The sequence below is a fragment of the Siniperca chuatsi genome, linkage group LG6, assembly GCF_020085105.1.
Source record: "Siniperca chuatsi isolate FFG_IHB_CAS linkage group LG6, ASM2008510v1, whole genome shotgun sequence".
NCBI classification, from domain to species: domain Eukaryota; kingdom Metazoa; phylum Chordata; class Actinopteri; order Centrarchiformes; family Sinipercidae; genus Siniperca; species Siniperca chuatsi.
The window spans coordinates 26,837,321-26,940,765 of NC_058047.1; the positions used below are offsets into that span (position 1 = coordinate 26,837,321).

General features: G+C 39.6%; 1 protein-coding gene across 2 annotated transcripts; it reads right to left on the reverse strand.

Annotated features, from left to right (window-relative positions):
- Window positions 1-19,953: 19,953 nt before the first annotated feature.
- Window positions 19,954-94,987, reverse strand: tgfbr3 (transforming growth factor, beta receptor III). 2 transcript variants are annotated; one of them, XM_044199589.1, is made up of 18 exons: window positions 94,756-94,987; window positions 89,349-89,529; window positions 71,001-71,188; window positions 58,139-58,276; window positions 48,500-48,683; window positions 45,569-45,731; window positions 44,987-45,134; window positions 41,749-41,938; window positions 41,187-41,473; window positions 39,639-39,794; window positions 37,753-37,884; window positions 37,092-37,277; window positions 35,661-35,951; window positions 34,902-35,019; window positions 30,292-30,342; window positions 29,765-29,815; window positions 28,303-28,410; window positions 19,954-24,577 (listed from the first exon to the last, which is right to left on the reverse strand). In XM_044199589.1, the coding sequence occupies exons 2-18, from the start codon at window positions 89,407-89,409 to the stop codon at window positions 24,459-24,461; spliced, it is 2,571 nt and encodes an 856-aa protein (XP_044055524.1). In that variant the 5' UTR covers window positions 89,410-89,529; window positions 94,756-94,987; the 3' UTR covers window positions 19,954-24,458. The 2 variants fall into 2 exon arrangements, with proteins under 2 accessions (XP_044055524.1, XP_044055525.1); XM_044199590.1 differs by lacking the exon at window positions 29,765-29,815.
- Between the last annotated feature and the right edge of the window lie 8,458 nt (window positions 94,988-103,445).

Consider the following 103,445-nt stretch of genomic DNA (forward strand, 5'->3'; position numbering starts at 1 on the left):
CACCACAAGGTGGCACACGGAAGCCTGCTGTGTCCATTCCTAGTACGCCTTTTGAAATGAGTCTTATTAACTACCATTAAATCACAGCTCACAAATTGTATTTTGATATGCAAAACGATTTTTAAACGCATATTATATGCTGTTTTAATCCTTAATATCAGTAAATATGGCATATTAGGGCTTTTAATATTCTTAAGAGATTATCAGGCACTCATTGCCTGTGTGCTTATGCAGGGTTTCAGCATTATCAAATATTAATTCTTCTAAACTTGCTCTTTTAAGAGGACTTCTTTGATGTTGATGTAATTTTTCATCGGCTAAGCAGATCTGTGGTATCTTTTGGAGAGCAGCGGGCCATAATTCATTGATGAGCCATGTGGAGCACAGATATTCACATCCTAATGCTTATGCAAGATCTTAAGCAGTTCTCAGTTGTGGAATGGATATAACAGAGTGGTATGTTGCTGGGCTGTTGGCCTCACTGGTGCGGCAGACTCAAAGGGGGGGCGAGGAAGACTAATCTGTGTGAACTTTGTATTCATTTAAAATGCTTAAAAATCAACCGGCAAAGTCATTTAAAAACTAAGTAGACATTAGGATAGATTGGAACATCGGGGCTTTGCAGGCCTCCTTTCCAAATCTGTTAGCAGCCGAAGGTCAAAGTCATTAAAAAAAAAAACAGTTTTACCACTATGAAAAACACAAACAGCACTACTTTGATTCCAGTCATGTCTGTCTGGCATAGAAAAAAATCAGGAAGAATATTACAGAGGCAATAATGGCAAACCAGAAAGTTTAAGGTTATCATTATTACTTTATTCATTTTTGACAATGTTGGCCCTTGGAGTTTGGGAATTGATCTCTCTGTAAACACGCTAAAGCAAGCGAGATTGACATAAATTGCGAAGACGAAGCCATCTTTTGAGCACTCTGCCTTCTCTTTCATGTTGCCTCGCTGTGGGGGCTGAACATCGCTAATGAAAAATGGGAAGACCTTGGGCGAGTAACACAAGGCTGATTAGTTTTGTACACTGGAGACGGGAAGTGCTTTGGAGTCTGCGATGATATTTGTTTTCTTTTCGCAACATATCTGAGGAAGAGAAATAAAGAGAATGCTTAAAGTTTCACCGATGTGTTTGTTCTCTTCAAAGCGGAGAGATATCTTGTGAGTCTGTGTCAGATGTTGTATGTGCATGCTCATTATTTCAATAAGCCCATTTTGCCTCCCGTGATTTCTCTATAAAGAGAATAGTGGATGACCCTGGCTCTGTTGTTAAGTTAATGCTTTTGCACAAAAAGAAATAACAGATGCTGGTTTGGGTAACAGTGAGGTTACAGTAGAGCCCCCCCCCTCCCCGTTCGCCTTGTTATCGTGGACCACTGCCTCAAATGGAATAGATGAGTCCTCTGCAGAATGTGGCCCTTTGGAGCAACTGCTTGAGTTAGTAATCACAGAAGACAAACAAGGCCTGTTTTGGCCCTTCTGTAAAGTTTTTCACTAATGGGATAATTGATTGACAGTCTTTGAGCTTTCATGCAGCTGTATTATTTACTGTTGCACTTGCAAGAAGCAACACTCTCAATTTAATTGAGAAACAATTGGGTATAAGGGCCACACTGCCATAGGGGAAATCAAGCAATGGGACTGTTTTAATGATTCCCCCACCAGAAAAGTTAGATCCACAGCGAACTGAGTCTCTTTGCACTCTGATCTCACAATGACAGTACGCTGCGAGTTGTTCATAGTCATCATCTTTTCTGTGAAATCCCATCCCAGTTGGATATATATGTTGACATCCAGCTGGCTGCTCCATGTCAATTTCAATATCACAGATTAATTCTTTTGTTTTCCAGACAGTAGTGGCGCAGGAGGTATACTGGTTTTTATTAGGACTGTGGCAGCATATGATGTACTTTTTTGCTCAGCGGCCTCGGCCAGTTATTCCCAACACTTTGGCATGATGAGCGCGCGCAACGAGCCAAGCAGCTTCCTGTACATCAGCTGCTGTAATAAATGTGCTACAGTTCTCCGGACTGTACTGTACTGCTGTGGAATGCAGACTTTGGCTCCGGGTCGCAGTCTGCACTCCTCCATGCACTCATCCCTCTCACTGCAGAAGTGTCATCTGTGCTGCAGGGGTTCACTGAAGTTCAGATGCATCTCAAAGTATACTGTACCGTTTTTTTTTTTTTTTTTTTTTGCATTTCCGTCAGAGAGGGCTTAGTACACTTTGTGCGTGATTTCAAAGAATACAAACGCTTTGAACAAAGAACTGCCTCATTTACCATTTTTCTGTCTCAGTTTTGGAAGATAAAATTTGTTATATTTGACCAGCCATTCAGTTTTAGGTTTAAATTGTTCTGGCTAGTGGGTTTTTTCTTACCAAATTTGTGACACACACACCGCAGCTGTGGTAAAAGAGAGAGAGAGTGTGGGTGTTTGTGTACAGAATCTAAAAAAGTCTAGCCAAATACAATGAAATGATATAATGATTTAATGATATAATGAAAATTTCAGATGAGGCCACCGCTGCCCTTTGGGTAAATTATTTTTCAAGCTGCCGCAACAAACATTTATAACTCACTATAACTATAAACGCTATAATTTCCCCCTGCCCTTCTTATCAGGTATTATCAAAATTATTAGTTTCACCATCCGTGCTATAAATGTATATGCACACATACACACACTCCAACATATACACTAATACAAATATATACACATCCAAACACTTTCTACCTCTCCTTTGTAGATTGTCAGTAGATTGTACTCCTTTGTGTTATGTTAATATGGCCTCTTGTCTTGAATGTCTTTTTAATAAGAAAAGAAAATATGTAAAACAACACTTCGTATTCTGATAATTCTACTTCTTATTGTGTATGATATAACACTGAATTAAGGAGCTGAGGCATTTCCCGTTATCCTGCTGTAAGCTCTGATGGCATTTTATGTCCACTAGAGGGTGCTGCAGATGTGCAAATTCATCTTAATGACTTCTCTCTGCTATGCTTTCATTTAATGGTTATCTTAGCAACTTGATAAATAGAGCTGAGGAGCCTGGAGCAAATTGTGGCACCATGTTATTTTTGCCTTTACTGATAATGCATTAAATATGTATAAAACTTGTAACATGTATTATATCTAGACGGTATGCAATAACTTCTGCATCTCTGAATGATCTCTGTGCACCCTTGCATCATTGCATATTGTTTGCAAGTCTGTTGGTTTAATGTATGCATGCACGCACTGTATGTGCACCTGGTAAGCATGTGTGTGTGCAACTACAAAGAACTGAGTTGGCACCAGTGTGTGTGTGCGCACACCTGAATTTTGTGGTGAGGACACAGTTGTATTGTATAACCGACCTCAGCACATGAACCTCAAAGAGAAATATGATGTTGTGTGTGTGTGTGTGTGTGTGTGTGTGTGTGTGTGTGTGTGTGTGTGTGTGTGTTATCTCATCTCAGTTCATCCTGACGAAGCTGAAAATGAGCTCATCGTTACAGTTTCACCTCCTGACAATCGCCCTTTTTCTCATATACGCATTTACACATGCAAACACACTTGGCCCTGGTTTCACTTTATCCTGACAAAGTCTCTACGACAAAATCTGACTTATACTCCACTCATCGCCTTTTATTAGAAGAGGATTTGGACCAGTCGTCCTCTGGGACAGCTTGGCCCCTCTTCCCTTCCATTCCTCTCCGAGCTGATGGTTTGTCTGCTGCCTCTGTCCCTCCCCATCCCAGATATTACGCAGGGTGAGCTCAGCCTAATGTTGCGCAACCCTCTCTGCTGGTTCTTATCCAACACAAACCTTTTCAGCCTCTACAGTGTGTTACCACGGCCCTGTGCGGTGCCAATGAACACATCTCAGGCAGCAGCAGAAACTTCACTTGGTGCCATCTGTAATCCCGGCGGGGTTTCTCCAAGTAAGCAAGAACAAGTGATGGCTTCAGTGCCCCTTATAATGAACAGATTTAAATGATCAATAAACAGGACTTATGTTTGTTTGTGTTGGAACCTGAGCCATGTTCCTCCCTGACCTGTTGAATAGTGATCACCAGCTGTAGTCTTATTAAGAATTATTAGATCATTTGAGGTATTGAATGATCCCACTCCTCTTTTTGGACGTATACCAAGCACAACTGATCGAAACCCTGGTTCCGAGCCAGGACTCAGTGGAAAGACTACATCTCCCAGCTGGCCTCAGGAATATCTGGAGGGAGCTACAGGAGAAATAGTGTAGATGTGTGTTCGTTTTTGCTGGGTGATGGGTGTCAAATTAAATGAAAAAACAAAAAAAGTGTCTTAGTAAGGTACAGCACAACACTCCAGAACAGCTTCACTGCTCCTTGGCATAGTGTGCATTTACATGCAATACATGTAAACATCATATCCTGGTTTCAGAAACCTGGATAAGGCCTTGACCCGGTTTTGAGAAACCTGGATACTCCAGTACTCCGATAGAAACCTGAAACTCTTCAGGTTTCACAGATTATCAGAAACCTGGATACTGTTAGACTCATGTATACAGGGATATGAATAACCAGGCGTCTCAGGTTCCATTGTAAACATCATATCCAGAATAACGTCAAAACCAGGAAAAGACCCAAACCCAGGATACTAGTGCACATTTAAACACACTCATAGATTCTCCAAGTCTCTGGAATTCTACTGGAGTAACATTTGGTGTTTTGATCATGGTGGTGGCAAGAGCTGTCAAAAACATTGCGCCAGAATCTCCCCATACTTGTCAAGCTTTCCATTCGAACACGACACATATGCAGTTTACTGTGATAACGGTGACAAATGTGCCACTCAAAATTCTTAGTCATTTTTGAAACAATGAGTCCTTGATTTCAGACAGAGGTAGACAAAAGCAGACTTCTTATTTGTAGCCAGCAGCCGCTGATTTTGCCGGGTGAAATGACTGTCGCTGGCAGATTTTATCAGCTGTAGCTAGCGAGCTTATTAAGCTAACATTAGCTGAATGAGTTAACTGACAACTCTATCTCCGACTGACTTTTTAATGTTTCCAGGTGACTTGCTTTCCCTGTAAAATGAGTCTTAAATTTGCACATAATGGCTACATACATGATATGACGCTAAAAGACGGAAGCTAAAGCTGCATGTCCCAGGCAAAAAGTTAGTCATTCTCACCAGCTGATGATCCAAGTAGAAGACCTGGGAAATAAAGAAACAGCATTGTTCTTGTAATGCAGTGTAGAGATGTTATTTAGACTGTTAGCCTATTTCATTCCAACATAGCCCTGTTTGGTTGCTTAGCTTACATAACGCTACTTGTTCGTATCAAATCGTATTTCATTTTAACATTACAAAACAAAAGGCTTTTAGGATGAGGACATGAGGGCTAATCGATGTGTTTAGCAAATGTCATTTTGGCTTGGGTTCCTATTTTCTATCTATCTATTTTCTATCTTTTATCATTCAGTTTTATGTCATTCCATGTCTATTTCCATGTGAAGCACTCGGTGCATGTAATTTCTTGTACGAAAGTTGCTATACAAATAAAGTTTATTTTATTATTACCGCTAATGTTAGCCTAAACTGTGATAGCATTCAAGACTGCTATGCTTCCACACAGTGGAGAAACACTAGGCTAAACAGTGAATGTGCTAGTAGTAAACCGGAAACCGGCCCTTTTTTTTAAATGTAACCTGTTCCCCCACAAACTAAAGTAGATAGCTAATGATGTACTCTTTGGCCTTGAAAGTAACACATATTTGCTACTGTAGGTATTAGTAAGCTAGTTAGCAAGACATGCTAGCAATTGCAGCTTACATTAGAGCAGATAAACACACTGTTTAATCTATTCCTTACGCTTTTGCGCTTGTGGTTTTGGAGAGGCAAGTTGGAAGTTGGAAAGGCAAGTATTTCCTTTAATTTGTCCCCATCTTTTTGGTGACAGTGGATGGATGGAGGTGACAGCTAGGTTTATCTGAGGCTGATTCACATCAACCCTTTGGCCCATCACAATGCAAGCAGAGACTGCAGCATTTATGTGAGGATGAATTATTCCTCTCCGTCCTGTCTAGAGGAGACAGGAGTTTCCCCCTGGGAGTCGCTTCCTCCACACATCTGGATCACTGAGCATTTTTTTTCCCTATCCTTGCACTACGATTATTAGCATTAATCTGCAATGCAACATCTGTGAATCCCTCTTTATTTCTCCATATATTTTTTTCTCCCTCCCCCTCTATGATTTGGTGTCTGCTCACTGGGCTTACACCAGGCAGCCAAGTCTCTCCAGGTCCCAGATGTTTTGCTGCTCTGTGGGGAAGAGCAGGTAGCTGCCGGACAGCAGGTGGACTACAGCTTCCAGAAGAGGAGCAGTCTGGGAAAATGCTATACTGTTTCAAAGCCAGTAACAGACGCCACATTCACAAAAAAGAAAACGTATACCCAGAAATGCTTTTCTTTGGACAATTCATCTCTCCCAGTTAATTGTGCAGTATTAAAAGAATACACCTTTGTTTGGTTTTCTGCAACTCATGCAGCTCATTTAAATGATTTGTTATTCTCTTAAGCCATTTCCTGTTTACTGGGCTGAATGTAAGGATACATGTGACTGTAGTCTGAAGACTCTGAAGACAGCTGATGTAATTTCCTTTACTTAACACCCTTTAAGTCACATGAACTAAAATCTGGAAACCTGTAAACATCTGGCTCAGATAAGATGGTCTGCACATGCACACTCAAATCACAGCACACAAAGAAACTCAATAATAACTGCACAATTTACTGTGTGACAGGATTAATTCCCTACATAGATCTACACAGAATAAACATTTTTAACAGCTATAAAAACTTAAAGAGTTTGATAAGGCAGCCCCTTGCTCGCTCCGTGCGAAGATTGCGTTTAAAATTTGAACCAAGCTCAGGAAAATGTGTGTGGGAGAGCCAGCCAACTGCCTAATTGTCGGTTGTGGCTTATCTAATGGTTTAAATATGCTTTATAAGAGCAGGGGGAGCTTTTTGGGGTGTATGCCGCAGTTGTGATCACAACAGAGCCTGAAGCTTAATGATTGCCTACGTGATTACGTTTACCCCTGGGAATGGTTTGGTTTTGGTGCGACCCAGCTACCACACGAGCTACGCTGGCGTCATTAACCATGCAGTTTATAGCAAAGAAGGTCCCTATCCGCTTTGAGCCCGCCATAAGCACACAGTCTGCATTTTTACACAACACACTACATTTCCTTGGCACCGCAGTGTATCAGATGCTGTAATCAGGCTGCCATCTGTGATGCAGACCTGGGCTAAACTGGCATAATGTGAGGGTCCCACTTAAATATATTAACTACAAGCCTATTTATTTCAGAATCCGACCACCCTATACAGATAGTATCTTTCCACTATTTTCTTTTCTTAGCTCAGTACCCTGCAGGCGTGCAAATAACACAGTGAGCTGGCACAAGTAGGATTGTTGTCCAAAACAAATGCAAAAAAATCACTTTTCATCTCAGCAGATTTTTTTTAACTCCTTGGGGTAAATTATTAGTAGTTGGCACTCTGAAGTTTCTGCCGAGATTTCTGTAATTATGTACAGTATGCACATCAAAACCTTTCTTTCTGTACAGGAATTGTGTAAAGAAAGTTAAAGGGGACACTTGCTTTTAAGGACTAACAACAAAGTGTCAGACCATTCAAAAAAAGTTCAAAGTTCATATGGATTAGAAGGAATACGGGGGATAGCTGCTGCATGTTTGATACTGTCCATGAAAGAGACTTTGCATCTGTGAGTAACTGACCACTGAAGACTCTGGATCAACGGCAGAGCAAGAGATGAAGAGCAGGAGTGATGTATTTAGCTCCTGCAGGGCACTGATGGAGCTCTTGAAGGACTACAAACACCCCAAAGGGATAGTAGTGAACCTGACAAATCACGGTGGACTGTCTCTGTCCCCCATGACATGGACAACAGAGCCTCCCGCGCTACAGTTCCCCATTTGCAGCTCTGTGTGTTGCCTCAAAGGGCTGCTTTGAATTCTCAAGTACATATCATACATACACCAATCTGGTCACAATGCGGGCCAAACTTAGTTCATGTGCTGGTAAATGCTAAACTTTTTTAGCTTTTTATTTGATCTGTTATATCAGTAGTAGGTAGTTGTTTGATTATCAGATATTGCATTTTAAAGAAATCAAAGAAGATAAAATAATTGATAAAAGGAATATCACTCAATTAAAGAATTCCTTTTATGATTTTAATCCAGTCAGTATTTGTAAACATGCAGTCTTTATCACCAAAGAAAACATTGATTAAAAGGTGTAGACATATTTAGATATATGAATTCAATTAACAATGCCAACTTGATTACTCCTACAAATTAAAATACTGCCATCAGGTATGAGGTGCAAAAATTCCCTGAAAGTCATCTTGGCCATGAAATCACCGCCACCTTTTCTATTTTATGCAGCTTTTCTATAATATTCATGATTCTATATTTATTCTTGTTAACAGAGGAACACTGTGATTATTGAGGTATACCAATGCACTGGAGAGTGTGCAACAATATTTTATAGTACAAAGAAAAAGAAAAGAATGAAACAATGGTGAGACCAAAATACATTTCTTGGCGGGCAAAGTAGGAAATAGTCAAATTAAACACATAGTGGCTTTAATGTCATCAATAGCATCAGTTTTAGTGCTTCACGGCAGCATCTGGAGACAGACATCAGAGCAGGAAGGAGTTTTGTACAAATAGTACTAAAGGTTTTCATGTACAAATTTGCAGGAGAGGTCAAGTGCAAGATCACATTGCATGTCTAAATTAAGAATCCAGGTGGCAGTGGAATTAAAAGGCTGTCTAATCCTCATCCTCGCATTTAACAGAGGACAGTTTGAAAAACTAGATTTGGTGCTGCTGCAGTTTGCTTGAAACTGTAGTGTAAAAGAGAAATTGAAGAAAGAAAATAAAGGGGGAAAAAACATACATAGCTCATTGGCCAACAGGAAGTCAACAGGAGTTAAAATCCTTCATGTCAACGTTCACGTTAACTCTACAAAGGAACAGCTGGAGAAGATGCTGACAGAGTCAAGAGAGCTAACCTTGATGAGTGCAGTGCCTACAATAGCAGCAAGCCAAAAATGGAACTCAAGAGACCCAGTCAGTCAGCCCTCAGTCAGTAGGGACAGTAAGGGATAAAACAAATGAAGGGAGGCTCTTAGCCAGAAATATGGCAGCCTTCATACAGTGAAGCCACTCTGTCAAGGTCGTGTAGTAAATACATTGTTAGGAGGAAGGGCCAAGGCATGGAGTCATGGGTTATGGATGTAACCAGTCATGTACTGCTGTGTCCACAAAAGCTAACAACCAGGTGAACTCCCTGCATTCGATTTTGTCTACCAGGAGAGAAATCATAGCAGGATTCAGTCACTTATATGAGGCATATAAAAGGCTAATGCTATCGTATACTGAACTGGCAGTGGATGTGGAAATGTGGAACATTTTATTTTTTACTTTTTTTTTTGCCAAAGGATTGGGATGTTGAGGGTTTGTAACACAGGCAACTTTACTAGGAGAATTACACATTTCATGGATGAAGGTTTAAGCAAGCAGTAAAGTTGATGTTGGGACAGGGAGTGGCTCTGGCTGAAGAAAAGGTGTCAGCTTGGGCCTGAAATGTGGAAATCTTTCTTATGACCAAAGCAGGGGTTATATAGTAAAGCTTGGGTGGGCCTCATTCAATGAAATTCTTTTGGGCTAATTTTGACAACTCTAATGACATAACTAAACTTAAACACTTAATTTGCAAACATTAGATAATCTGGTTTATGACATGCAACATCATTTCTTCTACAGCAACCATTAGGGTTGATCATTACACCACGTCCTGTGCTCTGGCAGATATTATTCTGGGTATCACTGGAGTTATAGTACTTCATCTTTAAAAAATATTCGCGTGAGTTTCATCTCCTTAATGCACTTGTTTTAAGTATTTGTTTTAAAATGACCCATGTCTTTCATGAGCCTAGCCAAAACTACTACTAGCAGTTTATTCCCGCCGCATGAAATATGGGCAATCGCTGGGCAACACCTAATAAAAACACATTCAAACCATGTCAAAGATTATTCAAAGGGTGCATAATAAACAATAACAAATGGATATGCATTTGCTGAATTTATTATTACAGCCATGATGTGTAGGATTTGAAAAATTCTTACTTGGACGCCAGCACAGAAGGACTGGGCTAAAACCAACACTTAGACTGCACCAATTTCCACTGGAATTGTCTAATTTTTCTAGAGCCAAAAATGTAAGCCATCAGAATAAACTGCAAGATAAAAATTGAAAAGTAAAGATTCTACACATATTAATTTTAATATATTTTAGAAACACTGTGTTCGGTCACAAAGAATATTGATGCTTACTTCACAATAGCAATTTTGATAAGACCAACCTTCCAGGGCCACTTATACAAGACCTCCATAATAAATGAGTGGGGTGGGTCCAGCTGGGTAAGGCATTAGCAGATCAACCCAAACACTGTCTGCGGGTCTAGTAGCTCTCACCACTGTCCAGCAAGGTCACAACGCTCTGCTCTGCATCATATCCACGTCTGATTTATGCCAGCGCTGAGGTGTTAGCACCCCAGTAAATTCCCCTTATTACTGGAAAATGCTGAACAAATGAAACACACATGCACGCTTAATAAACCGAACAGCTGATGTAACCTGATGGTGAGCAACTGCATCTGCTGGCCTGATGAGGTCTCACGGGTGCTGAAGAACACGTGGCGTTTTCATGGATGTCAACTTGTGTATGTGACATATTGATCGTAGGGGATTTATGACATTGAGATGTGCTGTTAAATCTGAATGCACAAATGCACACTTACTAAAGGGGATAATGTTTCACTTTCCAACGATTTAAGAGTGAGATTCTGTACAGCTGGGCTCCAGCAGAGGACAGGAACCTTCACAAAAATGTGAAACCTCAAGATGGTGACACTTCCATAAACAGAGGTCCCTGTGAATAATTTGTTTTGGGTCCTAACCCTGAGTGTTTTTACTATGCTTACCATATAGGGTGTAGACTCTCTGCAGGGCAGCGGAGCATGGCTGGATCTGCAGAGTGGGGACAGCACTGTTTACACCAGAGCAATCAGGCCAGCAGGGATTTTATAAGACTCAGTGATATTCTTTTAATAAATTAGCATGTCTGCTGCCCCTCTACTTCTGACAGCTTCCACAGTAAAAGAAGCAGATATCTCAGTGTGAAAGGTGCTGTGTCTCCAAAGCTTACAGAGGTCTGATGCTGTGTATGGGGCCCTCGTCATGAGAGCCGTTTATGTAATCCAACCATTGCTGTCTGCAGGACATTATTGATCTTCAGGGGAACGCAAGTGCAAGTCAAGCCCGGCTGTCAGACTGTATAAACAAGTAGATTCGTAATGAGGAGCTCTTCGAGTTGCACGACTCGCTGCAAAACACCAGGAGTCTTTGTACCAATCCGGGGAGACTAATTGCAGCAAAAAATGAATTGTGTTTGGTAAGAGAGGGGGAGGGCTTGCAATGGCAGATGGAGGAGGCGAGAAGAAGAGACAAACCATAGCCAGGTCTGACCTAACTATGACTGGGTTGCATGGAAGAGTCTGTTATTAAGATTGAGAGAAGAGATGAAGACTCCTCAGGGAGTCTTTATGGTAACGTGTCTGTGGAATTTAGCTCAGTTCAGTCAACATAGAGGGCCCCTTTAAAGGATATCTTTGACGATTGCACTCAGTAATTTTTCTTTGCCAAGCATGTGACCAATATTAGAAAAAATATTCCACATTTGTCCTTGAGTTACCCTAAAAACAGACATCAGCTTTCCCCTTTGAGGCGGATTGGTACCACAAGCTGCTGGTTTATTAGGCTGCAAGCTGCTACCAACTGCTTTTAATGCCTAATATGAGCAATACAAGAGGGTTTTTTTTTTATGAAATGAAACAGAAAAAACAGAGCCATTGCCCCTCAGCAATAACCTCACTCTTTTATCACCGAAACCACCCTCCAGAAGTGGGACAAAGTCACAGGTAAGTCTCATGTCAAGAGCAACAAGTCCTAAATCAAGTTGTTTTGAGTCTTATACAAGTCATTTTTAGAGTAATAGAGTTTATATTGTAAATTTACAGAAATAATGATAACAATCATTTGTAATTTCTGAGCCAAATGTTTTGCATGTTACTGTCCATTTTTTACAGTCTTGAAAATGGACTGTGAAAACAGTCTTGAGTCGGATTATCACATCTGAATGTGATAATCCGCCATTATCTGTTGTCTGTCTGCTGGTCCCTCCTGCTCATGCATTGGCTGCAGTTGGAGTGATTCAAAGGGAAATGGAGAAGTAATTCACTGCACACTTTTTTACAATTTAACATTTAACATATTTTAAATCATAGTTTTTAATCTTTGGACTTGAGGAGCATGTAAAGTCATTTCACGTCAAAAGTCCAAGCGGTTTCATGAGTCATTGGTGTTAAAGTCAAAGTTGAGTTTTTGTCATTTGGAGTCTGCCAATGTGTCCAAGTCATCTGTCTCAAGTCCAGAACTCAAATTAAATTTAAGAGGTTGGTTCACCAAAATTTGAAATAAACACTTAAGTTTAATGGCATCTAGATGTGCAGATTTTTTTTATTTTATTTGTCCAGGTTTTGAAGTATCCATCTCAGAGATTTCTGCCTCCATACAATGAATACTGGAATTTTGTTTGTGGTGCTCACAACATTAACACATTTTGTAAAGGTTTTTACAGCAGTGTGCCTCTCCAAAATCAATGTCCACTATAATTCACAGACCTTGCTATCTGCATTGTCAGATATTATCACGAGTAAGAACATATGTTTTTCTGGGGTTTAGGGGAAACGTCCCTTTAACCAGAAGCTCTGTTTTTGTAAAACTTAGTCAGTCAGAGTGGTCATCAGTTTAGCTAGTAGCTACCCTACTGCACTCTTCTCAAGGGCACATTATATATCAGACATCACATTTATACATAATATGTCATACTCTATTCCCGCTTTGTATAAAATGATTAAAAGTCATTTGTACTCTGTCTAGTCTGGTATTCTGTCTGCAACGTCAGTGCTCAGTGTTGAAGTGTGTGATTAAGTCTTGTTGGTAATACAACAGCATACCTGAGAACACACACAACGGTCTTTACGTGAGAACATTTCTCTCAGCCTCAGGGTTGCCTCAGGCTGCCTGGGCAGCTTTGTGAAATTTGATTTGGTGGCTCCCACCTGACCCACGCTGAGGTTGTTAATCTGATCTGTCATGTCACCCAACGACCAGACAGTAAACGATTTCATCAGTCAGACTTATCAATTATCAATGAATCTGATGATAGTAGTCCGTCTGGGGAAAGGTTGTTGGAAAGTCTTATTTCTTAAATATCTCCAACAGTAAGTGAAGGACAACATTACCAGTTCTGGTAAATTAAAACAAAAGAGGGAATTCTTGATCCATAAAGCATTTTGTTATTGACCAAGAAGCTTTAATCAATTCAGGATACAATTATAGTTAGAAAACATGGCCCATAAGGCGTGACTTTTCTAACTCTAAACCTGTTTTCTTCACTAAAGATTCTGGTCCTCTTCTTTCAGTGTCAACATCAGCTACAGCACAGAAGCCCACTGCACCTTTCCTTTCCATGCTATATTTTACTATTTTGTTTAACTACACCTCTGCTCCATTCACCTTTCAGTGTTGCCTCGGGTTGTGAACGTAATTTCTACGCACAGTCTGCACATCTGTTTTCTGGATGACAGCTTTCACTGATCAGCTGGGGCTTCCACTGGACCAATCGTAGGAAAGGTCTGTATTTTCTCTGATTATTAGGTGAGGGCAGACATCTGGTTGTATTTAGGAGCGGGTACTTGGGACCAGGCTTATTTGGATTGGTTGCAGCGCAGATTTGAACTCTGGAGGCCTGGCAGGGCGGTTCTCCGTGCATGATTCTGGATGGAAAAACAACTCTTAATGAAGTCTGGCCTTCCCTCCTGCAACTTGTGCTGTGTGTCGCTTGCGGGCCCTGACAGCAAAAAGAGCTGCGGTTTCATCAGGAAGGTCAAAAGAAAATTTACCAGAAATCAGATTGTATGTGGTTAAATGGAAAAGTTACTCAGAGTTGTCCCGTGTGTCAAATGTTACTTTTGTTGTTTTTGCAAGAACAAATCCAATTTATGTTACGATCACTGGACGGGACTTTTCAGATTGTAGATGGTACTACCTTGCGTCCAAGTCCAGATCAATATGGATTTGGCTTCATTCTGAAAATGAAATCTGACAGATTGAATGCCATTCCATTGAATGTTGCACCATTCCTGTGTGACAAAAATAAATGTACTATTACTAAGAACCCAATAATGCTCAACACCCCCACTTTATGGCATGAGGCCCATTCACTCCTTGGACTACAGACTTAGTAACACGGCTCTATAGAACAGCCCAAACATCCCGAAGCCTTTTGTGGAGACAACCTTTAAATACTGGACTGAATACTTTTCAACAGCTATCCCAAAAATACAATCTTCCAAACAATCTTTTCAAATACCCTCACATCAGTCACTGGATTAAATCAAACTCTGTGGAAACATTTCCAGACATTCCTGGGGAATCTTCTCTGGAGAAACAACGGTCTGTGTACTATTAAAAGGGACCAAACATCTTCCATATATTCTGACCTTATCAATAATTGACCTGATCATGAAAAACCTTTCATAAAACGTGAATGAACGAAAGAATCTGTGAAATTTTGCACATGCACGATATTTTCTTGACCCTTGTGCTGACTACATTGGATATGTAATTTCTCCTCCAATAAATAGATTTTTACACAAAGAAATCCTTTTATCTGGTACACTCAATGTCACCGGTTTAAATATAAGGTTGGTTTGGTAGAAATAAACAATACTTTGAATTTTTCACTACTTTTTGAAGATGAAATGCACATTTTAACCCTCTTCAACAATTTATTCTCTGCAAGTTCAAAATGCCAGCTGACAAACCACAACACCAACAAAAGGGGGATTTTAAACCAGCAAACACACAAGCAGGCACCGTCTGCACCATGAATGTCATCTGCTCCACAGATGATATGCTTGCGTTGGCACAAATCCAAATGAGAACTGCAAAAGTTCCTTCTATTAAAAATAAACAGCGGCCGTCCGTCTCTGTATCAGTTTTAGAGTAATAACAGTCACTCAGAATGGTTAAACAATCACTGTTTTCCAAAAAAACATGAACAAATCTATCAGCTCATTTACACAGCCACCTCTTGCATCAATGAACAAGATAAAAAGCCAAGTACAAATGCAACCAAAAGATATAACAGCTCTGGATTCTGATCTGTTTATCTGTTATACATATTACGAACCGCCTCCCGAGGTGGTTTGAGACACTTTGGGGTTGAAGCCACAAGTGGTCAAGTGTAAATGAATGATGTGTCTGCATGAGCCACGTGCGCCACTATGCTGCTCCTAAAAGGTTAAGACTTTAACCACACCAGCGGAAACATAAACTCCCAACCACCTCAGATGAAAAAAAAAAAAGTTCTTTTCACAGGAAACTGTTGGGTTGCTGCAATCAGAGCTGTGTGGAGAGCTGCGGCCAAGTGCAAATATGATGTGGACACAGTGGATCTGGCTGAAATGAGTAGTAAATTATGCTTATGTGATGAGTCTAATGGGGAGTTTTTGAATGAATCATTGGAAGTCGTCAGCCTTAACTGTCATTGTTGGTGCCTGAAGTCCTCCATTTGCTCACATAAGACACTTTGTCCAAACAGTGAATGCTGGCTCATTTTTTCCAGTTTGTTTTTGTTTTCAGTTTGTATTTGTGGTTTGGGAATCAAACCAGTCAGTAAAAATTAAGTGCATGGAGGAAGGAGTCTGTTTGGTGTGTGTGTGTGTGTGTGTACATGGACACACCATGTTGCACATGTGCATGCAAAGGTCCAGCATGGAGATGAAGAAAAAGGGGTACAGAGAAAAAGAGACGTTAAGAGCAATAGAGTGGGAGATGTTTGTGGTATGAAGCTAGTTATGAGCTTTTTCATTATGAGCAGTGCAATTTGAGGCTCCAGTTTCCAACTGGAAACACTCTAGTGTTCTCCAGCAAGAAGCACGAGGGCTTCAAATCTAAAAAAATACACACATGCAGTACCCATGTGCCACAATCAAAACAGAGTTTGCAATTCAGCAAAATGAGACTGTTTTATGGATTCTGGCAGCAACATGAAACGTAGCAAAGTCATATTTTGGTGCAGCATAAGAACCAGCTGTGATGTGAGGCTAAAGTTAGCACACCTCAGTCAGGGGCTACAGTTTCAGCATGGCTGAAAAAGAATTCCCCCAACAGGAAATTAATTCTAACTGGACCTGATAAGCTCTTTATTGTTTAATATGTTCAACTTGTTGAAAGTCAGATCTGAGGAATACCTCACCAGAGACTGAATACTGCATCTATATTACTGTATAACTGTGTGAATGGTGGGAATCCTTTGACAGATGTTACTGAGAAACCTCTGTAAAAGCATTAAAGCTCCGCTTATCAGTGCGTTCAACAGCAATGGTTCAAATGACTCTGAGCGATGTAAAAGTGACAAACACACACAAAATGTATCACCCCACCCCTTCAGTTCCTCTCAACTCTATGGAGCTTTTTAGACGCTTAGCTTATGTTTCAGTGAATAACCAGCTGGTGAGGAAGTAGGGGTGCGGAGGGGGCTGGAGCACAACTGGGCATAATGAATCTCATCAGTTCATCTAAACAGAGGAGTTTTTCCAAGTGTGCCATTGAATCAAAATAGCTGAATTGGACAGGCACTGATTGTCCAGGCTACATTTGTTTTAATATGGTGATTTGGTTAGGGATTGCTCTAAAGTTTGCTTTTGCCTGTGTAGTTGCTGTGGCTGCTTTGACATGCAGTATATTGGTGGTCTTTGTTGTGCTGTTGTGTTTTTTACTTTTTCGTATAACGATGTCCTTCATTTTCTTCACCAAACACATAACTACAATACCCATGAGCAGTGGTGTAAGGTAGTTATGACGGGCCCCAGTGCACGCTATTATGACAGGCCCTAGGGCACGCTAGTTACTAGTTATGAAGCACACACACACACACACACCATTAGGTGTATATATATTTTACCAACGATGTGTTGGATTTTACAGTTGAATGAGTTACTTTGTATTGGGAAAGTAGAGAGGTCAAAGAGAAAGCATTCAGGACCATGGCTAGCGCCTAAACTAGCTTCTGTATATCGTATCGTCTCGTCACATGATCAAATAGAGACATGACACTGGACAACATCAACATACATATTACCCAGCAATCATCATTGCATATCTGTATAGGACAAAAATACCAAAGAAAATTATTAAATTATTCATTTAATTGAAATGTTTTTTATAGTTTATTTGTAGTTTTTATAGTTCATGTAGAATAAGCATATCATTTTGTTACTATTTTACTAAAAAAACAAAACATGACGGAACTGGGTTTGCCTTATCGAGGGGATATATAGCAAATGGCACCAATTTAATTTCAATGTGAGTTCTTCTTTGAACACAGGTGTATTTCTGAGGTAGTAATAACTCTCAAGGGCCCCGTTCTCTGCTTCCACCCAATGTGTAGTTGAGGGCCTACTCTCTCTGTGGGCCCCAGTGCAACCACACTGCCTGCGCGGTCTAAATTTATGTCTCTGCCACTGTTGCTATGGAAAAAAGCCTGTTGGAGACACTATTAGAGCTGTAGCAAACCCAAAACCCTTTGTTTTTTTAGTTGAGAACAAAACACAGTGCCATAATTGCCAAATTCATCCATAACCCGTGAAAACTTGGTTTTAAATCTCAATATTCGGAAGAAAAGGTCCCTAGGTAGTATTTATTAAGGGTATAACAGTCAAACCCTCAGCTAATCTGCTTCATCAGGTCTGTGTGAGCGTGGTTTGATCAGATTTTACTGAGACTGGTGCATGGAAGAACGCATCGTCACTTTTTCCAACTGAGCCGCCCACTTCAAACCAGTGAGAAGATCCCCACCTCTCAAGTGAAATAACCAGAACTGCACTAACTGAGACAGGAAGTGTGTTCTGTTAGGTCCCCATTATTCATTGAGAAAATACGTTTTCGGGGCCTTTAAACTTAGTGATCTGATGTTTATTACCAAAATGGAATTTTGAAAGTAGATATTTCTTATGAAATTAGATGAGCTGTTTCTTACCAAATGTACCATGGGAGTTGTAGTCAACTTCTCACATTTGAACACAGATTTGTGCCTTCAACTTTTTATCTAAGAACCAGATTATTTTCCAATGCAGTGTTTCATATTTTGTACTGATGATTCAACCAGGAGATTTTCATGTCCATCCAAGCCGTGGCAGACTGTGAGTCATCTAACATTGTTCATGGAGAAAATGAATGGGACTTTTACTCCCAGAACCAATGGCGTCCGAAATAGCTTTTCCCACTTCGCAACTCTATAACGTGATAATATGCGAGATGTTGTGCACTGAATTACATTACAATACTGCAAAGACTTTATTTTCCATGTGTTCGAACTGTTGGAGAGATTGTTTTGATCATTTCTATTTCTACATATGAAAGAACAGGATATGGGAGACTAAACCATCTGCAGGCTGAAAGGTTACATCACTATGGCATTACAGGTGTGACTAAGCAGAGCAGGAAGAGCTAAAGCAGTTGAAGGTACATTACATGTTTATTTTCACTACTGACATCAGAACTTTAGGGAAGGTGTCAGTGTCTCTGCAACACGACATGGAGTATTTGATTTCTAATTTTTCTGTGAAAGGTTTGTTTCGTTGGATTTTTTATACATTTGTTCGTGTGTGAATGCGATTCCGCGAAGCAACGTCTTCAGAGTATGTCTCTTTGACCTCGGTTTATCGCAGGATGTGCTGTTATTGTTCCGACCACATTACAGTTATGTGCCATGGGACAGGAAGAGGAGCTGTGACGGTAGGCATACATGGCCTGTTGATCTGGTCTCACGCCCCTCTGATGTTGTAAACCAGCCAAAAATGTCCCAAACATCTCACTTAACTTAATTCAAGTAATCGTGTTTAGTAGCAAAGGTCTGGCCTAAATTAGTCTAGCCTCCCCGGCGTCAGTGTTTGGAGTCCTGTCAGCAAAAATCAAAACAAAAACCCCTTTTTAATTTGAGCCTGTATTTGTCATGCACTATTGTCTGGGGCACATGCAATCAGGGACCAAAAGGATTAGCTGCAGAATGTAAAAGCCAAACAACAAATCTGTGGTCCAGGTACCCAAAGGGGAAAGCTGGAAACGAAAATAATTACATCACACTCTACATTATGTCTTGATGAGGTGGATGAGCGTTTGTTTAAGAATTCAATAAGTGAGTCATCAGTTGGACAAGAGCGTCGCAGCATGAGGATGCCTCAGTGAGGGCAGTGTGGGGGAACGAGATACAGATGTGACATCACAGAGGCCTTAAAGGGGTCAGAGGGATTTGGAACATGTGGACCAGCAAACCCAAACCTGAGCTGGCATAACGAGCGGCTGCTTTAGCGTTCGCCCTTGGCCTCTTTCTCTTGTGCTATAATCAGAGTCTTTCAAATCTACTCCAAGGCACGCTGCTTACAGCCGTCTCCAAGGAGCTCTAATCAAAAGCAAAGATGGAGCGAATGCCGGTGGGGAGGGGAGAGAGGTAAGGACTCATGCATTGCACTCATCTCAGTGGTCTCCCGCCCCTGAAAACCTTCAGCCAGAGGTCCACATGGTATGTATCATGTTATGAGCTCACCAGAGACGGGTCACCGCAACAGAGCCAAGCCCAACACATCATTATTACAGCTCATTGTTCTAAACCAAATCCATACAGGAGGTATCCACACTGTACCCTCACACATATGGCTCAACATCGAGCGCCCTCAGAGAAATCATCAAACAACAATCTTATAAATTATTATGAAGATTTATTGGACATAATGGATATACAAATATCATGCATATTTACAGCATATAAAACGTTTCAAAAACTAAAGGAAACAATAACGGCTAACCAAAGTTTTACACATTTACACCGGCCAAAAAAGGCAATCTTGGCATCGTGGGAAAGCTCAAACTCTTCATTTGTTTGCATTGAGATTGACAAATAAACGTGTAACTGCAATAAAACCACGTAGGGGCCCCAAATCATCCGAATGCAGTATAATCTATCAGCATTTCAACTTTTTCTTGAGTTCAAACATAGGAACAGAAAACACTCACACACATACCGACACACACATAGTACACAAATTACACATTCATAGAAAACATGAGGTAGTCAAATGGTTAAAAAAAAATACAATCAATAACTAGATATATGGATTTGTACTCCAATTACAGCTGTTCTCAGTTCAGCATTAACTATAAGTCATATAGTGAAAGCATCTTTTACTATTTCAGCACACTTACAACAATGCTCCTTTTGTCTGATACAGCATTATTATTTCATGATAGCATATTATCTTTACCTACTCATCCACATTCAGGGTCATGGGGGGGGGGGAGTGGCGGAGCTTTTCCCAGCATGCACTGGGACAACATGCAGGGAGGAACGTCGATACTTGAACAGCAACTCTCATGAATTGTTAGTTTGGGTGAAATAATATGCCCAAATTATCTCAAATGAGAAGATTAGATCCAGAACATCAGTTGAGGCTCAGCATGACACAAGGAGGGGTGGAGGAGATAATTACATATGGGAGACGGATTTGCCACAGTCGATAAGAGAAACCTCAAAACTACAGGAATTTCAGAAAGCCTTAATCGCACAATGACCGCTGATTATAGGCTGCGGCACATTTCCACCCAGCAAGACATGAATCTTTCCCTATGTCAATTCTGTATACACTGAGATACAGTGTTGTTGTTCACAGTAATGCTGCTTGATTACAGCAACAGTGCACTACATATCACTGCTGTATATTTACCGTATAAGTGAGCTTTACTGAATAGAGGTTTAGAGAACAGGGATTTGGCACGGACACATCTGGCAACAGGCCCGATAAAACAAACAAGTTCTAATGTTGCTCTAAAACCAAGTGGTTCTAATACAACTCAATAAAAAATATTTCTCTAGTGTTACTGAAAACAGTTGAGTTTCCAGAAACAAAATAACAGATAGTTGGATTTTCTCCACCCTCCATTCCAAATGAATACATACACGCTTATTATACATTCCACTTTTGGTTTAACTACTGCCATTAGTGGTTTAGACTTGATTTAATTGTTTTCATTATTTTAAGGAGATAAACGCCATCGGTGTGACAGAAGGACCTAAACAAGTCTGTGACCTGGGTTTTGTTGTATGACAAAACAGTAACTGTTGGAATTAACTCCACCATTTACGAATACTGTGTTAAAAATATAGTGTAATATTCATTGCTACAGCTTATCATCAATGATATTTAAGGTATATTCATTTCACAAGGTTATATAACATCTTTCTTTACTTCATATGAAAATATTTTAGTAAACACTATTTATAGAAAATAGTAATCAATCTGCAACAACTTCAATAGAGTAAAAATTCCCTCCAAATTAGATGACAAACTATAATAATGTTTAGACAAAACATAAGGAGTTGTGTTCCATGTACAGAAGAAATTACCTGCAGGTTATGCTTTGTTTGAAAAGCATTTATATATGATATTCATTACAAACTCATAACATGTTTTATGACACATTCTTTAATGAACAATTGAAATATAAAAGTTTCAAAGGTAAATAAACATGATGGCAGTACAAAGTCAAAGTTAATCAACTAGGTTATTTCAAACGAATATTTGATCATTTTGTTAGGAAAAGGCATACTTTTCATTCTCCTAGGTCAGTAAAACAGACGCAGTGTGATTCTTTAAAAAAAAAAAAGTTAAATACTTTTGTATTACAAATATGAATATTTAATCTTCATTAGTCAAAGTGTCATAAAACATGCCATGAGGTTTTTATTAATAAACTGAATAAATCCCCCACAAACGTGTGTTATGTATGAGCACATCCAACAATTCACAGTACTTACACACATAGAAGACAATAAATTTCTCTTGGTAAATATATTCCAAAATATAATTCTATACACAAATATATATATTTATACTCTGTTCCCTCTGCAGAAAGCTTTATACATGTTTACATAAGAAAAGAAATATCAAAAGCTTTGAGATAATATACATTCTGTTTTTCTTGTTATAAATCGTTACAGGGAAACTTCCCTCCTCGAATTCAAAGGGCCCAGTTACTCCCACACACAGCCTGATAAAAACACATACAGGTTAAAGGAAGGCACTAAGGCAAACATTCATATTATACTGAGACGGTGGGGTAGTCGTGGTGTTGCAGTTGCATGTCCATAACAATGAGCTTCAGCTACAGCTTATTCAACACACTGTCAGTGCCAAGATTTGTACAAAAAGAACTGGGATAAAATAAAAATAAATCCATACACTGTACATGTGGCTTTACAATGTAACAAATCTACTCTCCTCTGTCTGATAAGAAGACAATCAGCTGAATGTGTAAAGAAGTGCTGAAACATTTAGTTGGATAATCAATTAGTCAACTGACAGATAAAATAATCATCGTTTAAGACATTTCTCAAGGGAAAATGCCAAATATTCTTTCTTTGCAGTTTCTCAGATGTGAGTATTTGCTGCTTTTCTCTGTTTTAAATCATATCTTTGGGCTTTGGACTGGTGGTCTGATGGGCATTTTTTACTATCTTCTGACATTTTATAGACTAAACAATCGATTAACTGTAAAAGTAAGCAAAAATTAAATCAATAATGAGCAGAGTCTGTAACAGTGTAAAGGAACAGACAGTAGGACCAAAACTACGTCAACTATACCAAACCACGATTTTGAATTCATGTCCTTAAATTACACCCTAAGTTGAACCTGTCAATCATCACTTTCGAATCATTTCATTCAATTCTTATTTGATCACATTTAAAATGAGAAATGGTATTAACTGGCACCGCACACTGGTAAATCTTGTCTAATCCAGAAGTACAAAAACAGATTTGAGTATTTACAATATTCACAAAAATATACAGGTCTTAAAATAATATTTTGATAATTTGGGAAATACACTTATTTGCTTAATTTTTGAGAGTGAGATAAGAAGATTGATAGCTCTCTGAAGCTCTTGATTGGAGCCAGGAGGTGATTAGCCTAGCTTAGCATACAACTGGAAGCAGGGGCAAACAGCTATCCTTACTCTGTCCAAAATTTAAAAAATACACCTACTAACCTACTCTAAGGCTCACTAATAAACTTGCTATATGTTGTTTAATCCGCACACAGGCCAAAATGTAAAACGACAGTTTGTGGTTTTAGGGGGAGTTTCCTGCTGCAATGTTTTCTTAAAAATGCCGAACTATTTCTTTGAGCTAACTTGCTTCCAGTCTTCATGCTAAGCTAGGCTATTCACCTCCTGTATCGAGCTTCGAACTTAACGCACAGACATGAGAGAGGCATCGATCTTCTCATCTAACTTTGGGATAAAAAGCAAATAAACATATATTAAAATCTCAAACTACTCCATTAACAACAACTAGTAAAAGTGAAACCAATATTGCCCCTGTGAAGTTGTGTAACTTCAATGAAATTGAGACTCAAACTCCCACCTACTGAAATGCATTTCTATAACTACTGTATAGAAATCCATTATGAGGGAAGAATGAGTGAAATGAGTACATTATAGAATGTGGCATTTTATCAGCATGTCTTTCACATTTTTCTTTCACATTTTTTGGCATTTACTTTTCTGTATACATTCAATACTTACAACACCGTCTTGCATCTTTTAAAATCCATTATCTCTCTCTGTGTCAAGATGCTGACTTCCATTCATACTGCACTTTTGTCCGCATGTTAATAGTGGTTGCTTTGCTCCTTTGCCACCTTCAGGGTTGCATGTCATAAAGTAACATGTTACAGTCCATCCATCAACATCTCACTTACTAATACTGACATCACCGCAGCCTGATTGCTTTGCTGTTGGAGTACACCTGCTTGTTCCAAACAGCCGAAATCACACCATTTAAGGTCAAAACAAAAGGCTGTGTTGTGGTCAGAAAAAAAGCAGCATTTGGATTAGAAAGAAATGCCTGGTACACACTCGCATTTGTTTCTTGTAGTTTTTTGCACTAGATATGAGGTGAGGCTGCCTAGCTGGGTCTCACTACAATTACAGACCAGTAACACAAGGATAGTATATTTGTCTGCATACACTTGAAGTGGCACAAAAGGACCAAAGGTGTTATTGTGTGTTTTCTTCTTAAAATCATACTTTTTTCCTTCCTATCGCATCCCCAGAAATAATTCCTTTCATGGAAGGAGATCAATAAACCGGTCCTTGGGAACCGTTGGGGCCCTTCCAGTCTTTGCGCATCTCTGGGTTGCGTCCTGGACTACGCTGTGCTGCTGCTGGAGCAGGGTGTGCTTTGTGTGCTGCCGATACTGTGGGCCGCGCTGCTGTTCTCTGAGGCGGGCTGGGAGTTCTGGACCTGCTGTGTGCCAGCTGTCTCTCCTAGACACAGAGCAGGAGAGGGAGGCAGGAGGGGATTGGACCAAAGAGAGAGAGAGAAAATGTATATATATATTACAGAAAGGTAGAGGTTGGCAGAAACATGACTAATCGATTTGTTTAAAGCAACACATTGCACTCCTGTAAGACAGTGGAACCTCCATTGTTCCTCTGTACTCGTACAATTTAAAAGAAAAAATGTACTGTTAAATCTCCTACTGTTTACTATGACTGTCACTACTTGACATAAACCTTTTACTTAAGTTAAAATAAAATTCTACATCCCGATGTTTTGTGCACAGCTTTGTGTAGATTAATACATTTTTACTCAAGCACAAGTAAAAACACTAGACACTACACTACAAGTAAAACTAGTTTTCAGTACAAAGCACTTGGCAAATGTGCAAAGTAATGCAAGAAGAACTTTGGATTTAATTTGCCCTAACTTTTAACATCTTCAAGCATAATCTGCCACAGATTCACAAAGTGTTTTCAACTGCTGGGACCCAACACATGTCACCTCAGAGAGCCCAGAAACAACCGCTCACATCCTATCTGACAGATGATATTTTGAACAAAAAGAGAAGAGGATTGCGGCTCATGGAGATCGTTTCTTTAGTTATCTGGATTCAATTAGCCCGGCTTTAGCAGATAAAGCAGAACAAACACAAGACAGGGCCTTCTGACTGGAGCTCAAACCACTGACTGCTTTACTGTTCTACGCCTAAATAAGCATTTCATTTCGTAGGCTGGGATCCAACGCTTAAAAATGAAGGTGCGAATAAAAGTTCTTAAATTTGTTTACAGAAATCGTCTCTGACAGACAATGAACAGCTTTTGAAATAAAGCCAAGTCTGTGTTTAATTTGAGTATTTGGAACAATTATTACTTCAGTCCGTTCCTTGGTTGCTTCCTAGCTTTATTCCTCCCAGAAAAATAGAGTGCACACAATAAAATCTTCGCCTTTAGACAAAGACTTGTCTATTGACAGTTTGGTTTGTACTAAAAGTTGTGTGTGTGTCTATGAGTGCTTGCGTATATGACAGGCATATGTGTCCACAGGCAATCTTGCATCCCGCTCCCTCTTTGGGGCCCCTAAGTTTGCTAATGTTTACCAGAGCAGAGCTGCCAGCGGTCTTTCCCTCACAGGACCAAGAGCTCTACAAAACAAAGGGACATGGATTCACCTCATCTGTCTGAGGAAATATATATTCCCAAGTCCAATATTATCTTTCTAGATAGGAGAGATAAAGGGTGCTTTTATGTCACAGAAACATACTGTGTATAAAAACTGCAGTTGTTGCAACAGATGTCTGACTCAGGGACAATTTGCCTTAACCTCTGGACGAGGAATCACAAAAGAAAAAGCACAACCTCAGTATCTCTTGGCACAAACAACACTCCAAACTTACAATGTTTTAAACAAAGTATCCAAGGATATGATACAGAAAACTCCTTTGAGGGCCATGACATTTCTCAAAACTCACTAATGTGACAAGTGGAAAAATGTAATGTTAAATCAGTGACTTTATTAACCCCAGATAGACTGGAAACATTGTTGACACTTCATATCTCCTGTGTGCAGTGTGGACAAGCAGCTTCATATTATCACACTTAATTAAAAATCAATCCATTACTACATCGCTTTTGTCAAAGGCTTGAGGAATACAATAGTCTGGACTGTGAAATCAAATATAGAGACATTTTCTATTATCTCTGATTTGCCTCAGTCTCAGCCATCGATTTAGCCAAGTACTAACCTGTCTTACCAGACAAATCATATCTGAATGGAAACACACACAACACAAGAATGGATCATCATCTTAGTTTAGCATGCTAATGTTTGCTAATTGGCACTAAACACATACAGTAGTACAGCATAGGCTGATGGGAATGGCATTTGTTTTGCAGGTATGTGGTCATAAACCAAACAATTGGACAAATTAAATTTTGACCTGATGGTGGCGCTAGATAAAAAGTGAAGGGATCACCAAAGTTATTACAATTCATCCAAAGTGAAACATGAGTGTACGGTATGTACCAAATGTCATGGCAATCCATCCAACAGTTGTCAAGGAATTAAAACCTCATGGTGGCGCTCGAGGAAAAGTCAGAATCACCAAAGTCATTAGGATCCATACTTTGGGTACCATGAATGTCAGGACAATGTCATGTTAATCCATCCAATAGGTGTTTAGATAGAGATAAGTGTAGGACCAACCAACCAACACTGGCATTCCAAGAACTTTGCCGCTAGCATGGCTAAAAAAGGAAGCTGGTGTGTAGTGTGTACTGTCAAGGTAGCTTATACTATTGTGCAGTGTATGATCACCATTATTCTAATTCTAATCTTGTAGGATATGTTTGGATTTCAGAGCAGATAATGTGTGAAATTTCTCTTTAATGTGAGTGATTCAGCCTGTTTTTACACTTGGTTTGAATTTTTCATTTGTATGTTTTTTCACCAATTGAGCAGAGGTGGAGAGCAGCTCTCTTGGCACACGTGCCTGCAGCCCTGGCAGAATGCAGCCCTATTGTATGTGCCAAGATCATGAGCAAAATGTCAAATAATATATTGTGGGGTGCTTTTTAAAGCATTTATACTTCTACATTCTTGGGGTATACATAGAACTGCCAATACTGCCATGTAAGGTCATTTCAGCCAAGACTGCTTCACACGCCCAACTAAGGCCTATTTCACACCAACAGGAACATGTGCCTTTATCCCTACATTCTGAAAGTCCATAACTACTATCGTTACACCTGTTTCTCTTCACATGCTCACTTTGGACCTCTAATGTTTTTGGAAAACCAGTCAATTACAAGGCATGTGTTACTTTGTCACTCTAGTAAACCCATAAAGCTTAAATCAAGTGGCTTTCGAAAGAGGAGCCAATACCAATATTGTGATAAAGATAAGGGCACTAAAATCTGACAGCTGATTTTTTCTGCTACATGAAATCCTGTTCAGTAAACACTTATAGATGTGACTTAGCATGACTGGAACTTTAAACAGTTTGTAACAGTTCTAACAAGTGCCTGTATCTTTCACAACTACATTCACAACTATCAGGGATGATTTTCTTTCTTCCAAACTGTAAACTTAGTGTAAACTTAAACACTCACATTGTTGTATTTTCTGAAAGCCCTGGCTTCTAAACTCAAACATCCTGACCCCATTTATAAAAGATGTCCATGGAGAACACATCAGCCACGGGGCAACAGGTCAATGGCATGGCGGATCACCAGTCAAGCAGTCAGGCCAACGAGAACAGGGCAGCGCTATGCAACGGTGAACTCAGAGGGCTGTTGGGAGCGCACTTCCTCTCAGGGGTCAGCTGGGGTCAGCAGGCTGGGGACGATGGGGAAGGTCTTGGCATCTAATGGACAGATTGTGTGTCTTTTCCTGTGAGGGCCCACTAAACCCAACAAGGGGAATTTCCAACTAGTCTCCAGCCATTGTACTGAGAATATTTGCTGACCACCGTGCAGCCCCCAAAACATTCAAAGGCAGGAAAGAGAAGAGCTCTTGCTGCTGACCAACAGGATATATTTACAGTAGAGGAGTCAATATGTTATTGTGAACTGGCCTCTGTCAGCAGCAGGATGTTTGGCAATCCCAGCGGCACATTTCTGGCACTGAGAGACTCGGACATTCCTTTGAATCTTATCTTTTCATCTAATGTAGAGGTGAACCGGGGCCGTGGAGCAGCAGGTAAAGGACCTACCTGTGTGTGAGTAGATAAACCACAGGGCTCCGGTCAACAGAGCCCCAATCACAAAGGCTGCAAAGGCGATCCCCACCACTGTCGGAGTGTCCAGCACGTACAGTGTGTCTGGGAAACAAAGCAGCACATAGTTCATACATGTTTACATGACAACTTGGAAATATTTAAAAACTTTCACACACACAACACAAAGTCTATGGAGCCCCAAAGTGTTCAATATTAATTAAATAAATAAGACATTACTGAATAAATAATAACATGAATACATTGTGTAAAATATATAAATTATACAATAATTTGTTAAATCATTTAAAAAAAAATTAAAACTCAACAATTATTTTTTGGAGCATTTAATGCCTTAATTAGATAGCTGAAACTAGAGGGATGACAGGAAATGAGGGGAAAGAGAGATGGGGGTGCACGTGCAAAGGTTCATGGTCGGAGTTCATTTTTATTTCATTGTAGATTTTTTCAATTTCAACAAGTCATTCAGAATGCCACTTTCACAATGTCACTTTTTTATTTCATAATGTCTCTTTTCCTTTTGAAATCACATGCCCCCCTAAGAAAGCAAATAGCGTATTTCCCAAAAGGTCAAACAATTTCTTTGAGCAAGCAAGCTCAATAACAGGCAGCTAGCTGGTTAATTCAGTTACCCTAGCACTGTTTGGATTCGAAATATGTTCCTAGACACCTGTGGTCACTCTAGCCAACAGGCGCTAGCTAGCTGGCAGACACAGTAGTTAGCCTGCTGGGTGTCTGGGGGCATGTGACTGGCTGAAAGGTGAGATGGCAGGAACTAGTGACAACTCCACTGTCATGACATTTTGAAATAAAATGTGACATGAAATAAAAGTGGTGCTAGATCGTGGGTTCGTGGGTTCGATTCCTGGACCGGACCAACATCACACAATCTCTCTGGGTGGAGTCTGCATGTCCTCCCGTGTTACATGGTTAATTGATAACTCTAAAATTGCCCGTATTGAATGAATGTGTGAGTGAATGGTTGTCTGTCCTTGTCTGTGTCTGTGTTCGCCCTGCGACAGGTTGGCCACTGTCCAGGGTGTGCCCTGCCTAAGGCCCGAAGTCACTGGGATAGACCCGCGACCCCTAACGGGGACCAAGCGGTAGAAAATGGATGGATGGATGGATGGATGAAATAAAAGTGTCTTTTGGAAAAATGTCATATAAAAACAGACTTTTGAAAAAGGGCATTTTGAAATAAAAAATTCTATTATAAAATATTATTATTGTAATGTTATTATTTCTGAAATTATTTCACAATTTATTGGTTCATTTATGTATTTAACAACATCTATTCATATGATTATTTCAAAATGTCTTATTTATTTATTCGACACTTTGGGGCTCCATAAAATTCATATACATAGACACACATATATAAAAAAGAGGAGTAAATAATGAGAATAATTTTGTATGACACTTTTGTAAAATAACTTACTATCATTAGAAGGACCCTGTGGGCTTTGGGGAGCTTTGGGAGAAGAAATAACTGCAAAATAAAATACAATGTAATTATATTGTATCTTGACCATCATGTATACTGATACACAGTATACATTATTAATTTTAATTATTCAAAAAATAGCACAATGCATGTTCTGAGTCAAAAGAACCATAACTGATTTAATGAGCCATTCGCAGTTTCACTGTACCAGCCGTGTGTACTTAGACTTGCATGGCTTAATCTTTGAGATATATGTAATATGCTACTGGCAGGATCAACCAGGTAATCCTCAGACACCGGTCGGCGTGGGTGCCCACCCACCCGTGCGCTGGGGTGTGCAGTTCATTTATGTATTTAACAACATCTATTCATATAATTATTTATTTCATAATGTCTTATTTATTTATTCAATACTGAACACTTTGGGGCTCCATAAAATTCACATATATAGACACACATATAAAAAAAGAGGAGTAAATAGTGAGAATAATTTAGTATGACACTTTTGTAAAATAACTTACTATCATTAGAAGGATCCTGTGGGTTTTGGGTAACTTTGGGAGAAGGAATAACTGCAAAATAAAACAAAATGTAATTTTAATATATCTTGACCATCATGTATATATGATGCACATTATTAATTTGAAATATTAAAAAATTACACAATGCATGTTCTGAGTCAGCCTGAGGGTCAGCAGATTGCTGATATTGCCCTGTGTTGATAAGCAAGTCTCTGTGGAATGTGATACAGAAACCTGAACCAGGAAACGCTGAAAGAGCAGCTATTCTGTAAGCTGACAGTGTCCTAAAGGATGAACCTACTGACTCCAACCAGTTCTGCTAACCCATTTATTTCAAGCCATCTGGACGGCTTTCAAAAGTGAAGTTAGCTATAATGATGTCTTAACAAACAATACAAAGGCGCTTGTGTACGGGGAGAACTCAAGAGGTGAGCCTGGTGCATGTCCAAGACTCCGGCACAATGGGTGCTATTCTTGGAAAGAACACCTTTGAGTTTTCATCTCGCATAATGGATGATGACAGGTCATCAGAGAGGACTTTAATTTCAGAGGGGGCGATGGCCAGAGGACGTCCTCTCTGCCACCCTTCACCCCCATCCCATCGCTCCAGTGTTATCTGTCCCGTGTGACTTGTTATGCTAAGAATGCAGAGATTGGCCAGTAATGCTTTCAGCCCCACAAGCAAAAGAGAGAGGAAGAGCACACTAAACTGTGGCTAGCAAAAGACAATGGTGTGTAATGTTTTCTTGTAAACTTGACTCAAAGGTTGTTATGTTTTATGTGGAGAGATTACATGACACTCATCTAAGGACACCCATGGTTATCAAGCTGAAAACTCAATGTACCTTTTCAAATAATGCTTTGATGTCTTTGGGGAACAACACTGCTGGACGTCTGTCAGGTCTTGACTTTTGTTCACTATTTTAACAGAACCTAATCTCTATAAACAGATCTGCATATGAATGCAGGGACAAGATTTTGGTATCGGAAGCGTTCTGGTTTCTGTTTAGACTGTGTGTAGTCTGAGTAGTATTGACCAATCACATTTGAGCGGGCTTTGGTTGCATGCGGGTAAACAGTCCGTGGGGATAGCAAAAGAGGCAGAATGCATTGGCCGAAATGTGACCCATCAGCTATAGTCTGGCGACGATTTAGCTTTTAATCAATTTTGGAACCCCAGAGATTAGTTTTGTATTAGCTTTTTAAAAAATTGATCTGCATTCAAATAGTCATCAGACGATAGCCGATGGGTTCCAAGATTGCTAATCGGACTGTAAACAATGACGCACAGAGGAGGAAGTCTTGGCCCGGATATTCCTTATCCAGATATCCACTGGCTACAATGGAAGCCCGAAACATTGGCCATTGCCCCCAGAGGTTAAATCGTTGTTAGATGATACCCGATGGGTTCTGAGATTGAACAGAACCAGACAGCACCCTAGAAGTTAAACTCATGACTTATGTTTGCAGCTTTAGGCCGTTGCCAGAGTTGAATAGTTTTGATATCTCTATGAACGTCATTTGTTTATGTCACTGATGACACCTCTGCAAGACTCTTGACATTGGTTGTTCATGCTTATAAAGTCAACTACAGTTGAACTCCACAGTTCCCGCAAAAAGCTTAGGTCCATAAAGGCCATTAGCACCGTATATAACTGATAATATACAGTGGTTTTATCGATCTCTTCAGTATAAACTTGATGAAAATTAGAAGTGTAGAAGATTAATACTTGTTTAATGGCAACAATCTGCTGAGGCATGAATCCAAACTCATATACAAGTAGAAACATCACTTTCACTTTATTTTGAGTTTAAAATAATAAGTTTTGAGTTTTATGATAATTTTAATGATAAAGTAAGCTGCTTGACATCCAGCCAGTGAATACAGCAGCCCATGTGGAGAACAAAAAACCTCATTCAGCAGGTTTTCAGGTAATGCATCATCACAGATATTTATTACAGATCGCTCCTTAGAAAGATAAGAAATCTGAAGGGTCAACACATTCACTTAGAAAGTATATTTTATACACTGCAGTTTCTACTTTCTGTCCAATATTTTTTTCTTCTGAAGCAGATTACATTTTATTCATTGTAATGTAAATAAACCAAACTCTTTTGGTTCAGGTTTTGTATCTTCTTCCTTTAATCTTTGCAGATGTAAACTAAAGTAATACTATTTGTACTGGTGTAATGATAGAATCTAAACTGCCAACCTCTAAAATAAATACTTTTCAACTGTTCCTGAACATTACCAGATCCATAAAAAAGGGATAAGATTTACTGATGTTGCGAAGCAGTAAATCTACTTTTGATGGCAGGTCTTTGAGGCTGTTATGTTTTGCACCAAGTTGGCCACAAGTGGCCCTCTTTGATTTGTAGATCAAGTTTAGCTCTTTGGGATGCTGTCCAGTGCAGAACTGTGGCCCTTGAAAAGGCTGGTTGTTTTGTTTGCCATCCTAGCATAAGAGATGCCTTTGTGTTATAAAACACGGCCTTTGAAATGGAGTTTTTTTTCACTGTGTTTATTGCATATCTGTGTTTACTTAATCTGTTCCATGGAAAATAAACCCGCTGCGCTGGCACAGTGGCGTGGGCAGGGCACGTTGCTGCCTACTATGGACTAGCGAGTCTCTGTTGACCAATATCTTCAGCAGCTTCTCTAACATCTACACTGGAACTTCTGTGCTAAAAAGTGACTGCATCTATATCTCTGCCCAGCAGTGAAACCCAATGTCCAATTAAAATGATTAAATCCACCCACTTCTGTTGAGCAATTTTCTGTACAACTCTGACTACTCACACTAGAGCCCGACTGTTACCAGATTTCTGAGGCCAACACCTATATCTATATATTTGAGAGCTTTAAAAATGTGAATAAATCTCACGGTTTTTCTAGACAAAAACAGCAGATAAACATTTTTCATAAAAATCCTTTAAATTTGGTTAAAGAGTTGTGACCAACATAATGTACTGAGTATGTAGTAACAATTATTTTCATTATCAATCAGTCTCAGAAAATAGTGAATCATGCTCATCACAATTGCCTAAACTCCAAGTTGACATATTCAAATTGCTTGTTTTGCAGATATTCACATTTGAGAGGCTGGAACCAGTCCAAAAAAAAAAAAAACTTAAACAATTAATCGATTATCAAAATTGCTGCCATTTAAGTTCCTGTCAATTGACTAATTGTTTCAGCTCCAGCTGAGAAGGATATTTTACATATGAAAAATAAACTTGTCAGCATGGGCAGATCTAAGGGGCACAACCTTGGCTTCTGCCCCCTTGCACGACGAGTGTTTAGCCCCCAAGTTGTTCTAGTTACTGTCTTTGTATGGATGTGTTATAGCTGGGAGAAAAATCAAGATACCCTTGGCCACCCCATTTCAAAAGTTCTGCTTGTCAGTGCTTTCTAGTGGATAAACTATGTATGTGACACTGTTTTAAATAACCGCAAGCATTTGTCATTTCTACAATTTCATGTTACTGATCAGCTGACATGTATACTAATACAATATATCTACAATAAGCTTAAATCGGCCAATATCGGCCATGCTGATATATCAGTCGGGCTCTAGCTCACACTGATTAAAATGATGTGATTTATATTAAACTCATGAGTCAATGAAGTTGACTCAAACAGACCAAAGGTCTCTTGTTGATGTCATTGCTCAGAGGGGATGCTGATTTGAAAAGCTCTGGCAGCCCACCAGATATTGGGCAGTCATGATATCACCCCATCTCAGTTTAGTTAATGTGACTATGGTTACCTCAGCCCCCCCATCTGTAGGGCTGCTCCCTCTCTCTCTGATCACACTCACAGCCCGAGACTCCGCAATACAGCAATTGAATGAATAAGTTACTAAACAAGTGAGGATCGAGGGGCCTTTAAGCTCCCAAACTGACTCCCAAAGCCAACGAGAGGACCACCACTCCCCTCACACACACACACACACACAGACCACACACTCCTTCCTCCTCCCCCTCTCTAGTGTGGAAAGGGGAGGCCACAGTGGAGGTCCTAAGTGAAAACAACTGGAGCTTGATGCTGTATGACTCCTCTTTTTCCACCTCTCCCTCAGCATGGACTGGTCCAGAGCAGCCGAACTGGGCCTCAGCTTTAGCACACTCCCCTTTACTGCAGTGAACCACATGCTAGTACATACACACACCCAAAAACGTACTCTTGTGTACAGACTTTATTGTAAACAGACGCATGCACGCACACACCAAATGTGCATACACACGCACCTGCATACACAATCACACAACACACACACACACACACATATACACACCACAGTTAATGATGACCAGATGTGGAGAAGTGATGTGCAGTGTTTTGTGGTTTGGTCTAATCTCCAAGTATCGGACCAAGCTTTCCCTGGCTGTGTCGCCCTCAAAGCGGCTTCTCTCTATACTCCAGTTTCCTTATCACACTTTATACTTAAAACATTGGAAATCAGAGCTTGATTCATAATGTGTTGTTGCGCTGATGAAATAGAAACACGGATGAGAGCTTTTAAGACCCATATGCATCTTATTTAGGTTGAGCTCATGGCATAAGGTCAAAGTATGTGTAAAATGTGATCTTTTTTCTTGTAACTAACCTGGTTGACCAGACCCATCCACCACAACCAGCGGCTTGGTAGACGTCTTGGTGTTCATCATCATTGCCAGGATATTGTCCACAGTAAAAGAATCGCAGGTCTCATTGGGTTGTAAGCACTGTGTGGATAAAATTTGAGAATTAATTACTGAACACTACAAACTTTACAGTGAAGAAATCCTATAAAAAAGAAACATGCCACTCTGTAAAAGGCATTTATGCTTTGCAATGTTCTACAGAAAAAATGTTTTGTAAAAGCAAAAGCAAACACTCCCATTTCTCAACCTCAAGTAAATGAGTCCTGTCATGCCTGACCCAAAGTATAAACTTGGAAATCAAACAATGACAAACTCATGAGTCTCAACTTGACCCTGATTGTAATCAGAATATTACAATATAACAGAATACAACAACTTCACTGCCACAAGCCAGCCTCAGGCCACTAATTTTTTCAGGTGAAAAGAGGTTAAAAAAAAGTCGAGGAATGTGCTTGCAAGAGATTCTAATTTTGTTTTGCAGCTGGATACTTGGCAAACTTTACATTAAATCATGTTTCCTGCTTAGCTTTGGGTACAGACCTGATACTGAATGGCTCAGGTCAGCCAGAGTAAAGATGGCGTACTACTATACCGTCTTCTCAGACAAACACTGCTAATACTACATACCTCTGGAGAGACTAAAAAAAAGGGATGGCTTGTACAGTAAAATCATTAAACATGCAAAAGAATAAAAGTTATTTGGAGAAGATTATACTGCATACCAGCGGTCTTTGGTTGCTCTGAGATCTCTTGGAGCACAGAGACATCTCACAGTGCAAGAAAAGTAGAGACATGTTTAACTTTGAGTTGAAGGTGAAGCTGAAACCTTTCTTCTCCGCCTGTGCGCGAGGGACAGGGAAGTCCCTCTGAGGATAGTCCTTGACAGAGTCGTCTGTGGGGCAGACTGTCTCAATGAGAGTGTAGTTTGAGGCCACGCTGGGTTTGGAGTTGGGAGAAATGAAGCATGATACGATGGTGAACCCCAGCTCCGGATCTGATGCGGTTGATGTGACCTGAAGCACATGAGAGAGAAGAAAAAAAACATTTGACCTTCAAATACATGGATCATTTGTCATTTATCATGACAAGACTCTTCATGTGAGACTGAAGTCATGATTGATGAGTGAACTTTTTTGTTAATGACAAAGTTGAGCAAGAATGCAATGCTACTCTGATAAGACTAGCTTTTTTTTTTACATCACAATCATTTATACTGCTCTTATACTTCAGTTTACACAGAATATTGCCATTTCTCACCTACTTTCCGATGACCTATTCACAAGCCCCTTGTTCTTTTGAACCTTGATGAACCTGCTGTACACTACCTGTCCAGCACCGAACAGCAGACAGACACAGTTAGCAACTAGCTGGTGAACATAGTGGAGCATTTAGCAGCTAAAGAGCCAGATATTTTTCTCAGGAGTTGGTGGAAACCAGACCAGAGCTGAAAGGAGAGTGAACATTGGAGTTTTATTCATCAAGTGGACACAAACATGACTCCAAATGAATTCTAATGTTGCACTGTCTGTTGGATGTGTTACAAATGTTTGCTAATACATTAGCTATGTCAACTGCAACACATTTCTTCAAGTAGTATTTCAGTCACAGTTTTGATAGTGGTAATATCTTTCCATCCATAAAGACAATCCCTTGAGTTATTATGAGCAACTGATGATATCCTCATTGGGAAAGTCTTGCATACACCAGAAAACTCTTTGTAACAAGCTGGCTCTGAGTCCACACTGTCAGCAAAGCATCTCCCACTGATCTCATCATAAATCATCTCTTCAAAGGACCTCAGAGTGTGAGTCTCTGCCATCTCTTACATGACCTCCATAATTAGTTGCAAAACAGACAGACAGGATACGGACACCACGTAGAGAGGGGATATAATGAATATGAGGGGTAAAAGTGAGTGTTAGTTTTTTAGCCCCAACTAGACAAAATACAAATTGACCTTGTGGATGCCACACTAGGAGATCAAAGCGGAAAGAGCTAAAGTCCCAGTCAGATAGTTCACAGAGCAGTTTTCTTAGGACAGATTTAATTTAGGGATAAAAACACAAGTTGCTTGAGACAATACATTAAACTGCAAAACACACACGGCATGTACTCTGAAATAAGAGGTATTGTATTAGAAATTCTAAGCATACCTCCACAAAGACTTGCTGATTTTGTGAAACAGTGTAGAAAGCTTGGCGTGAAGGGCTGTTGAATGGCAATGTGTTGTACAACTCCATGTTAAACGTCATGTTGTTGATCGGTTGCTGTCCTGGTCCTGGTACAATCCTGGAAAGTGTTTCTGAGGTTTCCTCGTTGTTTCGGTACGTGCAATTGAACTAGAAGGAGAATAAGACAAAGCCAACACAAATATCAGCAGGGATCTGACATCAGATTCCACTGCTAAGCACCCTCACCCTACATGACTGTGTGTTAGTGTCTGACCACATTAAGATGGACCAGAAAATAGGGAAGGAACATAAGAGATACTGTATAAACAAGAACAATAAGTGGGAGACGAGGAATGGATGAGACAAAGGAAAATAAGTCAGTAGAGGGAAGAAGATGGAGAAACTTCAAAATGGAAAAGGTCAAGTCAAGTTCATAAAACAGACATCATGGAAAGACAGAGAGACTGCAGGAGCCAGATGAGTCTTTACTAGTACCAAGAGACTCTGGGAAATGGAGTTTCTTCCAACTCTGCATGATTTACATAGAGATGTAGATGATCGGTGGTCTTGATTTTTCAACTTTCACCCTGCAATGAAGTGCAGCTCTCACAATGACAGAACCACAATGATTCCTCTGTCTTACCATAATGACAGACTGGTGCTCTGTGGGCTCTGTAAATGTCCTCTCTAACTCCACTGGGTCCAGCGCGTCCAGATCCTCATAATCCAGCGGCCCACCACTCCCATCCTTAGTCTCGGCATGACTTATCAAAACCTGCAATCCACAGAGGAGTTTGTTACTCAGATAACCTAAGCCACATCAGTTAGTATGCGAAAGGGAAACTTTCACAAAAAATAATTTCAAGACTTTTTTTTTTTTAAACAGATCCAGTGAGTAGTGTTGCTTAATTCAGGGTGTTCAGTAAACCAAAGGCACTGACATTTGAATCTTTGAGAGGGGTCGCCAAAACATTCTACAACCAATGAGTTGGACTTAAAATGTGAAAATGTCCTGTGGCTTCAACAGTGGGACTCGTCCTGGACAAAAAAATAAAACATACTTTTAATTTCTCAGTAGAGAAAAGGAATGTCTGAGGTCTGAGATGAGTACATGCTGCTTTAAGAACATTTGGATTTAATGAGGTGAGAGGAAAATCTCAATGACACTAAAAGTGTTTTTCTTAAGACTGCACCAAATGTTAGTTGACCTGCTATTGGTGCCACATCTGAATTAAATCAGCATGTCACAGGGCAGGAGAAAAAACAGCCAAAACAGATTAAACTTTGATGTGTAGGATCTTAGACAATGAAAAAGTATCTCTTTGACTAGAGGTTAGAGGTTATCCCTGCATCCATGTGCTAACACAAAAGACGACCTTGGACATGTGCCCAGGTTTTCAATTTGCATTGGACAGAAAATGTGTTGTTCCAAATTTCCCCCACAAAAGATTTCGAAAGGTTGGGGAGGAAGTGATTCATCCTTGCTTGTTAGAACAAACACGCTGAATGAATGCATTCCATAATAATGAAGATAACTGGGGATGTCAGATGTGAATGCTGAATCCCATAAAAACACTCAAGTGTTCAGTATTACATGAAAATGTACATAAGTAAGTCGAACGGAAAATAGATTTCTCCTCACTTTTTGTGCAATCAAATATAAACTATAACGATACTGCAGCTATTGTGCATATATATTGTCCATTTTTTCCATTTTCTATTCATCCAAAAAAGGATAAAACAGTTTGTGGAAACAGTGTTAAAGCTTCAGTCCTCTGAGTGGGCGTTTCCCAGCTGTTCACTGACATCTGATAGCTGCCCTTGCTAGGAAACATGCTATCAACTTCCGTGGGGCTCTATTGACTGGAGCACATCATAGCTGTGTATAGCCCACAAACATCGATACAAGAGGTTATTTTTCTTCTTTTTTCAACAAGTCCACATAGCCTTGGTTATGTACCGTTAGCAATTCAAGATGTTTGTATTCCACTCGGAAAATGGAAGCTGGCAAGCTGGGCTAACTAGCTTCCACCCAGAGTGGAAGCTAACTATAGTCCTGTAACCTCAGCTCTCCATACGTTATCCAGTGATTCAATCATGCCATGGAATAACGTACAGTGTCACGGGGTAATATACAAAGTCATGGCGTAATGTATGGAGTGGAAATCACAGGTGGTGCTAAGCAATGGCTAATGTCGGCTGCCCAGCTGGTTAACTGCCTGTGTCAGAATTGAAGTGATATTGGGAACTATTTTTGGTGCCCGTCCACAGAGATACTGCACCGAACCGACATCATCAGTTGGATCCAAAAATCCTCGCCTGCTGGAGAACACTAATGAAAACTAACACAGCAAAGATGCTGGTTTCTTAGCAAAAATCAATTTTAGTTTCAGTCTAACTTTAAAAACACTTTCTTTGCATTTACATTTGTACTTACATTGTAAACTAGGAGGCCACTTTCCATGGCTCAGCAGATTTATTGGCATGACTTGTTTTAAACTAAAATGTAACAACATTTATTGTACTCACAGAGTTGATGTGGAGGGCCATTGTGCTACCCATCATGGGATATACGGTGGTCTGACAGCCAGTCAGAGGAGTTTCCAGTGTGTAGTGCGTGGCATTGACTGTTGCTCTGCAAGCTGGGTCTTGGAGCGTGAGGTTGGCATGAGTAAACCCATTCGCCTGAGGAAACATCAAAAACTAAAAACATTGGATACAGATCAAAAAAAACTTTTACTTTATTAACTCATTTTCAGAATTGTAAAAAAAAATAAATAGACTAAAAAGTCAAAGCGGTTGTGTGAAACTTCTGAGTTCCCAGGAATAAACAAATCCCACAAGGTGGTCTAGCTCTAGCCCCAGCTTCTCCTAATTACAGTCTATGCCAGTTTCCATTCTGTGATGTGGGCTGACTGCGCTGTCCCCGTGTTCAGGCGCCAAATGTTGGGAACCGTCCTGCCTGCTTCAGTGTCAGCCTGTGTATAACAGGGACACTGGCATTTACATAAAAAGTAGAATAATGACAGCATTTCTCATTGTACTTACTTTTTAGTATTTCTTTTTATTTTACTTTTGTAGACTTGAAACTTACATTAATCAGGTTATCTTTATGTATAACTGTTATCATGGCAGCAGGCAAAACGTATCTCTACAGCTGAAGGCCCACATATTAATCTACACTGAGGTATGTGTGCACACTTTGGACACTTTTCTGATATCAACAACCTACAGTAGCAACATGGAGGTTTATGTTGGCATTTTCTAATGGCAGTGCAGAAGACATTCATTAAGTCCCCTAATTGGTCCAGACACTGGTATTCTCTTTGGGTGTCCTCCATGTTTGATGTTTTCTGTTCTTCTTGTCACAGTTTGTCACATCAAGTCTGTGTCGCAAGAGCAGAGATGTACAAACAAAATACCCAAAGGCAAATCTGATTGATCAGACCGTCAAACAATTTTCAGATGTGCAACTTGAACCGCATTTCAAATCATCGATGACACTGGATTAAGTGTGGTTGGGAAACAAAACACTTCATTTGTTTAGTTTTTGGCTGTTCAGACTAAGGAATAAAGTATTCTCAAGCAACAGATATGAGAAAAAAACGGCTTGTCTCATTAGAGGAGAACATTCCTCAACTGTTTGCTTCTGTGCTGTAACAATTTGTTGCTTAATCGATTAGCTGACTGACAGAAAATTGATTCATTTAATTTGATTATTAATTATTTTAAATAAAATACCTATAATTCCTGGTTAGAACTACATATGCTCTCATCTGCTTGCTCTTCTCAGTTTCATATCATTATAAAAATGAATACTAAAATGAATAAATGAATAGTTTTGGTAGTAAATTTTAAGTAATACAAATATTTGATTTTTTTTTAACATGTTACATGCTGTTTATAATTTTTTTGTCTGTGTTTCTGGTTTTGTGTTTCTGTGTTTTTTATGTTGTGTATATTTGCACATGTGCGTTATACTTATTGCTTTATGACAGAATAAAAATAATCATTAGTTGTAGCCCTATATGTTTGTAGGCAGGATCCATGATGGATAAAATCATGCTGTCCACTCACTTGCAGGCTTTCTTTGTCGATGCTGACCACCATCCTCGTGTCCTCACACTGCACACTGAGGCCAACACTCAGAACGCCCTGCTGCTCCTCGGGCTCTCCGTTTTCCCACGGCCGGTCGTCGAGGGAGGCGGGCAGATTCAGGTAGGGCAGGCCGTGCGACACAGGTGGAGGGAAGGGAAAGGGCAGACCGGAGCGTCGTGAAGCAGCTCGGGCTCCTGGATGAGGACTGGAGTCACGCAGGATGGAGAGTTCTGGAAGCATCATGCTCCCCAGAGGATCCACCACATCTGGAAATCACACATGGTTAGAACCTCATGAGGTTGATTTTACAGGCAGGGAAATGACACAGGACTACGACTATAAAATCATCTCATAATTTCACGCTAATTTCTCTATAAGGACTGTGAAATGTGAAATATTAGTCATGAAAAAAAATTGTAGCAGCTGCTAAAATGTATGTCTTGTGTGCAATATTTTAGCTATAATTTAACTGAACACACTATTTCTGCTTCAGTATAATTTAAACCGAGTGGAGAATTCAGAGGGTGTTTCTTCAGTTTACCTGGTTCTCTAAGTCGGATACTGAAGTGGTTAGCCACAGGAGTGCTGGTGTAAGACGTGACTGGACTGTAGCCATGCTCCCCAGCCCACTTGATCAATGCTTGTGACCCCGATGGTAAGTGCTGCTTGGGGGATTTTGACACTTGCATCAGTCTCTCCGTATTTGAACTAAGGCTCACGGTATCAGAGGCCTGTGGAAAAGAAAGCGTTGAAGAATGTTTTCATAAAAAATAACAAATTGTCATTTTTAAAAGACCCTGCATTTAAGTAAGCTCCTTTAAGATCTTCAGAAACAAAAGACGTGATTTACTGATGAAGTATTACCACAGATATTCAACTTCAAGTACAGTCCTGCACTCATTTTGTGTCAAGTATGAATCATGCGTATGAGTGTGAAGTAATGGGCGTGTCACAGCAAAATCAATGCTGAGAAACCAACATTGTTAGTTTGCTCCTAAAATTCGTGTTCTGCCCTGCTGCATACCCTCCCTGTGTGAGGGAGTAATGATTCTTTCTCACAGCCATTTCCCACACATTCAAGTCTCTTGAGCAACGCTGAGGAGGACCTGTTTTCTGACAAAAGTGAGGCCTCTGTTTTATGAGGCTATCATATCACATACATAGTTGACACTCTCCCAAACACGGGTTGCACAAGCACAGCATCCTGTGTGCCACTGTAGTCAAGTAAAAGTCAAAATGTCAACTATTTGGGAACTAAAAAAATGGCCTTGTGTTTAGACTGACCTTCCTTATGTAGTTTAACATTGATGATAATGTGTGGCAGCACTTGCAAGTAGTTGTGTCTGTAGCAGGTTCTGGTTCGGTGTGAACACAAACAAACCTAAAGTGTATTTAGCACTTAAAACAGTGGTAAAACTCAATGGTAACCATTTAAACACACATTCACCATGTATTTTAGTATCTTGTGAAAATGTACATGTCTTAAATGTCTTAAATGTCTGAGCTAAAAATACAGTAGATACTACAGAATAAAATGATCATGTTTTCCACAATAAACACAGTGTCTTCCTTTGTTAAATGTGCTTGCACCAGAACCCTGCTATGGACACTACTCTCAGCATGTTGCTAGGCATTATGGTCTATGTAAAACCACTAATGTCACTGTTATTGAATTAATGTAATTGGTTTTGAAAAGGTTTCCCATTGCATAACATGTAAATATTAAGCATATTACCCAAGTTGGAAGAATTTTCACCAACAACAATGATAAAAAAAACATACTGTTTACTGCAGATGTGTGAACTAGAGCTGAAACAATTAATCAATTTATCAATTAGACGATGTATGTACAGACACTTAATCAACAGCCCTTGTGATAATCGTTTAATTTATCAAGTAATCTACAGTCTACAGCCATACTAGCGGCTCTGTGAGGCAGTACATAGGCACAGTGGTGCTTCGAGCTAAATGCAAATGTCAGCATTCTAACACGCTCACAATTGCAACACTAACATGCTGAGGTTAAGCTGGTATAATGTTTACCATATTCACCATTGTAGTTTAAGGTGGTAGCATGCTAACATTTGCTAATACAGTAAGCACTTAACACAAAGTACAGCTGAGGCTGATGGGAATGCCATTAGTTTTGCAGGTATTTTGTCATAAACTTAAGTATTGGGCAAACTGAAATTTTGACCTGATGGGGGCGCTAGATCAAAATTCATCCTGAGAGGAACATGAATGCCTGTACAAAATTTCATGGCAATCCATCCAATAGTTGTTGAGACATTTCAATCTCGACCAAAGTTGTTGACCGACCGCCCGACATTGCCATCTCTAGAACCCAGCTTCTCAAATGTTAGAAGTTGCTGCTTTCCCCTGTTTAATATCATTGCAAATTAAATATCTTTAGGTTTGTACTGTTGGTCAGACAAAACGTGGAAATTAAAAACCTCCTCTTTGGCTTATGGTGGGCATTTGTCACTATTTTATGACCAATGATTAACTGAAAAACACCATAAAAATATTAATCGACAATGAAAATAATCTTTAGTTGCAGCTCTAATGTGCAAATTAGTAAACATTTTGAATCTGCTGTGCTGTATGTAATCCAATAATTTATCAAAATATACAGGAAAATCTAAATCTAAATTCCGAACCCAAACCGCAATATTGTTGGTCAAAGTGTTAAGTGGGTAAAAGAAAACAGAAATGCATCTCCACCAGAGGCATTACCATCCATTTGCGCTGCTGCAAGTACTACAGGCTATGAACTGGCATTACACTCACAAAACCTGACAGACTTACAGTACAGCAGTGACCAGGCAGCTGTACAAACACACCGCGCCTGGTAAAAGTGCAGTGTCATGGCTGCAGCAGGAGTATCAGCATTCACACTGAGGAAACCCAGAACCCCCTGCGCACCTCCACTGAAATCAGTATGGGGCTAACAGCATCGAGGGTCAACCATACAGTAAATACAAAATGTCTCCAGACTCAGCACAATTAAATATTTGATATGCAAAATATTGGTGTTTCTCTCCGTTTTACTGCACAGAATTTTTTGTTCTAGAAATAGGGTTTAAAATTCCATCCCTGGAGCAACTACAGTGGTTGGACAACTGCCAATTCCCCATCAACATGACCTACAGCTAAACTATTCCTCCAAAGTGTATGCACTGTCGGTGTCATATTATTGTAGTTCCTAAGGATCCTGAGAGAGTTAAGAAACACTAATGAAGATTTAATATCAAAACTGTATACTCATAATCAGCGTTGATATGTATAAAACCATATTTCCAAGTAAAGGACACTCTGATATATAGCAGTAATTAGTCAGTGTTTTTTTTGTGTGGCAAGGAGGTCCTAACAGCTCTTAGCTTAAGAAAGTGCCTGAAGCAAGCATTGCTCATAATTCACATTATGACTGATGGGAAGCAGTGCCTTGGCTCTGAAAATATGTGATGCCCCCAACACTCTCACCCCTGGCTCTCTGAATGTGATGACATTCCCTGGAGCTGCCACGATGAAATTTCACAGTTCCTCTTAAACTGTTATCCCCACCCTCTCCTGCAGCGGTGACCAGGCGCCAATTCATTCTGGTGTGACAAATTCTTTGGTCGGTGGTGCAAAGTGATGACATTTCTGTCTGTGACATGACTTGTGGGCCACTGTGATGTGTGATAAGACTATATAAAGTCCCAGTGGTGAAGACTGTAAAGGAAAAAATTATGTTCCTGGATGAAAAGCTTTTATCTGTTGTCATGCTGCTAGCTTACCACTACATCCAGCTTGCCACCCACACTGTGGGCCTTGATGACCCAGTTGACAGACTTGGCGCACTTGAGCAGCAAGACGATGTCACGATGCAGTGGGGCATCGTCGTCCAGAGGCCGTAGCTCCACTATAACATCCACCTGGAAAGCACTGTAGAAAAGGAGACAGAAAAAGAATTTTGGACGGTAAGGTCGACGTAGTGTTATCGTGCCTTCTGTGTCTGGCCAACTAATTAAAAAGCTGGATGCATTCCCAGAAAAAAAGCAGACATATGCACTACAGACCAGATAGCACTAGAATGAGATAGTGAGATACGGCACAACTACCAACACATTCCCAGATTTGAGGTCTTTTGGGTGTACAGAATAATCGCTCCACTGGGGGAATGAGGAGATTATCTGGCAACCTGGACTTTGAGACCCAGTTTTGAAATATCTTTCTCAAAAGAACACCACTAAGTGAACAGTAATCCCTCCTCCCCCATGTTAGTTTCCATCCAAAACAAACTCCACAGAGATTAGTGAGAGCGTCTTGACCTCAAAAATAAACTATGACAACATGTTTTCTTGGCTTTGGCTGCTCACCTGCTGGAGTTGGGGGCTTGGAGCTCAATGATGTGGACTTCTCGGTCTTTGTCGGGTCCAGACAGGACACAACCCTTTGATGTTTGGGGCTCCACGTAGCCGCCCAGGTAGTTCAGAGACAGGAACTTGGTATCAATCTTGCAGGTGTCAGAAAACACTGGATCTGAAAGTGGAGACGTGTTTATGTTACTCGTCGGGGGTTTCTCTGAGGCTATTTTGATCCCCCAAAGGAGAAATACGGCTTTTTGTTACCCCTCCACCACAGGGAGGTCAGAGCACAAGGTCAGCTACAGAACAGCACCCCCTACTTCTGGGAGGAATTTAATGTCCTGCTCAGGGAGACTTCAGTAGGGTGGATGTTTGCTTTGACCCAGTGGTTCCAGCTGAAGAACAGTTTCCCTGCTCACTTCACTACACAGCCCTGCAGGAGGTTGTTCTGGTTAGCATGACCTGTCTTCTTTTCAACAGGGAAATTTTTCTTTTGGTTTACCATGGGAAAACTAAGCAAGGAATTTTACCAGAATTTCTCCACAATGACAGGACAATAATATTCACAAACACACTTAATCAGACCTTCTAGTGTTTTTTCCTCCACTTTCACGACTGTTCAAAAATTCATTAACTGCTAAGGGAGTACCTTCAGAACATGAAAAGTTAGGCCCCTTCTCGGCACTCGGAGAAAACACGAGACAGATGCTTCCTTATTTGGCAAACAGAGCCTTGGACAAAGTGTAAACTGAAGGTTGGCACCTTCCTCTCCGGAACCCTTGTGGCAATATAAAGAGCTGAAGAGAGTGTGGGCCTGGTTAGGAAGAAGCAAAGTGAGAATCTGTCCATCTTCACGAAACACAACTGATGATGTGAAGAAACTCTACAGCTCTTTGCTTGAAGTAAACATCATGGCACTATGGGCTTTTGCCAAACCACAGCCCCCTAATGACACAAGCCAAATGCTTGAAGGCTGAGCAACCACTCTGCTCACCGCAGCAACTAACAACATAGAGAGAGAACTTATCACCAGCAGTAGTGGAGCCATTATTTCTCTCCAGACATGAGCTTTGTTTTATTTCCATGTAGTGAAAGATGCTCGTTAAAAACAAGATGTCCTGTCTGAGAGCTGATGCAGTGTGAAGTTGGATGTGCTGTCTGTTCACTGTATGGCCCGGCCAGTAGAGAAGGAAGAATCGAAAGTCCACAGCTCAAACATGTGTGAAGATCAATCATAGCCTCCCCTGAGAATAACCCAGTGCTTCTTCACTTCAGACAAAATCCCCCCTTACCTTACTTATTGGAAACATGTGAACGGCATGGTCTATCTCTTGCTTACCTCTGCTTTTTTCCACCTGACATTTGGTCAATCTGTATGCCCTCCACCAGATTTTGTAAATTTTTTTTGTATGTTTTTATTGTAGCCACGTCATATTAATGAAAACTATGGAAGTAACACCACTTGGAAAAAGAGACAAATGACAGACATTTCCAAGGATTTGTATCCAGAGATAAGATATTGTTGGTGACTATCTGCCAATCTGTCTAAAAGCAAATTCACACTTTCCATAGTCTTAAATACCAAGTTGCCTATTTTACACTTTTTGTTCAAATCACTATCATGGCTTCATATTTTAGTTTCTATAACTTCAGCATCATTATTTGTCTCCCACTTGCACATTATCACATACATACAACAAAAACTCATAGCACCCTCAAACAAGGACATTTGGTAATATTTTCAACTCTCTTAAGCTTTCTACTAGCCTACTAGATACAGTACATCAATTACAGACTATAAGGATGATAACATCATTCAATAACGTTAAAGGTGCCCTTTGGAGTTTCTGACCACTAGTAGTGTTATGGAGGAATGTTTGTTATGAGTGGGTCCCCTCCTGTATCGTGCATGTGCACAAAGATGTACATGCACATGAGCAAACACGCAGGCAAGCGACGCAATACACAGTCCTGACGCTTGTTTCATGCTTTCCGGTGATGGACAGTTGGTTGGTGTTACATGCAAATAAGCACAGCAATGCTCCCGCAAAGGTAGTAAAGGAGAAGACAGCCACTTAGCAAACATAGATAGAAATATTGTATGATTTTAAATATTCCAAAAATCGGCTTTGCTATTGTTTTACGAGTAATGCAAATAAATGAATTCAATCTGTTTGTTAGCCCTCAAGGATACACACAATATGTTTTGGGGAAAAACACTAAACGTAAACATCCGTGTGCTTGTTTAAGAGAAAACTCCGCAGGGCACCTTAAAGCGGTAATTTAAAATAACTTCGAATTACACATATGTGGTATTATTTTGAACTCACTTTTTGTTTTGAACCAAAAGATATTCAGCTTACTATCCCTTGTGACAAGAAAAGCAGCAAATCCGAACATCAGAGAAACTGAAACTATGGAATTTTTAGCATTGTGCTTGAAAAATGGCTTTAAAGATGAATCAATAGTTATCAATAGTCGGCGATTCCTTTTATGACAATCGACTAATTGATTAATCAACTAATTGTTTCATATCTAATATAAAGATGGTAAGGAGTGTCAAAGAGAGAAAGTATCTGTTTATACATTAAAATGTATAACCATATAGTGTACTGCATGCAATACTCTTAAATATGTTGAAATTCAGTCAAAATACTCAAATACATGGTACGTGCACTTTCCTTATGTTTCTGGGGTCCAATAATTCTTAAGGCTGTAAGCAGACACAACTTAAATTACCACAGGTAGCCTGTTGAATGGTAAGTAGTAGTTAAAATAATGCCTGTTGAGGGAATGAAATTCTTTTCCCAGAGTAGAGCATGTAAACCTCTAGCAAGGGCTCAAACACAAAAGCTAAGTTAAGTTACTGGAGCTGAAGGGGAATGGGGAGGCGTGCCTTGGAGCCCTGAGCTATGTTGGGAATTTTGGGAATTTAGTACACACCTTCTCCAACTTTGATGTAGATGTCTTGAGTCATCCTGAGCTCAGAGAAAGAGGTGACTGCCCTGTACTTCTTCTGGGCCCAGTTGAGGAGGTGCTCATTGCCATGGGGAAGGGTCTCCTTCTGGATCTGGCAGGAGAGGGAGAAGTTTCCCGGCTGAAAGTGGACCTCTGAGCCCTCAGATACCTTGAGGAGAGGAAAAGGCAGGCGTGTTAGAGGACTGCTGTGATAAGCTGTTCTCTCAGTTCTGCGCAATGCGAGAGTAAATGCTGAAATACAGGAGAAAGAGCTGCATGTTTTCTTTAGTCTATTCAGCTTTAGTGATGTCCAGCATCCATTTTAGTTGAGTTATTCACTAAAGTTGAAAAAAAGTAACAATTTTCTATTTCACTTAACAGTATAACACTTCACGATTTCAGCGGTAGGATATGCACATAAAAGTCAACTCATCCCTATTTTACAAAAGATATGTGAGATTGTAAAACGAAGAACCTGCAGGTAGACTGAAACAAGAGCTCAGCCTATTCAAAATTAAACCTGCTCTGTAAACACTGGTGAAACCCATCCTTCACACTCCATCCCAACCATTATTTCGAAGCTTCTACAAATATGCTCTGCGTATTTTTACACATGTTCCTCTCCACAATAAGGTGTCTGCAGTGTTTAGACAGCGTACTGTGTCGTAGTGCGTCATCACAAATGTGTAGGTATGCTTTAAAATGGCCACAAGGGGTAACAAAGAAGACACAAATATCTGACACAGGCAGACTGACAAACTGACAGACAGGGAGGCCACGAGGTAAAACACTCACACACAAACATTTAAGGCACATGCTAGTACCCTGGCATTAAACTGCTAGCATAAAAAACATATTTTGAATACATACAGACATATGCCAAAGGACAATACCTTTTTGCATGTCATACATCACTGAATACTATAGTGATAAAAGTGGTGGTTGCTGTACTGAATCCAGGTGTGAAATGTAAACATTCACAAAAAAGACAAAAATGAGGGAGTAGTCTTATAAGATATGGAGGGCAAAGAAGTGCTGATCTGCGTTGGACAGGGAAACTGGCCTTGCAGTATTGAGGAGGGACCACCCCCTTGGCACTTAATGGAGCTCAGCTCATATGCTTCATTTCAGAGGGATAAACATTCACATGTGCTGAAAAACCTACCGAACAACCAAATGAGTCCAAGCACAAGGTCTAGACAGCCTACCTCATTTTATTTCCATGCTTGTTTTTCTTTCTCCCTAGGTATCCTATCTGTATGCATGAGCTGAGACAGTGCTGGCAGGCCCAATTAAAACATTAAATCCATTTGAATCCAAGAAGAATACGTAAGACCACTTCTCTGTGACGATGTTATGAAGATGTCCCAAAATTGCAATCATGCTTTAATGATAATAGAATAATATCCCTTTGGGGTGTTTAGGTTTTTCAGACATAACTATTCAAATCCCCTCATGTGCAACATCTGTCTGACCTCTGGATGCTCCTCTCGATGTTCCTGGCATTGTCACCAGAGGCAGTAAATACTGGGGCCTAGGAGAAAGACTCTGTCGAAGAATTCAGGTTAATTTTATTTTTAGTGTGTTTACTACGGCGAAAAGTAACAGAAAGAAAGATGGCGAAGAGGTGGTTCCCTGAGCCAGTAAGGAGGGGCTGGGGTTTCTTCGCTAACCCTGCCAAGCTCAGCAGAGTTTATCAGTTTAATTGCGGGAATACGACTGTAATTAGTCGCAAAGAATTAGAGGGGAAAGCTTGAAAGCCAAATTAGCTCCAGGCCTTCCAGAGCGCTGAAAACCTCAGGAATTTGAAACGGGGAAGTGAGGGACCCATTCTGGGCTTTAACAAACTCTCTCTCTCTGTCTCCCCTGTTGCATGCCCATTTGACAGACCAAAAAAACATAGGACTCTATTTTCCTGCAGGCGCAAAGCCAGCGCTAGGGAAAAACACAGCTTTCATGCAATTTTCCTCTTGCGCAAGTCAATTTTTTGGGGTCTGCGCCTGTTTGGTAATTTCCTGGCACCAAACGAACATGTTTGCACCGAGTGGGGGGAGAGGCGCAGTCGAGGCTATGTTTATGCTGATTAGGTGGCGCAGTGCAAATTTGGTGCTCACTTTGGAACGAAATTTGCATTAAAACCTGCTCAGACCACCTCTTATTGCAAACGCAATTTTGGTGGCTTTAGTTGGCGCATGCATACAGTCGTCGCATTTTTGTTAAGTTTGGCCTCTTTCAGTTTGTTGCACATTGTTTTCATCTTCTGCAGAATGATATGTGCATCAAACATACGTACAAATTCTTAATGTGACTGAGGAAAAATCTTACTAATAATATCATCCACCTGAGTGTAATCTGGTGACCCAGAGTTCCATAGAAACGTCAATACTGATGTTCTGTTTGATGAGTGAGGTGCCCACAACAACCTGTAGAATGTTGGATATTTTCCGTGCAGTTGATTAAACTCCTGTCATCACAGAGCAGCAGGAATGATTCGTGTGTTTCCTCTAGAGTCTCTGATTTGAGAGATGGACTATGCAATTATCTCTAAATCAAGTCTTAATATAAGACCTGACCCGACTTATGATTACATATAGGCTCAGAGTCGCTACTGGGCAGTGAAGGCAAAAGCTCAGGGTGCAGGATACTGTTGGTGTGCACAGTGGCAAGAGGTAATAAATGATCAAAATAAATAAAAACACGCTGATAGTGAAGATTGTGGCGGCAGAAACACTCGCAATGTTTTCAGTGGATCATGTTCACTTGTGTTTCCTTCTGCTCAGAACAAACACCTCTGCAAAATCCTGCTTACTTTACGCACATCTGACACAGCGGGGATACCTTCATTAATTATTTAAATCTTCTGACGAGACACCAGGGATTAAATGTTAACTGACCTTGTTCGTTTTTCTTAACAGTAAGTAGCAAATTTCCAAACCCTATTATGTATTTGTTTGTTTTAACATATGAGGACAGTTTAATTTTTTTCCTGTTGGATAAATTACTGGTATTTTGCAAATAGACTTGTTTATGTTCATTGCACTTTAAAGCAAGAGTTTAAATGTATGAATTAGCCTATTAATTGCTTGCACAACTATAACCAGCCACGATGATATTCTTGATATTCCTGATATATAATATTGCAGCTTGGGCAATATTATATATCAGCTGTCTGTTCATTCTACCAGCGACAGCATATTTTTTGGTGATTTATATTAATATTTGAGGTGATTTGAATTTGTATTTTGGAACTTCAGATGCTTCACGGAGGTGAACTGTTTTTTTTTCTCTCTGAGACCTTATCCTCTCTCCCCCTCTCTTCATCTGTTGCTGCTTTTAAAGGGGATGAGAGGAGCTCATGTGATTGGTCATTGCTGAAGCTCGCCCTGACTCTCACCTGTTCATTCTGTATTTCTCCTATTAATAATGTATTCAGCCTCTCATCCACGTTGCGCCCTGCTGTACATGGTTCCACCAATGCCTGTGGTCACCAAAATTACAAAAAGTTGTTGGTCATGGCCATTTGTGTTTGTGCCTGGAGATTTTGCTGGCGTTTGTGCCCTATTTCAGGAAAATAGAGCTCTTAAAGTGCTGGAAAGCAAATTTCTTTCATGGGCTTAAGAAGAATATATAAATACAAATAAGTAGAATATATAAATAGAAATATACTATAGTGCATACTATATATATCAGCTCTCACTCAATACTGTAAATACTGTTACTTTCGTTGCTAATGTACTCACATGAAGCAAAAAAGCCTTATTACATTTGAAGAAAACTATTACAATAACAAAAATGTGATTTATTTAAAAAATTTAACTGGAGCATAGCACGCCAATGAATCTATTTTGTTTATTCTTGTATCAGAAAATTCTTTGTGTTGGATTCATGTTGGCCTCGTGAACACTGCAACAAAGGTCTCATGCCTATCTAGAGTTCTTCTGAGCTGCAAGCAGCAGCCCATTGCCAAGTAAAGCATAACCTCACTTTGTGAAAATAGAGCTCATCTCTTATTAAGCAATCTATTGCTATTACTGCCAAAAACTGTCTTGAAGGTAGATTTTGTTAGCTGTGAAGGCCTTGTAATGTGTTCTGAAGTTAAAATACATGAAAACTGGATATTACCACAACTTAAGAGGAATTCCTCAGACTTGGCAGCTGAGTGCAAACAAAGAATGTAGGAGAAGTTACATACCATGGGGACTGAAACTCATGCTTTCATGTTCGTACTGTAATGGTAGAAACTCATGTACATATGTTTGTAATGGAATTTGCAAGCAGGCATGTTACTTCACCAACTCAAATGGTAACTGTTGTCATCACTAGTATAAAATAATCAGTGTTAGTTCTGTATTACATCTGTTTAAAGTACTATTCTAACATCTTCAATTGTAAGATAACACTTCTCTTCATTATCTATTGTGGCACATTTGCCAGTACTGTGTACCCAATATGGCCCAAAACATTTAACAGTATATTTCCTGCCCTTTCTGCCTTTAAGCATCAACATATTATGGCCATATGTGCAGTGAAAAGGAGAAGGCATGCCAAATGTTTGAGATTAATTATCACAGAGATATAATCCTCCACTGCGTTCTCACTGCGTTCTCACTGAGCAACACCCTGAGCCTGAGAAATCGCAAAAGGCTGTTTGGAAATTAAGAGGTGTGGCAAACAGAGGATGTTGATGGAAAGTGCAGAAAGGTTTGATAGATAATAAGAGCATGCAATATCTCTCTGGTGATATTAATGTGATAAATGGCTGATTTGATCTGGTCTCTCTTGATGGGATACGGGGAGCTAATCATGCTGCTTGTTGCAAATGTGCGTGCGTTCCTGTGAACTGGCAGGCTCTGTTGTGGAGAAAACAATACCATATGTCTCAGCGCCACTCTGGAGCGTTCCTCTGCCATTCCTGTCTCCAAATAAAAACCAATAGTGGCTACCCATGGTTTCCATTAACAATTACACTGAGGAGAGTGCTCGTGTGTGAGAGGGAAATAACTCATACTATAAGCCTTCAACTAATGAAAGAAATACAGGAGTGAAAAGGCAAAGCTTGGCAAACAAACAATAGGCAACACAAGCCAACAGCAAAACTACAGTGTTGTTCCATCAAGAGTCATAAAACATTTGATCCAGATCAAGCCTTTCAAGCAGAGATACAACAGAGCCCTCATCCCCTAATCCCCAAAAAGAAATATATACATTTGGCCACAAAGTCAACACAGCACACTCTGCACATGTGTCTCGCTTAGAATTCTAGTGTCCCTTGGTAAAATTAAATTTGGCGTGCTTTCAATGTTAATATTTCATGTCATTTTAGACCCATAATGATTCCTGCCTGCTGCTGATTGACAAGGAGTACTGCGGAGAAGGTGTTTTACAACAGAAGTCTGGATTCTGACATTTTAAAAGACGACAGGGTCCAGTGGCCAACAGCAACAGAGTGCTCTACGTCTCTGAAGCTTTTCCAGGCAGCCCTTCTGTGTCCACGGAGCCCAGAGCACTGGGACCAGGAAACAAGGACTGGCAGGTCTGATTCAGAGTCCAATTAGTCCCAGGAAACAGCCTCTTCAATGGAAAAGCAGTGTGAGGGAGTTCTGGCAGTGGCTTTCTGTTCTGAAGTGTTAAGCCCAAAACCAGGCTCTCACCACAGCAAGTTCTCCACCTGAGAGGCACGGATGAGAACGTGTGGGAATTGGCAAGGTCACTAATACACTGAGATTTTTGCATCTGTGGTCATGGTACATACGTACTTTTGTGACCCGATGGAAGTTTTTAATTTAACTGACCGTTTGCTAAACCCCTCCCCCAAACGATTGTCCAGTCATAGTTTAGCAACAGCGTATGGAATGGATTAAAAAGTGTGTTTATTGGCTCTAACGTAAGCTTCAATTGTTAGCATGTCCAGCTAACTAGCTTACTACCTACAGGCCATCCAAGGCCAAGGAGCATATCATTAACTAACTACATTGGTTTGTGGGGTTACAGGTTATATTTAAAACAAAAAACACTCACAACTAGCACATCCACTGTTTAGTATTTTAGTAATACGAGCAAGTATGTAAGCTAAGCAGCCAAACAGGGTTATGTTTACTTACATGCCTTCTACATTGATCATCAACTGGTAAGGATGCTGACTTTTTGCCTGGGACATAGCCTGTACTTTAGCCACGGTCTTTTCATGCATGAAGCCATCAAGTGCATATTTGAGATCCCTTCCCAGAATCAAAAATACATGTTTTTCCTCTTACCTGTAGTGCTTTTTATCCATCAATACGGTTGGCGGGTGTAGTTCAGTAAAAAGAAAATAGTTCCTACACAGAACTGCTCACAACAAGGTCTGTGGATTATCTTGAGTAACTAGGTCATGATTTCTTGAAAGAGACATCTCTGTTGAGTTTTTCAAATGTATTTTTACAAGCCGAGTGCCATCTAGTTCCATTATATTCGAGAGAAGATAGACATCTCTACGGCCGATATCTCCAAAACTCGGCAACTCACACCAAAACAATCTAGATGGATAAACAGCACTACAGATGAGAGGAAAAAGATGTGTTTTTGAATCCTGTCCCTTTAACAGTGAAGAGAAGTCTGGTGAATGTTCTTCAAGCAGGATGTTGTGTGGCATGTTAAGGAGGTGTCACTGTGGAGGGAACCTGAGAAAAGGAACAGCATCTGGGACTCCTCCGGGTTACGGCCATGGGAAGTCAGCCTGGTGGATAAGATACCAACAGCTTGCGCTGCCAGAGGGCTGAGTGCTGTCACTCAAACACAAAATACTTAACACCTAATTCAGGCAGGGCCTCCTTCTTCAAGTTTCCCTTTATCTCTCCTCACCTCACTTGAACACTGCAATTATGTGTCAGACAGATATCATAGTGAAGGGCAAACAGAGAAAGCTAATACCTCAATTTTGTCTCAGAAAATATATTTTTGCTCCAGTCAGATGAAAAACTCAGCATGTGTAGCTGCTACTGTAAATTAATCTGAAGATACACACTCCTCTAATACAGAGATGTATCTTATCATTTAAAAAGTATATTGAGAGCAGCCTCTTTTTCATATTTCAGAGTTAAAGAAGTGAAAACTCCTTGCTTGGCAAAAGCACTGATATCCAACATCATTAGAAACACAGCAACAGCTCTGCCTGGACTGAAGGCTTTAATGATGGTTGTCAGCTGTTTTCTGTCTGCCACCACTGACAAGGGGAGACATTTACTGTGATGCTGACCTGCTGCTTTCTACAGAAACACCCATCTCACCAGCCACACATTATCACAGCAAAATACAAACAGGCCAGTTGTACATCCATCTGCATGAAATCCATAAGTTTCTTTTGACATGAGAACATTTACATTACTATAGGAAATAATCATTAAAAGGAGTACTTGGCACACGGGCCTCATGTCTTCATGTTGTGTATTTCTCTAATGATTCTACTCGCGCACAAGAAAATTAGAAAAAGATTTTTGATGCGTTCCTGTTCACCTCACATGCTGGTTATTCAATTTTGCAGGGACCTCAAAAATGTCTTTAAAGGCAAAATGTTTTGTTTAGAAAAACAGATTTTCTAAAGTTCTCTTAAAAGAAATATTTATTTGGATGCAAGATGAGTTAAAGGCAAAACCCAATCCTTTAACTATGCAACCATTTTTATTTTACAGTAATCACTCTCAGAGGGGATGATTTACTAACATGTCTGCTTGATGAAAGTCACATGCCAGATAAGGCTAAAAAAGTTTCATATGGTCTAGAAGAGGCATATTTATACTCTGGCTGTTCTAAATGTCAAAGGGGCTGGGACAAAGAGAAGACGTAAGTGAAACACAAGGCTCTGTATATAATATGTGTGCGTGCATGTGTACAGATGAGCCGGAGCATAACACTTTTTGTTTGTAATCCATGTATATTCTTCTCCGTGTCACATTGGCTTTCACGGCAGGATGTTTTGTGCATGAGAAGTAAGCAAGAAAACACTCAAGCACATATGGAAATCATTTGTGTACCTGATACTGCATTCTTGCAGAATGCCATGGTGTTAACATACAATTGAAAATGATTACTTTTGGGGAGCCAAAAATACAGAAAAGCCTTCAGAGCATATAAAGGCAAAGAAAAAGTTTCCATAACAATATAGTATAGTTAAGCCATGGCTGAGGCTTCTGGATCTCATTTTGCTATGATTTTCTCATGTGATACACAGGCTTTGAACAAGGGCACTGAAGCAATCCATTTTTACATTTTTTATTAAGTTTCCCAGCGAGGCCCCATGGTACCTTTACTAAATATGGCTGGCTCTCCAGGGAACCTGGCTTCAACTACATTGCGATATCCTTCAACAAAACATCTTATCTTCCTCCCCCGTATGTACCCTGGTCTTAACACAAACCTCTGTTGAGTTATTTTGATATTGCTGACAACTTTAAAGTGAGACAATGTAACTATTAAAAGAAGAAAAAAACACATTCTTCCTCTTACAAATGAAAAGTTGAACTGACGTTTTTCTGCAACAGCCTAACTTGGTCTGGTATGACCAGTTGCTTATGGTGGCTAATGTTAGCTAATGTTCGCAAACTTAAAATAGATGACCTTAATGAGCCAGTTTGCTGATTTTGTTTGTGCTCCTGTTACACTACCTTTTAGCATGTCACGGAAGTAACATGAAGATGTCTTTAAAGTAGCTGACTCAAGAGAATCTTGTGAAATTAAGGCTTTAACTACCACTCGGTGAACACAGTGGCTTTCTGCAAAAGCTACATAGTCCCACTTTAAGTCATTGATGAAGACTTCTATTTAAAATTATGTTACAAATCTGATCAGTTGCACCTCAGATTGGACACCAAATGCAACTATTAAGATTATAATTATTTACGAACAAATTAGCAATATAATTCAGAGATCAACTACTTCCTCAGCGGCGCTTTAGTGGTGTAGTGTTTGCTACCACACATTCCCCCTTGTTAAGGTTTCTGTGGTCTATGGATACGCCCTGTCAGATTTGAACAGCTGCCAAGCTATCAACAGGGCTGTTTAGAGGAGGGGGGGCAGTGGGGATATGGCCCTGTGGTTATGGAGCTTGAATAAAGCTGAGAAAGCACATTTCATCTTTTTTAGATAAATACATTTTACAACAGGATGTGAGGGGGCGATACTGGTTTGAGTTTGATGACAATAATAATAATGATAGTAAAAAAAAAATTTGAAAACTCTCGCAATTAAATACTGAATCATTTGATACAAATCAAAGAATATTCATATTAATCAAACTTGTACTAATCAAAAACGGCTTCCACAATTACTACAATCATACAAAAGAAAAGGTTAAGAATCCATCTGCACAGTTGTGAGAAGAGTACACAGCTGTAGCTAAATAAGTATGCAAAGATACAGAGATAAATGCCTCGCCACAATGACTGTGCATTCATGCCATCAAGATCAAACCGTTATCATGAGAAACCTCTTGTGGAGTGTGGAAAGGCCTCCACTGCAAATTTATATCACTTTAAATATTTTACTCGGGGAAGAAGGCTACTGAAACGGGAATACGGTTTAGCCTTTGAGGAAATGAATACACAGTTTTAGTAAGTAGGATTTAAAGGCTTTTACTGATGCTGGACTCACATGAAAGGTACGTTTAATGCCCGGGGCCAGGTTCTCTGTCTTGATCTTCCAGATCAGTGGTTGGGGGGAGTTGAGCACGAAGACCAGTGGCTTCTGATGGCGCAGCAAAGACTGGATGGGCTTCAGATGCAGCTCAACCTGGCAAGGCAAAAAGAAAAAGAGATTGGAGTCATATAAAGGAACAATTCACTGGTAAAAAAAATATGATACTAAGGAAGAGATAAGGGCATGAACAGAGAAAATTCACTACAAGATCAGTCACAATACATCACATGATCCCATTTCACACAGCTACACTGTGCGAATGTCAGAGCTTTGATTTTCTCATGTTCACTGAAATATAACCAAAAATATCAGTTACTATCCTGGTGTAATTGCTGTGCTATAATGTTGTAGATTGTTCTTCTTTATCAGGTTTTGTGGTTGTTTATGTACTCACTTTGCTGATAAACTCACAAAGACGGCATGCTGTGTTCTCACTAAAAGGCACTTGCTTAGCTCTGATATGTAGCCTCAGCAGGATCTGAACGTTCACACAGTGGAGTCTTTGTTAACAGAGGGGGGGAAAGTAAGTGGTGGGTCTCTGTTACCATCTCTACAGCATGCAACTATGTCTTTGGTTCTCAGACTGCCATTAAAATAGATTTTCACAGTCTGGTAGTGAGATGGGGAAAACAAACTTGATGTTTTGGGACCTAATCTGTTGTTTTCTTGTTTCCACTGTTACAAGACCTGTCTGGACCATTTGGACCAAATCTAGTCAGGTGGTTCATGGCCTGATCATGCACTGAACTCACACTCATCTCAGGAAAGGATCTGGTTTTCCATTGCCCTCTTTACAGATAAGATATAACTTTTAAATATTGCCATAACCAAAGCTTACCCAAGATTTGTTAAAAATTCTCAATTGTTCTTTCTAGCTTTGATGAGAAGTGATACTCTCGAGGGTATGGTGGTCTGTCTGACACTCTTCTTTCAACGCCCTCCATTCTGTATTCTCAGACTAATCATATCAGCCCCATCCTGTGTGTCAGCAGTAAAAGCCTGTAAATCACTAATCCAATCCACAAGGATTCACATTATGGGATATAACAACCCCTACAGTAACTTAATTAGTCATGGCTTGCAAAAAAAATTGGCCCTTCACTTTTCCTAATAAATACAGCCTTTGTTCCTCCATTGAAGCTAATAATGGAACAAACGATCTGTAATTACGATGATGCCGATTGTAAAACTGAGTTGACAGTTTAACATTAGTTAAGAGTGTTTGAATGAGTTAGAACCATGAAAAACTGTAGAGAACATTCATACCAATTATTTGTTTGGATGTGGTTATGGCGTGTTTATTATCAAGACGAAGATCTATATCGTTAATGGAAACCATTACCATTTTTCTGGTACAATGCATTTCTGCTACACTCATACACTCTTTATTTCACTCACTACAAATCAACAAACAATACTGTACTCTTTTAGACTGATTTGAATAAGGACAAAGTGAACCATTTATGTAATAATCTGTTATAGGTTCTGAACCAGATTAAATACTGAAAAACATCTACTTTCATCCATTCAATATTTTCCATATTTCTCCCTTATATTATTATACCTATATTTCCATATGCGGTGAGTAGGGCTGAAATCTGCTCTATCACAAATTATTAACAATATCTTAACAAGCGGTAAGAGGTGAAACAATTATTTGGAAACTGTTGATTTTGCTTGCTACTGTTACCAGCAAATGGCAAATGTAGTCAGTTGTAGTTATTTAATGTTAATTTCTGAAGTTGACAACTAAATGAAATTCCTGACTGTTGCAATTGGCACAGCTCAGAAAAAAAGAAAAGAAAAACATTTTGCATATCTACAATTTCATGACAACTGGGCAAACTCCATCTCCTGATGAAGATGATGTGATATGATCAAAAGCTCCAGAATAGCTACTAAATTAACCTTCAGGTGAGATTGTTTTGTCAACTGCTGTTTCCAAGGTCAAGAATGAACTTTGAACCTCAACAAGCCCATAGTATCTTGTTGTTAACTTATCTTGTATAGACAGTAGACAGTTCAAATTGCCATATTGGTCTGAAAAATCGCAATTACCTTTTGACAGGGACAGTGCATATTAATAACATTTCTGAAAATATGCCAGAGTTAGCCAGAAGATCAATTTCATCTGTAGCCCCCGGGCAGGCAAGTTGAAAGCAAGACTTTAAAAATAAAAACATAGAAAATCCAATCAATGATAAAAGCAGTGAAAAATATGCAGATACAAATAGAGCCTGCACTACTTAGAGACAAAAGAGATAGCTCTTATGACACACAGAATCAACAACAGCATGACAACAGTCAATAAATCAACAGATAACACGACAACACAATCAACAAATAGCGTGACAACACAATATAGGCCTGGTGAAGTATTATATCTTATACCTCTCTCTCTCACACCCATACACGCGATGCTTCACCAAGCCAACTGCATGCTAGACTTCGGTTTCCCTTAGAAGAGATCTATTCTATCCAGTAAAGCGTGATTTTTATCTTCTGGCAGATACTCTGTGTTCAAAGACTTGTCACTGTGATGCTGCATGAAGCCATTTAACAAGCGACACCGACAACATAGAGAGAGTGAACATGAAGCATCAAAGCCTAATTATCAGTCCTCCACAGATGTGAGCCCTGGAGGAGAGCAACACAAACGAGTGTTTAGTAATGTGGTCCATGAAAGTGTTGCAAAAATCATTAAAAAGTCCCTCTGAGAGAAGAAAATGGAAGAAATTACTGAACAGTTATCTATGAGGCAAACTGGATGGTGATCCAAACAAAGAGATCAGAGACTCACTGCTCTCTCTTTTTTTTTTTGCATATTTGCTTCCCCCATTAGTCCAGACTCTGGAAAAAGCGTGTGCATCACTCCTCTGAGAATAACAACAACCAAGATATAATCATACCTGGCTTGGCTTTGAGGCCCTGGCTTTGAGAGATGGAAGAGGGAGACAGAAGAAGAATGAGAGTGAGGGAGAGAGTTGTAAAAGATGAGGAAATTAAACCCAGACAGAAACATTTCCAGAAGACGTGAGTCACCTGAAAACAAATATAAATAGAGCGCTAAGGAGAGGAAGTGCCAAGAGGCGCTGATGGTGAAAAACCTGTGTTTATTATCTGCTGTTATTCAAGGTTTATCAAGTAAACATTGATAATAACAAGCTATATCAGTTCTGACCAGAGCTGGGTTGCACAATGTAAGCAATGATCAGGATTCAACAGCAGCTGGTGTGCATCTCTGCCCACGCAGTTACCGCCATAAGGTTTGGTAAGACTGGTGCACATAGCAACAGACCTTGTCACAAAGCCAGGGTGCGGAGAGAAGAGGTGCAGAAACACCAGGCATCAAAGTGCCTCTAATGGTGTTCACAAGGATCAGGTGGCGCTGAGTTGTCCCTGGTGCTGCTACCTTCATTGGACCCTGCGGAGAGTGTCTGCCAGGGACGGAAGGCCACGCCTGATTGATTATCAGGAGGCTGGCACAGGGATTTGGGGGTCCAGTGTCCATTACAGTTATGGGGCGCATTTGCCAGCAGCCAGGGATGGAGAACTATCGTGTTACTGAAATTACACTTCACACAAGGGACGACAGCTGTAGCAGGATAAGCAAGGCCCATCACAGAGCATACCATTAGTGGTGGTAGCATGTGTAAACAATGGAAATGTTAAAAAAAACAAAAAAACAATTCAGCTTCAACTTTAAGCTCTCGATCAACAAACACAGTGCCAACTGGAACAAAAACCCAAATGATGAATCATACACAAGCCTTTATTGTATAACAAAGCCACATAGTTAGATTTAGAACCTACTGATGCCTGTGACACTGTAATTGTAATGGGTGATTTGTTTTTGTCCTGTCTTGAACATGTGGTTGCAATTTCAATGACCTTTCAAAGCCAAATAAATCACACCAAGTTTCAAGTGTGCTTCATAAACACTGTGCATCAGCATTGCAATGTGATACTTTCATAGACAAACATGGACACCCTGCAGTCAGAGCTCAGTATCAGTGCGGCTCAGTGTCCTTGCAGTTTCCTTTATTGACAGAGCTTTTTAAGTGACTGACGATCCCTGCTGATTCAGGGACATCCTTTAATTAGCGAAAAAGTAAGACTAATCTCGGAACACATTCATCCTCCCAGGAAATAATAATCAACAACAACGACAAAATGAAACAGAGACATACTGAACAGGGTCTTGAAGACTTGAAGACTTATTTATTATTATGTCTATTTCTATTCTATTAGTACCTCTTCTCCTGTGTGACGTGATAGTGAGCAGCTGTAACAAAGAGTTTCCCCTCGGGGATCAATAAAGTATTTCTGATTCTGAATAACAACGACTGGCTTGCATGTTTTAATTAGGAATCAGTATGGGTTAAAACAGATAGATATCCAAGAACATTGGAACCTTGAACATTGCAAAAGTTGAAAACAAAGAGGGCTGGCTAAAAACTGAAAAGTCATGGCTCCAAGAGGAGAAAGGCACACTGCCTGGGACCAATCATACTGTGTTATCTGGTGTGTGTGTGTGTGTGTGTGCGTGTGTCTTGTCTGTCTGAATCTTGGTTCTTTGTGGATCACTGAGGGTGTACAGAGGGAAGGGGGGCCGGTGCAAAGGAGCTAAGTGATGGAGGGGAGCCGGACCAAAACCTGTTGACCGCTCTTATCAGTGCCACCCACATTTTTGAATGTGATGGGGATGCTACCTGGAGCCTTTCCCCTGAAACTGTGATGGTAATCAGTCTGCACTCAGATCAACGCCAAACTGCAAGAAAACAGCCTGAAAAGACGTCAAAGTGAGACGGGACCTCTGGATAGCAATCTTTGAGTGATATAGCAGAATGGCAGGATATGCTGAAGAAACTAACACGGCATCGAGGCGGGAGGAAAGACCAAGATTAGACTTTGATTAGATTACAATCAAATTGGAATTTTAAAAAAGGTTTGCAAAAAAAGTCAGTATATACTGTATCACCTTGTGTTTGTTTTGATTTGTATACTTATTTGGTCAAAATTGTAATTACCCAAATGAAGAAATTAAAGTTTTATTTATTTTTCTGTAGTGCCGCCTACATTAGAGTTCTCCACGGGGCGTGAAATGTTGGTTCTGACTGACGATGTTGGTACTGTAATTTCACTGGTAATATCGGCAATGTAGGCAGGTACAAATAATAGTTTGTAATTAATTTGCTCGCCAAAAGTAAGTAAATTAAATCATTCAAAACAAAAACTACTTGTGAGTTATTGCTTAATGCCATGCTAATTACAACCTACTACATCCATGGTATCGCCTAAGACTACTTAGCTAACGTTAGATGTTTGGCAGACCGTAATATTCTTAATGAAACTATTCATAAAGTCAGTCTAACATTTGATCGTGTGAGTTATAGATGACTAATGTATGTAAACTTGCCACGGTAGGCACAGTGGTTACATAACAACTTAACTGTGCACGTTTACGCATGCGCCATACTGTGGGATAAACACAACGCTAAGAGTGCAGGAGCTGTTGGCGACTCAGCAAGTGTTAAAATAACATAAACCAACAAAAGTAACTAGCTAACTAGTTTCCACTCGGAAAGTGAAAGCTAGTTAGCCTAGCCTGCTAGCTTCCACTTTCCAAGTGGAATACAAACTTAACATAACGATGGATCCTCCCAAATGTTGAATGTTCTAAAAGGACAGACTTCCTAAATTGCTAACAGTTGATAATTCCTTACATCCCTCTACCTTTATCATGAAATGTAGGAGAAAAACTAGTCCTAGCGAGCAAAAGGCTGGCTTTCAGTGTGCAGTTTGACTTGTGTGCAAGCTCACCTCATATCTGACACTGTGCTCAGCTCCTCCAGTTAGTCACTCAGACAGTCAAAGATATCTGCAAATTCCAGCTGATAAAACAATCATCTGCTGCTGTTTGATGTTTGCCTTCGGTAAACTGATTAGAGCAAGATGGCCGATTCCCGATACCACCAGCCCTTTTTGTTTACTTTCTTTTTTATCACCCGACTGTATGCCCAGACAGGCCTCTTGTTTTTGAATAGCTTATTTTTGCTCTACAGTTTGCAGCAACCGTGGAACTAGGTGTCTACTATAGTGCCAACCTCTGCTTCAACGCACATGTGGTGGTGGCTTGTAAGCAAGGTGCAAGGCCACTTTAGCATGTGACAGAAGAACATATGGAAACATGTTCAAACTTGATACCTACACCATTGAAAGAGAGCAGGGGAGCAGAAAAGAACACTTCAGAGTGAGGTCATTGTTTTGTTAAGTGGCAAAACACCAACACCTTCACGTCAATTCTCAACCAACGAAAAGATATTTTGCCTCAAAATCCCAAGGGGTTTATAGCTTGGATGAAATTTGAGCAGCAAGTCTAGTCTACAGCACAGCTCACTCTGACTGTAACTCTCATTTGTTCTCTCACTTTAGAAGATTAGATCCTTTTTATACAATCAAATTGAATTTTGTGAAAATGTGATGATTATTACTGCCATTATTTGACAAAATGACTACCCACGGACACACACAGCCCCAACCTTGTCCTAGTCACTAGTCCTGTTCCAGGATACTGCCTCTCAGCCTGGGCTGTCTTTCCTTTAGAGGCCTATATGAGTATAAGAGAGAAAAGGGGCTTCTGTTACTTTGATCAGGACAACTGGAGCTGAAGAAATTGAATTTTGTGAAAATGTGATGATTATTACTGCCATTATTTGACAAAATGACTACCCACGGACACACACAGCCCCAACCTTGTCCTAGTCACTAGTCCTGTTCCAGGATACTGCCTCTCAGCCTGGGCTGTCTTTCCTTTAGAGGCCTATATGAGTATAAGAGAGAAAAGGGGCTTCTGTTACTTTGATCAGGACAACTGGAGCTGAAGAAGTCATCACTCTTTATTTCAGACAAATGTGAATAACACTTCTGAAATGAAAAATTATTGTCCAGGCGAGCCAGTGTCAATACTGGTCATTTTATGGAAAAGGAGAGTTCGGTATCTATGAAACAAACAGCCCACTGTCTAAAAGAAACGTTGAGTAAAAATCCAGAGTATGAAAAAATAGTCCAATAGTTTTTTTTAGATATTTCAGTCTGAACCAACGAGGTGGACCTACTGACCAACTGACTGACCCACAGACCAACAGTAGTAAAGCAGTAGTAGTACTAAGCAGTAGTAAAATGAGACTGAGCCCATCATGACCACTACAAATGAAGTGAATTTCTGATTTTATCAGGGAGTTGCATGAAATTGATGGTTCAAAACTTAAACATTATTTGTTTCCTACTGCGATGTTTCAGTACTTCAACAATAAGGACGCATGTAGATGCAGCGGTAGGTAGCGCCTTCAAACTTCGCTACATTTTTGTTTTAATCAGGTTTTTTTCTGCTTTAATGCTGAAACATCACTGAATTATGTGTGATTGGATTTGTTTTAAAGAGCTAAGCCAAAATTGTTCAAATCAACTTTAACAGGAGATTTTGACTATGCTGCGGCCTGTAGCTCCTTCAAACTCCACTAGCTACATTCTTGTTTTTTCATCTGTTTTTTCGGGGGGGGGTTGCCTTTTTTAGATAGGGACAGCTGAAGAGAGACATGCAAGATGAAAGGACTCTGTGTTTACATCGATGATGCTTGGTGCTCAAACGCAGGCAAAGTGGATGGACACTGTTTCCCAAATGTTAAGCTTTTTATGTGAAGATGAAAACCATATTATCAGCACTCTCTCTATCTGCTGTTTACATTCCACCAGACGCAAATTCAAAAAATGCACTGCAGAATTATGTCCTGGGTTTAATACATGTATGAATATAAATAACTATATATTGTTTTATTTTATTTTATTTATTTGATATGTTACCCTATTCTAATATAAATGTAATGATCTGTTATGTTCTATGTGTGTAGCATGAAGGGACTACAAACTCATTTCGTGGTACAACCTTGTGTTGTAAAATGATAAATAAATTACCTTGTACCTTGTAATCATTTGCTCACTGGTGGACAGAACAGTAACCGGGCAATTAAATACTGGACTTGAGCAGAGTTGTTGGGAAGTTGTACTTGATTTTAGTCATTTGATTTCTGCGAGGGAACGCTTGCAAAACTAGGCTGAACCAATTTCCAAATTAATTATTTTATGTTGATACAAGAGCCGAACAATTGTTGTTACTTGTTCATTTAAATCAGCAGCACCTGTTTTAAATACAAGTGGTTCTAAAGATCATACCCGCATCAAGAACAATCATGCACAGACCGCTATACTTTCACCTCAGCAAATTTGAACACATGGCTTGTACATCATCAGAATACTATCCAAAATATTATTGTGGATATTTCTAGCTTTAGGCTACTTAAATGAATGATTAGCATATTTTCTCCTTCTGGTGTGTTATTCTATGGTGCCCTGTAAATGTGAGCATATCCCAGACGAAGCACTATGCACAGTCACTACTGAGGTGTTCTGTTGCACTTAATAACTCAGCTTTGGTGTGGAGATTGGCCAGGAGCCAAAGTGTGTATTCTGAGTCAGGTCCAGCTGTGGATAACAGTTCATACCCTTTACTTAATACCCATGCAGAATGGGTTCAGTGGTACAGGCAGGAAACAATTCATTGCTCTCACGTCTTTACTGAAAATACGGACAAACTGCAAGCCGTGACTTTCACACATGGATGTGAAAGAGATGTGAAGCAGGCCTCACACATCGCAGCTGCAGGATGTGTGTGTGCCTCTGTGTGTCTGAAATTGACCATGTGATTCCTTTTGCCCACATTAGTCCATACACACACGATGTGAAATAGCAGATTTATTTCCCTACCTGGTCAAGGCTTGCCTTTCCAGACACTTAGTAAGGAGTCACTGGGGTACATCATGTTCTCCTGCAGCCCCTCATCCCAGACAGCCAGTCCAGCACAGCCAAAGATCAGCCACAGGCACCCCTGTACTGCAGACCATCGTACAAATCATCCAAACACAGTCTGTTCGGTGGCCCAGACACCACTTCCTCCCCCATCAGCAGAGTTGAAGAGGAGAACTCAAATAAAATCTACATAATCACAGACTGACCGGCCCCCTCTCTGCTGACTTTGAAAATAAGCAAAGGATGAACATGCCAAAGCAAACACGGGAAAAGACCAATTACTGAGAGTGAAATCAATTTGCGCACTTCCAACTCTGACAACTAAAATGGATTAAAACACTGAAATTAAAGGAACAGTTCAACATTTTGGAAAATACCCTTTTTGCTTTCTTGCTAAGATTTAGATGAGACGATGCATACCACTCTCGTGTCTGTACACTAAAACCACAATGTGCTGTTTTTACACGCTTTTGGTTTAATTAAAAAAACTATTTGTCGTGTTCAATAGCAAGCTTTAGAGGTGCTGGTACTGTAGATGCTGTTACCATTGGACAGAGCTAGGGCAGATGTTTGCCCCTGTTTTAATGGAATGAGTAAATTCTTTTTTTTCCCACTGGATTATCACCGCCTCCTGTCACGGAACATCAGGGGCAGATTGTGTCAATGCAACCACAGTCTGACGCACTGTGTGCCCTCCAACACAGTCTTGTTGAAGGCTAAGCACTTAGGAAGTGTCTGAACAGGCCAATCTGTGCCCACAACCCAGGTGGAAATGCAATCAAGGACCAGAGGGGGAGTGGGCAGAGTGTCCAAGCGTCCTTTAGGGGATCTTATCTTATCACAAGCAGAAACCTCCACTCAACAGAATGAGCTTCTGCAGGGCCACCTAATTTCAACCAGAGCCAGACTGACCTTCTGCAGCCAAGGCTGTAGGCAGGGGAACAGACAGCTGGATTTCTGCCTCCTCCACAAAAGTCCTCACTTGACCATGGAGGTGATGGGTTACCAACAGCTGGATAAATTGACGTGAAGAGACGCATTTCACAGACCCTGAAACTAAAGGTTTTACAGGGCTATCCATAACAGTTATGCTGTGACTGCTCATTTACAGAGAAAATTATTCAATACATCTGTTAAAAAAGAAAACAAATAATGTAAAATATATGTGGCCTTTTTTTCAAATGGCCACAGTCCAAATTTGTGTCATTTCACTTATGCACTTATCCCTCTGATTTAAATCCTAATAAATGCACTCTGTAGAAGACTAAAAAAATATAAACTTTGGCCAAAATAAACAAATACATACAGAAATCTGTTATTAATTAGACCTTTTGACTGTATCCATGAAGCCTTATTTGCTCCATCACTTCCAGAAAAAGGGTCTCTGGAGAGCAAGTGAAAATAAGATAAGACAACCCGTCAGACTGTGACAGCTTTAACAGCAGCTAAACATGGTTAAGATTGTTTGATTTTCTGAAGTGTCCTTGTTGGCACAAGTTGTAACAGAAAGAAAAGCTTTTTGTAATTTATGTGAAGAAATCCTGACTGCATGGACTTTGCCTTGCACTCAATAATCTGGCCCATGAACGGCCAGTCAATTGTTCGGAAAATAAATGTTTTGCGTGAATATCTATCTATGTCTAATCATAATCCACCTTGACACAAGTATATCTGAAGCTAGATGAAACAAAACGAAAACCTTCTACTGGACACTCCAGTAGTCTGCAGTAGTATAGTGCACTCAGAGGAGCATACAGTTTTGAATTAAGTGGTGACAGATACACCACCTGAAATCCTTGCATTTAAAGGCTTATTTTGATGTGGCAGAATCACTTCAATTTCTGGGAAAATTATACAAACTTTTATTCAGATAATTGCCTAGAATAGTAGATTTAACTCAGGAAGACACCAGCTTTTGAAGCAACTTCGTATTAAGACAACTGTAAACCCTCTAGCCAATCGAAAACAAGACTTTTACTGCTGTTAGGGCAACTGAAGGCCACATAAATGAGAGCAGCTCATGGTCACTTTGCACTGCACCAATATGATAGGCAGAAAAACATGCTGTGTTGTCATACCTAATATTAGGGCTAAATAACACTAAATTAACACTGAGATTGTTTTGTACAAATTGTAGGGTTCAAATTGGAAAGAAAGGGTTCCTGTTTTTTTATTCCAAATCATCTTTGTTAAAACTAAAAAAATTCTCAATAGCAGATGTAGAATTTTTTTACACAAACACTTCTTTGTTTTGACAGGGGTTTTTTTGTCTTCTTAATTTTAGAGTTAGATGCATAACTCTATGTCACAGGATGTTTGTTAACTTGTTTTTTTTCCATGTATGTGAAACAACTCAGTCCATTCTCAATAACTGTGACTGGTTATTCACCGTGCAGGCAGGGTATGCATGCAAAACCACAGACCACACTACAATTAAACTTTTGATTGTGTAATTTATCAGCTGGATTACACTGCTTGCCTGTATGACAATGAAAAGTGTACCTAGTTTCAAGCAGGGAAAATGGTTTAAATATTGTACCATGTTGGGCCTAATTTGCCTTATTACATTGCACCTTTTGCAATGTGTCTCCTGCGCATGTATCCATTGCGACATCAATGCTGAAACCACTGCTCAGCCGTAACATAATGTCTAAGATTGAAATTTAAAAAAATCTGACAAATCTCAAATGTAAAAGAAGCCCTGTAACTGCTTCAACTCCTCAACATTACATTATGTGGAATAAAAATGACAATCCCTCTCATTGTTATGATTACAGGAATCTATAATTTAGGTATGTAGTAAGGCTTCAGAACAAGCACAGCCACTAAAACCAGAGGACAATTTCTGTATTTACCTGCTGCAGCATAACCACACACTGTGTTTCTGTATATTTGGCCTTGGCAACGTTCAAGCCTACATCAGCAGCAAAACTGTATTGGCAAGCCTATACATGCTGGTTTTCAAGCTGCTGTGACTGAGGGGGATGGGAACTAGGGACAGTTTAAAATCCAGACGCAGCCTTTTCGAAGGCCGTGGGCCCATGATTCATCTTCAAACTATGGCTAACTTTGAGGAGTCCTGCCATGAGACATCCTGTATAACACCTGAAGACAGGGAGTGGTTTCAAAACCAACATCAACTTTAGGAACGCTATCAGCAGATAGTTAGGAGATGTGCTGACAGTTTGAATGAGCGCACTTACGAGATCTCTTCAAAACAAATAAGTGGTTGGAAAATACCTATGTACAGCCATTTAAAAGACTAATTAATCAATGTCTTGTTTTTCACCCTCTAGAAAGTCATGTGTTAGGTAAGTCCATCGGATCATGAGGTTTGGAACAGGTTTATTTTACTGTACCTAGTGGAGCCTCCAATAACAATGACATCTAAAAATGAAATCCAACAGATATATAAGATGTAGCATTTTCCCAGCTTTGCAAACATGTTAGCCATTAGCTCACCAAATAGAGCAGTTCAGCAACTAGCCCGGCAATAATCCTTAGTCGAGTACAGTACAGTATTTTGTGAGGACACATGGATGAACTTCACTGTGTCGCTCTAGTGTGACCAGGCCTTTACTCCCTAGCTTTGGCGAAGAAGCTTCCTCTAAGCAAAAAGGAAAAGGACTGGCAACCATTATCAGTCACTGAAAAAAATAGCGCAAACAAGGGCAGTGGAAATATCAAGTGCAGCAGATCCTGCACCCTTTATGAGGCTGAACAATAAAGTCACCAGAATATGAGACGACGTGGAAGGCAGATCATCTCTCACTGGACTTAAGATTTCAACAAGTAATATAATGATACTGAAAATGGATTTAGAGAATTGGTGAAAGCTTTGCTATGAACTATCTTGGTTCAAAGTCTAATCTTGACTGTTTTTATTGAAGAGTTAATTATGGTGGTAGAAAATAAAATTTAAGTTTAGCTTCTTTTACTAAGGATGACTCACTTCTGCCGGGGTGTTGTCTGGTCCCTCTGGAGCATGTCCTCTCAGGTTGATGATGTGGATCTCCTGAGGGAGGCTGGTGGTGCCCCTGCTTGCACAGCCTGACAGGGCGGTGAAGCTCTTCAACATGGCCTGCACTGGGTGTCCCATCCCCACCGGCAGCAGCTCACATGGGCTGCGAAACAATGGCCCTGCAGTGAAGAAAAGAAGACTGTATTAATCAAATGCTACAGTATGTGCAAGGATTCAAATGTCATGTCTCACACGATGTTGACTTAACAGAAAAATTCTGTAAATTCACTTTTTCTCAGTCCTCTATAATGTAGCGTCACTCAGTCTGACCATCTATAGAGTAACGTGTGAGACATATAATCAACATAGCAGTCCAATTATAATTTCCTTAAGGCAATTTCAACTGTTTTTATTTTTTCCTTGAATGGCCAAATTTGACCTTCTCTAATTACTTAGGAGAACCAGCCTTTACCAGTACACTCAGTCTTGTAAAGCCTGTAAGGTGAGGTGAAAAACCTGTCAGCATGATCTACAGTAATGATCCAGTTCACACTTTCCAACTCTCTATATGTCATACTGTAGAGGGCAGCTCACTGAATAATTAAAATTGCTGAAGCAGGTGTATTTGTATTTGAACACCTAACAAATGAGCAAATCACTGTTGCAAAGGGTTCTAAAAAGGTCAAATATCAGAGGTACTCTTACACTGAGACTTTTTTTGACAGACATATTACAGTCTTCGTTGGGATTCACACTGAAAGTCACCTTACCCATATCACCTTACATAGTATAAAGAATGCATTCTTTGTTGCAACAAACATCAGAAGTACAAAGTCCATTTTGTCTTTCTGACATAAGCCTTTCCACAAGGTCAAGTAGTGAAATAAATAATTGATTTTGATGAACAAGAGATGACTCTTGAAATAGTAGGGATGCACGATATATATTTTACCTTGCGAGGCAGCTGGATTCTCGAGCTCACAAGATCAAACAAGATCCCGCGAGAATCCATCTTGCCAGGCTTCAAGTTATCCACTTAATAAACATGGCTATGAAATAAATCCTGAAATAAATAAACGAGTCAATATAGTTCATCAAATAAATAGGTTTTTATTTAAAAAAGGAAGTTTTTCAAATATCTACTTTTATTTATTTCAGGGGACTTTTATTTCATAGTGCTACAGTGTTCCGGCAGCTACCGTTAGCAGCAGTCAGCGGTTCCTTTAGCAAGTAAAGCTATCTGTCCATCAGGAAACTCACTGAGCGTTGAGGCAGAGCCAGGTGCCAGGAGCCAAACCCCCTTGAAAACCCCCTTGGTACTGTATTCCCTGTCGTGTCGTCAAACTGCAAACCAGTGTTGCCAACTCTCGCGAGACAAATAAGCAACCGCAGCTTCAAATACAAGCCCAAAACAAGCCCAATATTAATATAGCCTTTTACGGCCGCAATGTAAACAGGCTCAATAAATTAGCCTGCAACATATTAAAATGAAACCACTCGGAGTTTGAAAAGCAAAAACATTTTATGTGAGCATTTTTTATTTCTTATGATAGCTATAACTTGTTTTCAAAAATAGTACTGACAGTGGCAAAATGAACAGGCTTTTATCTGCCATGAAGTTCCATTTTGGTGCATGACTAGGACAAAGGGATAGGGATGGACACTTATCTCTCTTTCACGCTCTAGTAGATGCTCTCATTTCAGTCACAGACATCAGAGCACCCATGACTACAAAAAAAGTGAGTGAGCCTGGTCAATCAAGCAAAGCAGCACTCAGCAAGGTGTAAGGACACTGAAGCTCAGTCTGTTGGGTCTTGTGTTTTGTCTACTGCACAGTAAGCCGTAATGAACAGTTCAGTGATCTGTGAACATCTGGACTACTTGACTTATACACAGATTCACTTATGTTTACAGGATTGCACTTAACATCCACATTTGCTCTTGCAGGAACTTCCTTTATGTTTTATATCTGTATGACCCACTTAAACACATTCAAGGTGTAACTTGCACACAAGAATACACCAATCTCACGTGAAGTCAGGGTGGCACAAAAACACAGCACTGAGTGAGGTTCCAAACAGGTCTTCCATTAGAGAGTAATGTATACTATGAGAACGTCTGGTCAGGTTTTTTCTCGGGGTCCGACCTTGTGTTTTACCCCACAGCCTTGTGCCAGCCAAAGTCCACTCATATTTCAAACACATCACGCTAAACACGCAAAGGTTGCCAATAGCAATCAGATGGTACATTTGGAAATCATTAAAGTCTAAGTGAAAGACAGTTAGATAACAATGTTAAACTGACTCCAAAAACATGGTGCCTAGGCAGTGGGGTACAGCTAGGGGGGAAACTTTTTTTTGTTGCTCAGAACACATAGCTATTGTTTTCTCTTTCCATGCTGTCCAATAAGCCAATGTAAGATCATCATAAAGCCAGAGACCATGTATGGCATAGCTCCCCACTCCTTGTTGTGAGAAAAACACAGAGGCTTTATTGTTACCATATTTGTCTCTTGAGACAAATCCCAAGCCCTTGACAGATGTCTCAACCTGGAACCTTGTGCTGACTCTTTGCTTTGACTCGTTGCTTGTGAATTCACTCTGGTTACTCACATCTTTGAAACTCTTATTGGGAGCATGCATTTATTAAAAAAATGGCAAGGTCTTGCTATAGCGATAAAAGGACAAGACTTAATTGCAAAAACCTGTGGTGCATCAATATCTCAATCCCCGCCTAACCCCCCCTCCCTTTTCCTCCCAAAGGACCGAAGCCTATTCCCTCTCTAACCATGTCATCATGCCTCACTCCCACAAACACGTCTGAGGGCACTCCAACTCACTTTTTCCCCTCACACATGGAGAATAACAAACAACTGCCAGACAAACAAAGAAAAACGGAGTTCTTTCTGGGAGACTGCCAAAACATTACAATACACGTTGGGCAATGATCTGATTTTTTAAACTGCTTAAAAATACAACAGAAAAGGGAGGCATGTGGGAGAAAAGGGTACCACATGGATAGAAAAGTAGGACAGTCAAAGTTTCGTGGTATTGTTTTTGCCTAAGAAAGGTAATATCAGTCAGTCTGTCTGTTCAATACTTCGCTCCAGAGGAAGAAATCTCAACAAATACTGGCTAGGCTTTTATGAGATTTTTCATAGATATTCAATGTCCCCATAAGATGATTCATGACAATTTTGGTTACCTCTCTGATCTTTCATCTGCACCATGACTAACACTATAGTCAATGACAAGATATCTCCATAACTAATGCTTGGATCTTCATAAAAATCCCCAATACTTAATCATGGTCCCCAGAGGATGAATCCTAATGTCTTGGATGATCCACATTCCTCTAGTGCCACCATCTGGCCAAAATTTCCACTTGTACACAAGAAATATCAAAATCTTACAAGCAGACTGTCAATTTGCTGAGCACATTCATGCTCTTTAGAAGATAAACCCTTCGTATTTTGAACAATTCATGAACTGGAGGACAAAATTACTCAGGGTAAAATGTCAATTCAGCACACAAAATAGTTCATAATCTGATCTGAGCAGTATGACTACCACTGAGCATGTTGTTGCTGACAAGAGGAGAAAGAAAACAACCTTGTGATTTTTATGATGCTGTGGTCATTCCTCTTGTGCCAGTCTTAGGACAAATTTTACATTTTTAGCTTAAACCTGCATTTACTGATCTTTCTGCTGATTGGGGGCTGCAAAAACAAGCTGAAACACAACACTGACATATTATCATTTTTAAATTGATATACAGTAGCTTTACATCTGATGAATAGTATAAGTCCAATATCCTCTCCTTTTAGCTCTAGTTTTGTCTCCACCAACTCCTGAGAGAAATATGTTCACCAGCTAGCCGCTAACTTTGTCTGCCATTTGGCGCTGGGCAGGTAGCATACAGCGTGTTTAACAGAGCTTTTGCCTTGAAAACAGCTGCATGGTAACTACACTAATAAGAGCTGTGAGACTGAACCAAAAAGTTAAGTTTTGGCAGTTAAACTAAAACAATGAGCTGAAAGACACTGAGAATAATCTCTATGGGTTCATCACTATGAGCAACTACTTTCACATTACACATAGTCATTTGGTCCATGGTAATATAAAAATATTGATTATAGCAGCTACTGGTAATTCAGTAAGAATAGAAACGTCATAAATATTTTGTTCAATCCATCCATCACTTCCAGATTGTGGGGTTTAGTGAACATTGCAGGCTGTGGGGCAACTAGTGGGGATTTAGACTTTTATTTTTTATATATTGTATGTTTTGTCAAATAATCATTTAGAATTACAGGAAATCAATTAATGCTTTCAAATGAACCATTTATGTTATTTACTTTATTAGATCAGGTTGATAAAAGTCTCACACAAATCATTCAATGCAAATGACTCAATCGTGAGCTATATGGACATACAGTAGTTTCACTATGATAATCTATAGTCTGTCTATGAGCCTATAAAATTATCTATGAACCTTTAAAATAAACTTTTAAAATGATACATAACAGCAGACAAAGGCCTTCATCACTCATTCAGTTGCTCTATCTAGTTGAAACTAACTGAGTTCCAATCCCATCACATATGCTATTACCATCAGCCTACAACCTCCATGAACAGGAAAAAAGTTTTAGAGGATAAAAATGCTCGCTACTGTTGGCCCCGCCACAGCTTTGTGTCTTCGGTCACCTTGTCTGTCTGCCTTTCTCCCCCGCTTCTGTCTCCCCTCCTCTCCAGCAATCTTTCTGTTTCCTTGGTCATCGATGGAGTACAGAGTATGTCCTGTCCAGATGCTACTAGTGCCTTTTAGCTGGCCAGTCCAAACACCCACATAAGAGGAATGAGAGAAGCTGTTGTTCAATCTGCCTGAAAAACAAGTCCAGCCTGGGCCCACCAGACACTCTGCAGACTATACCAAAAATACCGCCTTAACAGATACAGCAAAATCTGATTGTAAATCTCATACTCCAGCTGTAATATTAATCTATAAAATGTATCATATGTCTTCAGAGAGATTAGACTAGCAACTGTATAAAAGATGAATGGCAGAGTGTAACCCTAACTATATCCTACAATTTTACAACAATTATCTATTACCAAAAGAGGTGCAGGTTAATTACAGTACACTCGTTGAGCTTAACACTAATTTTGAAAAGACGTTGATGAGACGTTTAATTTCCCCAGCATCCGGCAAAATCTGATCTGTGATATCTGAAATACTATAAGTTGCATAAAGATGAATGATCCTATGTCTTCATTATACTGTACATCAATCTCAGTCCAGAAAAACCAACTACCTACCCATTTTTTAACTTTGAATACTGACGATGAATTTTGCATTAACATTCATGGAAGGGGACCCTAGTTCTCATAGCACTCTCTGTGTCAGGCTAAATCAGCAACAGACGAGACTTTAGGACCAAAAGCTAACATGGACAAGACAGCCAGATCCTGATCCGGCCCAACAGACTCAACATCAACATCTCATCATCGCCCCAATCCCACCCCCCCCTGTGAGGTCAAGTCACATTCACAGTTCTTTTAACTGAAACTATTATTTGAATGGTTAAGTAAGATTTTAACTACTGTATAAAACCATGTAAAACGTTTAAAATAGGATTTAAAAATCTGAAAGTATTTGAATGTCTGTAAATATCTGTTTTTGTATTGCAGCATTTGCAATGTTACAAACACTTAATTTAGTTAATTTTGATTCTCAAAAAATGCCTTGTGGAGATTCAACACTCTTGTTACATCAAACATGCCCTGCTTTGCATGCTGGGATTTGTGACACTGTTTTAACAGGGGAAAGATCTGAAACTCTGAAAGAAAACAGTTCAAAACAATATAAACTAAACTGGGTACCACCCATTGACCCTCCAGCAGCTTGTTGTGCTCTGTGGTTCACACGCACATAACCAAATTAGGAGATGTTACTCTGTTGTAGGGCTCAATGGGCCTTTTTGACAGCTGGTATACCTGAAGCAAACAAACAAAGGATCAGAAATTGATCAGACTTTATTTAGCCAATTATTATTGTTATCTGCCGCTATCCAGAATCCTGCAGATCAGCTCGGGACAGCTCTACATGGCCACAATCAAACTAAAAGGTGCCTTCAAATTTGCTCTTGTAAAGACAAAGTGAGGACTGTTTTCATTGGAGTCAGCAGACTTCACTAACTTTATTAAAAACTAGGCTTCCAAAGTGACGCGTATCAGATCAGGCAACTATGATAAATGTCACAGGTGCAAAAACCACATATAACAGTTTCAAAAGATTTTGTGGTTTTAGCTGTGAAAGTGAGAAGTTAGGTGGAGTTTCGTAGGTGGAAAAAATGACTGACTTATGCAGATCATAAACTTTCATCACCACTTTCACTGTAAGTGGGCACAGTCACAGGAAGTTACATGACTTGAGCTGGAGTTTGCCCAAGCCACTTGAGCTTGATACTCTTCAACTTACTGGTTACCATGATCAACGTATAGCTGCTCGACAATACTCAGTATCGCAAAATATTTCTGCCTGCTGCTGAAAATTTGAAGTTGAAACATTTGAAAAAGTTGAAATACTGAAAAAACTTCAAGTGGGAGTGGCAGTCAAAATACTGTTACTAAAGTGAAGTGAATTGCTGAAAGAAGTTTCAGTTCAGGTGACAGCACTGAATAAAGTTGGAGTATCAGTTGAAGTGAAAGTGCTGAAAAGAGTTGAAGACTCAGTTGAAGTTCAAGCACTGAAAGGAGTTGAAATCATCAAAGTGTAAGTGAGAAAGTGAGCTTGAAGTGTCCATGAAGTGTAATCACTGAAATCAGATGAACTCTTGGTTAAAGAAGAGATGAAAACAGTGGAACTGTCAGTTGACATGTTCGTGATGAAAGCAGCTGAAATGTCAGATGAAGAGTAAGAGATGAAAGCAGTTGGATTGTGATTTGAAGAGTAACATGGAAGCAGCTGAATTGTCATTTGAAGAGTAAGAAGAAATCAGTCGAAATGTCAACTGAAGAGTAAGAGATGAAAGCAGCTGAAATGTTAGTTGAAGCGTAAGAGATAAAAGTGGTTGAATTGGCACTTGGAGAGTAAGATTAACGCAGTTGAAATGTCAGTTGAAAAGTAAGAGATGAAAGCAGATGAAATGTCACTTGAAGACCAAGCGATGAAAGCAGTTGAAATGTCAATTGAAGAGTAAAATTCAATAGTTGAAATGCTAGTTGACATGTAAGTGGTAAAGATAGTTGAAATTTCAGATGAAGTGGTAGCGCTCGAGACCATTCAAATGCGTACACTGTAAGCAGTTGAAGTGTAAGATCTGTAACTTCCATGCACATTACTTCAAATTAAAATTTACTTTGCAATATGCATTTAGGTTTCATTTCTCAAGAAATCAGTGGACCTTTATTTTAGTATGCATCAGTTACATTTTTTATTGGTGGTCCGTCCCTGCACAGTTCATGACCACGGTTCCCCACAGTTTAACTCATTCTATCCAAGAAGTAAAGGACATTAACATGAAAGACAACAATCATGATTAACATGCTCCTTAATCTACCTCTTTTTCTCCTAACCACCCCCGAGTTAAATGTTTATTTCTTCAGTTATGCCTTTTTGGAGGATTAGCACTAAATACACACAGACTGATTCTAACAACAATACTAGATAAGGCATTACAAGACCATGTACAAGAGGAATTTATTTTCTGTAAAAAGATGTGAATTATATCCTAATATTTTACATTGCCTAAAATGCATTTAGGCTTGTCTGTGATTGTCTTGGAGGTAAGACAGGAAGTGAACAAAGTAAATCCAAATTAAGAAGGGAGATACTGAATAAATACTTACTTTTGATATATTTAAACAGTGTGAGGTCCAGGCAGTGATGTCAGACACATTCTTTGGCAGGCCCCTTTTGGACTATAACCTTGTTAAAGATTTATGTACTAATTTCTCTTACAGATATGCTGTATTCCTGACTATTATAATGTGTAATAAAATTAAGGTGATTAAAAGTCCTGCTTTAATTTTCACACCTTTCACCAAACTACAAGCTTTTTCAACGTGCAACCACATCGTATTTTAAGGAAAGAAACTTATCACTTTGTAAATTGACATTATGCAGACTACCGGTTGTCTTGCAGTTCTTGAAAATGATCTGTCTGAACCAGCTATTTTCAAGTAACAAAACCAACCACATACATAAAAATAATTACAAAAACATCAGTGAAATTGGATGAGACAAGAATTACAAGAATTTTGGGGAATCTGAATAGGACTTTTAGGGGGCCTGGAGCCAGAACAGAATCAATGCTGTAATAATTTTCAATGCTTCAAAGTGTTCTGTGTTTGTACTTTCCCTGATTATATCCAAATGAACACTAACATTATGAAGTGCTTACTGTAATCGCATGTAGGCTGATGTCATATTATCACACATTTTATATAAGTATCTATTACTCCACCAACATAATGGATAGAACAGAAATAATTTCACTGAGAAGATGACCAAAAATGAAAAACTGAAGAATACATGTACTGTTAATAGTATCAGATACTAAAAATACTGACAAAATTAAGGTTGCAACTGTTTTGTTTGATCTATAAAATATCATAAATTTCTTAAAGCCTGAGGTGATGTCTTGTTTTGCCCGACCAATAGTCCAAAACTTAAAAATAATCAGTTTACTATCACATAAGACAAAGAAAAGCATAAAATCCTCACAATTAAAAAGCTGGAATGTTGAGCATTTTTGCTTAAACAATTACTTAAACAATAAACTAATTATCAAAGTAGTTGCTGATGATCTTTCTTTTTAAATTAATCGTTTTAGATCTAGACAAAATCACCCATATTTTATACTATCATCAAAGCTTCTGTCACTTTCAAAGTACTGATTGAACTCCAAGTTTAAAACTGGAAACTGGAAAGTGGGCCATGTATATTTATCTTTAAATTTAAAACTGAAAGACTACAAAAGTAAGACCCTCCCTGCTAGGTGCATTTATCACTACAGTCTTCTCCTATCTTACTAGAGATAAACGCCTCTGTTTCCAAAGAATGCACTTTGTTGCCTTCCACACAGTGGCACTGAGCCCCTTTGAGATTTGGGTACAGGAAGTGATGTCAGTCTGTGTGCCAGTTAGGGACAAATCTGATATTCCCACAAAGCCATTTCCGAAGATAAACAAACAGAACCTTCCCTCTGTGTGTGTATACACATCCTCACATCTCTAGTTCCCAGTATCCTTCAGCAAGCAGGCTAATTATGTTTCTCCAGATGCATAAGAAAGTCAAAGTGGTGAAGATTACCTCACACGTGTCAACACATGCTTCATAAAACTATTTTGAATACACTTGTCCAATAATGCAAAGATATAATAAGGACAATGTAATTACAATAAATACAAAGTAGCACAAAGGGGCCTCTTTGTTTCAATATATCTCCTCCCTACCTAAGATATCCCAGTTCCCATATGAACTACAGGATTAAATGAATCCTCTGGTCTCCTTTCTTTTTTACTGCAGGGCATGATTCCCATGGACCATGAACCACGCAAGCCAGTTTAGGGAACGTATTATTCTGCCCGCTTTTGTTTTCCTAAGGGACTTTGGACTAAAGAATCACTAGCTCGGCAGTGTTGACATTAGCACAGCCCACTCACCCCTGAACCTTGAGCCACTACTACAGGAAGTGAGTAAAGCCTTTCATAAGGGTAGTGTAAGTTCACTTCATTGGCCTGCCTATGAAAAGGATTTATCTCTGGACGGTAAAATTGGGAACATAAGAGGAGGAAGCTGGACTGGGATGAAGGAAGGAGGGCAGGGGTGAGCTTGAACTCCATTAAGGAAGTCGTAAACTCCCCCATCAAAGTGTAAAATCTGAAGTCAGATATCCCGCAAACCTGTCTGAAACTCAATATCACCCAAACACTCTTTATTGGTAGATTAATCTACCATAATCTTGTCAGATGGCATATAATTGAAAAAACTGATAAATGACAGGAGTTTCAATGGATTATATTTTATCTATGTGGGAGATGTGGAGCAAACACAAGTATGGATATGCAGGCAAAGCTTTTTTCAGTTCTTAAGTATGTTAACAGGTGTTCAGACAATAGAATTGTATGTGGATGTAAGAACTTCAGCAACAGTGAAGGCACTGAATAGAATAGAAATGCATCTCTCTCATTTGCAAAGGCTTAGACTAACATGCTGATGTTAAGCAGGTATATTTACCACATTACCACATGTTAGCTTAACGTGTTAGCATAACAACATATGCTAAGTATAGCTGAGGTTGATGGGAATAGTATTAGTTTTGCAGGTAATTGGTCATAAATGTATTAAAAGTATTGGAAAATTGTGAAAATTTGAAAAGTTAAAGGATCAAAGTTACAATTTATCCTAAGGGGGACATGAATATCTGTACCAGATTTCATGGCAATCCATCCAATAGTTGTTGAGTTAAAACCACAAATGTCAACCTCATGGCGGAAAAGTCAGGTTTTCATTACATTGCAATCTCTAGAGATGGCTACAAATTACAAATGCTATATAAATACCTTCATTTTTAATGCACTAAACGTATAATCATGTTTCCTTAAAAGTAAACTGATACTTTCTGATAAAATATGTTGTATTATGTTGAATTGTTGTATCTTTTCATGAGATTATTAACTACAGTGAAATCAGGTTTGTTTGGATTTTTCTTATCCCAGATTTTAGTGAGTAAATTAAACTGAAACTATAAAATTGTGTGTTTGTGGGGGAAGGGGGTACACTTTCTGCTGGTATATGTCTGATGTCTATCTGCTGATCAAAAACAATATTAAATGGTTCTGTTTGATAAAGGTGCAGTAGTTCATATATTATGTGCAATGAAAGGTAGGTAACACTCTTTTCTGTTACTGACAGTGAGCCTGGCTATTATTCATCAGCCCTGACAGATGAAGTGGACACCTATTGGTAAACCATCACCATTAGTTGAAAATACTTGACCAATTACGAGCAGCATACGAAGGCCACAGGCAAGCACAGGGGATGGAAGTGGGTACATTTCTCTCTACCTCTAAATGCAGACATAAATCAGAGGGCTTTGAAGAGATGGATGACAAGGCTAATTCCCAGAGGAACACAGGAGCCACTGTGTAAAGTGAGACAGCTGGGAGAGACCAAGCATGTGTGCATATCACTAAAGACTTTACTGGCTGTGTCACCACTGTATGTCTTTACTGATGGGTGCTGACATGTGCTGTCTGGACCTATAATATCAAAGAACAAAAAAGTTGTCAGCGCAGTCATGAAACAAGAACAGGCTGTTCGTGTATCAAAAAAGTAGTAAAAGGTAAAGACCTACTAAGACCCTCACACTAGTCCAGTATCGGTAAACTAAACCAGTACGGTTAAAAATGTAAAACATGAAAAACATTTCTACATAATTCTTTATGAGGGAGCGCTCAGACAAATTAATTATTGCCACATCCTGAGCAGAAACAAAACAAGTGAAGGCTCGGTTGGTAATGACAGAAAGTGTGCAAAATGCTGCAGTAGCACCAACAGTGTAGTGGATTTTTTCTACAGTGGTTATGTGGACAGCATCAGCCATCAGCTCACTCTGCACATTGCAGTACTTAGCAGTACTAAAAGTACCCGAGCAGGAGTGCCTTTTCTGGTTAAACAGGGCAATGGAAAGAGATGTCTGTCCTGCTGCTCCAAGGTCATCTCACTCATCAATCACAGATGCCTGCAAAAGCCATGTTCTCAGGCAGCAGCTTGGTTGGGGTTCGGGAGCAGCCACTTCATCTATATTCACAAAGATCCAAACCCAGTAGGGAGTGCAGGGAGGCGTGCCCTAGGGTCACTTGTCTTGTCCTACTTGATATCAGCCTCATTTCATTTGTGTTGAATCATCTGTCGTATGTATTTAATATCATCCACCAGCAGTGATGGAAAATCAATGTCAGACCGACTGTGGTAAAAGGTCAGTTGAAAGCTTGAAGGATGCTTATTGAGTTACTATCTGGAAATTCTAAAAGCCAACAGAATGTCAAGATGTTTGCAAACATGTTGTAGAGCCTACACAATACTGTTAATCATAATGCACCTACATTTGAAAGTCTATTATGCCACATTTTATCCACACCATGTCTCAACTGGATGATCTGGATCACAATGATATTGTTTCTGGGTATCAAGAAGAGGCATATTTAGACGCATCTGTTCTAACCTAACATCCACATTGACATACGCAGACAAACACACCCTTCCGTACCCAGGAAAAATCAACAGATAGGTCTGGGCTCACTGATTTGTTAAGGGGCATGAGGAAAGGATTTTGCTAAATCCATAATACCAAGCACATTTAGTGCATTGATGGTTTTTTTTTTTACATCAATCAAATAGCAGCCCAAAAAGATGTCTTTGATCCTGTGATATTTTACAAAAACATCATCACTCAGAAGTGACAAAAGAGGCCTTTGAGAAGCAGCAGGTTGCCATCAACAGAAAGCCAAGAGTGAAACAATGCTGGACCTTTGTGCAAGTGTGTGAACCCAGTGTGAAGGAGCCAGAGAGGTGAGAAAGGGCAAGGCAGACAGTGTTTTCACACAAGCTGGAAGGGACTACATTCCTCTTCTTCATCTTCAGGAAAGGGAGGGCAAAAAAGACGAACGACTTGTCAAATGCCATGCTGCCTCGTGTAGTAACATGCACAAAGGATGCTGGGAGGGCCTCTTTACTGGACAGTTAACAAACGGAAAGTGTGATAAATAATAGGTTTGCTAGAACAGTTACCAGACAATAAATGAGCAATGTATAGAATTTCAGTAAAAGATACAAAAGTAGCAGATGATATACATGAAGTGGAGGGAATGCTACAAACTTGCAACACAGAGATGTGCTACTAAATTATGTTATATAACTTATATCATCAGTTTTTTGTTGTAAAGATGCTTCAAATAATGACAAGAGTAGGCTATATTCCAGCTACCATAACAGCATATCACAGTACTTTTTAAAGGGTATACCACTGCAGCTAATGGTTATTTTATTCCTACAACAACCTCGACCACAACTACCCTCTATTAGATATCTGAAATCAAATTTTGAAAAACAAGTGGAAAAGGAGAGCATTTCCAATTGTGTGTGTGTGTGTGTGTGTGTCTGTGTATGTTTGTGATCTAACCCAAATATCTGTCATTTAGGGCAAAGTAAAGGGCCTTCTGTCATTTTTTGGATAGACACTCCTGTTTTCCAAAGGACCATTCCAAAATTGGGACATGGTCTTTCAACAGGACTCATCTGGTGGAAATGGAGTGGGGGAAGGTGAGGTCCCAGGAGGACCTGGTCTGTTGAAAGACACCACCTGGAAGCCCTCAGCAAGAATCCCATATTAGGACTTTTATTGGCAGATAAAAAGTCATGCACTCTGAAGTTGGCACCTTTGCAAATGACTAGGCAACTAAAGTTATAATAAACTCACACTGGTTATGGCTAAAACATAAAATATGCACCTCAACCTTTGTGGCGTGATAGCACAACATGTTTTTTCTTGCTGCTTCTGAAGGTTATTTGAATAAAGGGAGTCCACATTTTTACAATTACTCTCTCTTTCTTCAATGAAGTCACACTATCTTACTCTTACGCTCCCCAGCTCCAGTGGCTTTTTTTTTTGGGCTGTGAAACACAATGGAAAACGCACGATCACCCCAGCTGTCTCCCATTACTGGCTTTGACCGAAATTATTTACACGCCTGCTTACTGGAACTATGGAGAGAGAGAGAGAAAGGGAGAGGGAAGGGGGCGGGATTGGGTTTACTCCTGCAGATTTGCGTAAGCGTCCTCTTAACGGGAGGCTGCCAAGATATGATGGACCTGGACGAAGATATGAGGCTATCTGTAAAGACCTGTCTGCTATAGTCTTTCTTGTGTGAGTTTGTGGGAGAGAGTGACGGACAGAGTTAGAGAGTAAGAGTGAGTAAATCAAAGTAAATATCCCCCAATCTCACTTATACACTGCTGTTAATTGAACCCGGTAATACTAGGGTGACCTTATTCAATAAGTAAAAGATATAAACAGACAGGGCCAGAATGGCTGCCTCCTCCTTGACAGCGCTGTTAAGATGGCCTCACCATGGGGGAGAGCAGACCTGTTATTAGACACACACGGGACTCCCGTTGCTATGTAAACATCCCAACCACTCTGCGTAGCAGCACACTGCCTCTGTGCTGCGCTGCTCCGGCTCCTCGAATGAATCACAGGGCAACATCTGGTTTAGCGTGCTGGAAGGGACTTTGTCGGTTTGGCACTCTGTACGTGTGTGGAGTGTGTCGATTTGGACTAGACGACCCACGCCTGCGCCTGACTCTCTCCTCCCCCTGGCTACCCCACCTCTCAGATTACAGTGGTTGCACAATGCATCTTGGCAGTCCCCCCTCTTGCTGGCCCTAAGAAAGCATTGTGGATATAAAGACGAACCAACTGTGGAGGGGAAAAAAACATTACAACCACTTTTGGCATCACAGTGACTCTTGTCTGCCAAGAGTATACAAAAATGCAGACAGAAAGAAAGTTGTTTACTTTACTGTACGTATGGACTGTGAATATAAGACATTTCAATTATTTTTTCCCGTTATTGTTTTACTTAACAATGCTGTTGTAAGACTATGTGGTTCCACAATGAATAGCTAAAGACAGGCTCGCACTAATAGCTCCATCATTCATCAAGCCACCATAAGTAAAATAAAATACGTAAGTTAAATCAGGAAAGGCTATAAGAGGAGGGGAAAGTACTTCTGCGATCAATGATGCTGGTGTGTTTTTCAGTGAACCGCCAGCCCGACGTTGTGCCTCTATAACCAGCATCCTGCTGATCTTTCTGGCAAGTGCCTCAAATTAATATCTCGCATGGCTCCTACAAGACTCTATTTCACAGCGAAACCCAAACTCACCCGTTTTGGCAAGCTGAGGAGAGGCAACCACAAAATGGTAGTAAGGATTTAGGGAAAAAAGTTATAAACAGCAAAAAACAGAGTGAAGCACCAGAGCAGAGACTTGAAATATGGACATCAAGGTGCTCTCAGTCTGACTTTTAAGAGTTATGGGAGGCCCAGATCCTGGATTGCATTACGCTGAGAGAAGACTCATTGCAGACTAATCTAAACATTACGCAAGAGCTCTCCTGACAAGTTTAGAGGGCAGATGTGACTGTTTACACAGATGCTGCGAGATGATAGAAAAAGACAGAAAAAGAGAGATGTGAAAGATAAGCAGGAGTGGTGGTGTATAAAAAAGATGAAAAAATTGATAAACTTACCACTGAGTGAAAAATTAAGTTAATTTGGCCAAATGGAGGTGGACGAATTTCTTGAAAATGTGTTCATTGGACTGTATTTTACCTGCTCAAAAATCAACTGTTTGGATAACTGAAGAACATCAGAAGATTTGTCCATAAATCATTAAGTACACTCGCTGCCAGTGGACTTTGGAGGAAAGGGCATTTGGTTGTCCAACTGTAAATATCTGTCCCTTGTGACACAGTACAACAATGCATCGTGCTGTATGAGGAAGAATTTAGAGGAAAACTTCATACGTGGCTTCATTGTGTTGGAGATCCTGGCATTGTGGGAGAAATTATGTTTGCTCTACCCACAGCACATACTGACTACACTGCTATTGTTTGAGTAAAAGTCAGCTCTCTGGAGTGCGGTTCAAACCTCCAGAGAACTTTTGAAATAATAACCTTAGGTGGCAATTACACTGAAAGCATGAAAAACGCGAACCACACTTTTTTGGAACGCTAGCCAACTAGCATGCCTCCTACTAGGTAATTATTCCTGTGCTACCACGGAAAAATCAACACGGGATGTTGCAGGTTAAAGCTGGAGCGAGTTCAGGCCCAAAGTCGTACATTGCGAAACCAGTCTCTGTAAACAGGACATCTCACAATCTGAAAAAATAGAAAAGAGGAATGTACACTAGATTGTCAGTGTGGTTCGTGCCAGATTGTTGCCAACTTGACAGATTTTTCATCCGTCTATGGAGCTGAGTGTCAGACCTCGGTCGGTAAATTGAGTATTTTGGTCGAGTTACCAAACGACAAAAATCGCCACTGAATTTTGAAGCCACTGTCGACATTACTGTAGTGACAGTTCTTCAAATTTCATCTAGTGGCCAACTCCACAACAACTTGAAACTCCACCCACTTCGAGCCAGTACAGAAAAGACCAAAACGCAACTTCTCACTAGAAACAGAACATCAACATTGATTTCTGCAATTTAATCAAAAAAGGAATAAATAAGCATTTTTAATAACTGTGCCTTTACTGTTGAGAAAGAAACTATTTTGGATTATAATTTTCAATTAGACTCAATCTTTTTGTTGTTAAACAAGGGCAGAGATAAAGAGGCTCCCTGGCTGCTGTTGGATCTGATTGGCCAATCTTGGCGCCACCCTCTTTGAATTTGCCTGAAATTTTGCATTTTCATTACCATACCAAACATGAAATTAGTGTGACGCTATTATGTTAAATGAATGTAGTGATATATCATCTAGCGCCACAAACATTTTTGTCTCAGAGTGGAATGTATCCACAACTATTAGTTAGCCATATAATTTGCTACAGACTTTCAGGTCCCCCAAAGGATGAAATGTGACTTTGGTGATCATCTGACTTTTTATCTAGTGCTATCATCGGGTCAAAATTCCAATTTGACCAATACTTTGGTTTAGGCCTCAGCTTCAGCTGTCCTTTTGCTGTGGCCCAAATCCATACTAATTGATTACAGTATATGCTATATACTATTCTCTATAGAGAACTGATTTTTCCAGTTAGTATACAAGAAATCAACATACTGTACTGTTTTATACTAACAGGAAATGGTACAATACATGCACATTTGGATGTCAATCAAACTGCAACTTTAAAATGCTTCTGCTAATTTAACTATACAAATAAAGGCAAAATGGTATTCCAAATATTTAATATTATATTTTTTGTTTTATGAGATTTTCCTGGAGCTGTCTCAACACTATCCACAAATCTTTGGGGGTTTTTTTTTTTTGGTTTTTTTTGCAGCTATGGGTGAAACACCTCAAGTTTCTTAATTGAAAAATAATATTTATCTACAGCATACTCAAAACATCTTTAGTAGGCATACTGCCTTTTTTTAGTATACTTGATTTTGTCTCTTTTTAGAGTGAACATAATACATACTCCAAACCTGCTCAGACTGTGTGGAATTGGGACACAGCTTATGTGTTTGGTGCTAATTAGAAAATGTTAGGGTGCAGATGTTAACCTGTAGCTCAAAGCACCACTGTGCCTAAGGACAACCGCACAGTCCCACTAGTGTGGCTGTAGACTTTTAGTCTTGACTCCCTGTGTGGCAGAGGATGTTTCCAGGGGTCTAATAGTCATATACCAGTCAACAGAGGAGTAATACATTTGACATCAATTTTTATGAGGATTATTATTAGATTAGGTTATTTCATGAATTATGTTTCCTATTCCTATGTTCCTATGCGCACTGAGTATGAAGTCAGTCATTGCCTCCTGCAGTCAGAAACAATCTCAGCAATGTACAGAAACAAGTAGAGCAATCTTAAGAAGACAGAGGTGACTGTGGCAAAGTAAAGTCAGTGGTAGGGTGTAGAAGTCGCAGCTCTCTATGAAACTGTTGCTCATATTCACAAGAACTTAGTGGAGAATAAAAGGTCATAAGTAACATGCATATTCTTCAAAGTGAGAGGTACAATATTTCTCATCAACTGGAAAAGGTTCATATGGGGTGGGTTGTGCCAGTCAGTGGCATCACCCATAGCCTTAGATTAACTGATATGACACACTGATAACATGAATACATTTCCTGTATTCACCTTTGTAGCAGTTCACTTGATTATTCTCTCTCTGTGTTTGGTTTGCCAGTTTAATGTCTGTATTACTGGGTATTTGCGAGTCTCATTCCAATCAACCTGACAGATGCATGTCGGCCTGCTGGGTGTTTGTATTCTAAAGGTTGAACCTGTCAGCACTTCCTTAAATGTAAATCCCTCTTACTCACGAATCTGACAAGCACTGTCTAGAAAGGCATGCTGGGAGAGACAGTGGAAAAACCCAGAGTATGGGCAAAGTTGTGATTGTCTGACAACACAGCACTGCAAGGCATGGTGCACAGTCAATATCATTTATTCCTGATAGCAGAGTTGCATGGGTGTGACTTTGGCTCCTACCAATAAGAATTTAATTATTTGTATGAATGTGAACAAACAACAGTCTTGTATAGCTGATAACTCTATTAGTTTCACATGTAGCTAAGCAATGAGAGAAACTTACCTGCAGATGCCAGGCAGCATATTGCAAGAAGTAACAAGGGAATGAGGGATCTTCTAGCCATTTTGTAATTATCCTGCAGCTTTCAGTATGAGGACGATGGGTGAACAGGCCTTTCTCCTGCTTTCCACAAAGGTTTCCCTCTCTATGAAGCAGTCTACAGGAAGTCAGCTTCAAGCCCCAGCTGCAAAGTGAACAAAAGTAGAGAAAGTCAACCAGAAGAAGCAGGTCGTATTGAGCATGGACAAACAGCAGGGAACTGGGCTCTGCTTAATATTCCCTGTGGGAGTGATGAGATGAGACAGGAGAAGCAGCAGTTTGGAGAGCAGGGGATTAATCCAGGAGGGTTAATTGGGGGTCATGCATGCTTCAAAGGGCCGTGCTGCACACACTTTCCCATGCCCATGGCCAGTCAGAGTGTGTGAGGAGTGTGGGACAGCTGACTGGCTTGCTGGGTGTGAAACACCTTGGAACATGCCACAGGTTATTAACGCACTTTAAATGAGAACGTCAGGAAACACTGGATGCTCCAGTGGGGTCTTGAGTAAGCAGCTTAGTACCACCACGCTAATCAGCGTGACCTCGGCTGAAGCTTTAACTTTAGTAATCTAACCTCAAACAAGTGACCACCATGCCAGGCCATAAAGTCAATGTACTACTTACACACTCAACAGAGTTCCAATTAACCGACCTAAAAAATAAACAAATAAATAAAATAAATTGAACATTTGAAAAATCAAGTGACATTTGACTTAAAATGTATTGTTGCTAAGAAACCAGTATACACAGTATATCCTCTGTGTTTGTTTCGACTGGTGTACTTATTTGATCAGAAGTGATATATATTCTTCTAGTGACAGCACCCCCTGAATTTGTGGTTCTGACAATGTGGGTACTGTAATTTGACTGCTGTAACATCTGTGCGGGTGGGCACTAAAAATCAACTGTTATATCACTTAAATCCCAGTGGTCACATAGGCGGTTAACCAGCTGCGGAGGGCAAATATCATTAGCCACTGCTTAGTCCCATCTGTGATTGGAGCAATCCTTACGTTATTCTGTATCGTGATTCAAATCATTGGGTGACATGCGGAGTGCTGAGGCTACGGGACCACTTGTTCCTGTGAGTTTTGACAGTCTGGTCATTTGCCATCACCACTACTGTCTGGAACCATGACAGAGAGACAGCTAACACTAGCTAGACCCGCTCCTTCGTAGTGGGATGAACACAACACTGAGCGTGTGAGACCTGCCGAAAACTCAGCAGGTTGTTAAAATGAACACGAACACAAAAGTGGAATCCAGTGGGAATCAGTTAGCAAGCAAGGCTAACTAGCTTCCACTTTCCGAGTGAAATACATTTTGAACAGCAAGATGGGTCCTCCCAAATCATCATCATTTTATTTATTTAAATCCTCGGAAAACACAGAGGGGAAACCCTCATTTACAATGGTGCCGAGGTACAGACATACAATAAGGGCACACACAACTAACATCATAAAAGAAAACTTTAGGAGGTAGCAATAAAGGAAGAATTAATGCTGAATATTGTAAAAGGACAGATGGCTCAAATGGCTAACCAACGCTACGTGGGGTTGTTCAAAAAGGGGGGGGAAAAAATGTCTATTGACATTCGTAGGCTATGAAAGTCATGTTCTAGTCAGTAGCACACCACAGAAGCTGTCAGTGCGTCTCCTAGCAACACCGCCCCTCAGGTGTCACTCAGCTGCTGCCATGGGAAAAACCCACCCAGAGGATTGAGATAGCCTAGATGCTGTTTCCGCAAAGATGTCTAAAAATGGTTTGATACTCTTTTGAAAGCTGCAACATCAGTTTCATTATTGTTTATATTTCCCTACACAAAACGTGAAGAGTTTTACAATTTTTGTTCAACTTCGATAGTAACTTCATTCTACTGAAAGTATAAAATGTAGCAAATTGAGTACAACTCTTGGAACAAGGATGTTATAAGAGTTGCGGGACGTTTTTAAAAACAAGAAGTTTATTATCTGTATTGCACTTTGCCAAATCCTGTACAATCCCATTAGTTCATTTGCAGCTATTTTTCCACATTTATCCATTTTATGTAAATATTTCTGTTGTTTTCATTGTTTGAATTAAAATAATATTGGCAGCCAGAATTCTGTATTGATTCTGTAAGTACTATAGCCCAACCCAAATTGGATTTTTTGATATTGATATTTGAGAGTTAAAAAAAAATGCTCCGTTCTATATCATGGTATCACTGTTTCCTGAAATGACCTCAAACATATCTTTGGCATTTCTAATCTGTACTGACGGTTTTGTTTGGCAGTCGACATATATGCCAATACCAATATTTCTGCAATAAGCAAATGACTTGACAAACTGACTTCAAAAAGGTCCAGTGTGTAACATTTAGGAGGAGCTATTGGCAGAAATGGAATATAATATTTATAAGTATGTTTTAATAAGTGTATAATCACCTGAAAATAAGAATCGTTGTGTCTTCATTATCCTTGGAATAAGCCTTTTTTATCTATAGGGGAGCGGGTCCCCTTCCATGGAGGTCGCCATGTTGCACCGCCATGTTTCTACAGTATCCCAGAGAGGACAAACAAAACACTGACTCTAGATCGGGCCGTTCGCTTTTTTCGTGTGTTTTGCGGCCACCTTAGTGTCTCCTACACACTCGGAAGGGGAGGGTATTCAAATGGTTGCAAACTGCAATTTCACCACTAGATGCCACTAAATCCTACACACTGGACCGTTAAGGCAAAGAGGAAAGACATCAGATAGAAGATATCACTGCTATTGCATTAAAGCAGTTAGCTGAGAGGATGGGAGAGAAGCAGAGGAATTTTCTTTTTTCAGAAAACAGATTAGAAACACATACATTCTGGCAAGCATTACTATAATTTGTAAATTTAGGACCTATTATATCCAAAACTTCTCTATTCCAATAATCTAGGCCCATGTTTTTCAAAGGCTGAATCATGGTTCAAAGGTTGGTACCAATTTATTCTGGAGAATCATTTAAACAATATGTTTTGGCTCTGACTAATTCTAGTTTGTTACAGGGCATGTTTTGCAGCCACAGCCAAAACATTTTTTTTTTAGAAAGATGTGGTCCACAGATTAAACTATGCAAACTACTTCACAGAGTGAATATCTGTTTCTTCATTAACTGTTTATTTTAGCCATTTCTTTATGACAACAAAACTGTAACTTGTATCGAATGTCAAACCCATGTGGTGAAGCTGCTTTTACAGGAACTGCACTTGTTCACGGCTTTAAAACAGCATGCGTGACTATTACAGTACCACATGGAAGTAACTGATGTGCAGCTATCTGACTCGTGGTGAACTACAGAGGGTGCATGGGAAGTGATGCACAAAGTACCGAGGTGCATCGGTCTGCAGTGCAAGCAGCTTGCACAGGACAAAAGGGCCTTTCACTGTGTGGCAGCTGGGGAGTCATTTTGGAAGATCATGACAAATATTACACTTTCAGTTAGTCAAGGAGAGCCAGTACCCTCTGTTTGATTTATGCCCCTCCTTGACCTTCATCTCCTCACTGACTAAACGAAAGAACTATGTTGCAATACCTTCTGTGAGGCAAAGAGTCAGATAAAAGGAAAGCAACATTCAAAACTGAAAGAAAGCAGTTTCTTACTCTGTTGGTTAAGACTGGGGTTGAGGATTGAAAGACCTGATGTGAAAATGGTTCTTATTATATTGAGAGATGACATAGAATTTTGAAAAGAACTCTGTTAAAGTTGAATTTAGGGCAGCAAAGCTTACCCTTTTCTAAATTGTTTTGGGTTGAGTGTACAGGTTTTACTCCAAAAGCTCCATGTCACGGTGCTGGTTTTGTTGCAGCAACAACTCAAATCACCTCATGTGACTTCTCTTCAACCCTGACCGTCTAAGCCGAGCAACTATTTTACGCAAAGATCTGGAAAGTACATCAGAACATGTAGATCCCAGACTGAACGTACTGCACATTACTGAAACCAAGCTGCATACTTGTGGTCACTTCAATGTTAAAGGCCTGGCTTATATCTGTGTCATCACGTATGCATGCACTGGAGTTAAGTGTTGTTACGTCCAGAGGGCATATACTATGTTCCCGTGATCACAAAGCCATAAGCGAAGGGAGCAGCACCAGAAAAGGCTGAGGCAGTGTCTGTGTTACATACTGCATCTCGTGGTACCTGAGTAAGATGTTGAGACTTACTAATCTGACACCAGATTGCTTCATAAGTCATCTAGACATTCATGTGGTCATATGATCTGGTGAATGATCTTAAATGAGCTCTTCTCCTCTTTCAGCGTGAATGTGTGCAGGCTCAGGACGGACAAACCCCCAAACCTTACACGCTTTCCATCACAAAAGTACAGCCCTGACTGACCGATTACAAGTCTTTCTCACAGCCTTCTTTCTAACAGAGATAGAGACCCCGTCCACACACATTTCAGTACACAGAAACACCATGAGGCATGACATGCTACAGACTAGCAGACTATTTTATATGTATATAATATTTCTTAGTTGCAGCTCTATATTAAATACAATTGACTGGCTAAGAATGTAGAATTCAAATGTTTCTTCATTAACATCCCAGGACTGGCCATTCACATTTGATAAAAAATCAATAAACATGCATCAACAATCTAAGGTTAGTGTCAATTCCTGAGTGCAACACATCGGAGAGTTAACACTGTTAAGCGGTGCTAAATAATTTAATTCATCTACACTCTGCTGTTTCTCCAGGGTCCAACCTCATCCTCTGACACAGCAACACTGACTGACATTAGTGGTTAGAAATACACAGCACTTAACCTCTTAACTGCAGGCAATTTCAACCGTCGTGCAAATAAACGGATTCCTATTGACTTATTAGGTGTTTATCTCAAGTATTACACGCACGGCCCGACTGCCAGTCACGTTTCATCCCACAGGATCATCTGGACTGCCAGCAACTGAGAGAGCGCACACACACACACACACACACACACAAAACACAGTGTCACGCTGTTCTGTCTGAAGGGAATACCTCTGTAAACACTGGTCTGGATGAACACTCTGTACCTGTGTTTCATGTTTATTTCCCGTTTTGTAATAAAACATGAGCAAAACGGTAGAAACGTGGATATCAACACGAGTTCACTTTTAGCTAATAGCCTGAAGCTTCAAGAGGGAGAGGAGGAGGGAAAGCTGCATGTCAACGGATTCAGGAGACAGATGTTCAGCTGGATTTATGGGCGGTTAAGTACACACACAGCAAGCTGGAAAAGATTATTTTTGACAGTATTCACAGACACCGTGTACAATGACAGTCTTTTGCTAAACCATGCTCTTCTAGAAACAAGCCAATAGGTAACTATTCAAAGCGTTTGCCCTTAAAAACGAGCGGACGTAACGTTACCATGCAGTCTCCAGAAAATGCCCAAGTAAACTTGGTTGAAGTTAAATTCGCTCCGGTGGATGCGGATATCAAAGTCGTTCTTCTCTCGGCTGAACATTCACACCACTTCCGTTGTCTTGGAAAAACACCTGTGGACGAAGTTCACGTAATATTTCACCAAAGCGTGGGCAAACAGCCCCTCTCGCTCAAAGTTTAAACAGTTTACTACTATCTCCCTTTTTTACTAAGGGCTTCATCTGGGGGCGGGGCTTAGAGGGAGGAGGCTGAACTGTGCGCGAGACGGGCCGCTGCGGAGCCTCCTCGCGCGGGGTGCACGGTCTCCTCAGGAGAGTGTCAGGTGGTCCTCCAGTCACTGGTTCTTACGTATCATATACAGACGGGGGACAAATTAAAGGGAAAAACTGCAAATGCAGATGCTTCCGTGCACCAGGGCTCACTGAGTGGTTTGGTGAGTATGACAATGATGTCAATAAAATGCTACGGCCTTTACAGTCACCACATCTCAACCCAGTTTCGCAACTATGGAAGATTTTGGCCCAATTTGTAAGACAATGCTGTCCACCACCATCTCCAAGACACCAGCTTATATAATACAAACTTGTCCTATTGTTATGTCTGGCTATGTTTGTTTTTCTTTCTATCTGCTGTACTCAGGTCTCTCTTGCAAAAGAGGTCTTGATCTCATTGAGATGACCTGATTAAATAAAGGTGGGATGTATACAAATGAGGGAATAGCTTGTGGAGGAATGGTGTTCATCCCTCCAACAGAGTTCCACAGACTTGGCAAGGAGCACTGAAGCTGTTCTGGAGGCTCGCGGTGGCGTGACTCCATGCTAAGACACTTCATGCTGTGTTTTCCTTTCATTTGTCACCCATCTGTACATTTTAGTGAGAATGCATGACTGTGTGCTGACTTGTTTTAGCACTCGGTCCCCATTTACAGTGCAATTCTATACAAAACTTCAAAAATGCTATTGTATAGGGTCGCTATAGGTCACGCTTATCACATGAGGGCCCACGGAGTGATCTGTATCTATATGGGGGTTCTTGATGCCAGATTATGGGAATGTCTGGCTAAGCAAGAGTCTTGTTACTAATCATTGCACATTTGCCTCAACTGAGCACTTGAGCATCTATTGCTGTAGAAAGGGCTTAAATATCTCTCTTATTGTTGGAAAAAAAGATAATAGGGATGTTGGGAGATAAATCTGCATGGAAAATATATAATTCTGGTATTAAGTTTAAGTAACAAATAGCACTTAAGTACTGCATATGGTACAAATACATGGTGCTTTTACTTGACTTGAGTATTTACTTTCTCTTCACTACATATCAGAGGGAACTATTGTACTTTTCACTTTACTACATTTATTTGACAGCGATAGCTACAGATTAGTTTATAAAAATAGGATGTATTGCTATAGATTAAAGCAGTGGTTTCCAAAGGGGATGCCTTGAGGACAGGACAAGGGTCCCCCAGTATTTATTTTCAAACATGAAAATGGAAGACTAAACATCAAAATCACCATATTAAAAAAGCTGTTAAATTATAAGATTGGTAGTGTGCCGTAGACAAAAAAATCACTTTGAAGGGATGCCGTATTTAAAAAAAATGTTCGGGAACCACTTGATTCAAGTAACCATTAGTATATATTGTTGTTAAACTTAGTGCCACATCTATCAGCTTCAACATTAAAATGCTGCTTGCACATTAATGCAACAGTAATAATGATCTAATTATATAATTATCATGATAATAACACTCTGAAAGGGGCCATTTGGAATAATGACTAACTTTTGATACTTGCTTTCACTTTGATACTATTTGGAATGCAGAACTTTTACTGACACTGGGGTGTTTTTACATTGTGGTGTTATTTATTGTACTTGCTAAATGCTTAAAACACTTTTTCCACCACATGTGATAACTGACACTTTTACCACAAGAGTCTAATGTGTGAACATGTAAGAGCGCGGTGCTTTGCTTAAGGACACAACAGTTTGTGTAAAGAGCACAAAGATCAAACCTGAACATTTTAGACTGAAGATGTAGGGAACTTTAACTTCCTGCCATCTCTTGGCAGCTTTATTCATCCATCCAGTGTTTATACCTGGGGACTGGAGCCAATCCCGGCACACAATGGGTGAGAGGCAGGGTCTCCAGTCTATCACAGGGCATGTACAAACAGACAAAAATTCACACCCATGTTAACCGTGGTGGAAGGATGTATTCAGAGCCTTTACTTAAGCAAAAGTACAGTCAAAGCATTCAAAATGTTACTTAAGCAAAAGTAGCAAAAACCACAGCATATGAATACTCACAAGAAAAAGTCGAGCATTCAAAATGTTACTTAAGTAAAAGTACAAAAGTATTAGCCTCAAAATATACTTAAAGTACCAAATGTAAAAGTACTCATTATGCAGAAAAGCCCATTTCAGAATAATATATATTATATTATTGGATTATAATTATTGGTGCATGTGCGCATCACTTTAATAATGCAGATGGTAAAGGTGGGAGTCATTTTAATTACTTTATATACTGCTGTAACTGCTAAAGTCTTATCTTATCCTAACCTATAATATTACATTACCATTGTTAATACACATCTTTGTTGGTTATATTTTGTATTATTAATGTAAATCTGCAGAGTAAAAAGTACTCCACTACATTTGCCTCTGAACTGTAGTGGAAGTATAAAGTGTCAGAAAATGGAAATGCTCAAGTAAAGTACAAGTAACTCAAATTGGACTAAAGTACAGGTCCTGAGTAAATGTACGTAGTTACTTTCCACCAGTGCCTGCAAGCAATTTATAGTCTCCAGTTCTCCTAACCTACGTGTCTTTGCCCAGTGGATTTGGACAGATGTCTTTGCTGTGAGGCAACAGTGGCCACCACCAAAACACTGTATACACTATCAGTGCAAACATCTTTGGCATTACCGTAACAGCCATGTGTGCTGTTTTGCGAATGTTTTAGCAGATTTAGAATATAGATTTTGTCAGCCTATCCCCAGTATTTTGAGATATTTTGTGACATTGTCAGCATTTATACTTTGTAGACAATATAGCATATGTAATAAACACTAAATTTGTAGTTAGGATGAATGAAAAACCGCAAGTGACCTTTAACCCCTTTGATGAAAAGACCATAGGAAACAACACTTGCAGACTTTATCTGAATCTTTATCATTGATTTAATCATCTACCTTGAGTGATGGTATTGAAATCTGTTTCCCTATCAATTGTTGTTTCCTCAAGTTAAACCCAACCTTAGCCCTAGCCCCAACCACAGAGGGCGGGGCTAAAGTTAACACTAATCAAAGGGGGGGCCGAATTTGACACAAGATGGGCAATAGGCCCTTTTCACAGAGGATATTGTGACAGGTCACAGTAGGAAAACCACAGGAGTAAATAATAAAAATGAATGATGGCTGAATTCCATTTAGCTGCTTCCGTTTCAGGGTCCTGGTATTGTTCATGCTGGCTCACTGTCACACTGTCATGGCTTACTGGAACACTTGAATATAACAGAGCCATCATTAATGTTACTAGTAACATCTGTGCCTTTTCTTAATATGACAAAATATCTGCTGTGAAAAAGGACCATACACACACAGATACGCTCTAGAACTGTACCTGTAAGAGTAGTGTAGACTGGTTTGCACTGCACTATTTCAGCCATGTCCAGGCTTTTGGGTTTCCTATAGCAACGTCTCTATGTAGACCACTGGAGATGCTGTGATTAAATACTTAGCTTACTGGGGGAAAGCAAATACATTAAACTAGGAGGTTATCATCTTTACTGACATAATAACAGAAATGAACACATGCAGCAATACAAATGCCATGAAAATGACTGAAACCCCTTTAATCTATTTTCAGACATGATCATTTACTGTACACACCACAATATTATACAATATCCACAATATTACCCATGAAATGAACTAATTACCCCATAGTTTGTATTTTGGTAGTGATACTGCCGATTGGGGGCTATAGGGAACATCTATTTAGAAACAACTGCAACAGTGTTTTTACCTATAAAATTTGGAAAGAAGTTATATCAGTTGTTTTGGCTGTTAATTATAATTACAAGGAAGTACAAGGCCGACAGTGGCGTAAATACAGTGTAGATTCCATCAAATGCTAATGAAAAACTGGCCTATTTTCCTAATACTAAAGAATCACCCATCTTACTAAATGCAACAAAACTCATTCATTCTAACCATAATGCAGAGAATCACTGTCAGGTGGGTTAAGCAGCTTTCCTATCCTATGAATCACGTCATGACCTCCCAAAAAGTGTTATTGTAACCCTCTGATCTGGTCACAAGGGAAGATTTTATCAAACATTTGTTTTTCGTTTGTTTATGGAATAATTAGCCAGTTTTTCCTTTGTTAGTTCCTTAGTTATTCTTTTTTAGGGGTAATGGGAGAACTTATTCCAACACACATGGTATTGTTATGGATTAAGTAATTTGGTTGTTTTAATGTTTAGGTTGCATTAAATTCATTTGGCAGATGCTTTTATTCAGAGCAACTTACAATAAGTTAATTTAAACCTCAATAATAAGTGCACTCAACCTCTTATGTGATACATAAATGCTATACATTTCTTTTTGTACAGTAATGCTTTTGATTTTAGGCATATTAGTAGGTATGTAATCACAATAAACTTCAAATGCATTTTTGGCATCTCCTATATTTTAAATTTTGGGTGGCTTCTAATATTAGGATGCAAAATCTTTTTTACAGCTCTCACAAGACATTTTTGTCACACGCTTTCAATTCACCACCCCACAACCCCAATCACAAGCACTAAACTGTGTGCAGAAAGACTTCTGTGTGTGAAATCTCTCGCACCCTCCTGAACAAACACTGCATTGCTTAGCTGCGACATCAGACTTCCACTGAAAAGGAGATGCTGGTTGACTGGGTACAACGTAAATGTCAGCTTAGTGATTTACCACTAATGAGATGGCACCTGTGACAAGAGGGAAGGAAACTTTTGTTGTGGAAAACACACAAAAGAACACTCATGTGCTGCTTTTGAGAGTTGACAAGGAAACGCTCAAAGGGATCAAATTATTTTACATCTCATACATATGCATGTCTCCGTTAAAGTGCTCCACTTTGTTTATTTACACTGTGTTAGGGTTGTGAATACAGCTGAGAGGAAGGGGAATAGAAAGCGTAACAGTGCATCAAAGATACGTGCAATCTGATGCATCTTCACATTCTATTCATGTAACTCGAGTCTTTGAGTTTGTATTGACCCAGTTGATTGCACTAGCTGTCAAGTCCAACAATGAGATATCACGCTGCACTCACTGCAAATGCCACCAAGTATTACTGCATAAAATAACTAATGATCTCAGTGTTTGGTTGGATCGTATTACAGGTAATAAAGATACTGCATTTTTTTAGACAATTTAGGCTTATATAAGTATGACGTTGTAAAAAAATGTGTTCCTCTTTGTTGTTATATGTTACTGGCTATGTGGCATGGCTATTACGTAGAGGTCATGCAGTGAGCGAGTATATATTGTTATATATTGAGCAATTTTTTTACTTTTGTTGTACGATAATATTCTACAGATCTATTAATCAACACACCAACAATGATCAACACTATCAACTTCTCATAATGAATGCATGATGGAAAGTAGTAAGAAAATCAAACTTAGAAAAATAGAAAATAAGTTCTTAAAATAAACCTTTTATTCATGACTGTTATTAACATGGACAGATAGCAACAGTTAAAAAGGATTTGTATAGCCAATGGAATGAATGAGCTAATTTAATATTACAAGAACCAGGACTCTTAATGTTTGCTATATAGTATACACGTATTTTAACAACCAGCGTTTCTTTATTATTTTAATCTGAATCAGGATGCAGTGATCTTTTGTAATGAATAGAACAACTTCTCATCACTGTGAGAATCCCCTTTGCTTTGACTCTGTTCCAGCAACGTCTTTGGGACACTCTAAATATTTGATTTGGGCAGGGATTGTTATTGGACTGCTGCTGACTTGAGTTGCAGGGAGTTATCAGATGGCCAGAGTGAACAGGGATCTGCTGTCTCATACTTTCTCAATCACATAACGGCCACAAAAAAAAGGCAAATCCAGCGTTAAAGCTTTAGTCCAGCTGGCTCTTGGTACTATACTATGACTTTGAATGGACCAGGACAGTTTCTCACATGGTCTCACTTTGATTTAAAATACCTATCAGTGGCAGGAAAGATGAAATGATTTTTACTGTTGTAAAGTGCTTGTTTTTTTTGTTTTTTTGCAGTTCTGGGTTTCATGCCCTAAATCAAAGCAGAAACACATCTGATTTCTATTCAAATGCGGACTTTCCTTTTAATTCATTAAAAAAAAACCAGACCACATGCTACTGGACCACTCCAAACATCTTTAGTTGTTTGAACAGACAGACTTCCCATCTTTTACCAACAACATATGGGGTACATTAAGAGTAGACTTAGTAGGTGAAAAGCCATTTAATAACAGATTCCTGTGTGTATCAAGCATGCTGCCCCTGTCTATTTCAGTTTTCCATTAAAATAGTCAATTTTGAAGTTTTTAACAATCAGACCCGTCTCTGTCAGCACCTCTCCCACATGCTCTCTGTGTATGTACTGGACTAACCAAAGTGGGTGGAATGTGCTCACAAATTTAGGCTTTCAAGTGCCTTCATGTGTACTGTATGTTGAGAGTAGTTTATAAATCATAATTTAGCATTTTACACTTAAAATAAACTGAATAATAAGATATTCATCCCAGGCAACCAACATACAATGTAATGTAATCATTTGGTAAACACAAATATACGGCATATGTTGCCCTCTTATGGATGATGTAGCTGTTAAATGAATGTAATGGAGTAAAAAGTACAAAACATACATCTGAAATGTAGTTATATAAGTATAAAGTATCATATAAAAATGAAATAAGTAAAGTACAAGTATTTTAATAGTACTTGTAAAGTACAATACTTGAGTAAATTTAGCTGGTTACATTCTACCACTGAGTAGCGGTAGCAGTATGTGTAAACTTTGCTTGTTCCCTCACTTGGTTTGAGGAGTTTATATTTATTCATTCAAAAACAAATCCCCGTTGTTATACTCCTCACATTTGAAACATCAGGGGGCAGAGCCTTTTCCTATATGACCTCCTCCCTTCTGAACAAGCTTCCTGTCATTGTCAGGGGAACAGACACAGTGTCAGTATTTATGGTCTGATTCAAAACTCATTTAGGACAACTGACTGACCATCTGAGTTACCACCCATTCCTTTCACTTTCTAGATGTTCCTGCCCTTAGTCTTATATTTACTGAGCTAGTATTGTAGACTGCCATGTTGTGTATGTGCCTCATCTTCTCAAATATATCTTTACTGCTCTCCACCTCCAATATTGCATGAAAAACTAACTGCTTTGCTATGATACAGCACTAAATATAACTGTAGGAATATCAGGGGTTATTGTAGGAACTGTGGATGACCTGTAGCGTGCAGTGTAGAACAATTTACAACACAGAAGAGGACAGAAATCTCATCTGTTATGTGGGTTAGTTATGGGGGATATCACTGATTGACTGTATAAAAAGGAATTATATACAGTTCTCCAGGCTGCAATAAAATTAATTCCATCATTTCCCTTGAATATGCAAAGAACTTCCTGTGTTTGCTCTCGGAAGTGAAATAACATTATGTCACATCACACTGAATTTTCTCTTACAAAACTGCAAATATTTCAGTCAATCACTTTTGGGTATCAAAAACACAAACCCCAACAACATTCCACTGGCTTCTGCCATCAAATCTGATAGTTTAAACCCCACATTTTTGCCCATGGCTCCATCTTGTGGACAAAAAGTGTAAATGCTTAAGAAGAAAGTATTAGTTTAAAGTCCTATATAGTATTTATGAGCGAAAATATTGGGTGTTTTGAAAGTGCAATGTTTTCAAAGCCACTTTCTCATTGTTTTTATTGCAATTACAAAAAACGTATCATATTGCTGTAAATCATTTTTACAACAATCATCATCACTGAAGTTAAAGATAATCGTTTTGATTTTAAAATACTAACATTTGTTGAATAAAGGGATCAAATCTAGCATTTTAGAGACCACTGTATTGATGTTAAGACCACAACTACTAGCCTAAAGGTGTTTAAATTATATTCATTAGGATATAATTATAGCTCACTAGGTATTCCTTGTCCTTTTACCGAGCTTGGGCTGGGTCAGGAACAAGACTGTGGTTCTGTAAAGCCCACTGAAACATTATGATATTGTGGTATAGCCTACAAATAGCCTACACTTGAACTGATGATTTTCATGCTTTTAATGTTGCCAGTCCGTGCTATTCGATTCTATATATTTATTAGTTATCAGTTATTTCACTGAAACTTTGTCTTCAAGTTGCATTCCATCATGAGCACAATAAAAGTAATCCAAATTAACGCCAAACCCTGGTTGAGCTGTTTCGGGATTTCTTCCGAATTTCAAGTTCACAGGAAGTAAACTAATGCTTAGTTCGCGTTGCCTTGGTAAAGTCCACATTCGCCAACATCATTTGAATAATCTGAACACTCTCCGTTTTATACTAAGAAAAAGTCTTGTTCAAACTTTTGTGAGTCTACATGTCGGTGATATCCATTCAGTCTTTTTGCAT

Bases quoted from the DNA above. Each gene is read 5' to 3' on its own strand.
- tgfbr3 (XM_044199589.1), bottom strand. From the start codon at position 89,409: ATGGCTAGAAGATCCCTCATTCCCTTGTTACTTCTTGCAATATGCTGC. The intron at 41,474-41,748 runs GTAAACTGAAGA...TGTGATTTCCAG, and splicing joins TATCCGACTTAGAGAACCAG to ATGTGGTGGATCCTCTGGGG. The intron at 35,020-35,660 runs GTATGCAGTATA...TTATCCACACAG, and splicing joins AGAGCAACCAAAGACCGCTG to TGCTTACAACCCAATGAGAC.